The sequence below is a fragment of the Vipera berus genome (genome assembly GCF_964194415.1).
Source record: "Vipera berus genome assembly, chromosome: 2".
Taxonomy (NCBI): Eukaryota; Metazoa; Chordata; class Lepidosauria; order Squamata; family Viperidae; genus Vipera; species Vipera berus.
The window spans coordinates 256,085,722-256,229,900 of NC_138203.1; positions in this window are offsets into that span (position 1 = coordinate 256,085,722).

Here is a 144,179-nt window from a genome sequence, read left to right on the forward strand (position 1 = left end):
CTATGAAAATATTCCACTGATGAACCAACACTGGAATATAAAACAAAAACTTAACAGATCACTATTAGAGACTCACCGCCATCAGCCCCGCCCATTCACCACTTCCCGGCCCCGCCCATTCATTGAGCTCAAAATTTTCCAAGACAGTCATTAAATGAGTTTTGCCACATTTTATGACCTTTCTTGCCATTATTGTTAAATTAGTAATGGTTGTTAAGTGAATTTGGCTTCCCCATTGACTTTGCTTGGCAGAGGTGATCATCTCAGGACAGTGCAACTGTCATAAGTACATGCCAGTTGCCAAGCATCCAAATTTTGATCACATGACCATAGGGATACTGCAATGGTCATAAATGTGAAAAATGGTCATAAGTCATTTTTTTCAGTGCCATTGTAAGTTTGAATGGTCACTAAATGAACTGTTGTAAGTCGAGGACTACCTGTGTGGGATGGGCTTTTCAGAAACCTTCATTTTATTTGTGTATGAGAGGTTTTCTTTTTTTTTTCTTACTAGTGAAATTTAACAAGGGTAAAATTGATTCAATAGTGGGATGTGTGTCTATGAATGTTAAATATGAACTTACAAAAGAAAAAATTATATATACTATAGCAGGGCTTTTCAACCTTTTCACCCATTGTACCACTTTTAGGATATGGCAACATCCGAGTACCATCAGTTGCCTAGCAAGGTGTTAAAAACTTGATAACCAAAAAAAAAGGAAAAAAGTGATGAAGTACAGGTAGTCCTCGACTTACAACAGTTTGCTTAGTGACTGTTTGAAGTTACAATGGCACTGAAAAAAGTGACCCCCCAAGCCATGGCCGAGCAAGACACCTGCCTGCCTGCCCAGCAGCGTTCTTCCTCCTCTCCGAGGTTTTCATTGTTGTGAGCATTTCTGTTGAGGATTGGCAATGGGGGTGGGGTGGGGGGAGTGTTTGGTTTCTTTTCGCCCCTGTCTGCTGAGTGGTTGCAGCAGGTTTTGGTCACTTTACATGACCCTGTGACCGTCATAAATATGAATCAGTTGCCAAGCATCTGAATGTAAATCACAAGACCCTGGAGATGCTGCAACATTCCAGCTGATCGGTGCTTCTTCTGGGCTCAGAAGCGCTGGGATCAGCGCCGAGCTCCAACTGGAGCCTGGCACTGATCCTGCCACTTCCGCTGAGCCCTGAAAGCCCTGCAGCTCCAGCCATCTCTCGCTCAGGTTTGTGAGGTGGTGGCACTGGTTCAGCTCATTCCCCTCCCCCGCTACCACTTTTCTAGGATGGTAGACTCTGTAGAACACTTAGAGAGGGCTGCAAAAATGGTTTATAAGTCTAAGTGCTATTGCCATTGCTAAACCTAATCTCTTTATTCATTAGTTTTGGTTTCCAAGATGTGTTCCCAGACCCATAATTCATGGAATTCTAGTTTCTTCTTTCCTTTTTTTAAACTATCTAACTTTAAAAATAGACTTAGTGTTGTTTTGCACTTCACATTAAAACTGAATTCCTTGTTTTTCCACATTTTCTCCATGATTGTCATTTGCAGAGCACCCAAGTGTTATTCTATATTTAATTTTGGGTCCATTGGCTCCTACCTAGCTAATTTTAGAACCAAGAAAAAAGTCCTTGCTGATTCTGTTTCTTCATTGTTGATTTTTACATAGAAGTCAACATTCCCAGCTGTGTCATTACTTTAATTTCCTTGATATATAATGCCAAGCAAATGATTCAGGTAAATTTATTAAAATAGCTGTTACTGATTACCTGGAGTTTTGTTCCCTTGCTTTGCCCAAGACTTCCAATAAAACATTTTCCCCATCTTAAAATTAGATTTATTCTGCAGTGTCCATTACTCATGTGAATCCAAGTCAAAATTTAATTACTTCACCATTAATCTCCAAATATATTTATCAGTTTCAAAGATGAGAAGGTCATCTTTTCCTTTCTGTAAATCAAGCCAAGAACTTGTCAAGATTTCAGCTGTCACCCACTGGCTCTCTTAAACAATCTCTGGGGATAGTAATAATTTAAAAAAAAACATTCTAGATGGATATAGACGTTAAAAGCCCAGTGATGGATATTAAAATCCCAGTTGAAAACCTGGTACATTAATGCCATCAACCAAGACAACCTCAAGTAACTTTAGACTGCAAGAAAAACCTTCTCAATAATTTATGGTTTAAAAATATCTAAACGGAATTAACATCAGAATTCATCTTAAGATGCATATCAATCTAGAGGTTATATTTATTTTGATTACATTACTCTTACCCCACAGGGTCAATGATGATTTATATTCAGTACATTTCTATTCATCATTTAGACATCCAATGTATTTTGAGATATGTCAGAGGAAATATAGTCCCAAATATTGTATATATCTGTACAAGGTAAATACATTTTTTTAAAAAAAAACACCTTACAGCAATGCATGACCATTTTTATCATAAAGAAACTAAATTAAAAGTGAGATTGTTACCCTGTTTCAATAAGCTTTGGTCTACTTCCGGTGGCTCCGCGGCGACGGAGACAGCCTTCCCGGGCTGCCCGCGGCTCAGCTGAGTGATTTTCGCCCGAAACAGCGCCGATCAGCTGTTCGGGCGAATTTGAAGCCCCCTCCTCGGGAGAAGAGGAGGGGGTGAGGCCCCAGGTAGGGGTAGAGTTCTCCGGGGCCGCCTGAGCTTGGAGCTTGGGCGGCTGAAGGATTGAACTCCCCCGAAGCCTGGGTTGCTCCCAGCTGGCCGGCGTCTCTGCTCCGGACTTCTTGGAGCAGAGCCAGTCGTCTGCGACCACCCCTGCCTGAAGAAAGGACTATGGATTAAAAGGAGCAGGCAGAGCGGTACAAGAGGAAAAGGTGAAGAGGATTATTTTATTTTACTCTCGAGCTTGATGGATTTTTTAAACTTTAAGTGAAAGTGCGTCATAAGTGAAAGTAAAAGATGGCGGCTAAACCTCCCCCTAAAACTCTTCGGAGTGGTGGATCTTCTCCGGTGCAACAATCATCATTACAGGCGTTGCACCCTCCTGATGTATTGACACCGAAGGACTTACGAGATGCTCTGGATAAACTTTTGGAATCAATTAATCAATCAATGGGTGATAAATTTGCACAGATGGAGGAGAAATTGGAGAAACTGGAGGAGAGAATAGAAGAGAGGATGGAACAGAAGTTCAGCGTGATGAAGGTAGACATTTTGTCTTCAGTGCATAAAGTGGCGGAATGTGTGGATGATTTGGATGAAAAAGTGGATGATTTGACTCAAAAGAATGCCATATTAGAAGCAAAAGTACGGGAGAATGAAGATTTAAGAGATAAAATGGAAAGGGAATTAAGTCTTGCTCAATATTACCAGATGCAGTTTGCTGTTAGAATCAGAGGCTTAAAAGAGAATATTAAGGAAGATTTAAAGCAGCTGGTTTCTGAGGCTCTCGAAGTGGTATTGAATCAGCCAGCATCTGAAATAAGACAAGCTATGGATAAAGTGTTCCGTGTGAATTCATGGATTGCTAGACAGAGAAAGCTGCCTAGAGATGTGGTGGTCTACTTTGCAAAAAGAGAAATTAGAGATGAAGTTATACAAGCTGCCTATGATGCTAAAGTTGTGATTGCTGATCAAGAAGTCTTGGTTTTAAAAGAAATTCCTCCAAAGATTTTAAGGAAAAGGAAAGACTTCACATTTCTTGTGCAAGAGCTTAAGCAACGAGATATAAGGTTCAGATGGGAGGTTCCAGATGGGTTGATGGTGATGTATGAAGGCAAAAGGTACCGGCTGATTACTGTGAAGCAAGCGCGTGATTTCTATAATAACGTTTTAAAAGCAACCCCATTAACACTTCTGGAAGCTGCAAAGGGATCTGGAGAGGGAGAACATCAAGAGGTTGAAGTAGAAGAAAACGGTGCTGGAGGAGATCAAGCTATAGTTTCTTTGGATGATCCTAGAGAGCAAAGGATAACGCGTGCTGCTTTAAAACGGGCAAAGAAAATAAAAGAACAAGACCAGCAAAAGTCTTCGGAATCTTCACGGCGTACTCGTGGCCAAGCAGTGGGAGGAGCACGGCCTAAAGAAGATAGTCCTATCAAAGCAGTGCTTCAAGAGCTTTGGGAGGATATGCATGGCAACTAAATTTTTGACTTGGAACGTTAATGGACTAAATTCACCACAGAAGAGAAAGAAAGTTTTTCAATATTTAAAACAATTCAAGATAGATGTTATATGTTTGCAAGAAACGCATATTAGGGCTATGGACCAAAAGCTTTTATTGAACTCAAGACTGGGTACGCACTTTGTTGCCTCTGCAATGAATAAGAAAAATGGAGTGGTTGTTTATATTAAAAGTGCCATAACAGCGGACTTAATTGAAGCAGACAAGCATGGAAGATATGTACTGATAGACTTGTTGCTAGAAGGCAAAAAGACACTTTTAGTTGGACTGTATGCCCCTAATCAACAACAACAACAGGCTGACTTTTTTAGTTTACTTCATACAAAGCTTACCCAGTTGGATTATAAATCTTTTATTTTTATGGGGGACTGGAATGGTGTTTTGGATGTACAGATGGATAAGGCTGGAGCTTTTAAGCGCATTCCAAGTCATGCTAGACTGCCTAAATCTTTTTTTGAAATGAAGGATGACTTGGAACTGCGAGATATTTGGCGTGAGAGACACTTGCAGGAAAAGGATTATACTTTTTATTCTGATAGACATCAATCTTTTTCGAGGATTGATTTTATTTTGGTGACTAATGATTTTTTTTTTGAGGACTAAAAAGGTGAAGATTTGTGCAAGAACTATCTCTGATCATAGTCCAGTTTGGTTAGAGATTGATAAGGAGAAAAGGGACAGGCGCTCGTGGCGCATAAATGAGAATTTGTTTAGAAATCAGAGAAATGTGGAAGAATGTAAACAGCGGATGAAGGATTTTTTTGAAACTAATATGAACAAAGGTACCTCTATGGATATGGTGTGGGATGCTAGCAAGGCCTACATGAGAGGGGTGTTGATATATATGAATAATAAACATAGACGTGCTGTGGAAGCTAGGAGGAAAGAACTGGAGAATGAAATAAAGGAAAAAGAAAAGGCTTTGATTTTGAACTCAGAGGATGTGAAGACTAAGGAGGCTATTAAATTGTTAAGAGGACAATTTGATAAATTAATGGCTGACCAAGTGGCAACCAATTTGCGGTTTGCCAGGCATAATACTTTTTGCAACGCTAATAAACCAGGTAGATGGTTAGCTTATAGATTGAGGAAAAAACAAAGGGCTTCTAATATAGACAAGATTGAGCATAAAGGAAGGGTTGTGTTTCAACAGGACTTTATCAAGGACGCTTTTGTGGATTTTTATTCTAAGTTATATGCTAAGGAGAAAATTAATGAAAAAGACATTGATATATATTTGGAAAATGCTAGCATCCCGGTTCTTACGCAAGTACAAAAAGAAGGGATTAATCAATTGATTACAGAAGAAGAAATTGTTACAGCAATTAAGGAATTGAAGGTGGATAAAGCACCAGGTACGGATGGTTTGACTGCGGCCTACTACAAAAATCTACAAATAGAGATGATAAAACCGTTAAAGGAACTGTTCCAGACAATCCAGAGGGGGGGAAAGGTGCCACCGTCTTGGAGAACAGCTTTTATTTCCTTGATTCCGAAGGAAGACCAAGATGCTACTCAAGTTAAAAATTATAGACCGATATCGCTTTTAAATACAGATTACAAGATATTTGCTAAGGTTTTGGCTAATAGATTGATGAGGGTTCTGCAACAGGTGATTCATGGGGACCAAACGGGGTTTATTAGTGGTAGGCAAATGAAAAATAATGTGAGGCATATAGTTGATGTGTTAGAGTTTTTGGAAAGGAACAACCAGATCTCTGCGGCGCTAATTTTCTTAGATGCTGAAAAAGCTTTTGATCAATTGAATTGGCAATTTTTGTTGAAAGTTTTAGACAAAATGGATTTTGGGGAAAAATTTTTGCAACCGATTAGGGCATTATATCAAAAACAAACTGCCCGAATTATAGTTAATAATAGCTTGACAGAAGTATGTAATATTGAGAAGGGCACAAGGCAAGGCTGTCCGTTATCGCCCTTGTTATTTGTGTTAACATTAGAGATATTATTGGTCAAAATACGGAATTCGGAAAAAATTAAGGGGATACAAATTAGAGATCAGGATTATAGATTGAGAGCATTCGCAGATGATCTGGTTGTTACAGTGACCCAGCCAGAGAACTCTGTTGTGGACCTGATGGAGATAATAACACAATATGGGAAGGTTTCTGGATTTAAAGTTAATACACAGAAAACCAAAATTTTGGTCAGAAATATGACAGCTTCGCAAAAGGCTCTTCTAGAAGGACTAACTGGATTTGAGATTGTTAAAAGGGTTAAATATTTGGGGGTGTTTTTGTCGCCCTCTAATACAAAGTTATATAAAAATAATTATGAAAAACTATGGGGGAAAATTCAAAAAGAACTGGAGAATTGGGAAAAAATGCAATTGTCTTTGTTGGGACGGATTGCAGCAGTGAAAATGAATGTCCTGCCTAAATTTTTATTTCTATTTCAAATGATACCGATTCTTAAGAAAGATTCTAATTTGGAGGAATGGCAGCGAGGTATCAATAAATTTGTGTGGGCAGGGAAAAAGCCACGAGTTAAACTTAAGATTATGCAGGATACTCGTGAGAGAGGTGGGCTTAAAATGCCCAATCTTAAACTATATTATGAAGCTGCTGCATTAGTAGGAATAAGTGATTGGATTAATTTGACACAGGAGAGATTATTAAATCTTGAGGGCCATGATTTGTTGTTTGGCTGGCATGCATATTTGTTGTATGACAAGAAGGTAGACAATGTGTTTAGAGTGCATATTTTAAGACAGGCATTGCTGAGAGTTTGGAAGAAGTACAGACATAAGTTAGATTGCAAGATACCACTGTGGGCAATTCCAAAACACGCAATAGAAAATATACATGCTGGTTTCAAACATGATGTGACTACGTACAAGGAGATCCTAAGTTTGGAAAGAAATGTCTGGTGTTTGAAATCATATAGTCTCTTGCGAGAAGAGAAGGTTGTTCAAAACTGGTTCCAATATACTCAGTTACGGGCCAGGTGGAAAGAAGATCAGAAAAATGGTTTTACAATGACTGATGAAAATTTGATAAAGCAAATTAGAAACCAGGGACCGGCACATATTAAACGGATATACCTTGCATTGATAGAGATTGATTCAGAAACAGAGCTTGTTAAGGATTGTATGATAAAATGGGCCCAAAACATCCAGGAAGTTATTACAATGGACACGTGGGAAAAGATTTGGGTGAGGAACGTAAAATTTACACAAGCTCAAAATCTAAGAGAAAACTTTTACAAAATGTTTTATAGATGGCATTTAGATCCTAAAAAGCTTGCAAGTATGTATCCGAATTATCAGCCTAAATGTTGGAGGTGCGGTGATGAAGATGCAACATATTTTCATATATGGTGGACATGTAAAAAGGTTAAGGCCTTTTGGATAAAAGTTTGGTGGAACATGCAGAAGATTTTTAAACAGAGGATAAAGTTTTGTCCGCAACTTTTTTTGTTGGGAATAATTACAAATGCTACAGTTGTGGACACTAAGTTGATGTTGAATTTAATTACGGCAGCAAGACTCTTGATAGGTCAGTATTGGAAGAAAGAGGAATTGCCGTCTATAGAAGAGTGGACTTTAAAGGTTTCCGACCTGGCAGAGATGGCGAAGATTTCGGCCTATTTGAAAGATCACTCGCAAGAACGCTATATTATGGAATGGAGAAAATGGATTGAGTTTATCCAGAATAAGTATAGGGTTAAGAAGTTTTATGTAGCATTTGAATAAGTCTTCTTTCTTTTTTCTTCTTTTTTTTTCTTTTAGTTTTTTTTTTATATATATATTTAATATTACTAAGGTTTGTTTTATCCTATATAAGCTAGAGAGTGATGGATTTTAGAGCTTATAGTTGTTAGTATATGATTGTTTATGATTGGTTTTTTATATATATACCTTGTATTTAGCTCTGGGAAGTCGGGGGGGAGGGGGGGAGGGGGGAGAGGGAGGGGGGGAGGGTGAAGGGAGGGGAGGGGGGGTTTTAAAGAAAAATTGTATGTTAAAACTTTTCAATTAAAAAAAAAAATAAGCTTTGGTCTATCACACAGGTCGGCAAACCATGGCTCCGGAGCCGCATGCGGCTCTTTGAGCCGTCTCCTGCAGCTCCCAGTCACCCGGTGCGCACGCACCTCTTCGAACGGGCAGTGGTGCACGCGCACCTCTTCGAATGGGCGGAGGTGCACACGCACCTCTCCAAACCTTTGGAGAGGTGCGCACGCACCTCCACCCGAACAGGCAGTGGCGCCGCTCGTTGGGAAAGCTGCTGCGGCCCGTTTGCAGAGCTGCTGCCTTCAGAGGAAGGCGGCAGCCTGCAAATGGGCCGTGGCAGCTTTCCCAACGGATGGTGCCACTGCCCGTTTCGAGAGGTGCGCGCGCACCTCCCTGAATGGGCGGAGGTGCGTGCGCAGCTCTCCAAATGGAAAGTTGCCGCGGCCCGTTACTAAACTCTACATATTGCAGAGCACACATAACTTGCCAGTTTCTAAGGAAACTGGGCAATTTTTCAACTCAAAATGTGGCGCTGAACTAAGCGATGGCAACGGAAATGCTATGGACTTCCACTTCCGTATTTCATTGCGTTTAAGAGGCCGGAGAAGAAAGGCTGGTTTGCTTTTTAATGAGCGCCAAGCAGTTCCTGACGCGACTCGGCTCTCAGAGGCTCCAGAAAAACCAAACCCGTCGGCTGTTTAGCTGGGAAAATTAAGTCCCGGGAGTTCTTTTTATAGCCACAAAGAAGCAGGAAAGTTCAGAGTAGGTGTGGTTGGGCCTCTCAGTGCCACCCTTCACGTAGTCGCACACAGAGGTCCCCTTTTTCTGCTTGGGAGAATGCAAGGTTTCGGTGACCGAGGCCGCGATCGTGATCGCGGTGGGTAAGGAAAAGGGAATCGGGCTTCTTTCAAGGGTTTGTCGTATCTCTGCCACCCCCCTCCACCCAGTCTCGCCCCTTGTGTTCTTTCTGCTGTGTGGGAGGCAGAAATACTGGGGCAGCCAGCGCTGCCTGAGGGCTGATCGTGCTAAATTTCTGCCTTTCTCGTAGTTATTAAAGCATCAAATGGCACCAAGAAGAGGGGTGGGGTTCTGCCATTTTGTCGAAATGGGAAAACGTCGAAGTTGGGGAGCACGTTCCTCGGAACTCTCCGGGACTTTTTAAATTAAATCAGCACAATATTAGGCTGCGTGGAGAGCTGATGCAATGGAGGAGGGCTGCCAGTTTGTAAGGTTTGGGCTTTTATGTCGTGGGGAAAAGAGCACTTTAACAACAGGATCTTTTCTCGTAAAGAAAAAACAAAAGGCTCACACTCTGTGTTGCTTTTCTTTCTCCCTGTATTTCTAAGATTACGGAAGCTTTGCCAGAAAATGTTATGCGGGTGGTTGAAAGATGGCATCACAATAAGGAGGTGACCGTTTGACTGGGTGCCAGATTAATGTCGGCTCTGCAAACGGGCCGTTGCCGCCGCGCAACTGGTTCCATCACACATTAAAAAAAGTGGCAACCGTGCGCGCGCGTCTGCGCATGCGCAAGAAACAAAACATTTTGCGCATGCGCAAAACGTTTTTTGTGCATGCGCGTGCACGGACGCATGCACACGGCTCCCACTTTTTTTTATGTGTGATGGAACCGGTTCCCAGTGGCTCTTTTGCTTTTTCAGGTTGCCGACCCCTGGTCTATCATATTGAATAATTATCCAAATATGATTGGCATACATCTCGTAAAATGTTGTAAAGAGTATTATTTATAAGTATTGGAGAGATGTGAACAAGCCAGTTCCAAATATTGCTGTCTCATACTGCACAAATGTCTGTAAGGAAAGATTTGTGTGGTTGACATTGATATCACAGACAGGACTAGTCACCCAATGCTACATCAAAGCACTCCGTTCCCCTGGTATATTAAGAGAACATGAGAGACATTCTAGCTTTTCTCTGTATAATGTCCTCCAGATATATTGGGATCTATAAATCTCAGAAAATCCTCTTGCTCGTTGTAATTCTGAATAAGGAATTGGAAATGCAGAGTGGATATTTTGAAGGGTAAATGCTCTCAGTGGAAGGGAGTGTTCTGTTCCAGCCTACAACCAGCCCTGCAGAAATATCAGGGACAACCCCTTTGTTATATTCAATAGGCTGGAATTAAGCCAACCAAGTTTATTCACAAAAACTAAACGAAACAGTTCAAAACAGAGTAAAACAAATACAGACCGAGACTATATCAGAAGCTCTTCAAACGGTTGCCTTCAGCAACCAGCACGTCCCACACATTCCCCTTTTAAACAACAGTCTCAGGGCATGGCTTCTCTTTGCCTCCTCCTGAGATGCCTCATTGCTTTTCTTTGTTCACTTCTGCTTGTCTGCCTCCTGCTTCGAGCGTCCTTGAACAAAGCCAGCTGTAGATCGTCTTCATCTAATCTTTCAGGCTCACACAGCTGGGTCTGAGGAGGAACAAGATGGGAGGGGCCTGGCTGAGAGCTCCGCGATGCATCTGCAACCAAAGGCTCTCCAAACCCCTCCTCCTCCTCAGAATTGTCCAATTCAGCTGCCGAAACCACAGGCTGACGCTGAATCACAACAGGGAGGAAGGAAGGAAGGAAGGAAGGAAGGAAGGAAGGAAGGAAGGAAGGAAGGAAGGAAGGAAGGAAGGAAGGAAGGAAGGATCTCTAATATCAAGAACATTTCATTAAGCTGAACTTATATGTGCCTTAAATATAATCATATTTATATGTACCGTATATACTTGAGTATAAGCCGAATTTTTCAGCCCACTTTTTGGGCTGAAAAACTCAACTTCGGCTTATACTCCAGTCAACAAAAAAAAGAACTGTCCCTTCGTTCGGAACAGGCTGCTGAGAGAAGCTGCCTCGCCTGCTGCGCCCCCAACAACCGCCGCTGCCGCTTTCCCCCCCATCGCTCACCCGCTGCCCCCGAAAATGCCGCTGCCGCTTTTCCCCCCCATCGCTCACCCGCTGCCCCCGAAAATGCCGCTGCCGCTTTTCCCCCCCCATCGCTCACCCGCTGCTCCCGAAAATGCCGCTGCCGCTTTCCCCCCCCATCGCTCACCCGTGCTTTCCCCCCCCATCGCTCACCCGTGCTTTCCCCCCCATCGCTCACCCGTGCTTTCCCCCCCATCGCTCACCCGTGCTTTCCCCCCCATCGCTCACCCGTGCTTTCCCCCCCCATCACTCACCCGTGCTTTCCCCCCCATCGCTCACCCGTGCTTTCCCCCCCCATCGCTCACCCGTGCTTTCCCCCCCATCGCTCACCCGTGCTTTCCCCCCCATCGCTCACCCGTGCTTTCCCCCCCCCATCGCTCACCCGTGCTTTCGTTCCCCATCGCTCACCCGTGCTTTCCCCCCCCATCGCTCACCCGTGCTTTCCCCCCATCGCTCACCCGTGCTTTCCCCCCCATCGCTCACCCGTGCTTTCCCCCCCATCGCACACCCGTGCTTTCCCCCCCATCGCTCACCCGTGCTTTCTCTCCCCATCGCTCACCCGTGCTTTCCCCCCCATCGCTCACCCGTGCTTTCCCCCCCATCGCTCACCCGTGCTTTCCCCATCGCTCACCCGTGCTTTCCCCCCCATCGCTCACCCGTGCTTTCCCCCCCATCGCTCACCCGTGCTTTCCCCCCATCGCTCACCCGTGCTTTCCCCCCCCATCGCTCACCCGTGCTTTCTCTCCCCATCGCTCACCCGTGCTTTCTCTCCCCATCGCTCACCCGTGCTTTCTCTCCCCATCGCTCACCCGTGCTTCCCCCCCCATCGCTCACCCGTGCTTTCCCCCCCATCGCTCACCCGTGCTTTCCCCCCCATCGCTCACCCGTGCTTTCTCTCCCCATCGCTCACCCGTGCTTTCCCCCCCCATCGCTCACCCGTGCTTTCCCCCCCCATCGCTCACCCGTGCTTTCCCCCCCATCGCTCACCCGTGCTTTCTCTCCCCATCGCTCACCCGTGCTTTCCCCCCATCGCTCACCCGTGCTTTCCCCCCCATCGCTCACCCGTGCTTTCCCCCCCCATCGCTCACCCGTGCTTTCCCCCCCCATCGCTCACCCGTGCTTTCCCCACCCCATCGCTCACCCGTGCTTTCTCTCCCCATCGCTCACCCGTGCTTTCTCTCCCCATCGCTCACCCGTGCTTTCCCCCCCATCGCTCACCCGTGCTTTCTCTCCCCATCGCTCACCCTTGCTTTCCCCCCCCATCGCTCACCCGTGCTTTCCCCCCCATCGCTCACCCGTGCTTTCCCCCCCATCGCTCACCTGTGCTTTCCCCCCCCCATCGCTCACCCGTGCTTTCCCCCCCATCGCTCACCCGTGCTTTCCCCCCCATCGCTCACCCGTGCTTTCTCTCCCCATCGCTCACCCGTGCTTTCCCCCCCATCGCTCACCCGTGCTTTCCCCCCCCATCGCTCACCCGTGCTTTCCCCCCCATCGCTCACCCGTGCTTTCTCTCCCCATCGCTCACCCGTGCTTTCCCCCCCCATCGCTCACCCGTGCTTTCCCCCCCCATCGCTCACCCGTGCTTTCCCCCCATCGCTCACCCGTGCTTTCCCTCCCCATCGCTCACCCGTGCTTTCCCCCCCCATCGCTCACCCGTGCTTTCCCCCCCCATCGCTCACCCGTGCTTTCCCCCCCCATCGCTCACCCGTGCTTTCCCCCCCATCGCTCACCCGTGCTTTCCCCCCCCATCGCTCACCCGTGCTTTCCCCCCCATCGCTCACCCGTGCTTTCTCTCCCCATCGCTCACCCGTGCTTTCCCCCCATCGCTCACCCGTGCTTTCCCCCCCATCGCTCACCCGTGCTTTCCCCCCCCATCGCTCACCCGTGCTTTCCCCCCCATCGCTCACCCGTGCTTTCCCCCCCCATCGCTCACCCGTGCTTTCCCCCCCCATCGCTCACCCGTGCTTTCTCTCCCCATCGCTCACCCGTGCTTTCCCCCCCCATCGCTCACCCGTGCTTTCCCCCCCATCGCTCACCCGTGCTTTCCCCCCCCATCGCTCACCCGTGCTTTCTCTCCCCATCGCTCACCCGTGCTTTCCCCCCCCATCGCTCACCCGTGCTTTCCCCCCCCATCGCTCACCCGTGCTTTCTCTCCCCATCGCTCACCTGTGCTTTCCCCCATCGCTCACCCGTGCTTTCCCCCCCCATCGCTCACCCGTGCTTTCCCCCCCATCGCTCACCCGTGCTTTCCCCCCCCATCGCTCACCCGTGCTTTCCCCCCCCATCGCTCACCCGTGCTTTCTCTCCCCATCGCTCACCCGTGCTTTCCCCCCCCATCGCTCACCCGTGCTTTCCCCCCCCATCGCTCACCCGTGCTTTCCCCATCGCTCACCCGTGCTTTCCCCCCCATCGCTCACCCGTGCTTTCCCCCCCCATCGCTCACCCGTGCTTTCTCTCCCCATCGCTCACCCGTGCTTTCCCCCCCATCGCTCACCCGTGCTTTCCCCCCCCCATCGCTCACCCGTGCTTTCTCTCCCCATCGCTCACCCGTGCTTTCCCCCCCATCGCTCACCCGTGCTTTCCCCCCCCATCGCTCACCCGTGCTTTCCCCCCCATCGCTCACCCGTGCTTTCCCCCCCCATCGCTCACCCGTGCTTTCCCCCCCATCGCTCACCCGTGCTTTCTCTCCCCATCGCTCACCCGTGCTTTCCCCCCCCATCGCTCACCCGTGCTTTCCCCCCCCATCGCTCACCCGTGCTTTCCCCCATCGCTCACCCGTGCTTTCCCCCCCCATCGCTCACCCGTGCTTTCCCCCCCCATCGCTCACCCGTGCTTTCCCCCCCATCGCTCACCCGTGCTTTCCCCCCCATCGCTCACCCGTGCTTTCCCCCCCCATCGCTCACCCGTGCTTTCCCCCCCATCGCTCACCCGTGCTTTCTCTCCCCATCGCTCACCCGTGCTTTCCCCCCATCGCTCACCCGTGCTTTCCCCCCCCCATCGCTCACCCGTGCTTTCCCCCCCCATCGCTCACCCGTGCTTTCCCCCCCATCGCTCACCCGTGCTTTCCCCCCCCATCGCTCACCCGTGCTTTCCCCCCCCATCGCTCACCCGTGCTTTCTCTCCCCATCGCTCACCCGTGCTTTCCCCCCCCATCGCTCACCCGTGCTTTCCCCCCCATCGCTCACCCGTGCTTTCCCCCCCATCGCTCACCCGTGCTTTCTCTCCCCATCGCTCACCCGTGCTTTCCCCCCCCATCGCTCACCCGTGCTTTCCCCCCCCATCGCTCACCCGTGCTTTCTCTCCCCATCGCTCACCTGTGCTTTCCCCCATCGCTCACCCGTGCTTTCCCCCCCATCGCTCACCTGTGCTTTCCCCCCCATCGCTCACCCGTGCTTTCCCCCCCCATCGCTCACCCGTGCTTTCTCTCCCCATCGCTCACCCGTGCTTTCCCCCCCCATCGCTCACCCGTGCTTTCCCCCCCCATCGCTCACCCGTGCTTTCCCCATCGCTCACCCGTGCTTTCCCCCCCATCGCTCACCCGTGCTTTCCCCCCCCATCGCTCACCCGTGCTTTCCCCCCCCATCGCTCACCCGTGCTTTCCCCATCGCTCACCCGTGCTTTCCCCCCCCATCGCTCACCCGTGCTTTCCCCCCCCATCGCTCACCCGTGCTTTCTCTCCCCATCGCTCACCTGTGCTTTCCCCCATCGCTCACCCGTGCTTTCCCCCCCCATCGCTCACCTGTGCTTTCCCCCCCATCGCTCACCCGTGCTTTCCCCCCCCATCGCTCACCCGTGCTTTCTCTCCCCATCGCTCACCCGTGCTTTCCCCCCCCATCGCTCACCCGTGCTTTCCCCCCCCATCGCTCACCCGTGCTTTCCCCATCGCTCACCCGTGCTTTCCCCCCCATCGCTCACCCGTGCTTTCCCCCCCCATCGCTCACCCGTGCTTTCTCTCCCCATCGCTCACCCGTGCTTTCCCCCCCCATCGCTCACCCGTGCTTTCCCCCCCCCATCGCTCACCCGTGCTTTCTCTCCCCATCGCTCACCCGTGCTTTCCCCCCCCATCGCTCACCCGTGCTTTCCCCCCCCATCGCTCACCCGTGCTTTCCCCCCCATCGCTCACCCGTGCTTTCCCCCCCCATCGCTCACCCGTGCTTTCCCCCCCCATCGCTCACCCGTGCTTTCTCTCCCCATCGCTCACCCGTGCTTTCCCCCCCCATCGCTCACCCGTGCTTTCCCCCCCCATCGCTCACCCGTGCTTTCCCCCCCCATCGCTCACCCGTGCTTTCCCCCCCCCATCGCTCACCCGTGCTTTCTCTCCCCATCGCTCACCCGTGCCGCCCCGAAAATTCCGCTGCCGCTCGCCCGCTTGCTCGCTTCCTCGCCCGGGGACCAGCACCAGCCAGCCAGCCCGCCGGCGAGAAGCCCGGCCCGGAGGTGAGGGGAGGGAGCGGAGTCGCTCACCCGTGCTTTCCCCCCCCATCGCTCACCCGTGCTTTCTCTCCCCATCAAAGATCCTTGGAAGTAATGGTTGGAAAAGTTTGCAAGTCTTTGGGAAAGTTCAAGAAGTGAAAGGAATACCCTCCTCTTGAAAGACCAGATAAGGCAGACAGGGAGATGAAGAGTTCAACCGAGTTTCCTCTTTTGTTCAGGCATCTGCACCCGCTGCTTTTAAACTCGCCGGGCGCTGCAACGGCACCCGTTTTCCCCGGCGAGTTTTCCCTACCTGGCCCCTGCAGAATCGCGGCGGCGCCCCCGGAGAAGCCTACCCCGAGGCTGCGGCCGATTTTTCCTTCTCCTAGACTCTGCCGCCCAGAGCGTTGTTTCTCCCCCTCGTGCGTGCGTGGGATGAGGCGAGAAACCAACAGCCTGCGTCCGTCTCTCTTTATGTATATTTCTGTATATATCTTATCTCGGGATCTAGACCTTTCGAAGGAGAAGGGGCGGCTGGAGTTCGTGAGTTGCTGTGGGACCCAAGGGTTGGGGGAAGAGAGATGGGAGGGAAAAGGGGAGAAACCTGCCGCTGGCTAGTTCTTTGTCTGATCGGGGAGCCTGAACAAAAGAGGAAACTCGGTTGAACTCTTCATCTCCCTGTCTGCCTTATCTGGCTTTTTGAAACGCACCACCGGCTGCTCCGTCCAGAAGCCCAGATTCGGGAGGGCTGCTTGGCTTCCACTTGAGCCCATCTATGTCCGCGGGCCCCCCCCCCACTACCCCTAGACCTCCGCCGCCGGCGGAGGCTGGATCCGCGCTCCACAGCGGCAGGGCGCGGATCCAGCCGGCGGCAGAGGCTTGTGGAGCGCAGATCCAGCCGCCGGCGACAGAGGCCTGCCTGCTTCTTTCCGCCGCGGAACGAAGCAGCCTGCCTGCTTCTTTCCGCCGCGGAACGAAGCAGCCTGCCTGCTTCTTTCCGCCGCGGAACGAAGCAGCCTGCCTCCCCAAACCTCCCCAAACCTTCCCAAACCTCCCCAAAAGAAGCAGGCAGGCAAGGCACGGAGATCCGGAGACCTGCCGACGTTTGGGGAGGTTTGGGGAGGTACCCAAACCTCCCCAATCATCAGCAGGTCTCCGGATCTCCGTGCCTTGCCTGCCTGCTTCTTTCCGCAGCGGAAAGAAGCAGGCAGGCAAGGCACGGAGATCCGGAGACCTGCCGACGTTTGGGGAAGTTTGGGGAGGTGCCCAAACCTCCCCAAACGTCAGCAGGTCTCCGGATCTCCGTGACCTGCCTGCCTGCTTCTTTCCGCAGCGGAAAGAAGCAGGCAGGCAAGGCACGGAGATCCGGAGACCTGCCGACGTTTGGGGAGGTTTGGGGAGGTGCCCAAACCTCCCCAATCATCAGCAGGTCTCCGGATCTCCGTGCCTTGCCTGCCTGCTTCTTTCCGCAGCGGAAAGAAGCAGGCAGGCAAGGCACGGAGATCCGGAGACCTGCCGACGTTTGGGGAGGTTTGGGGAGGTGCCCAAACCTCCCCAAACGTCGGCAGGTCTCCGGATCTCCGTGCCTTGCCTGCCTGCTTCTTTCCGCTGCGGAAAGAAGCAGGCAGGCAAGGCACGGAGATCCGGAGACCTGCCGACGTTTGGGGAGGTTTGGGGAGGTGCCCAAACCTCCCCAAACATCAGCAGGTCTCCGGATCTCCGTGCCTTGCCTGCCTGCTTCTTTCCGCAGCGGAAAGAAGCAGGCAGGCAAGGCACGGAGATCCGGAGACCTGCCGACGTTTGGGGAGGTTTGGGGAGGTGCGCGCGCACCTCCCCAAATCTCCCCAAACTTCGGCAGGTCTCCGGACGGCGGCGGCTTGGGAGAGGTGCGCACGATCCTGGAAGCACCGAAGCCTCGGCCGCGCGCAAGTCCTCGGTAAGCTCCGGGCGGTCACTTGCTTCGCGTCTCCTGAGGGATGGGGGGGCGACTGGAGCGGGCGTGTTTCCTCGCTTGCTGGGCGCCGCGATTTGCCCGGGGAACGCGCGAACCCCGAATGGCAGCGTGGAACGAGGAAGCGGACAGCCAGGGCTTCCCCGAGAGCCGCGGCCACACAGGGTATTCCTGTGTATTCAGGCTTGCAAAATGGCGGATCGAGCCTCTGCTGGCGGCGGAGGCTTGCAGAACGGCGGATCGGCTTATACTCGAGTCACGAACTTTTTCCAGTTTTGGGGGGTGAAAATGGGGGTCTCGGCTTATACTCGAGTCGGCTTATACTCAAGTATATACGGTATATTTCAATTTTGTTTTAATTTGACCCTTCTCTTAAGCAAAAGTATCACATTTATTTTCAGTCATCTGTTCAGCCAAAGAGTATAACAGGAGCCCTGCTCGATCCACTTAATGGCCCTTAAATTCAGATTTCTGAGCCCCACAGTTGCCAACAAGACTCTGTGACATTTATATTCGTTATCAAATAATTCCACAAGTCATAAACAGCTGCCAAGATTCAAAGCAAGATTGCTTGACTCTAAAGTAATCTTAAGCAGAGGCCATCACCATATCTGATCGCAATGAATTCTACAGTTTACACTTTGTGCCAAGAAGCATTCCTTTTGTCTGGTCTTTCATTGATATGGTGATTAGTTCATTTATTGGGACACAGTGACAAATGGTGATGATGGTTAAAACCAACAACACAGTAGTTGCACTCACAAATAGCCACTGATTGATTCCCATTTCTTACTTTTCTGGAAACCAAGTACCAGGTTTTGAATTTGAACTTGAGATTTTTAGATCATTTTAGATCACCCTACTAAGACCACAACTGGAATACTGCAGCCAATTTTGGTCACCATATCACAAAAAAGATGTGGAGAGTTTGGAAAAAAATCAGAGAACAGCAACTAAGATGATCAAAGACCTGGAGATTAAAACATGTGAAGAACAGCTGCAGGACTTGGGCTTGGCTAGTCTGAAGAAAAGAAGAAATAGGGGAGACATGATAGCAGTCATCCAGTATTTGAGGGTCTGCCACAAAAAAGAGGGGGTCATGTTATCTCCAAAGCACCAGAGGGCAGGACAAGAAACAATGGTTGGAAACTGACCAAAGAGAGAAGCAACCTGGAATTAAGGAGAAAGTTCCTGACAATTAACAAGTGGAACAGCTTGCCTCCAGAAATCTTGGGTGCTCCATCACTGAAGATTTTTAAGAAGAGGCAAGACAGTCACTTTTCTGAGATGATATAGGTTCTCCTCCTTGAGCAGGGGGCTGGACTAGAAACCTCCAAGGTCCCTTCCAGCTCTATTCTATTCTAAGATAATAATTAATGTCCCGGGTCTGTTGAGTCTGTCTCCAACTTCTACCTTCTGAAAGCCTGGGCCAAGGATACAAAAGTAATGAACCTTCAGTCTCATCTATCAGTAGGAAGCAAACATATGAGTTGAAGTTCATTGACATGGATAGCTGAAGATTCCATATAGTTAATTCTGCACTGTATGTACTTGCAGTACAAATATTTATAACCAGACTCTGTACATCAAGAAAAACATCAAAATAAAAAAAAACAAAAGCCATTCAAAACCAACAGGAATAGTTGGTGGTTTCAAACACAGCAAGCTGTCTTTGCCAAAGAATTGGTTGGAATCCAATTCAGCTCTCTCCCAAATACTTAATTGCTATTTATGGAAAAAGGCCTCTGGAGGGCAAGATGGGAGGTGGCTTGGTTTTATATTAAGTTAGAAAAACCAGGTCCATATAAAAAAACAAATATTTAAAATTATCAGCATAATTTTATAAAAATGAGAAATATTTAAATGCATAAAGGCGCTCATTACAGATATAGAAATAATATTAGAACTGGGCAAAAGTAACACCCATCATTTCCTCATTAAGAAGGAAGAATGTACTGAAAAATGTGGGTTAGACAGCATCACCACCAGGTGGATTCGTAGCTGGCTGACCGGCCGTACTCAGCGTGTGGGCCTCAATGGAACCGCATCTACATGGAGGGAAGTGTGTAGTGGGGTGCCCCAGGGCTCTGTTCTGGGCCCAGTGCTCTTCAACATCTTCATCAATGATTTGGATGAGGGGATAGATGGGCAACTCATCAAATTTGCAGATGACACCAAGCTGGCAGGAATAGCCAACACTCCAGAAGGCAGGCTTAAGATACAGGAGGATCTGGACAGACTTGAACACTGAGCTCTATCTAACAAAATGAAATTCAATGGTGAAAAAAGTAAGGTTCTACATTTAGGCAAGAAAAACCAAATGTACAGGTATAGTATAGGGGGTACCTTGCTCAATAGTAGTAACTGTGAGAGGGATCTCGGAGTCCTAGTGGACAATCACTTCAATAAGAGCCAGCAGTGTGCTGCAGCTGCCAAAAAAGCCAACATAGTGCTAGGCTGCATTAACAGAGGGATAGAATCAAGATCATGTGCAGTATTAATACCACTTTACAATGCCTTGGTAAGGCCACACTTGGAATTTTGCATCCAGTTTTGGTCACCACGATGTAAAAAAGATGTTGAGACTTTGGAAAGAGTACAGAGAAGAACAACAAAAATGATTAGGGGACTGGAGGCTAAAACATATAGGGAACAGTTGCTGGAATTGGATATGTCTAGTTTAATGAAGAGAAGGACTAGGGGTGACATGATAGCAGTGTTCCAATATCTCAGGGGCTGCCACAAAGAAGAGGGAGTCAAGCTATTCTCCAAAGCACCTGAAGGCAGGACAAGAAGCAACAGATGGAAACTAATCAAGGAGAGAAGCAACCTAGAACTAAGGAGAAACTTCCTGACAGATAGAACGATTAACCAGTGGAACAACCTGCCTCCAGAAGCTGTAAATGCTCCAACACTGGAAGTCTTTAAGAAGAGACTGGACAGCCATTTGTCTGAAATGGTATAGGGTTTTCTGCCTGAGCAGAGGACTGGACTAGATGACCTCCAAGATCCCTTCCAACTTTACTATTATGATATGATATGAAAATTTGTCATTCCTTATTAAGAGCCATGTTCTGTTTTTCAGTTTTTACTTACAGCTGAAAATTCTGGTATTCATTGATTGTCTGTTATAATATAATTAGCGCTGATCTCCAAAACATAATCTATATCAGACATGTCAAACTTGTGATGTCACATGACATTGCGTAATGTATCGGGACATTTTTGCCATTGCCAGCAATGGGGTGGGCACGGCTTCCACATGACGTGTCCGGCCCACAGGCCGGCAATTTGACACCCCTGATCTAGATAAACCTTTCTTCTTCTTTTTTCTGCCATTGGCAATGGAGATTCTCCTAATCCCAACAATGCTTGCTATCGCAATTAAATTAAACTAATAGCAAACTATTCATGTGACACAAAAAGCTGAGTTCACAAATTGCACTAAGCCTGAATACAGGTTTTTGGCTTAGCACACACTGAACTCAATCGTTGCTCATTTTGAACCAGTAACTAATACAATGTGCAATCCCAACCAATGCAAGGTAGAAAGAAAGAAAATGTAATGTAATTTAGGGTGTTAATAATTTTATTAAACAAATTATTAAGCAACCAAATTTATTATTAAACAAATAATATTTTAATGAGAAAAAAGGTATACTTGTTGAAGTCCATGCTGGCTTTCATGAGTTTAAAAGTTGCCAAGTTGAGAAACACAGGTCTAATCATAAAGACAAAAAATTAAATAATCATGGCTAATGATCCAGAAATCATTTAGAAATGACTAAGAGACTCAAAACATCTCTTTAGACACCTTTAAAAAACCACCTTTGTCCTGAAAGCTATTTCATAAAATTATTTGATGTACCGGTAACTCACTTTTCAATTATGATTCCATCATTTTCCCCACTTTTTGTTCACCCTTCTTTCTCTGTCCACAAATTCCTATCTCTCTCCACCAATGATAGGAATTACAAATCATTCCTTCTGTCCACTAGTATCATGTGATACTAATGGATTAGCACAGGGTATTACTAATTCACTGATCACACTCACACTTTGCTTGTAGATGATCTTTGTCAAAAGTATACATTTTGGAGTTGAAGTCCATGCATCTTAAAATAATAATAATAATAATAATAATAATAATAATAATAATAATAATAATAATAATAATAATAATTAATTATTATTATTATTATTATTATTATTATTATTATTATTATTATTATTATTTTGCTTGCCCAAGATGGCGACGGCCGCAATCTAAGCTTCGGGCGCTTTACGAGGGCTCCAAAGGGACCAGCTCAGGGAGGCCCACAGTACGATGGGGCGATTCTGGGGGTTGGGGGATCTAAAAACAGCTGCTGGACGCTGTTTTTTGCGGCGCTGAGCCCCCCCCCTCCGAATTAGCGGCGTTTGAAAATCGCCGGCCTGCCGACCTGCCGAGCACTGTTACAATGCCGTGAAAGTTCGGGACGCCTTGGCCTGCCTTTCCTCTTCTGCCTGCTCGCCGTAGATACCCTCTGCTTGTTCGGAGGGGCAGCGGCGATGATCCCACCGGCTGGAGACCTATCTACGACCATCAGCTGGCTGGCGCCGTTTTCGGCGGCGCGGAGCCTTCTTCTCCTCCCGGATGGTGGCAGCGGACTGTGGGCCTGGTCATCGGCCTCGGCGGATGTGCTGGCGAATTCCCAGACTCAAAACAGCTGCTGGGATTGCCTCTCTCCACCGCTGGAAGATCGTTTGGACTGGCGGACGGGCGTTGGGGAGAGAATGCTTCTGCCCTCCCCCCCCAGACTGGCGGCGTTGGCCGGCGACGCGAGGATCGACAGAGGCCTGGCCTGCCTGTTCTTTACTTTCTCTGCTGACAGGCAGGCATTATGGCTAGCTCCATGCCTGACGGGAATTAAGATCCCCCTATTGACAGTCCAGTGTGGCTGGGACTTGACCGTGGTGGGAGGACGTTTTTGGACTGGTCAGCGACAACCTCACTGGTGTGAGAGACCAGCTGGGGTGGGCTTGGCTCAGGACTCCCCTTTTTCTCTCTGCTCCAGATTGGACTCCTCAGCCGGAGTGAGAGGACGACTGAGGCTGTCCCTTGGATTGCCATCTCAGGTGAGAGCTGAGATGGCCTTGCGGACTAAGAGATATGCCTACTGGACTTCTTTTTCCAGCTATATACCATCATTGAGCGACCCGTTGGACATATTTATAACATCTGCCCTAAGAGACTATCCTAGCGCTGTATGGTTTACCGTTACTCCGAAGCGGACTTGTATGCCCTTAGGGGGGTTCCTGCCTCCTGGGCGCGACCTTTCGCCTGTTTCCATACTCCCCTTAATGACGAGCCCAAGCGCTGGGGCTCCGAGAGGTGGCTGGGCTTAGATAGGGGCCTCGAGTTGAGACGTGCTAAGAGGCCCCTGATAAAATTTTTAGCCGGTTATTTTAAAAGGTTATGAGGGGGAGGGAGGGGGGGGAGGGAGGGAATCTTTAACTGGCACTCAGTCTGGACCTGTTAGAGGTCCTGACGGGACGGGGTCGGGGGAGGTGGCTGCTGGTTCTGGGAATGTGGGGGTGGGGCTTCAAATCCCCATGGCGATAGGGAATGGCAGCAGGTGTTTGCGCGGAGGGCCATATCAACACCTGGGATCGCGCCCCCGCTATCTCCGAGCGGTGACACGCTCCGACCCTCCGGTTAGCACCCTCTTACCCGGGGATGAGGGTGATCAGGTCCCTGAGCTCAGGTTGGTCTATTTTAACGCTAGATCCGTAGTTAACAAAGCTCCCCTCATCCATGATCTGATCGAGGAGGAATGTGCGGATCTAGCGTGCATCACGGAAACTTGGTTGGGTTCGGAGGGAGGGGTGCCTCTCACCGAGTTATGCCCGCCAGGTTTCCGGGTGCAGCACCAGCCACAGGCTCAGGGCAGGGGTGGTGGGGTGGCAGTGGTTATTCGGGAGACTTTGTGTCCCCGGGAGGCCACCATTGTCCAGATGGCTGGGAGTGAATCCCTCCTCTTGAGATGTGGTCCTCGGGCTCAGTTGGGCTTGTTGCTTACATACCTGGCACCCAGCTGTGTGGCAACAGCCCTGCCTGAGCTGCTCGACACTCTCTCAGGGTTGGCGGTGGAGTTCCCCAGGCTTATAGTCCTGGGTGACTTCAACCTGCCGTCACTGGGAGGGTCATCGGAGTTAGCTCGGGAGTTCATGGCCTCCATGACGGCCATGGGCCTGACCCAAGTTATTGAGGGCCCGACTCATGTGGGGGATCATACTCTCGACCTGGTGTTCCTATCTGGACAGTGGTTGGATGATCTGGGAGGGGGTTCCCCGTCCATCACCCCTCTGTCATGGTCAGATCACCACCTCCTGAGGCTGGTTTTCCGTTATGCCACCCCTCGCCGCTGGGCGGCGGAACCGACCAGGTGGTTCCGCCCCAGGCGCCTAATGGACACGGATCGGTTCCAGAGGGCGCTTGGGCCTATACCTATCACCCTTACCCACAGCCCAGTCGATGCTCTGGTGGAGGCATGGGAAACGGCTGCCACCAGGGCACTTGACTGCGTTGTACCCATGCGACCTCTGACCCGGCGCAGATCCCGTTGGGCCCCATGGTTCTCTGTGGAGCTCCGGGAGATGAAGCGTCGGAGACGAGGTCTAGAGAGCGGTTGGAGATCCAGCCGATCCGAATCCGACCGATTGCAGTTAAGAACCTTTATAAGGTCTTATCTTGCAGCGATAAGGATGGCGAAGTCTAACTACTTTGCCGCCCTTATCGCGTCCGCAGATAATCGCCCGGCCGCCCTGTTTAGGGTGACTCGCTCCCTCCTTAACCAGGAGGTGAGAGAGGATCCATTGCGGGGATGAGCCAAGGAGTTTAGTCATCATCTGGTGGACAAAATCGCTCAGATCCGGACCGGCCTGGACTCTGACTGGGCAGAGTCTGATGTGGAGGAATCGGGCGGTCTTGAGCACGTTATCTGGACTGAGTTCGACCCTGTTTCCCCTGATGATGTGGACAGGATCATGGGGAGACTGAGCACCACCACCTGTTTGTTGGATCCGTGCCCCTCCTGGCTAGCTTATGCGGCTCGGGAGGGAACACGAGGCTGGTTCCATGCAGTAATAACTGCTTCTTTGAAGGAGGGTGTCTTCCCTGCCGCCTTGAAGGAGGCGGTGGTGAGACCCCTTCTCAAGAAGCCTGCTTTGGACCCGGCTGCTTTAAACAACTATCGTCCAGTCTCCAACCTTCGCTTTTTGGCGAAGGTTGTTGAGAGTGTGGTGGCGCATCAGCTCCCTCTGTTCCTGGAGGAAACTGATTATCTGGGCCGGTACCAATCGGGTTTCAGGCCCGGACACAGCACGGAGACGACATTGGTCGCGCTGGTGAATGATCTCTGGAGGGCAAGGGACAGGGGTTGTTCCTCTGTCCTGGTCCTATTAGATCTCTCAGCGGCTTTCGATACCATCGACCATGGTATCCTGCTGCGGCGTCTCAGGGGGTTGGGAGTGGGAGGCACCGTTTTACGGTGGTTCTCCTCCTACCTCCAAGGCTGCTCGCAGTCGGTGTTGACGGGAGGGCACAGATCCGCCCCGAGGCCTCTCATTTGTGGAGTCCCTCAGGGGTCGGTTCTCTCGCCTCTCCTGTTCAACATCTATATGAAGCCGCTGGGCGAGATCATTCGTGGCTTCGGGGTGGGGTATCATCAGTACGCTGATGATACCCAACTTTTTCTTTCCACCCCGAACCAACCCAGTGATGCCCTCGCCGTGATGTCCCGGTGCCTGGAGGCGGTCCAGGTCTGGATGGGGAGAAACAGGCTTCGTCTCAATCCCGCCAAGACTGAGTGGCTGTGCATATCGGCATCTCGGGCTAACCAGGTTATTCCACCTCTAACGATGGGGGGTGAGGTGTTACCCCCCATTGATAGGGCTCGCAACTTGGGCGTCCTCCTGGATTCACGACTCAATTTTGAAGATCACATAGGAGCCGTGACCAGGGGGGGCTTTTGCACAGGTTCGCCTGGTGCGCCAGTTGCGTCCCTATCTGGACCGAGACGCCCTACGCACAGTTACTCATGCGCTTGTGACCTCCCGTTTGGACTACTGTAACGCTCTCTACATGGGGCTGCCCTTGAAGACCACTCGGAGGCTTCAACTGGTGCAGAATGCGGCCGCGCGAGTTGTAATGGGGGTTTCCCGATACTCCCATGTAACACCTCTACTCCGCGAGCTGCATTGGCTTCCGGTTGCCCTCCGGGTGAAATTCAAGGTGCTGGTTATCACCTATAAAGCCCTACATGGCCTGGGTCCGGGGTATTTGAGGGAACACCTGCTGCCGGCATCAAATGCCCTTCGCCCAGTGCGCTCCCACAGGGAGGGTCTGCTCAGGGTCCCGCCGGTAAGAGATTGCCGGCGGGTGACACCCAGGGATAGGGCCTTCTCAGTGGGGGCGCCTGTCCTCTGGAACCAGCTGCCAGTGGAGCTGAGGACTGCCCCCGACCTCCGATCATTCCGCCGGGGCCTGAAGACCTGGCTCTTTGAGCTCTCGGGCCCAGGCTGAGGAGAAATTTATTTTAATTGGGTTTTTTAATTGTACAGGGTTGGTTTAATCTTTTTTAAATTGTTTTTTTAACTTTTGTATGTGATTTTTAACTCCCTGTAAACCGCCCTGAGTCCTCAGGGAAAGGGCGGTATATAAATGCAATAAATAAATAAATAAATAAATAAATAAATAAATAAATAAAAATAATAATAATAATAATAATAATAATAATAATAATAATAATAATAATAATAAGAAGAAGAAGAAGAAGAAGAAGAAGAAGAAGAAGAAGAAGAAGAAGAAGAAGAAGAAGAAGAAGAAGAAGAAGAAGAAGAAGAAGAAGAAGAAGAAGAAGAAGAAGAAGAAGAAGAAGAAGTTGTTGGAGGGGACTTTGGAGGTCATCTAGTCCAACCCCCTGCTAAGGCAGGAAACCCTATACCATTTCAGACAAATGGCTGTCCAGTGTTGTAGCATTCACAGCTTCTGGTGGCAGGTTGTTCCACTGATTAATTGTTCTCACTGCCAGGAAATTTCTCCTTAGTTCTAGGTTGCTTCTCTCTTTGGTTAGTTTCCAACTGTTGCTTCTTGTTGCCAAGGTTGAGAGACACAGGTCTAAGCATAAGATAGAGAATTGGGGTCGGTACAAAATTACCAAAAAGTGGAACAAAAAGAATGCAACATGTGACAAGATACTGTAAATCTCCCCTGCCAGCTTTATCTTACCATCTCCACTTCTCCCAGGACTTTTTAAGTAGGTTTGTGCAGTGTTTTAGATCCCAAACAGAGCAGGGGATTCAGAGATGCCGGTAAGTTGAGCGTTTTCTTAAATAGGCAGCATCTTTTCCTTGTATCACAAAATAGATTTGGCATCTCAGGAAAATATGCATTGGAGATACAAAGCATCTACAGGGTTCAGCAAACTACTTGAGGAGAGATACAGTATATGGGCATTGTCAGGGCTTGCTTAATCCTTATTGCTGGGATTGAATAGTGAACCAGGGAATTATGGAGTAATTTTAAGAAGACACCAAGTGGTGCAACATGCATTCCCATGCTGACACATCTTTATGGCTTTATATTGGAAACACATTACACATTACTATTTTGATGCTTTAGTCTTGAATTCTGATGCCCAGTCATATAAACTTAACTGTGTTCAAGACCTTGGTGAAGAAATGCTTAATGTAATCTTCCTGCTAAATATCATTTTTTCCATCTTATTGGAGAGGACATTAATTGTGCATGGAGGGTCTTTAAGAGACTGCAGCTAGCCATAGGCTGATAGAAATTATGAGTTCCCTTAATCCACTATAAATTGCTAAAGTAAATTTCAAAAGAAATCTGTTTTTCATTACAATGCAAAATACCAGTTTTATGTAAATTTCACTAATACAGAATTTTTGCATAGGAAACTAAATTCTGAATGATCCCTAAGTCTGCCAAATTATGCCAATCAATACTCGGATCCCTCTATTTTCTATGAACTTTCAAGTAACTCCCATTAGCTCCTACATATATTTTGGACTTTAATCTTAGTATGACATTTTGTAAAGTAACTTCCTTTGATGAAGCCTCCTTTTAAAATGTTGCTATATAACCTGTTTCTATTCTTTGTTATTGAACTTCTTCAGACTTTACTGATGTATAGTTCCCAGTGAAAGCTCCTTTTCCCCTATTTTATTTTTATTTACATTAAAGTAAATTTATTATTTTAGAAAATTCTGGCAGACTAGAAAAATGCTCCAGTTATCACCAACAGTAAAGTAGAGAGAACTTCTATTGACCCATACATGCCTAGAATATGTTTTATTGCACGCAGGTTTATGCTAAAATAAATGCTAATCTTTTAGGTTTCTGTGTATTTTGAAAATAATTCAAAACAAGTACTTTAAATCTCATACAAGTGGAAGCACAGCAACATATCTTTGCTATTCACTAAAGCAGTGGTGTCTTTTTTCTAGCTTCCACACAATGAATTGAAACATTAAAGCAATGAATCATTTTTTGCACAAAAAAAATAATGAAAAACTTGTATGGTTTCCTGAACATCAGGGACAAGTTTGCTTATGCAGTATCTGAAACACTTCTGTAAAATGTATAGATGATGATGATGATGATGATGATGATGATATTATTATTGTTATTATTATTATAAAACTTTTATTCATAAAACATGAAACTCAGTCAACTGAACACTCAAATTGACTGGCACTAATGGTTGACACGGGCTGCTGCCAGCATCCTAGGTATCAACCAGGTATCTCCTTAAAATGTAAGATGTTCCGTGTACCGCAGTTTTTTGTAGGTTTGCTGGAGTTATTGCAGGAAGTTGCAATTTCTTGATGTGTTTTGTAAAGTTTTTGGACATAGTTCCCAGTGCCCCGATGACAATGGGTATCACTGTTACGTGTTTCATCCATAATCATGCAGTTTCGATGGCCAGGTCATGGCATTTTGTAATTTTTTTCCAGTTCTTTTTCTTCAAGTCTGGCATCTCCTGGTACAACAATATCAATCAGCTGTACGCTTCGGTTCTCTACAGCTGTGATATCTGGCGTGTGTGTTCCAAATGGCGATCTGTCTGTATTCGAAAGTCCCACAAGATCTTCACCCTTTCATTCTCGACAACTTCTTCCACGCTATGTTCCCACGACTTTTCGGACACAGGCAAGTCATATTTTTTACACAATGCCCAGTGGTCTAATTTAGCAACTCGGTCATGTCTAGCTTTGTAATCAGTTTGTGCAATTTTGCTGCACTCACATATTAAATGTGAAACAGTTTCAGCTTTGTTGTTGCAAAGTCGGCAATTTGGATTGTCAGTAGATTTTTGTATCTTCACTTTCATGGCATTAGTTTGTAGTGCTTGTTCTTGAGCAGCCAATATTAAGCCTTCCGTTTCTTTCTTGATGGTTCCCATCTTAAGCCATGCCCATGTAAAGTTGTTATCACATTTTCCTTCAATGTTTTTCAAATGTTGTCCATGCAAAGCTTTGGTTTTTCCATCTATTTAATCTATCATCCAGCTGTTTTCCCTTATATTCTGCCTTTGTTTCTGTTATTTTGATAATGTTCTCTGTTTTCACAGCCTACAGCAATTTTTCTGTACTTTGATTCACATAGTCATTCAAACTTCGTTTTTCTTCTTCTACAGTTTGGTGGATTTGCAGTAGCCCTCTGCCCCCTATTCTTCTTGGCAGGTACAATCTGTCGATGTCACTTCGTGGATGTAGAGCATGGTGCATGTTCAAAAGTTTACGCATTTTCCAGTCTAGGTGTTCCAATTCGGCCAATGTCCAGTTGATAATTCCAGCTGGGTAGCGTATCACTGGGACTGCCCATGTATTAATGGTTTTAATTATATTTACACCATTCAGCTTTGATTTTAGTATTTTGTGGACTCTTCTGATGTATTCCTTTTGTGTTGACTCTTTGACGTTTCCATTTAAGATGTTATCTGCTTCCAATATGCCTAGGTATTTGTAACCATCATCCTTTGCTAGTGCTTTCATAATACTTCCGTTTCCCAGTTCTATTCCTTCTATTTTTCCCACTTTTCCTCATTGCATGGATAATATAGCACATTTTCCAAGTCCAAAGTCCATTCTGATGTCGCTGCTAAACAGTTGAACTGCGTTGAGTATTGATTCAAGTTCAGTGTGGCTTTTTGCATACAGTTTTAAGTCATCCATGTATAGTAGATAGTTTATCTTGCCATGCTGGCTTGAGATGTGGTATCCCAGTTTTGTGTTTCATAATATTATTGTCAATGGAATTAATGCGATGTTGAACAGTAGTGGTGAAAGTGAGTCCCCTTGGAAGATTCCTCGTCTGATGTTGATTTCACCAATGTTCTCCCCATTTGCTGTTAGAACTGTTTTCCATTTTTTCATATTTGCTTTCAAAAATGTACAGATGTTTTTGCTGATTCCAAGTTTTCCAGACATGCATTAATCCAACTGTGGGGTAATGAGTCAAATGCTTTCTTGTAATCAATCCACGCCATATTTAAATTTGTTTTTTGTCATTTTGCATTTTTAAGTACCATTTTGTCAATGAGCAGCTGATCTTTTGTTCCTCTTGATTTTTTATAATTTCCTTTTTGTTCTGCTGGATACAAATTATTTTCCATCAGATGACTGAATACTGAATTTGTCAGTATTCTTGTAAAAAGTTTGAACATTGTTGGCAGACAAGTAATTGGGCGGTAGTTGCTTGGTTCTGTGCTCTTTTCAGGGTCTTTCATTATCAAGTATGTTCGACCAGCTGTTAACCATTCTTCACTTGTGGCATTTTGAAGCATTTCATCAAACTGAGTGGCCATGCGGTGATGGAGGCTGGTGAGGTGTTTCAACCAGTATCCATGCAGCTTGTCCAGGCCAGGTGCACTCCAGTTCTTGACCTTCTTTACTTGTTTTGCAACCATATCAGTGGTTATTACAATATTCTCCATTTTGTTTTGTGTTGTTTGTTTTTGGTTATCTTTGATCCAGGAGGCAGTTTTATTATGTTCCACTGGATTTTCCCACAGTTCTTTCCAAAAGTTTAAGGTTTTTTCTTTACATGGTAGAACAGTAGTTTGGACTTTATTTTCATCAAGTGACCGATAGAAGAGGTGGTGGTTTCTTCTGAACTGGACGTTTTCACGATATTGTTTTATTCATCCTTCATATCTTTAAATTTTCTTTGCTGTTGCTATTACACACTGTTTTAGGTTTTCCATGATTTCTGTTATTGTTGTTTCCTCTAGGTTATATTTTTTGTATAAACTATTTTTCAGCTTTTCATTCTTTAGTTTTCCTTCTTTCAAGTATTTCAACTTGCTGACATCTCGAAGTTTTTTTGTTTTATTTTCAAGTCAAATTTTCCACTTTGGTGTTCCAGTGGGTTTCTTTTTTGGCATTTTATAACATAATTCTGCAGTTATAATGGTGGCTGTACTGTACATTAGTTGGTTTGTTTCATACAGTGTGCTGGATGGGATGGAAGTTAAGATGTTCTTCACAGCATTTAGTAGATCTTTCACTCATTTGCTATGCACTTCACGGATGGCAGGCAGTCTTTTTCTTTCTGTGTTTTCTTTGATGTGGTTTTCAATCTTTTCTTTCAGCATTTTTGCTAGATTACTTAACTCTACACTTTCGAGTTGTTGCACAGGGGAATCTTCATCCTGTGTGGTGGCTTCTTCCGCTGGTTGGTCAGTTTGTTGGTCAGTTTGTTCAGGTATTGGAACAATTTCTTCAGCCTGTTCTTTATCATTGCTTGTTGTTTTCTTTTTAGCCAATGTTCCTAGATGTTGAATTTCTACATCTGTTGTTGTTGTTGTTGTTGTTGTTGTTGTTGTTGTTGTTGTTGTTGTTATTATTATTATTATTATTATTATTATTATTATTATTATTATTATTATTGGTTATTTGTTATTATTGTTATTGTTATTGTTATTGTTATTTGTTGCAGTCAGCCAGATGTTCAGACTGAATTTGGAATTTTTATTCACCTAGTGAGTTTTTCCCAAAGACATGGAATAGACAGAGTTGGATGTTTGATAGTGTTAAAGGTATCATTGCAAGATGTAAACTTTTCTGAGTACAGCTGCCTTGTGCAATTGAGTGATGGTGATTCAAACAATGCTTCAAATGTGCTCCATTTGTTTTTGGGTTATGCCTATCACTCTTGGTACTCCTTTGCTTTCTTTTGCCACAGTTATTTTACTTATATTTGTAGGTCTTTGTATTTTGCTGTCTTCTTCAGTTCTTTCTTAACTATTCTGCTGTCCTCAGGTCCTGCCACATCCGTTATCCAGACTTATTTGTCTCTCTTTTTGACAGTTGTTAAGTCTGGGGTGTTATGTGGAAGATGCCTGTCTGTTTGTCCCAAAGGTGTTTTTCAAGAGGCAACTGCACTTTCTTGTTTTTCTTTGAAGATTTTTCACTTCTCATCCAAAAAGAGATTTATCCCTCTTGATGTTTCCTTTAAGCCTCCATTGTATCTACTTCTATTAGGGAAGCATCCATGCTTCATATTAGTATGAAAGTATTAGACTTTTAAAACACTTTCTCCTTATTTTCACATTATGTTTGACAGGGTTGTGGTGAAGATTTTGAACTGATTGACTACTGTTTTTACACTAAAGTCTGTGAAGTTGCTTAAGATTATGACCAGGGTTTCTTCATTTTTGATTAGTTGCACAATCTTTTTTGCCAGCCTATTTAAATAATAATAATGATGATGGTGGTGGTGGTGATGATGATGATGATGATGATGATAATAATAATAATAATAATAATAATTAATAATAATAATAATAATAATAATAATAATAATAATAATAATAAAATACAGACAGATCACCATTTGGAACACAACACGCCAGATATCGCAGTTGTTGAACCGAAGCATACAGCTGATTGATATCACTCTACCAGGAGATGCCAGAGTCAAAGAAAAAGAACTGGAAAAAATTGTGAAATATCGCAACCTGGCCATCGAAACTGCACGATTATGGATGAAATGTGTAACAGTAATACCCATTGTCATCGGGGCACTGGGAACTATGTCCAAAAACTTTGCAAAATACATCAAGAAACTGCAGCTTCCTGAAGTAACTCCAGCAATGCTACAAAAAACTGTACTACTCAGAACATCTTACATTTTAAGGAGCAACCCGTGTCAACCATCAGCGCCAGTCAATTTGAATGCTCAGTTGACTGAGGTTCATGTCAGTCTTGCCAGTTGTCTTCCGGGTGAGATTCAAGGTACTGGTAATGGTGTTTAAGGCCCTACATGGCATGGGTCCGGAGTACCTTAGGGAACACCTGCTGCCGGCATCAACCTCCCTGCGCCCTGTGCATTCCCACAGAGAGGGTCTCCTCAGGGTGCCACCGATCAGAGAATGTCGATTGGTGGCCCCCAGGGGGAGGTACTTCTCTGTGGGCGCCCCGGAGCTATGGAATCGGTTACCGGTTGAGCTCCGGATGGCGCCCGACCTTTGCTCCTTCTGTCGCGATCTAAAGACATTCTTATTTGAACAAGCCGGCCTGGCCTGATGGGGGATGGGGGGGGGTTATTGTTATTTTAATATTTGTATTTACTGTTTTTAGTTGGGCATATATTTAATCCCTTTTAACTTTTCTATCTCTGTATTTTTTATGCTTGCCCTGTTCACCGCCCTGAGTCCTTCGGGAGGAGGGCGGTATATAAATAAAATTATTATTATTATTATTATTATTATTATTATTATTATTATTATTATTATTATTATTATTATTATTATTATTATTATTATTATTGAATAAAAGATAATAATAATAATTTGGAAGAGACCTTGGAGGTCATCTAGTCCAACCTCTTGCTCAGGCAGGAAACCCTATACCATTTACGGTACTGTTTTTTATAGGTTGGACAGTTTTTTCCCTTTGTGTAAAGACGGATGCAAAAAAATGAGTTAAATAGTTCTGCTTTCTCCCTGTTGCTTGTCACCTTCTTGCCACTTTCTCCCACTAATGGATCAAACATTTCCTTAACATTTTTCATGTTTTTTTACATATTGAAAGAAGCTTTTTTTGTTATTTTTGACTTTTGTTGCAAGCCTTAGTTCATTTTGAGCCATAGCTTTCCTAACTTCATCTTCACAGGCTCAGATTATTTGCTGATATGCCTATTTGCCTTAGTTATGTGCCCCTCTTTCCACTTTTTATACTTGTCCTTTTTGTCTTTCAATTTATCAGAGAGTTCTTTATGCAGCCGTGCTGGATTCTTTTAAGAGCAGTTATTTTTTTTTCTTCTTCATTGGTATTGTGTGTATGTAATGTAATGTAATGTAACTATGTAAAGTATGTAATGACAATTGTTTATAGGTTTATATAAACCTATAAACAATAAAAGAAGATTTCAGGATTGTGTATGTATATGTGAATTGGTGAGAATAACCATAAAAGTGCTAAGGGTGGCAAAGTTGATGTCCTAGTTCTCTAATACAGTTAAGACCAGCAGGAATGCATGAACTCAAGCAGTTTCTTTGCCAGGCAATTATTTCCCAAATGAATGGAATCCTTGGCATAGGACTTGATTAGGAGAAAGCAAAGTTGAACAAGGGGAGGGATTCCCTTCAACAGATGCATATATTTTTGCATTTGTTGAATCGAACTTTGTTTTTTTCACTCTGTCCCTCCCCAAACAATGATGTAATAATTGATTAATTGGCACTAACACAGGCATTCACAGCTGCCTGCAAGATGTTAGAGATTCTCTGGTATCAACTTTGTATGTCATTATAGCAAGTCCATTGGACTCTTTCATTATTTGGATCTTTTTTTTCCTTTTCCCTTCCCACCCCCCTTGCTTTTGCTCTTCCTCTCTCTTTCTTTTCACACTGATAGAATTTCGGATAGAATGAATGAAATGAAAAATACTACCTGCTTCCTTAGATCAGCAGGCAAAATTCTCCTTCCAGATGTTCCACACTTAGAAGTAAAGAAAAACAGCTTCTCCTGTGTAGCTCCCAGGCTATGTCATGGACTCCTTAAGGGGGAACCTTGGGTGACACCCTCCCAATATTTCTTCCACCAAGTTTTCGATTCTAAATAATTTTATGACCGACTTTAATTTCATCTTAATTTCAAGCGCACTGCTTTTGATGGTTTCAGACTCTGCATTTTTTTATTGTGGAAAGGCTCCTTGAGTGTTGCCATCAATTAAACAGCTGTTGGGGAGAAAGGAGAAATCATCACAATAATAAATTAAACAATAAATAAAATGTGCCGCACATATAGGAAATCTACTCCTCTGACTCTAAGACCCATGAAATCCAGACAATATGCTCCTTCCTCTAGCCTCCTAAATACTGAACCCCTTACCTTTCCTTCCTTTTACATGGGTGTCAAACTCGATTGCGTCACATGACATATTGTGACATTTTGCAATGTTGTTTGCCTTTGCAGATCCGGGGTGGGCATGGCTGCCAGTTTGACACCCCAAGTTTACAGCATCTTGAAGAGCAAGTATAGCTTGCTGGGAACATCAACAGACCCAAACACATACACACACACACACAATGTTAGAATAGCTGAAGCAAAAACTTCACTTTACAGGCACTTAAGGTAGTATCTCCTACCTTAAGATTCTAAATAATTTTATGACCGACTTTAATTTCATCTTAATTTCAAGCGCACTGCTTTTGATGGTTTCAGACTCTGCATTTTTTTATTGTGGAAAGGCTCCTTAAGGTAGGAGATACTTTAATCATTCAGTGAATAGCTTCTTTCCCTAACAAAGTATCAAGTAATACTAATATTTATTTTCTCATTTTTTTACCGTAAACATTCCAGAGTCTTTACTGATAGTGTTGTCGGGCAAATTTACAAGACACCTCTGACTCCCTTCCCTCCTTTTCTTTATATAAATCTGCATACAAAAAATGTAATCTATTCTGCTTAATGTTATGTTTGTCTCACAACAATACTCCATCTGCTTAGTGTAGCTAGAATGAAGCCATTGTATTCCTCATCAAGTTACAGAATGGAGTAACCTTCAAATTAAATCTATTCAGCCTTGGAAGAAAAAAAAACACCCAAGTGAGGTAATTAATCTAAGAACACAAAACAGATTTACTCTGGATTCCAATTTCACAATTAAATAACAACACAGCATTCATGATATATGAAATCTGCACTTTTCAGGGCCATTTCTGAATTATTTAAACAGAAGCTGGTCTAACTAGAAGAGATTTAAAAGGAAAAGGCATATTAAGAACATTCTTTCTTTTGTTATGACAAAGGACATGTTGCTTTTAATTTGTCTTTTACTTTCTAATAATATGTCATTCAGAAATTTCAAAAAATTCCATTAGGATAAGGTAGAAGGCTAACATTGTTTTATTTCTGCAACAGCATAGAAAATTGGAATACAAATATTAGCAGTGATCAGCAAAGACTTTATTCCTTTTTATATTCTGTGATGGATATACGACTCAGATAATGCTGGAATCTTAGGTGGCCTTAATAATTCAGGTCACATTTAGGATAAGTTAATGTTATATCCTAGGCTGTTTCAGGACCCAATCTGGGTTGGTCACTGGGACCAGAGGTTTAGTCTTCCAAGTTTTCGGACTTGCATTGAAGCCCATCCTCAGGGAATTTCTCTCTAACCGAGTGTGTGCTTTCAGCTATTTTGTATATGGTATTTATATGGTGAGTGGTTGTGTGTGGCTTTTTAGTTGTTGATTGGGGTGTTGATGGCTAGCTATTAAGTAATTGGCTGTTGTTTCCTTTTGCTGCCGAGCCCTCACCTCCTAAGTACTTGATAAACTGGTGGTAAATCAGCACTCCTGTTGACTGTTGAGAGGCCAATTTCCCAGGCTCAATCACTTCCCTGGCTGTTTTTGTGCCTGCTCATCCAGCAATCTTAGTAGCTGCAAAAGCTGTTTGTCCCCCATGCTGCTCCTGGCTGTTTCTGATGTACATTTAAGAAATTTCAATCTGGATTGCATTGGGTTGGCAATGGAGCCAAGTATGTATTCAGTCTGGGCTATGAGCACCACAAAACTGATCTTTGTCCTTCTCATCCTTGTAGAGAAGGGTTTACCAGCTGTCTCCTGTATGGAGAAGTCTACCAGTGTGTAACTTTTCTTTTTAGGGATTGGTCCTTTCTCACCAGTTCCTATGCCTTTCCTTTGCTTTCCCAATTGCTTGCACACATGGCTGAACTTTTTCCACATTATTCTATTAATGCACATCTTTTCTAGTTTTTATTTCTTCTTCTGGCATTATGGAATCTCTGGTGCTACAATAATCAAAACACTACGGAACAGATTGTTCTTTCATTATGTGCAAGCTTCAACCACAAATGGTTACTAGTAGTTCTTGTTATAAGGGAATAGTTTGATGTTGTTTGTTTTATTGAATGTACCTTTATTGGCCTAAAATAAAATTTCTGTCTGTCGCACAAGGGATGAATATACATAAACAAATAAAAAAGGGAACTTGGAAAGGCAGCTTTTCAGTTAGTAGTCAACTTATATTATCTCAGAATTATAGAATTAGAAAGATGGAAGGGTTTACAACAATTGTTAAAATCCTAATTTCTGGAATCTGAGCAAATCTCTTCACATTACAAATCTCTTGGCATTATGTTGTATTTCTTCTGGTTTCATCTATTATAAAAGTTCAAAAACCTGCAGGTGTCTGGGAATAGACTTTGGTTGTAATGGAGCTAATGTAATAATATACAATCCTATTTTTTCTGCATCATATTCATATTCATTTTTATTTGGCATATAATTTATTTCACAAATATCCTTATGTAATATAATTGCCCCTAAATTTAAATAAGGATACTTTTTATGCTATGGATGTAAATGGATGTAATTTGCAAAATGTGATTATTAGAATATGGAAATCAAAAAATATACCAATGGGCGTTAAAATAGTGGGTTTATAAAATAGGCTCAAGAAACAGCAGCTTTCAAAATGATGTGCTTAATGTCACGGTCCATAAAAACCTTGAGCGATAATGCAATGGTCTGCATAAAAGAAACTTTGGAAATTGTAGATCTATGAGTTTTCTTAAGATTTGTCATTCAAATCTATCAACAATGCTTCTTGAAAACACACATTTGGCAGCAAGGTCTCAGAGCCACAGCTGTGTTTCTGGAATCTGAAACTGCTTCCAAATCTTCTTTATGCCTAATTTTATTGTGCCCTCTCAGTAACCCAAAGACTCATTCACACAAAAGGGTAGCCTCATGTAATTTCAGAACTGCATTTTTCTTTAGTTTTTTTTCTTTGAGGTTTAGCCCAAGGCAAATAACATTTCAAAAAGAAAAATGTTTCTAAAGATTTTTCTTATCCGTTTTTTATACCCAATAATGTCACCTAGTGGGTCCTGGAAGATGTACCTCTTCTGTTGCAGTATCTGCTCTTTGGCATTGTATCCTCCTGTCCCATGACTTTCACAGCCTTAATCCTGAGGCTCTTTTGCAAAGCCATGAAAACTTTCTTCTTGCTCCTTGGTACTGCATGACATGATTGAATTGGAATATGCTGTGGTTGGGCTGAGAATACTGTTCTTGGTGTTTGTGTATTGTGTTACAGTTCCTTTTCCAACCGTATCGAAGCCACTGAGAATTGGGTAAATCAAATGCATACATACTTCTTAGAGAACAATTAAATTGAAGTGGGAGTCAGATACAAGGCAGCTTGGAATACACACATGGGAAATAGAACATGCACTGCACTGTAATCTCCTGAAAAATGATAATTCATGCAATCAATGGCAACTTTCTAAACTTCCTGCCTTGAAAGTTTGTGGGTTCTTTGTCATCTTGTTCTGGGTCAACCTATTCTCCAAAGCATCTGAAGACAGGACAAGAAGCAATAGATGGAAACTACTGTAATCAAGGAGAAAATTGTCCTAGAAATAAGGAGAAACTTCCTTATGTGTATATACTGTATGTTGAACTTTGGTTTTTGGTGCACCTTTTTCTTTTGTAATGGATTTTTTTTTCCTTTTTTTTGGACTTTTTTGAGAAATTTTATATTTTGTATTTTAAGTTAGTCTTGAATAAAATAAAAATGTATGCAAAAAAAAAATTCTCTGTGGGACAATTTATGCACATGCTGACACGTCTTTTACACTTGGGTATTTCATTTCCAATATTCAGGCTGTGAGTATTTTGGTTAGGTAGCTGAAATAGCAAAGTCCACACTAAAGGGAGAGGAAGCAATTCTCTTTGGTGGACTGAATAATATGGTTGCTTGCACACTGCAGTGAGAAAGCAGTGACAGAAACATGTCATGGTCCTGGATGTGGTTTTGTGGTGAAAGTGTGTGATGGTACACTTCCAAAGGAGAAGAGCAATCCCCAGATGCTTTCTGGGCTCAAAGCAGCTGATCATTAAGTAGTTCTTTCCTTGTTCTTTTGTAGGAATATGCTGACAACAGGAATATAAAGAAAAGACACAAGCTACTTAAAAATTACTAGCAATTGAACATCCCCTTCATGGTTTCAGGCAACCAAATTTATTGCCATTGTGGGCCACTAGCTCAGCTTTTAATGAAGAGCTTGCAACAGATTTTACTCTCCCAAGTTGGTCACAAGGTCTGAACTGCACTGGAGTTTTCTAAAAGAAAATTTAAAAAAAGAAGAAGAAGAAATGTTTACAGAATCTAGAGCTAAAAACCGGCACAAAAACAAATGCACAGCCTGAATTAGAACACACACATATATACAAACAAGACTTCCTTGCTTCATCAGACCAGAATGAAAGCTCAAGTGAAATCTTTTGATGTTCCTTGCACAGATGTTGTGGCCGAGATCTTCCATGGCGATGCAAAATGAAAAGGAATTGAACGACAGGAAGTTGCAGAGACCACACGTTTCTGATACTGCAGACTGAAGCTGCAGTTGACAAAGGCAAAACAGAATGAAAGAGATGAAACCTCATGATGAAAATGTGGAAATCTGCGCTCAATAAATATCCATTGAAGGAGTAACTGCACTTCCCTGAGGGAGATACAGTATCTCAGAAATACCTACCCGAAAATCTTAACAGAATAACAGACTTAAGGGTCCTTGGAGGTCTTCTAGTTCAACCTCCTGTTCAAGCAGGAAACTCTGTTTGTCCAATGATTGTCAAATCTCTTCTTAAAAACCTTTAGTGTTGGAGTACCCACAACTTCTAGAGGCAAGTCATTCAACTGGTTAATTATTCTCACTATCAGGAAATTTCTCCTTAGTTCTGGGTTGCTTCACTCCTTGATTAGTTTTCATCCATTGTTTCTTGTCTTGCTTTCTGGTGCTTTGGAAAATAGGCTGTGTTGGCTTTTTTGGCAGCTGCAGTCCACTATTAGCTCATATTTAAGTGATTGTCCACTAGAACTCAAAGATCCTTCTCACAGTTACTGCTACTACTGAGCCAGGTATCACCTCTTCTGTACCTGTGCATTTATTTTTTCTTGCCTAAATGTAGAACCTTACTTTGCTTACCATTGAATTGCATTTTGTTAGTTAGGGCCCAGTGTTCAGATCTGTCAAAATCCTTCTGTATCTTGAGCCTATCTTCTGGAGCAGGGGTGTCAAACTGCTGGCCCATGGGCCAGATGCATCATCCTAAAACTGCGCCCACCCCATTGCCGGCAATGGAGAAAAAGCTCCAATACGTTGTGCGATGTCATGTGATGTCATGAGTTTGACATGTCTGTTCTGGAGTGTTGGCTATTCCTACCAGCTTGGTGTTGTCCACAAATCTGATGGGTTCTCCTTCTATCTCTCATTTAAATCATTGACGAAGATATTGAAGAGTATTTGGCCTATGACAGAGTCCTTCCACATACAGTAGATGTAGTTCCATTAAGGACTACATGTACCAACAAATATATTTTGAAAGGGTTACAGTCCATTATGTGTGGGAAGCCTTTTCTCTCTACAGTTGAGAGGCAGATGATCAGTTGCAATGAAAAAGCCAAAAGCATCCTTAGATGTGCCAATGTTTTCTATGTACCCACATGAGAATAGTGTTAAATTACTATCATAATCTGGTACCAACAGAAGAGAATATTTGTAGCTCAGGGCTGAACTGTGGGGTCTTTGGTGCTCTCTAAGATGGGCTGTTTTCTTGGAGACATTTCATTGCCTGAGTAGGTAATATCCTCAGTACTACTAGGGGCTGGGGTTTCCTCTCTCTATACACTAGTGGCTTGCCTTGTCAGGGTTGATGGGAGTGTTCTTGGTGTGGTTTGTTGTTGAATTGCCTGAATTGGTAGTTCCTTGATTGGGGTGTTCTTTATGGCTTGGTTGTAACAAGAAACTACCAACTAAGAGAAACAATTAAAGAGTAAACAGCAGCCTAATCAGGGAAGCACTAAGAACAGTCTCACCAAAACTGAGGGGGCAAACATAAACAGAGAGCAAACTCCACTCCTTTTAGTGCAACTTATAGAGAATGAAGTCCATGCTTTTCAACCTCTTACAACAAAACATGGCCACTTAATTATTCATACAAAATGAAATCAGAAATGAGCCTTAAAGGAAAATCAGAAACAAACATGAAGAATGACACTGCCATTGAAGCTTTAACCTTATTCTTAGAAATTACTTTGTGTTTAACCTCAACTTCTAGTCTAGTAGACATGATTTAGAACCGACTCCTTGTTTTGTAGAACATGAGCAAGAAAATACTAGTTACACAATAAAGATTAGTAGAAATATGTTCAAGGAGTATTTACCAGAAACCAGATTTCAACATAAAGGAATAGACTAAAAGCAGAAAAGGATGTCATATATCCCCTTTCTAATCCTGGCAAATGTTTACTAAGGAATGGTACAGAAATTTATATAATAAGCACTAAATAAATTGACAATTTCTGCATGCAAGAAATATTACAAAGATTAAAGCTAAGGCAAATATATATACCAAAGTAGCATAAACCTGATAAATAGACTGTGAAGATGTAAATGAAGCTTAGATTGCTAAACTTATTTTTACGATGTTTTATTGAATGTTAAATAGCATTTATTTATTTACTTACTTACTTACTTATTTAATAAAATTTGCATGCCATTTACCAGTACTATATAGATAGTGCTTGACTTATGATCACAATTGAGCTCAACATTTTTGTTGCTAAGTAAAACATTTGTTAAGTGAGTTTTGGGCCATTTTATGACCTTACTTTCCACAATTGTTTGGTGAATGTACTGTTAAGTTAGTAACACAGTTGTTAAGTGAATGTGGCTTCCCCTTTGACTTTGCTTGTCAGAAGTTTGCAAAATGGATCACATGACTCTAGGATACGGCAACCATCATAAATATGAGTTAGTTGCCAAGTGTCTGAATTTTGATCATTTGACCATGGGGATGCTGCAACAGGTATACAGTAAGTATGAAAAATGCTCTTAAGCCACTTTTTCCAGTGTCATTATAACTTCAAATGGTTACTAAATGAACTGTTGAGAAGTTGAGAAGTACCTGTATATCATGAAGGACTACACAATCAATTAAAGTACAAACAATACATTAACACATTTTTAAATAGTATAAATAATCTCAAATTAAAGAATGAAAGGGAATCAACAAGGAATAAAAATAATACCCAGCAGGATGTCCTCAATTTTTGGTGAAGACATGTCCATTTCCATGTTGCTGTACTACTTCTTTTCCATCCAGATACTAACTAATCCAATAAAAGGGAATATTTGCAGCTCAAGGTTGAAATGAGGGTTCATTGGTGTTCTCTGAGATGTTTCATTACCCAACTAAGTAGCATCATAGCTCTGATGATGGTATCTAGTTGGGTACTGAAATGTCTTCAATAAAGCAACCAAGGCCAGAGAACACCAAGAACCCCTCACTAACCAACTCTGATGATGCTTATTTTTCTTAAGATCAATTAAGATCAGTTATCCTGTTCACAACCTGTTTTCCTTGTTACCTTCTGGGAGGAGGCTTCATGGTATCCAAAGCAGAACATCCAGATTCAGTCACAGTTTTGTTCCTTGTAGTATTTCCGCTGCAAATTGTGGATGCCCTAGAAATGTTTCAACTAATGGTGGGATGGCATAGGGACTATTCAAGGAGCTCAGCAACCATACTAAAAGCTTCCATAATATCTCCCAAACCTGAAACATCAAAAGATGCTTTTCCACGAGGCAACTGGACTTTCTTGTTTTTCTTTGAAGACGTTTTGCCTCTCATCCAAGAAGCTTCTTCAGCTCTGACTGGATGGTGGGGAATGGAAGGATTTATACTCCTTGCAGAAAGCTGGTCCTTTGCCTTCTTTCCATTCCCCACCATCCAGTCAGAGCTGAAGAAGCTTCTTGGATGAGAAGCAAAACGTCCTCAAAGAAAAACAGACAAGTCCAGTTGCCTCGTGAAAAAAAAAACATCTTTTGGATAACTATGACCTGGATGACTGAGAATCTCCATAGACAAAACCTGAAAGAGTCCACAGTGAGTTGACTGCCCTATGTATGCATAAGTTTCCTCCCCAAATCGGCTCCTTCCAGTTGAGTAAATTTCCCTAATGAACCCACTAGATGGACAAGAAGCAACTTCTTTAAAGGTTCTTTCTTTTTTTTTTCTTTTTTCCCCCTTCATGCTTGAACATTCCTTCTCTAGGGCTAATTGTGTCATTGGTGTTCCTTGTCAGTCTAAGTGGGCTCTTGAGGGAGCTCTTGAGCCTAAATGGACCTACCACTTTTTGATTGTTCACTGATCCCTTTTCTCTGGGTTCCCGTTTCACTTGCCTTGAAAGAAAAAGCAAATAAAGGGAAGCTGCTAGTCTTCTAAAGCCATGTAATCTCTACCAATGACCTTCAATATTAGCCGTGAATTGCATTGAAGAGCTGAGCTCCCTCTTGGCATGGGGTTTTCCCCTCTCAGCTTGTAAACACTAAACAACCCATGAGATGATTGCATATTTCTCTGCCACATAATGAAAGAGAAAAACAACAGTGTCCGTGGAAAGGAGAAAGTAACTTGAATAGGCAGGTGTGTGGAATGTTATGAGTTTTTTTGGGGGGGGGGAAGAGGATAGATGTTGCAGAACACAGTGCTGTAAAACATTCCCTTTAATATCCCTGTTTGGTTGCCTAATGAATGCAACTTCTGACCATGCAATGCTGGCCAGATTAGGTCAGAAGACCTATCTGGTATTTAATGCAGAGACGGGGTGAGTGTATTGGGAGCAGTCGGTGTGAGATGGTCATTGAAATTTTATTTCTCTCACTAGGAGATATCTCTCCTATGGCCTCTATCTTCATCTGGGACAAATGAACAGGCAGATGCCACTGATGTTATGGGGCCAGCTTAATGCCCAGCTGCATCCCGACTAAACTGGCAGAATTAGTGGTCTTGGGAATAATGAGGGGTCCTTGGTGTTCTCTGAGCTTGCTTGCTTTCTTGCAGACATTTCATTACCCAAACTAGGTAACATCATCAGTGCTAATCCAGTGATGATGTTACCAGCACTGATGATGTTACCTAGTTTGGGTAATGAAACATCTGCAAGAAGGCAAGCAAGCTTGGAGATCACCAATGCCCCCTCATTTCAATTCTGAGCTACAAATAATTCTCCTTTCTTGGGAATAATGTTAAAAGGCCTCAACATGTCGAGGCTCAGATGAGCAGCATCACCTCCAGGGGTCTGTCTGTCTTTTTAAGCTACTGGTCTAATCTCTAAAGCAAGGCATAACTTGATTTAGAATTTGTCTCAAGAGATGCAATAGATCATGGGTGGGTGTGGCCTGCATATGATGTATCTGGCCTGTGGGCCACCAGTTTGACACCCCTGCAATAGATTCTGTGGATACAGATTGCCTGTATGGGACTTGGCTATGCTGGTCTATGACCACAATAAAGATTGGATTTGATTTGATTATATGAGTTGGAACTTGGAACAGTGGTTATGTGGTACTTTCAACTCTTACTTGCAAACTACACTAATTCCTAGGTAGCCAAGGCACCATCTTATCACCAATGTGATTTAATGTCTGTAAGAAGATGCTTATGAGGTCATCAGGGATTTGAAATTAGATGTCAAAAGGGTGCTGATGGCACCCAGCACTGTTTTGCTTTAATTTCTGAATCAAAACAACCTATGCAAAAGCAGAGCTTAACAATAATTGTGGACTAGACTAGGGTGATTAATGGGAAGGTGAGTAATGGATTAAAGGACAATTGAAGAAGAAATGTCCAGAAATATCTACACTTTCCTATCTGCACTCATTCTCTTTTTCCTACTGTTTCCTCCTAGTAGATGAATACTATTCAGGATTTCTGTGCTATTGGGGCTGCTTCCAGCCAATCAGCTGGAGTTATTCCATTCTCGCTCCAGTTTATTTTTAAAAAACTGATTAACCTTGTATCCACATGGTGTTTTCTTTTGCAAATTTTGGAGTTTCCTGAAATCTGTCGTTATCGCCTGCATGTGTTAGGCTACATAAAGATTGGCACTGTTGTGTATTACTTGGGATTAGTGAAAAGTTAAACCACTTTCTGTTGGAATTTGTTATGGTGGTTGTGCAGGACACAGATTCTTGGTGAGGCTTCTTCCAGTAGCAGGAAAAGATGTAATGGCTTTAAAAAATAGGAAAAGGAAAGTTTAAAGGACATTCAGCGTTGTGTGGATTTCATCTTGAAATCTGAAACTGACTGTTTGAAAATAAGATTTCCATTTATATGTTTGTTACCATGGCAATAGGTAATAGTAGACTCTGTGTGTATGCATAGTAGAGTGCACACACACATGCATACATAGTCACTCACACAACTCAAAGGGTCTTCCTATTATTACCAGGAGAAGCATGTGACAGAATTGCCAACATTAAAGATAGCAATGAGAAATGCTACAGGCCTGGTGCATTTTCAGAGCTGCTGTTTTATGTTCTCAACAATATAAAGCTGTTGCAAACCAGCTGTATCTGGTGTAGGAAGAACAAAGGCATTTGTCTCCTGTGAAAAAAGGGTTCTCAGTAGTGACCTTCAGGTAATAAAAGACATTCTTTTCAAGGGTAGAAGGAAGGATCACTCATCAAATTAAAGTACACTCAGTAGCCTCTCTCATCTAAGATGGTACATTTACTTAAGAAGGGTCTAACCGGTTAATAGCAATATATACAATACTAGATAAGGTCTCTTGTGTTCATTAATCACTTCAGCCATCAAAGGCCTACCTACTGCTCTGTATTACAGCTCATCCCATTTGGATGCTTGAAAAGCCACATTCAAACATGTGGAAGATTCTGTTTATAGTCAGCAGGATTGTCCATTGATAGCTAATTATTTTCAGATGGAATTTCAACCGTGCACAATTTCTGCAAAGTTAGCAATGATGTTTTCAGGAAAATAGATTAAACAGGAAATACATGCACAAAAATGTGTGTGGTTTTTTCTACCCAGATCATTATCTTTTCTGACCTTTCATTACAGAAATCCCTGACCTTGATCATATTTGGTTGTCATTGTAAAGTAATTCATAAATACTAGATAATGATTTAATGGCATATGGATGGATTATGTCGAAGTGTACAAAGGCTTCAGTTTACTTGGCCTTCTTTCTTTCCATTACCAGGGATAAGGATTTCAACTGTTTCCATTTCATTGTTTACCATTCTTAGTTAAACAGAATTCTGGCCTATGATAGGAGAGGGCAGCTGAATTGCCCAAAATTGATTATAAATACTGGTAATGAGGAATTGTTTCCTATGAGGAATATGCTATAGATAGATACAGATATGTAAATGGAACACATTTTAAGCCATTTTGGGCTGTATTTCCAAACATAACTAAAAATCTTCTAAGGTGGGACTCTGCAAGCATGGCAACTTTAGGACTTGTGGACTTCAACTCCCAGAATTCCTGATCCTGGGTGTTCTAATGAATATTTTGAGGGAGATATTTTTTCTGAGCTCCAAACAATACACGTTACCCATTGTATACACAACCCTACTTTTGACCTAAAGTAAGCCAAGTAACACAGTTGAAAATTAAAAAAAACAGCTTTCCCAGCCCTACCCTTCAAAACCCTGGAACAAGGAATAAAAAAATCCCAGTTCTGTCTATCTAGTATGACTATCTGTCCCTCCTAATCCATTTCATATCTTGGCCATCAACACATTACTGGGCCTATCTACAAACGGATTTGAATAAAACTCTCTCTTCCAATAGTAGGGTGATTGTGCCTATTTATAAGCAAGCAAACTAACTAAATTATGGAAATAAGTGGCATACCTCTTTGCTTATTACATAATAGAAACACCAAATAAAAATGAGAAATACCATTTTAATTGAAACACAATAAGTTGAATCTCTCCACTTCAGGATTATGTGATATCTGATTCATTGGGCTTGCACAATACATTAGCCTAAAATAGGCTAAATGGGATCAGACAGTTTGTTGTTCAACATGTCTAGGGAACCCATGCTATTTAGTGTGTTAATCCAGGTTTTGGAGTGTAACACGTACAAAACCACCTGCTGGATAGCTCTAAGTGCCCATCTCTTCTGTTTAATCCTAGCTGCGGTATTGACATTTCTTGAAGATTTATTATTAAGTAGCATTGGAACATTTATGATGCAAAATAGTTTGAACCCTCCAAAATGCTGGACATTTTGAACACTTAAGCGTTCTTAATTTATGGGGGTTTGCCTTTCTAAATTTGCAGTCCTATGTTCACACCCCTGGCAATAAGGCTACTGAACGCAGAGGCACATATCTGTGAGTAAATATGAATAGAATTTGACCCCACATCCTTTGTTCCAGAGAAAGCTCTAAATCATCCTGAACCCAATGGAGATTAAATGTGAGTCAATATGTATAAGATTATATACTAGTTACCTTTATTTATTTATTTATTTATTTATTTATTTATTTATTTATTTATTTATTTATTTATTTATTTATTTATTTACATTTATATACCGCCCTTTCCCGAAGGACTCAGGGCGGTTTACAGGGTGATTAAAAACAAAAATACAAAAGTTAAAAACAAATTTAAAAAATTATATTCGTCCCTGCATAAGTAAAACCCCAGTTAAAATTAAAATTAAAACTAAAATTAAAATTCTCAGCCTGGGCCAGAGAGCTCGAAGAGCCAGGTCTTCAGGTCCCGGCGGAATGAACGGAGGTCGGGGGCAGTCCTAAGCTCCACTGGCAGCTGGTTCCAAAGGGCAGGTGCACCCACTGAGAAGGCCCTATCACTGGGTGTCGTCCGCTGGCAATCTCTTACCAGTGGCACCCTGAGAAGACCCTCCCTGTGGGAGCGCACTGGACGAAGGGAGCTTGATGCCAGCAGCAGGTGTTCCCTCAGATATCCTGGACCCAAGCCATTTAGGGCTTCATAGGTCATCACCAGCACCTTGAATCTCACCCGGAGGGCAACCGGGAGCCAATGCAGCTCGCGGAGTAGAGGTGTTACATGGGAGTATCGGGAGACCCCCATCACAACTCGCGCGGCCGCATTCTGCACCAGCTGAAGCCTCCAAGTGGTCCTCAAGGGCAGCCCCATGTAGAGAGCGTTGCAGTAGTCTAAACGGGAGGTCACGAGCGCATGAGTGACTGTGCGTAGGGCATCTAGGTCCAGGTAGGGCCGCAACTGGCACACCAGGGGAACCTGGGCAAAAGCCCCCCTGGTCACGGCTCCTATATGGTCTTCAAAATTGAGTCGTGAATCCAGGAGGACGCCCAAGTTGCAAGCCCTATCAACAGGGGGTAACACCTCAACCCCCATCGTTAGAGATGGAATAGTCTGGTTAACCCAAGATGCTGATATGCACAGCCACTCAGTCTTGGCGGGATTGAGACGAAGCCTGTTTCTCCCCATCCAGACCTGGACCGCCTCCAGGCAATGGGACATCACGGCGAGGGCATCGCTGGGTTGGTTCGGGGTGGAAAGAAAAAGTTGGGTATCATCAGCATACTGATGATACCCCACCCGGAAACCACGAATGATCTCACCCAGCGGCTTCATATAGATGTTGAACAGGAGGGGCGAGAAAACCGACCCCTGAGGAACTCCACAAATGAGAGGCCTCGGGGCAGATCTCTGCCCTCCCGTCAACACCGACTGCGAACGGCCCAGGAGATAGGAGGAGAACCACCGTAAAATGGTGCCTCCCACTCCCAACCCCCTGAGACGCCGCAGTAGGATACTATGGTCGATGGTATCAAAAGCCGCTGAGAGATCTAATAGGACCAGGACAGAGGAGCCCTGTCCCGAGCCCGCCAGAGATCATTCACCAGCGCGACCAATGCCATCTCCGTGCTGTATCCAGGCCTGAAACCCGATTGGTACTGAATGAATCATTATACTGAATGAATCAAATACACAGGTATAGTATAGGTGGTACCTTGCTCAAGGTACCTTGCTTGAGAGGGATCTCGGAGTCCTAGTAGACAATCACTTCAATATGAGCCAGCAGTGTGCTGCAGCTGCCAAAAAAGCCAACACAGTGCTAGGCTGCATTAACAGAGGGGTAGAATCAAGATCACGTGAAGTACTAATACCACTTTACAATGTTTTGGTAAGGCCACACCTGGAATACTGCATCCAGTTTTGGTCACCACGATATAAAAAAGATGTTGAGACTCTAGAAAGGGTACAGAGAAGAGCAACAAAGATGATTGGGGGACTGGAGGCTAAAACATATAGGGAACGGTTGCTGGAATTAGGTATGTGTACTTTAACGAAGAGAAGGGTGAGGGGGGACATGATAGCAGTGTTCCAATATCTCAGGGGCTGCCACAAAGAAGAGGGAGTCAAGCTATTCTCCAAAGCACCTGAAAGCAGGACAAGAAGCAATGGATGGAAACTAGTCAAGGAGAGAAGCAACCTAGAACTAAGGAGAAACTTCCTGACTGTTAGAACAATTAACCAGTGGAACAACCTGCCTCCAGAAGTGGTGAATGCTCCAACACTGGAAGTTTTTAAGGAGAGACTGGACAGCCATTTGTCTGAAATGGTATAGGGTTTCCTGCCTGAGCAGGGGGTTGGACTAGATGACCTCCAAGATCCCTTCCAACTACTTCTTCTTCTTCTTCTTCTTCTTCTTCTTATTATTATTATTATTATTATTATTATTATTATTGTTATTGTTATTGTTATTGTTATTGTTATTGTTATTGTTATTGTTATTGTTATTGTTATTGTTATTGTTATTGTTATTGTTATTGTTATTGTTATTGTTATTGTTATTGTTATTGTTATTATTATATCTATGGAGATTCTCAGTCATCCAGGTCATGGTTGTCCTAAAGGTGCTTTTCAGGAGGCAAGCAGACTTTCTTTGTTTTTCCATGAAGATGTTTCGCTACTTGTCCAAGAAGCTTCTTCAGTTCTGAAAGAAAGTCCAGTTGCCTCTTGAAAAAACACTTTGGAGGTTTATTATGGTAGTTAAATTAGAACCCCAATTTAGCACAAATGGTAGAAACCTAATATTCCCAGGGAGATGCAGGTCTTAAGTGCATGTAACTTAGTATTATGTTGCCTTGTCTTATTTGGTCTAAAGAATTCCCACCTTCTTTTAATATATTTTCTGTTTTATTCAAAGAGTGCAATCTGTTCGTATTTCCCCAAGCTGTCTTTAAACTAAAACTGACTGATTACCAGTTGCTCCTAAAACACTTTTTGCAATAGATTGTCTAGTGAAAAAGAAAAAGAAAAACCTCCAGTTTTTATGATATCCCCCATATTCCCTGCTGATCTTTTGGAGGCAACAGGAATATCTCCTAAAAGAAGGAGATGGAATGAATAGAAGGCCAAAGAAAAGATAGTGAGGCAGAGTAGAAAAGATCCTGTCTGGAAAACAGACAGCTATCAGGCAAATGGGCTGTCTGGCTATGAGATAACAAGGTTTTGCAGCGTCTGTGTGAGGTGGAGGTAAAGTTAGTCCTTTACCACAGCAAATGCTTTACTCAGTGACTCATACCTTAACTATCCAAATAAGTCCAAGAGGGTGCCCTGTGTTTGCATTTATTCTTTCTGTCCCCTGCTGTGAATTTATAACCTTTAAAAGCAGCAGTTAATTCTATCCAAGCAAGCTTTAAAAATAAAAATTGAGCCAGGGATCTCAGCCGGCCTCCCCCCACCATCCCCTCCTCCCTCCACCAATTTAGTTTCTTGGCTCCAGTGCAAGGCCATCTTGCGGCCATCTTGATTTGCAAGTAAACATGATCCTTTTGCTTATCTCTTCACAGTTGCTTAGATCTCCCCCCCCCAAGTTGAAAACAACATGAAGAGGGGGGGGATTCAAAAGGAAGGAAGAACAAATAGATGAAAAAGAAATGAAAAACTTCCTCTCTCTACCTCAGTACAATTGGAGCATGAGATCTAGAAAAGAAAGATCTTTTGTGATAGTCAAAAATACTTTCCTAGTTTTGATATAAAGTATTCTGGCTAATCAACTTTAAAAATGTGGTATTTGAAGTGTACTTATATCCACTGACACATGTATGCTTAAGGACGTTTTCCAGCAACTGGAATTAATCACAGCACCCCACCAAATATTCAGTAGCAAAGTAGCACCAAGTTTCCATAATTCTGAAAAGACTGGAGAGATTGCCAATCCACAGACAAATTTTTTTCAAAGAGAGAGAAAGACATTCATGGACTATCAGCAGTGTTTTTTTTTGTAAAAGAAAAAGGTGCCGGAACTCACACATGTCATACAACCTGCCTTGCCTACCCTACAAGGTTCCATCCAAAAAAGGTGCCGGAACTCCGTTCTGAGCGTTCTATGAGAAAAAAAGCCCTGACTATAAGTGTCATCCAAACACAAACCCTAAAAAACCATTGATGCTCAGACGCTGTACAATTATTTTATTTTTATTAATAATTGTATACCACCTAGAGTCCTTCTGTGAAAGAGATGAGTGGTTCTTAAATTTGATAAATAAGGAAAAAATAAATAAATTATCACAGTATCTTCTGGTGAGAAATCTTCTCTATGTAAAGGATGATGTGCTTGTAAGTTTCCCAAGGCATAAAACTAACCTGTGTGGAAAAGACAATTCTGCAACTATGTATTAAACACTCATTTCCAAATGTGCAGTCAATGAAAAGACTTCCTTTATGGAATTATGAAATGTTTATTTTCTAATTGCTATGCTCATTCTGAGCACAATTAGCTATAGATGAAACCCCTCCATTATGAAGAGAGGAAGTTTTGATGATACTGAACAGAAGAAAGAGTATGTTGGGTAGATCCTGGCTCTAGTTCAACCAGTCACTCTCTCTTTGCTGAAATATCTCATAGTTTTGGAAGGAAAAATGAACTCCTGAAGAAAAAAAAAGTTTTAAATTGAAGTAACAAATATATAACTTAGGTTAGAATCATGATGACAAGTCCAATCATCAGAATTTGTAAATCAGTGTTGTGAATGTACTTAGAAATTAGACTTGTCAATAATATTTCTTCCAATCAAACAGGTGCAGATTTACAGCTAAGGCATCTACACATCTGAGAACATATAGCTAAAACAGGGAGATCTCTAGAGGCTTTTGCCCACTTACCCCAAACCACAATAGAAAGGTCTCCTTATCTTATCTCCAGTTCAAGTGTTAATGGGTATGACTTAAATCAGCTTGGTGTTCTAAGCTGTACTGGTGCAAAAATAGTGTTTTTCCCCTTTGTGCCAACAATATCCCAAGGCAACTACCCATTACTTCAGAGATAAAATCAGTCCTGGGTGGGATCTGAGGCTGGTTTCAGGCTTATGCAGGCTTGACCTCTACCCTCTGGTCCCTGGACAGTTTATTTTCATAATAGACAGAGCAGGGCCAGGCCAGGAGACCATCAAAACTGCTAGACTGCCCAGTTAGAAAGACTGTTAATTCAGTGGTGGGATTCAAATATGTGAACAACCAGTTTTCTGTGTGGATGCCTCTTCCAGAAGTCCATTCTGGGTCTGGGCAACAAAAAATTAGCTATTGGTTCTGCCGAAGTGGTGCAAACCGGCTGAATCCCACCACTGTGTCAATTCTTTAACTCAATGACTCCTACAATTTAATGCAGGATAAAGAACAACCACTACCAAAGACATGGCATATCAGTGGAGCAGTGTTAATAGGCTGTCACCTACCACTGTTGTCTTCTGAAGAGCTATTAGGTAGGTGGGCTTTGTTGCCTATATAAAAAAGGGGAACGAGTGGAAGAGAAATGGATTTAGACATAAGGAAAATAGCTGCTTGTGTCCCGTTGGTGCTTTTTCAAAAGGCAACTGGACTTTCTTTGTTTTTCCTTGAAGACATTTCACTTCTCATCCAAGAGGCTTTTTCAGTTCAGTCCATTTGCCTTTTGAAAAAGCATCTTTGGGACAATGATGACCTGGCTGACTGAGAATCTCCATAGACATTTAGCTACTTGTGTCTAAATCTCCATTCATGACTGGACTTATTTTATCCCCACCAAGTTCAGCTTGAGGTCTGATTGAATGGAGTCCAAGAGAAGAGGTAAGGGAAGCAGCCTGAAATGACAGGCCTACCTCATTTCTGCTCTAGTAGGTAGAAGAAGAAGGATGTCAAAGCCCCAAATAACAACTGCTTGTTTTGGTAAACAGTCAGATCAGAGGAAATAGGCAGAAGGATCGTACAGGAGTAAAGTGTTAGTTTGTTTGTTTTTAATGTCAGTATGGTACCTGCAACCATGCTATCAAAACCCCAGCTCTTCTTTACATGGATTTTAGGCATTGCATGCATTTTACATGTATCATGTGTATCAATATACGCATTTTATATGTATCATATGTACATATACATTTGATTTCTGCTTAGATTGTAAGCCGCCCTGAGTCTTCGGAGAAGGGCGGGATATAAATGGGATTAAAATTATATATATATATATATATATATATATATATATATATATATATATATATATATATATACATATACATATACATATACATATACATATACATATACATATATATATATATATATATATATATATATATATATATATATATACATATATTTACATTTATCATATATAAAAGAAGTCTCAACATACTGGTAGACAGTCCTGGTTATATATATATATATATATATATATATATATATATATATATATATATATATATATATATATATATATATATATATATATATATATATATATATATATATATATATATATATATATATATATATACATTTATCATATATAAAAGAAGTCTCATATATATATATATATATATATATATATATATATATATATATATTTACATTTATCATATATAAAAGAAGTCTCAACATCCTGGTAGACAGTCCTGGTTATTTGCAACTAATTTGGGTTATTACATCTTAGATAATTTGATCTGACCTTCAAACCTGACCCCTTCACTGGTCAGCTCCTAACCCCAAAGGGCAGGTGTTGGATGTATTTTCTCCCAGATTGTCTTATCAAGTTTGTTGTTGTACCCAGCATGTACAGATAGGGGTATGTATATCACACAATCTATTTTGGTGCACCTAAGCTAGAATTGTTTTGACTCTGTGATTTAAGATTTTAATCCACTGTCAGAAATCAGCTATCTTGTGTATATGAAATTAGGAGAGAAAGCCATCTTGCACCTTGTTTTAAGGTAAAGGTAAAGGTTCCCCCGCACATGCGTGCTAGTCATTTCTGACCGGTGCTCATCTCCGTTTCAAAGCCAAAGAGCCAGCGCTTGTCCGAGGACGTCTCCATGATCATGTGGCCGGCATGACTAGACGCCAAAGGTGCATGGAACGCTGTTACCTTCCCACCATAGTGGTCCCTATTTTTCTACTTGCATTTTTACGTGCTTTCGAACTGCTAGGTTGGCAGAAGCTGGGATGAGTAACAGGCACTCACTCTGTTACGCAGCACTCAGGATTCGACCTGCCAAACTGCCGATCTTCTGATAGACAAGCTCAGCATAGGTAATAAAAATTTTGGGTTGATCCAGAAGAAAAGGCCAATAAGTCATTAAAATGAGGGCTGTGAATGTTTTGACGAGCTGACTTATTCAGTGATGTCTTTATTTTTTCCCCAGGTTCACTGAGAGATATAAAGGTAAAGGTAAAGGTTCCCCCGCACATGCGTGCTAGTCATTTCCGACTCTAGGGGCCGGTGCTCATCTCCGTTTCAAAGCCGAAGAGCCAGCGCTTGTCTGAGGACGTCTCCGTGGTCATGTGGCCGGCATGACTAGACGCCAAAGGCGCACAGAATGCTGTTACCTTCCCACCATAGTGGTCCCTATTTTTCTACTTGCATTTTTACGTGCTTTCGAACTGCTAGGTTGGCAGAAGCTGGGATGAGTAACAGGCGCTCACTCTGTTACGCGGCACTCGGGATTCGACTCGCCAAACTGCCGACCTTCTGATCGACAAGCTCAGCGTCCTAACCCACTGAGCCACCACGTCCCTACTGAGAGATATAGAGGTAGTTTAATGGTAAAAGAGTGCTGTCGTCAGGTCATTTCAGAGACTTCGTTCCGAATCATTTCTGAACATGTGCAACTTTATGAAATGTATCACCTGTTTTCAGCCTTCAACAAAGTCCACTGTACCAAGATGGCTTTAACAACCTTTCAGCAAACCTATCCCAAAAAAATCAACACACTTTGCAACAGGACTGGACAAACCCTTGATTTGGTTTGGAAATGTTGTTTGTTCGGTGTTTACATTTCCTAAGCATTTAGTCCTTACTTTCTGAGGGCTGTATACATTTGCTGGCCCCTTTGCTCCGAGTAAAAGCCTGATGTATTGTACACATTCTTTGTTGTATTCAGAGAACTACATGTGGGATACATGTTGCATCCCACATGTAGCCAGCTGTCTCAGAGTCAGCTTGGAGACTCAGCTGCTTTGCAAGCCAGCAGAAAAGCTCTCCTCAAGCTCTTGAGGGCCAACTGCTGCCTTGCATTATTAGAATTCTTCTGTGGAGTCCTTTTCACAATCAAGAGTGTGTACAGATAATCCTCATATTCTTCTCTTCCACGTCATCAGTAGCCAAACCGTATGGCTCCTGCTGCCTCAGTCTTTTATTTCAAATCAAGACATAGGACTGAGCGTTAAAAGCAAAGACAATTTGTTAAGCTTGTACCTTGCATTTTTCACCAAACACCATCTTTTATCTGATATAAAATAGGAAGCAAAACAATAGCGGTGGTAGTGTTACTTTTAAAAAAAAAACATTAAAAAGTGAAATAAAATAGATTACAAAAATAGCAAAATAGTATGCAAATAGTGCTTCTACACATAGTCGAGTCAGCCTCACAGGCTTAAATTCTGATTAAAACATTGTTCTGGCTGAAAGATGCCACAGAAAAAGATCGACCAGCCTCTATTATCAAAGAATGTTAGAGCCAGCAATGCTCCTTTTCTTGACTCTCAGATGCTTTAGGTACAGGATAGTATGAATAGAGAAAGCTCTTTTGAAAAAAATTTGATAAGAGGTTGCAAGTGAAAGTGGAGTGATGGTATCATTGGCTTTCTGTGAGATTTCTGTTCAATAGTCTGGATGCAGCAATAGATTTTAAATACTGGAATTGGGTATGTGTAGTTTAATGAAGAGAAGGGTGAGGGGGGACATGATAGCAGTGTTCCAATATCTCAGGGGCTGCCACAAAGAAGAGGGAGTCAAGCTATTCTCCAAAGCACTTGAAAGCAGGACAAGAAGCAACGGATGGAAACTAGTCAAGGAGAGAAGCAACCTAGAACTAAGGAGAAACCTCCTGACAGTTAGAACAACTAACCAGTGGAACAACCTGCCTCCAGAAGCTGTGAATGCTCCAACACTGGAAGTTTTTAAGAAGAGACTGGACAGCCATTTGTCTGAAATGGTATAGGGTTTCCTGTCTTAGCAGGGGGTTGGACTAGATGACCTCCAAGATCCATTCCTCCTTCTTCTTCTTCTTCTTCTTCTTCTTCTTCTTCTTCTTCTTCTTCTTCTTCTTCTTCTTCTTCTTCTTCTTCTTCTTCTTATTATTATTATTATTATTATTATTATTATTATTATTATTATTATTATTATTATTATTATTATTATTATTACTCAAAAGCACTTGTTTCCAAAAGTGTTTTTCTTAAACAGATGAACTGTCAAACTGTAAAGGCAGCAAATCACAGGAATTATTGGTCTTCTGCATAGGGCAGTTTTCCCTAACTGGCACATGTTAAATGAATTGGACTTCAATTATCATAATACCTAAATAGGTGGAGGAATTGAACTCCCTAACATCTGGAGGAAATCACCACTGGAATAAGATGAGCTATAATTAACAGTAAGCTCCTGGGAGAATCAGAAAGGAAAAGATTACAATTGTTCCAACTTTTTTGTTTTGTTTTTTAACTAATGACAATTAGTTAATTTATTTCATCCTGTTTCACTTGTTCTGTCACTAAATGCTGAATGAAGGTCTGTGCCTCCTTTCATATCTGCTCAAAATGTGTTTTGCATGGCTAGGGTTCGCCGAAGTAAAATAATCATCCAGAAAAATACTGCTGGATACCCATTTTGTTTTGCAAATCAGAAACAAACTCTTGATGCAACTAAAAAGATTTATACTAGCACTCAGAGATTATGGACTTGATGCAAGGCTATGAAGAGCAATGTGTGAGATTCAGCAGGAACAGTATTAAGTGGAAAGCATGATGAACATATTGGTTTAGTCTGCTGAAAATGAAATACTGGGGAGGAAGCAGCATTGTGCGAAATAAATTACAGAAAGATAAGATGGTTTTTCAGGAAGACCTACTGTATACCTCTATCTTCTCTGCACATTCATAAGTTGTTCTAAGTAGCAACAATTGGAAATTCTTGGATCAGGATCTGAAGACATCTAATAGGGCAAACAGGAGTGCTACTAAGCAGTGATGTAACTGGATGGGAAATAGACAGACTGAAATCTGTAAGTCAGGGCCATGAGATACATAAAAGGAAAAAGGGGCGTAAATACATGATATAAATATGCTCTTCATAACATTTACAGTTTGGTATGTCACATCCCCATGCAATATCTTGCTGGTTTATATACTAGTATAAATGTCTCGTCCCATTTCTTCAGGGAAGATTGCAAGTAAAATAGACTACTTTCCCACCTTCTTTTTTTGCTTTTGGATAGATGCCTTTTGCAGCTATTAGAATTTGTGTGTCTGGGCTTTCTTAGGGCTTTCTCCCGCTGAAAATTAAAGTGCTATTTTCCCATTCTGGAACTGGCATAAAATTACACTCACAAGAAATTTGCCGAGTCCATTGATGATCCCAATGTAAATTTAAGTATTTGTCTAGCCTAGTCTGCTCCATCCTGGGATCCTCAACTTTATGGCAGAACAATCTGGAGGAAGCAATTTTAGGCATCCAAAGGGCATAATTTGGGGGAAGTAATCTAGTTCCTAAAAAGCCATTTTACTATCAGCAGTTCTTACTGTGATCCATAGAAATCATTTTGCTGCCTCAGTTCCAGTGAAATGTCTTCAAAGATAGGATCCCTCTCTGATCAAAATTCAGTAGGACTATCTGTCCCTTCACTTAGGAGAATCTTATAATTGCAAAAAAGGTGACCAACATTGCCAGCCCAGAAACATTAAGTACAAGGTGGGTGTAATGTATTGGCCATAATTGTTTTAAATCACTTGCTTAATGTCTGATCACTTGCTTAATGTCTGACCTAGATTTCTCTGTTATGTAAGGGTTGCTGTTACTGAAAGCCAGACTTGCTGTCTCCAGGCTGATAATTAGGTTTCTGGTGGGAAACTGTTACTTTAAACCTATTGGTCGCCACCTAGAGGCTAACTGTATAAATAGCTGTGCAGCAGCCATTAGGGCTGCTTCTGTTCTGAGTTAATAAACTTGTTTGCTGTTTCAACACTTTGTCTCGCTCAATGCCTAAAGAACTGAAGATATAACAGTGGACACTACAGACTGCTCAGACAGCTGAGGAGGAGGAGGAAGAAACATGCTCATTCACAAGACACACACCTACACACTGTAGAAATTCATCTCTGAATGTTTTGCTCTAATTGACTGTACCTCCTGCTGTTTGGCTTGTCCTATTCTCTAAAGCATCTGAAGGCAAGACAGAAAGCAATGGATGGAAACTAATCAAGGAGCAAAGTAACCTAAACTAAGGAGAAATTTCCTGACAGTTAGAATAATTAATCAGTGGAACAACGTGACTCCAGAAGTTGTGAATGCTCCAACACTGGAAGTTTTTAGGAAGAGATTGGACAACCATTAGTCTGAAATGTATAGGGCTTCCTCCCTGAGCAAGGGGTTGGGCTAGAAGATCTTCAAAGTCCTTTCCAACTCTGTCATTCTGTAATTCTGTTATCTGCTCAGGAACTGATTGTTGGTAAATGTAGCAAACCCCCTTGTGAAGAGCAATGACCTGAACAGAAGTGAACCAACTGCAGAAGCAAAACAATTAAATTATTTAAGAGTTATCCAATATATTGTTATCCCACTCAGCAAAAAAGGAGCCTCCCATTCAGCTTTTCAAATGTGCCATCTAATTCTCCCTCTATATTTATATCAAAGTTAATGTGGTATCAGCCATTTGGGGTTATAGGCTCTGAGTAACGTAGGGATAACGCAAATTATTTTTTTAAATAGAGATGTGCAACCTCATCTAACGCTCCCAGATATCAAAAACAGCAGTTTAAATATCATATTGACCTAGTTTCAGTGGTTTAATTCTACAAGATTCCTAATAGCAAACATCAATTGCTTATCAAAAAAACTCTACAAGCAATTTTCTGTTTCTGACCATCAATACACATCTTGTATTACAAAATAAGTTTCTGTGTTAGACACTTCTTGAATTAAAACTGTCCTGTATGAATCCAGTTAATATGCCAGTACTCACAAAGAGTTAGAATAAGACTCTTAGAATAAGACAAAGATGGCATTGAATTCCTGGCTGATTTCTAAATAATTCATTGAATGAAGTAAAGATCAAACAACTCTGACTTGATAGTTGAATTCATAGCAGATAATCCAATCTTTCTGGACAGTGCTGCTGTTTGAACATTTGTTTGCCAGCTTATTTTTTTCCCTTCTTTCCTATCTGTTACATGTTAAAAGACAAAATATTTTTGTTCGCAGACTATAGCAGAAAATGTTAGAAATCTAGAAGACCATAAAATCAGGCCCTCCTGAGGAATTCTTTTTTTTTTTTTTTCAGATTTCCAGTTCTGCCATGCCTTTCTGTCAAATAGAGAACTTGTTTTGCCAAAAAAGCATCTGTGTGTTATCAGCACGGCATTTCATCTGGAGGCCCATCTGAATAGGGGGATGGGGATGGGAATAACAAAATAGCAAAAGCTATGGCATGTATCACCTTACTTCTTGAATGTGATGGGAAAGAAGATAACTATTCTTCAATATAGCAAACCTTTGGCACTAGAACAAAGAAATCCTTATAAAGTGGGGATTTTTTTCAGATGACGGGAGGGGTGAAAGCAAAAAAGAATGGCAGCGATGTTTTGTTAGTGTTTGCACAATGTAGATATGATGGTTCAATTAATATCGGAGCATTTTTCAAAGAAGCAATTATTGTTTTCATGTATAAATCATGGGAGGTATGCAGCAATCACCTCACTTTTTGTGGGTTTTGCAAATTAGGGTTTGCTTGTATCCTGGCAGTGTAATCCTATCTGATCTCAAACCTTCTGCACAGATTGCATACCACTATGATTATGTATTTGTCTTTTCCCCAGGCTGCCAAAATTGCATACAGCACATCATTTGCAATTTGACCTCTAGCACAACTTGTACAATGGAGTCGACTCCTTGTTCCCCACCCCCTAAAACACACACACACACACACACACACACACACACACAGAGAGAGAGAGGGGGGGGGGCTCTTGTTCTTCTCCTTTCCATAGCTAATGTTCTTCATGGTTGTTCTAGAAACAGTTTGGCCTACATGAGATACGCAGTTAGAGAGAATGCTAAATCATGTATTCTAGGTCAAGTTAGTGCAGGTATTTGACCTGATGGTTAAGGCAGCCAATAGAGATGCCTCCTTATAGCACTCATGGATTATAAAGCACAATTTGCCTCTACTGTACCTTTTACACTATTGGTTATGAATAGCTTTTTAAAGAGATACAATAGACCCACTGTATTCAAACACCTGTTGGAGGGCCTCCTTTACATTAGATTCAAGATGCCAAAGGTCATCAGTCATAATTATTTTTAAACAAAACACTCTTAGTTCACAAAAGCCAGGTGGTGAATCATGAAAGACATAAGAGTAATGGAAAAATATAAATTAAAATCTGGCTTGAGAAAGGGAGCTTTCACCTTGGGTCCAAAATGCTTCATTTGATCCCATGAGAAATAGTAATACCAAATCAGCATGAGAAATTCAGCCTTCACAATCCTGGATTAACTTTTATGAGAAAGTTACCGAAAGTCCCAGGCCTCATTCTCAAGGACCTTTCATTAACCATTTCCCAGGATTTACAGAGAGCATGCATACAAGCGTCTAAACTCTGCAGAATCCAACAGAAAGGATTGTGGGGTTTTTTGAGAAAAAAGTCTGCCCCCAATTTTTATAGAGATTGGTCTATGAAGTCTCAACCAAAATGCTTGACCGTCCCAGAAGCTATGGTTAAAAACATCAGTACAGATAAATTTAGAGTGACTACTTATCTGCAGTATGACTTTCTGACTGATTTTAAACCCAGGTTTGCAGCAATTCTTCTTGAATTGCAAATACCATCCAGATAAAACAATGCAGGAATGCATCAGTAAGATGGCATCCAAAGATGAGCTGCTGAGAGTATGCCAGGGGCATCAGCAAACATGGGAGGAAGATCAAGCAGAGGAAGTACCATGGCAAGACAAGACCCAGCATGCACCATCAACAGGTAGTGGAGATGGCTGACATTGGGAGTTCCTACCAGTGGCTGTAAAGGATTGAACTAAAGTTCATAGCCGCACAAGAACCAACACTAAGCATCAGAATCTTTCATATCTGACTTCCAGATCCATATGGACACACAGGTACTGACCAATCAACCAGATATCATGGTAGTAAACAAGTACCAGAAGACATTGGTGATGTGGAATGGGACAATTCACCACAGCCATCTTGCCATGGCCAGCTCACCATGGTCAGCTCTCTAAAGCCAACTCGCCACAGGACAAGTCACCATGGACATTTCACCACAGGAAAACTTGCTGCCGAACAATTCAATGGTTTTATTTAATGATTTATAATAATTTAAAAATTATGTTAATTATTGTCATTCATATTTCCATCTTGTCCCTCCTTTTTCATTATTTCTTTAATTATTCTATTTCAGCATTTCTTCGATATTATGTAACTTTTGTCCTGTGGGAAGTTGTACTATGTCCTATGGTGAATTGTCCCATGGGGAGTGTTGGCTGTGGCGAGTTGGCTGGGGCAAGTTGATTGTGGCAAGTTGTCCTAGTACCAAGTGAAAATAGCATCAGAAAGAAAGAATAAACTAAACTGAAGAAATATTAGGGCTTGAGGGAGGAAAAGAATAGAATAGAATAGAATAGAATAGAATAGAATAGAATAGAATAGAATAGAATAGAATAGAATAGAATAGAATAGAATAGAATAGAATAGAATAGAATAGGATAGGATAGGATAGGATAGGATAGGATAGGATAGGATAGGATAGGATAGGATAGGATAGGATAGGATAGGATAGGATAGGATAGGATAGGACAGGACAGGACAGGACAGGACAGGATAGGATAGGATAGGATAGGATAGGATAGGATAGGATAACAGAGCTGGAAGGGACATTGGAGGTCTTCTACTCCAGCCCCCTACTCAAGCAGAAGAACCTATACCATTTCAGACAAGTGACTGTCCAGTCTCCTCTTAAAAATTTCCAGGGATGGAGTACTCAGGACTTCTGGAGGCAAGCTGTTCCACTGGTTAATTGTCTTCACTGTTAGGATTTCACCTTAATTCCAGGTTGCTTCTCTCTTTGGTCAGTTTCCAACCATTGTTTCTTGTCTTGCATTCTGGTGCTTTGGAGAATAATTTGACCCCCTCTTCTTTGTGGCAGCCCCTCAAATACCGGAATACTGCTATCATGTCTCCCCCATTTCTTATTTTCTTTAGACTAGCCAAACCCAAGTGCTGCAGTCGTTCTTCATATGTTTTAGTCTCCAGGCCTTGGATCATTTTAGTTGCTCTTCTCTGGACTTTTCTTTTTTGTAGTATGGTTGCAGTATTCCAGGTGTGGTCTTACTAGGGTTTTATAAAGCATTACTTTATTGCGTGATCTTGATTCAATGCCTCTGCATTAGCTTTTTTGGCTGCTGCTGCACACTGCTGGCTCACACTGTACACACTGATCATCCAGTAGGACTCCAATTACTAAAAGAATTAAGTGAAAAATATTAGAGCCTAAAAAGGAGAAACTAATTTTCAGCTTTGGAAAGTAAGGGCCAAATAGTCGCAGTAGTGATTGGAGCACTTGGGACTGTGTCTCCTAAACTGAGAGAGTAGCTTCAAAACATTGACATAACTCTCTGTCCACATGACTGCAGTGCTAGTAAGAACCAAGATACTGCACAGAACAGTCGAACTCCGAGGCCTCTGGTGGAAAACCCAAGATAGAGGAAGATATAGACCACCCATAGGGGTGAGAAGGGATTTTTTTTTTAAAAAAATGTCTTCTTCCTTCATCAAAATAATTCCCAAGGCTGTTTACACTAAGAAACAAATTAAGCATAATAAAAATCAAGTCTCTGAGATCAAAAATACCAGAAAGAACAGGTAGGTTTACAATCTATTTTTTGTTATATGGTTTGTTTATAACTTTGGTTTATAACTTTGTCGTACCATATGGGAATCCAGTATAGTGAATAAAAGATATGAAGTCCAGAATGTTGGCTGCTGTGTTCTCTCTTCAACCGTAATATATCTTTCTCACTTTTAAAATATTTCTTATGCACCTTATCTCATGGTTCTCTGAGCAAGGTGTAATTGTTTTTTTTTTAAAAAAAAACAATTAAAGCAAAACACAACTCATTAACATGTTGACTTGCTTGAGCGAATTGCCAGACCTTAAATCCTTCAGCAGGCTATCATGTACTATGCAGTAGCTGACAATTCCAAAAAGGACAAAAAAATCTGGCCAGAAATGGCCAAGTAGATCTTGATAGATGTTTTCTGCATATGGTTCTATGCACTGCAGGCAGAGAACAAATGTATGTATATTACAATAATGAGAATGGCATGTGATTTTTATGAGGAGCTAGCAGCATTTGGCACCAATACATAAGTGATATTACATTAGATGTCATAGAAATATGAAATATAAAGTTAGATAATAGGCTGCAGACCTACATGTTATGATTTAATATCCTGAGTTTCGTTATTTAAATTTTCTGAGAGCAAGAATAAGAAGATAAAAGAGAAAGCCAAAAAGTCCTTTGTCACAACAATATTGAACAGAGTACATTAGTGTGGTTTTAAGACTCTGTGACTGAACTGATGCATATTTTTAATAAAGTAAGAATTCAGTGATGCTTCCTGAAATAACAGGGTTGTGTTTTTTTCTTTGACATTCAAAACAAGAATTATTTAAATTACCCAATGGTAAGACATAAAGAAGGAAGACCTAGGATTCAAAGAAGAAATCTTTGATACAGAACACTAGTTTCCATTTGAACAAATAGTTTGGTTCAGTGTTCATTTGTATGCTGAAATGCAAGGCAATTACAATTCTGTTCTACAATGTTGCTGTTATCTCCTGAGTTGCATGAAGTTGTTGAAGTACATCCAAAATGTTGTTGTTGTTGTTAGCTGCGAAGTCGTGTCCGACCCATCGCGACCCCATGGACAACGTTCCTCCAGGCCTTCCTGTCCTCTACCTTCTTCTGGAGTCCATTTAAGCTCACGCCTACTGCTTCAGTGACTCCATCCAGCCACCTCATTCTCTGTCGTCCCCTTCTTCTCTTGCCCTCAATCTTTCCCAGCATGAGGCTCTTCTCCAGTGAGTCCTTCCTTCTCATTAGGTGGCCAAAGTATTTGAGTTTTAGCTTCAGGATCTGGCCTTCTAAAGAGCAGTCAGGGTTGATCTCCTCTAGGACTGACCGGTTTGATCGCCTTGCAGTCCAAGGGACTCGCAGGAGAGTTCAAAGTTCAAAGGCCTCAATTCTTTGGCGCTCAGCCTTTCTTATAGTCCAGCTTTCACTGCCATACATTGCAACTGGGAAGACCATAGCCTTGACTATACACAACATTTCTCCAAAATGTTACTTGGCTAAATAAGCCTAATCATTCATTAATAGATTATGTCAAAGCCAGTCGAAACAGCAGTGAAGGAATCAGGAGATGATAAGAATGATACAAAAATATGCAAACAGTTTGTACTGTTTTAGAAGTATGAAGAGGATATTGTATATATTATATTAATATACTGTACACAAAGCATGAACAATCCTTTCTTCGTCTTCCGTTTATCTTAAAGAAGACTTTAAGTTGAACTTAAAGAATTTAAATTTTTATATTTTAACTTTCCTCAGCAGAAGAGTGAAATTTTTCAGATAGATTTCTTGAGCTGAATGAAATGTTAGTTTCTCTGCCTTAGAAGGAAAACTGTCCTATGAAAAAAGACACAATGTAAAGTAATCTAACAATTAAATCTCAGCATATGACATTTTATAATATCCAGAGATATGCTAAAGTTTCCTGCACTGGGAACTTTCCTCCTGTGAAAAGCAAATTGAAAACAGTCATTTCGCCAAATGGCTAAGAGGAAATGGTCAATCTAACTTACCTATAGCTTCTTATTCTTCCTCACTGGTGTTCGCAAATATTTCTACAAAAAAAAAAAGATACATGGCAATAAAATGTGTTGCTTTAGCACAGAACGTCTATAATTTTTCTTCATCAGTAATACTTTCTGTGGCAGAATATAACAACATCTAAAACCATAGCATGCAATACAACAATAATAGAAGAACAATAAAATCAAACTAATAATTAAAACCAAGCCACCCATGGATACCACAGCATCCCACAAAGTCTTAACTCAGTGGGTGGGTTCATCCATTCTGGTAAAGCATGGATTTCTTTTAACCATGGTTTGCAGAATAAACCACAAGACCTGGGTGGCTAGTGTTTAGTTTACAAGTCACAATGACTGTTTTCATACGTTGTGGTGTGCCCTAAGGTTTGGCATGATACACAAACGCAATCAATCATTGTCCAAGGAATCAGACAAGACTTGAAGGCCTGTGGCAATGGGTTCAGTTTGGAAGTATTGTATTCACATAATTGCATTAACAGAACAGCCTAATAAGAGATAGCACTTAGCGCTTAGACTTTTATACCGCTTCACAGTGCTTTATAGCCCTCTCTAAGTGGTTTACAGAGTCAGCGTGTTGCCCCCAACAATCTGGGGCCTCATTTTACTGACCTCAGAAGGATGGAATCCTCAGCTTTTGACAACAATGGAGCCCAAACTTAGAGATATAAGACATTGCAGTCATATGTCGAGGCACCCTGTAGCCAGAAGCAATTTTATGACCTTTTTTCTGATGGTCATAAAGTGAGTCACCAGGCTCATTAAGTAAATCACATGGTTGTTAAACAAATCCAGCATATGTAATGAGCATTTTCTTTTCTTTTTTTATTAGAAAAAACACTGGAAACTGGCAACAAACATCACAAAACATAGTCATGTGACTGCAAAATCCTGCAACCAGGCATAAATGGCCAAGCACCCAAACCATGATCATATGACCATGTATGTGTGTGGGGGGGGGGTAGCAGTTGCAACTTCAAGGACAAGTCATAAGTAGTTTTTTTGAAGTCCATTGTAATTTCAAAGAGTCATGAATGGACATAAGTTGAGAACTACTTATACCAAGCAGTCTGAATATCAGGGTGGATTTCACTGACTGATAAAAATAAGTTTATATGATACTGATAACTATTTTCTGTACTTCACAGTGGCGTTATTGATCCAAAGTAAACATAGGTGGATGCTTGAATATAACTTTTCAAAACTCTTATACTGAATTTCAGTTAAAAAATGTGAAATTACATTTTTATTTTATATATTTATTATGTACTTGTTCTTTATTTGTTTGTTTCTTGAGGTCACCCAGCTCCAAAAAGACTACATTTTGGAGTAGGTTACATTTTAAATCGTACATCATTAGACTCGATTACAAGAGAAAATAGAAAAAGCCCAAGAAATAATAAAAAAACACTTATAATGGACACCTTTTTCTACTGTCGAGCAGATTCTGTGCCATCTTTTCATTTTTTTAAAAAAAATGGTTTTATTTCAACTTTAAATACAATTTAAAATTAAGGTGATGTAAGTACCGCATTTCAAAATAATCTTTTTTTCTAAGGATGCCCTTGGACTCTTTATCAGTTGTTCTTAGGTATTCTTGGAAAATGAAACATGGTAATTACCTTTTACACTATTTGCAAATATGCCTCCTGCAAAGAAACTTTTGAAAAAATCAAGATAAGGTAGGCATGATAGAGAGCATCTTGGCAAGCAGAGAGAATGGCAGGAAACTACTCATCGGTTTACTTTTTGATAAGCTGTGATTGGACAGTTGTGATTCTGGCAGCTTTTTTTATGAATGGGCAAGGAACTAGTTATTCAAAGCACTCCGAGCATGTTCACTCACAACATGCTCTTTCCTGCCAAAAAGTCAGGGACTTCAGAATAAGGTATTCATTCAATATTCAATATTCGTCTGATTTTGGAGAGCCCCTACTCTTACAAAACTTTGCCAATTTTTTTTTACTGGCTGGCCTTTCCACATTTGGTAGCTATAAAAGAGGGATCCTCCAGTTTTTTAAAAATAAGGTGGCCTTAATTTAAGATGCTTTTTTCAGCCAGTCCTCCTTATTGTATTTTAAATTTCAGGATGGCTTAAAACAGCAGTCAGACATTAGGAGGCATTTGGAGGCATAATCAGAATCTAGACCATATAAGGTTCTGGCACTAGTTTACATAAGACTGTGGGCAAAGAATGTGGAGTGGTGCCATCATGCAGCTGTTCCTCCCCCCTCCCCCCCAATTAAAATATTTCGAAAACAAAAAAACACACTGGGGTGGAAATAAATCTTCATGACAGGAATAAAGAAGCTCTGTTTACGGGCCACGTAAAAATATAAAGATTTATAACTAAAGGCAAGGCTATTCCCTTCTGCAAACTGTTTCTACTAAGTTTCCCAATGTGAACCTGACAGCACTCAGCACTAACAAAGAATGTTGTACCAAATCTAATCCTCGGAGAAAAAGGATTCTGTTTGGTGCTTTTAGGCACAACATACTTTCAGGAGAAAATGTTCCCCTTGACTACAGTATAACTTAACATTTCTCTTAGACGAGCAGAAGAGGAAAAAAAAGGCATATATACAGCAGATCTGATTTACTGTGAAGCAAGACCAACCGCTAGCCCATACAAAAGGAACATCAGATAGTTGCAATTTGATTCCTGAGAGAGATGTAACTGTCACATTTAAAAAGGGGAAATATAGTGGTGATCTGGTCCTTCTCCTCTTACAGGAATGAGATCAAGTTTCCAGCCTCTTGAGCAATCAAGTGACCTTTAGATTTTCTGAGTTACAATTGCTACAATTATTTGCCATTGGCCAGTGTCTACATTTCATTTAAAAGAAATAGAGAGACCCATTAATGGAATTCCAGAGGAAATTGCTTGTGTCAATCCATTGGGAATTTCTTATGGTGTCCTTGCTTCCAGAATTTATGATCCTTAGCTTTTATGCCTATAAATATAGGTTTTACTTATTTGGAGGTTCATTTTAGTTAACATCATGGCCTTATCGCTCGAACAGCTGTATTTTTATCTGAATTTGATCTAGAATTTTATGGATAATTACAATCAACAGATTTAATAATTTAATTTAATTTAATTTAATAATTTGATTTCTATACCGCCCTTCTCCCGAAGGACTCAGGATTTGTACCTTTCTTTTGTTATGGAGAAGAATGTGTGTCATTTGTTGGAGACAACGAATAACAATTTGGCTTCATAAAGATTTCCCATGCATTGATCTTTCATTCAACACTTAATTTTGTAGTGTTCAGAATGGCAATTTGTCAAGGATTGTACAATAAATGAAGAACATTTTCAGATTTTTGCTCAGCAGAGGCAGAGAAACGATCACACATCCGTGCAAGCTTATAACTTTGGAACTTAGCCACAATGTTAAAACATTTCTGTAAATATATCATCACGTAAGTTATTTGCTGCAGAATAATGGTTTCTACATGAAAAAACTATGAATGTTTTCAGATATTCTCCTTTGAATTACATTTTAAAAATCTTTTTTTAAAAAAAAAACTTGCTACTTCTGAACAATCTATGAAATTCAATCTTTATAAATCTTATTTTTGTCCCAATTATTGTTCTCCATTCCCCTATCTCTGTTGTACTGTAGAGAATTACTTTTAGAAGGACATACATATATCTTTCTAAAACCACACCTTCTTGGTGCATTGCACCCTGAAAAGCTAAGATCCAAAAATGATCAAATTATAGAGTCAAGAAATTAAACATCATGAAATGTGGTAATTCTATGAGAGCCGGTTTGGTGTACTGATTAAGGTGCTGAACTCCCAACTGGGAGACAATGAGTTTTAGTTATCCCTTAAACATGAAATCACTCTTTCTCAGCCCCACCTAAAAGATATATCAAAATTAAATTGATCATATGAATATTTTCATCAACCAATAACTGTGCAACTCATGATAGTGAGCTAATGAATGAAGATATGGAGATTGAAGGAATAGCCATTACAATATTTTATGTTATGACATTACAAAATATGTTTCGGACATAGGACGAGATGCAAATCTACTGTACAACCTGCCTCCACCTTCTAAAAAAATTTGCAAATATATTTGGCAAATATACATAAATAAGATATGACTGCCTGTTATATATTGAGGTCACCACATTGCATAAGCCAACACTATGATGAGACATGCTTTGGGGGAGGGGATGGATTTATTTGAAGTTAAGATAACTGGAGCTGTTCAGTGGGTAGTATTAATACATCCACCTTCTTCTATGTCTTCTAATTCAATAATAAGAATAAGAATAAGAATAAGAATAAGAATAAGAATAAGAATAAGAATAAGAATAAGAATAAGAATAAGAATAAGAATAAGAATAAGAATAAGAATAAGAATAAGAATAAGAATAGAGTAACAGAGCTTGAAGGGACCTTGGAAGTCATCTAGTCCAAACCCCTGCTCAGGCAGGAAACCCTATACCATTTCAGAGAAATGGCTGTCCAGTCTTTTCTTAAAAATTTCCAGTGTTGGAGCATTCACAGCTTCTGGAGGCAGGTTGTTCTACTAATTAATTGTTCTAACTGTCAGGAAGTTTCTCCTTAGTTCTAGGTTGCTCCTCTCTTTGATTTGTTTCCATCCATTGCTTCTTGTCCTGCTTTCAGGTGCTTTGGACCATAGGTTGACTCTCTCTTCTTTGTAGCAACCCCTGAGATATTGGAACACTGCTATCATGTCACCCCCTCGTCCTTCTCTTCATTAAACTAGACATACCCAATTCCAGCAACCGTTCTTTGTAAGTTTTAGCCTCCAGTTCCCTAATCATCTTTGTTGTTCTTCTCTGTACTCTTTCTAGAATCTCAACATCTTTTTTACATTGTGGTGACTAAAACTGGGTGCAGTGTTTTCAAAACTGGATGCAATATTCAACTAGATCAGGGGTGTCAAACTGCCGACCCACAGGCTGGATACGTCGTGCCAAAACCCCGCCCACCCCATTACCAGCAATGGAAAAAAGTTACGGCATGTCACATGATGTTGCAAGTTTGACATCCCTGAACTAGATCAGGGTTAGACTGGATTTCCAGCAAAACCTTTGCCCTGCTAACTCCCCAAATAATCCTGAAGGTTTCTGAGGCATAAAACACTACATTTTCTACATGCAAATATGGACATTTACAATACATATTGTTTTGGATTCCTTGTCAAAAATAGCAGCCTGTAAAGATCCAAGTGGTTGCAAAAGAAGTTAATAACACTCAGGGATGTTCCCCAATCTCTGCTTTCCTTTCTGGGTGGGCTTTACACAACATTGATTCTCACTATGTTAATGAAACATACATGTAGAAGGTTAAAGCTTAAAATCTACACATATGTAGGCACAATAACATTACAATAATTTTTTCATTCTTGCATTCTGCTATAAAATATGTTGTATCCTCTCTTACAAGAATCTCTCAATAGAGTAGCGGTTCTAAAAACTTGCCTGGTATATAGAATATTATAGTTCAAAGTCTTCAAGAAAGTTTTTAATGACCTAGCTCTAATTCTATTCTATTCTATTCTATTCTATTCTATTCTATTCTATTCTATTCTATTCTATTCTATTCTATTCTATTCTATTCTATTCTATTCTATTCTATTCTATTCTATTCCCCAGTATACCATTTACCATTTCATTGTTTCACCCTATTGCACCCCACTCAATAACAACAATAATACATTTTTGCCAAGTTTTAAACCACAGACACACTTCCTAGCTGGTCAGTGTGATAACCACTATGCTATCACAGCATTGGTAGTAGTAAGGAGCAAAGATTACAGACCAATGTAGAAGGCATTCCTGCATCAATTCAGTATCTGATCAAACTGCAGGGGATTGTTCAGCAGACAAACTGGGCAATAATTTTAAGCTGCCAACAGCTGGAAAACACTGCCATCAACATGGAAATGGAAAACATGAATGAAGGTTATATTCACAGACAGCTAGTGTGAGTAGAGGATAACAATCTCATGCTTTTCCAGATTGATTGGTGAATACACTTGTAACAGGAGTATAGATATCCCCTTAGTTACATAGTGTACTGTTGACAATAATCAAAGAATCTGAAGAAAGGCAAAATGGACTATGTTGAGCATCCCCAGAAGATAAGACAATGTGAATAATTAGAAAGAGGAATTTTAGCACATATTCCATACTTGCAGAGAAGGATATTATTTGCAACTAAGCTGGTGAAAGGAAGAAAAAATGCTAGGCGGCTTCTGACTTTTTTTTTGCATGTTTAATATGAAGAAAGCAGTAACTGGAGTCATTTTGAGTTAAACATTCATCTGCTATTTTGTATAGAACACTTTTCTTTTCAGTGAGGACAATTTAGACATAAAATTCCACCTCCTATTTCTAAGTCTGATCCACTTCCCAATCATCTTCAACTGAATCTTCACTTTCATCTCAGCTCTAGATCTAATCCTTTCTCCAGTTAAGTTAGGAATATGAAAAAAAATGTCCTATATCAATCAGTCCTTCCAGCCTAGAAATGCCACTCTCCACTATTGCCTAGGACTAGGTAAGCTGTGGTTGATCAGAACTCAGAGTAACAGAGTTGGAAGAATCCTTGGAGGTTTTCCAGTCCAACCTCCTGCTCAAGTAGCAGACCCTATAATATTTCAGACAAATGGCTGTCCAGTCTCTTCTTAAAAATCTGCAGTATTGGAAAATCCACAATGTCTGGAGGCAAGTCATTCCACGAATTAATTGTTCTCACTGTCAAGAAATTTCTCCTTAGTTCTAGGCTGGTTCTCTCCTTGATTAGTTTCCATCCATTACTTTTTGTCCTGCCTTCAAGTTCTTTGGAGAATAGGTTGACCTCCTCTTCTTTGTGGCAGCCCCTTAGATAATGGAATACTGTTATCACGTCACCCCTAGTCCTTCTTTTCAAAACCAGAACTCTGCTACTCACAATCTTCTATGCTTTCAGCAACGTTTATGCAGCAGATCACAGATAAACATGTTGCCTTCATTTAATCTCACAGAAAGACACATCTGCTATATTGTGCATGTGGTTTCATCTTTAAGATACAGAAACAACTGGAGGGACAGGATGAGAATATAGAATCCAGTTAATGCATAGGAAAACAGGAAGAAAGTGGGAGGACTATGAGTCATACCCTTTTGCTTCTTTGTTCATTGTAGGGTCTCTCTGCGAGCTATTTGCCTGATGAAAACATGGTTGTAAACATGTAAACTTGGTTAGACTTCCTATCAAATTCATTGACACAAGAATCTTTCTGGAGTTCTGTGGCCCATCACAAGCTGTAAAAGGTTCATGATTGTCTAGATTAGAAGCATGTCTTACTGAACACTTGTGATTTATTTCTGACTATACAGTAGATATCTGGAATTGTATTGCTAAGACATATTGCCTTAGTCATATAATAAATGTTGGATTTAGGACACTGAGCTTGTCGATCAGAAGGTCAGCAGTTTGGCAGGTCAAATCCCGAGTGCCGCGTAACAGAGTGAGCGCCTGTTACTCGTCCCAGCTTCTGCCAACCTAGCAGTTCAAAAGCACATAAAAATGCAAGTAGAAAAATAGGGATCACTACGGTGGGAAGGTAACAGCGTTCCGTGCACCTTTGGCGTCTAGTCATGCCAGCCACATGACCACGGAGACGTCCTCAGACAAGCACTGGCTCTTCGGCTTTGAAACGGAGATGAGCACCGGCCCCTAGAGTCAGAAATGACTAGCACGCATGTGCGGGGGAACCTTTACCTTTTTTTACACAGTACATTGCTTCCTTGTTAGAACTGCTAAGCATCTTTTTTCTCAACTTGCGAAATGGAATGAGAAAAAAATACTCTCACAATTAGACTGTTATATAATCTAGGCATAACGTTTCCTGTTAACAAAACCCACCTGTCATTTTTATTGAACTATAAGTTGCATTTAGCAAATATGATTAATTTTTTGTCCTTGTAGGTGCAACCTGTTGTCTTGTTTCTTAAGTAGCATGACTAGAATAAAATCTGACTTTGAAAACCAGCATCGCAAAGCTGTTGATGCACCAGGAAAAAAAAGAGGCTTATATTCAGGTTTGTAGAAAGCATAAAAAATCTATTTCATTCTGTGGCCTTCAGCCTGTTACAAAACCGCTGCACAATCAAACTAATAGGAAGCATATAATCATACGAGGAAGACCCTGAAAAGCAGGCCATGTTTATTTAATGTCCAAGAACCTATAAATGTATAGAATAGAACTTGTTTATACCTACTGAAGTTCTATCATAATGATGTTTTATTATTTTAGAAAGTTATTCTAAATTAGTTTAAAACAAAGAAGAGAGGTAGCGCAGGGGAAATGGAATACAAGGGGCCCTCCATGATGTTATCTGGAGATTTGAAAGAAGTAAATGAATGAAGGATAACAATTGTGCAGGAAATGACTAAGGCAGGTCTCCCTATATCAGCACAAATGAAAGATAGCATACTTACAGAAGAATTTAGGTTGGTGAAGCAAACTGTTGTGCAGAACTGAATAACCCTGGTGTGATATGAATAAGTTAAGGATGACCCTTAGTTCTGGAACTAACAAAAAAAAACTTCCTGACAGTGAAAACAATTAGTCAATGGAACAGTTTGCATCCCAGAGTTGTGGGTGCTCCATCATTGGAAGTTTTCAAGAAAAGATTGGACAGCCATTTGTCTGGGATGGGATAAGGATTCCTGCTCCTCCAAGGTCACTTCCATCTCTATGATTCTATGAGAATTCTGACTCTGCATAGAAATAAATAAATGTTGCAAAAAATCACACCTCCAAAGGTAGTGTAAAACTCAGGGCTAACACAAATGCATACCTGGAATGAGTTAAGGAATGCATCAGTTCATGATCTGAAAAAAGGTGTTCTTCTTCAGTCATTGGCCATAGGGTTTCCAGTGATTTTGATATGATGAGTGCTCCATCACTGGAGGCTTTTAAGAAGAGACTAGACAGCCACTTGTCCAGAATGGTATACAGGGCCTCCTGCTTGAGCAGGGGGTTGGACTAGAAGGCCTCCATACTTCTTCCCAACTCTGTTGTTCTCTTCTTTTCTGTTTCTGCACAGATATGAAGCACGAGGCATCTGGGAGCTCTCTTAGCCATTTTGAGACCTATTATGCCTCAGTTTAATCCTAGTCTCATATAAAATGAATATTGGACAACTCATGACCCATTGGGTCATCATTTTAGAAATATTTTATTTATTTATTTATTTATTTATTTATTTCATTTATATACCGCCCTTCTCTCAAGAGACTCAGGGCGGTTAACAGGGCAATACATAAAAACAGATACAAAAAAATTAAAATTATTAAAAACATGATTAAACAGTGCCCATAATAATACAAATTTAAAATTAAAATCATAGTAACAATCCCACCCCGTCCCATCAGGCCAGGCCCGCTTCCTTAAAGAGATAGGTTTTAAGGTCGCGCCGGAAGGAGCAGAGATCGGGCGCCATCCGGAGCTCTACCGGAAGATGGTTCCATAAATCCGGTGCACCCACAGAGAACGCTCTCCCCCTGGGGGTCACCAGTCGGCATTCTTTGACTGGCGGCACCCTGAGGAGGCCCTCTCTGTGGGAGCGTACTGGGCGGAGGGAAGATGACGCCGGCTGCAGGTGCTCCCCAAGGTATTCTGGACCCATGCCATGGAGGGCTTTGTAGGTCATTACCAACACCTTGAACCTCACCCGGAAGACAACTGGCAACCAATGCAGCTCGCGGAGCAAAGGTGTAACACGGGAGTATCGGGAGACCCCCGATACAACTCTCGCGGCTGCATTCTGTACCAGTTGGAGCCTCCGAGTGGTCTTCAAGGGTAGCCCCATGTAGAGAGCGTTGCAGTAATCAAGACGAGAGGTCACGAGCGCATGAGTGACCGTGCGCAAGGCATCCCGGTCTAGATAGGGCCGCAACTGGCGCACCAGGCGAACCTGGGCGAACGCCCCCCTAGTTACAGCTACAATATGGTCTTCTAAAGAGAGCTGTGAATCTAGGAGGACTCCCAAGTTGCGAGCCCTATCTACAGGAGGTAATGACTCACCCCCCATAATGAGTGGTGGGATATCCTGAATATCCCGAGATGCCGGTACGCACAGCCACTCCGTCTTGTCAGGGTTGAGACGAAGCCTGTTCCTCCCCATCCAGACCCGGACCACCTCCAGGCACCGGGACATCACGTCGAGGGCATCACTGGGGTGGTTTGGGGTCGAAATGAAAAGTTGGGTATCATCAGCATACTGATGGTACCCAACTCCAAAACCACGAATGATCTCACCCAGCGGTTTCATGTAGATGTTGAACAGAAGGGGCGAGAGGACCGACCCCTGAGGGACTCCACAAGCGAGAGGCCTCGCGGTCGACCTCTGCCCCCCTGTCAACACCGACTGCGAGCGTCCCAGGAGATAGGAGGAGAACCACTGAAGAACCGTGCCTCCCACTCCCAATCCCCTGAGACGCCGCAGCAAGATACCATGGTCGATGGTATCGAAAGCCGCTGAGAGGTCTAATAGGACTAGAACAGAGGAGTATCCTCTGTCCCGAGCCCTCCAGAGATCATTCACCAGCGCGACCAATGCCGTCTCCGTGCTGTACCCAGGCCTGAAGCCCGATTGGTACGGGTCTAGATATTCAGAGTTAAGCTGAGAAACAGAATGACCATGGGCAGGCATAAAATCAAAGGGGGTGGGAATGAGACTTGTGTCATCCTGTCAGCTTCCCCAGTGAACTATCTTGTGGGAAGTGATCAGGGTGAACTGGAAATCTTTCTTCCCTTCCCTTCCCTTCCCTTCCCTTCCCTTCCCTTCCCTTCCCTTCCCTTCCCTTCCCTTCCCTTTCCAGCAGTAAGTAAATGGCTGCTGATAGGTGGGGAAGGAAGCAAGGGAGTAAACAAGTGCCCAGTGCAGCACAAGAGCAGAGGGACTGGGTGAGGAAGAAACTTCCAGATTCCATTGACTTTCTCTCTGCAAACTTCCTAAGCAAGAAGTAGCAAGTTCAAAGTCTGCTGCCTGGTGTTGGAGGGAGCGAGGGAAGAAGTGGGGGAGACTGCATGAGTGGATGAGACTTTTCTAGTGGAAAGAAAGCAAGGAGCTTCTCCCTCTGGCTTCTCCATTGATTTGTCAGGAAACATTCAAATTTAAGATCATGTAACCACAGCTGGACGCTGGTACTGCTAAACAGCAACCATGCAGCAGTGCTGAAGAGGCAAACCCCCCTCCCCCCCCCAAAAAAAATTCATTCCCTTGGGAGTAAGGGATCTAGCACTCTGTAAGTTAGCCCAGTTGAGAAACTTTTGTTGACAAAAATTTTAGCCCATGATGCAGTGCTTTACCCAATTGAAGTTTGCAATATATTAAACAGATACTAGTATATTGATGTACCAAAATCCTTTGTGTTATATTAGGATCCTTAGACAGTTGCTCTGCTTCTTAGAATTCTTCATGTCAAAAGTAGTATAAGACTGTTTGGTCCAGTGAATGCCTATTGATCAAAATTATTGCTAGGATATCACCAAGCAGTGAAGGATTTCAATATGTCCTGCATGGATCTTTGTCGGTGTTGCTTTTGCTGTAATATCCAAAGCATTCCTCCACATTGAAATAAGCCAGTGGGAACAGCAATTACAGCCATCTGTGGGGTATAATATTAGGGAAATTTTAGACTGTAAGCAATATTTCCCAATAAGACAAAGGTAGTTATTCCTTGCTACAGTTGTCACTGTTATGTACTGGGTTTTTGGTACCTCACCACGTGCGTTGCTGGAGAACTAACAGTTCTCCAGCAACCCAGACAGGATGTCTCTGGTCCTGCAATTGGTCAGCTTTGGGCGGCAAGCATGGGTTCAATCTGATTGGTTGCTACCAGAGGGTCTGGGTATATATTGTGGCAAGGTACACCCAAGTACAGTTCTAGCTTAATAAAAGAATGAGTTTTTCTCTACTCAACTGCGTGTTTTCATTCCTGCTCATCAGAGCCCACGACATAATAGTCACCATGAAGGAAAAAAGGCCACAAACTAAAAACCGTGCCATCTTGGAGAGATTCAGTCTTAAACTGTTCCTCCTCATCCAGGCTCTGACAGGGTGAACATTTCTCCTGCAGCCCAATCCAGGGCTGAGATGTATATATCATTAGCATATTGACGATACCAAAGCCCACCTTAACATTTGATTCTGAGGACCACATTTTTAAAAAGTTGTTGAACAAACTTATTAACAATGCCAACTTTTTCATGTGTTAATTGGGAAGTTGTCATCTTGATACTTTCAGCAAAATACAATGTCGCTGTTTATTTAGAAATGAACATCAAAAAGACAAAAACTTGAGTTTAAAAACAGGCCATTCAACTTCTTCAACAGTTACTTCTAAAAATTCTTCTTTACAGGTTAATAGTCAAAAGACCTTCTTAAGATGATATGATTACCAGACCTCTCCAGGAAGCAAGCATCAGAAAGGAGAAAAGTCTTTGCTTTTTAAATTATTTACTTATTTGTATGCTTCTTTTCTAATTTTTACAAATAACTCAAGGAGGCAAACATATCCAATACAACTTCCTACTCCGATTTTCCCACAACAGCAATTCTGTGAGGTGGGTTGGGCTGAGAGAGATTTACTGGTCCAAGGTCACTTAGCCAGCTTCAATGGTTAAAATGGGACTAGAACTCATAGTCTCCTGGTTTCTAGCCTGGTGCCTTAACCACTAGACCAAACTGTATTTAAGTTGGTTCTAAGTACATTGGACTTTTTTTAATAATGAGCGAAAAAGAGAGATTGAAGATTTCTTGGCTTAAATTTAGAAAGTAAAACTTTGGTTAAATGAAGCTCCACTTTTTGAACTTTGGGTATAACAAAGAGAATTTCTACCTGGATACTTCTCTGAAATAATGGACAAATCCATCACATCTAAAGTAGCCCAGATAAGGCAATTTTACTATTATGTTAAAATATATTATATTCACATTTGCATTACTGTATATATTCACAGATAGGCCAAGAATTTTAGGGGCCAAATTACAGGTTTTAATAGATATTCTAGAATAATAAATGGTCCTTCAAGATTCTACTGGAAGTACAATCAGCATCTGTCCTTATGGAAAAATTGTTGGTTCTTTTTTATATATATAAAGAACAACATACAACATCTGGTCTTTGTTTCACCCAGATTTCATGGTTATAATAAAATATCCAAAATTGCTATGAGCAATATCCATGTTACTGATTCTATTTAATCCTCAATAGTGCCCTTAAAGGTTTCACTTAAATAAATAATCATTAATTATTCTCTTGACTGGCCCACTTGTCAAATAAGCCTCGGACTCTTTCAGTTATCCAATTAAATTCGTATGGCATTTTGTTTAATGTTATAGAATGACAAATATTCTCTTGATCTCTTTCCAAATATAAATCTTAGTAATATGTAACTTTGGGTTTGCTGTATGCTATCTTTAAGTCTACCCTCCACCCAGTCTTAATGTTCTATGCCAATTCTTTAATTAAAGAAGCTTGTGCAATAAGAACATCGCTAAGCCATGTTGCACGTACATGAACCAATGCAAAGTTAGGGAGGATTTAATAAAGGTAGCTGACAAGGTAATTATTAAATAACATGTATGCATCATCACAATTCAAATACACAAAGCCTTTAATTGTTTTTTGGCATCCAAAGAAAGGCGGGAAAATGCTGAGCTAACAAACAACATGTAATCCATCTGTGTTTGTTTTGGTGCATCCTGGATTTGTGGAAGATATTGGCAAGAATTGTTGCCTGGGGTACGGTGACCTTTGCACACTCGTTGAAGTAATAGCTCACGAGACTAACAGCATGTAAAACAAGAAGACTGCTTGTCTTTAGTCGATGACCTGGATCACTTCAAGCATGTGGGAAAAATGTGTTCAGATAAAAGCAACAATACCGTTAGCTCTTTTAATTATACCTAGATTACTGGTGGGCATTATTCACTGAGCAAAGTTCACATTATTGAAAACCTTATCAGCTGCCATTCAGTGAATGGCCTGGCTAGTAACATCATTGGTTGAGTTTTCTGGGTACATTCATTCATGATGTTTGTCTGTCCATTCAGCTGGATCTTAATCCCAAACCACAATAGCAGTTTCATTCAGTTCTTCATTATCACACAGTGCTTAAATCACTTCCTTGCCAGAACAGCCTGGTTTTTGTGTGCTGGGTTATTTGGCACAAGTTTCCAATACAGCTGGCTGTTACTTAAATAACTTTATGCCAAAATAATCCAGTAGGAACCTAAGGTGCTCTTTCAGTTTTTATAACCTTGTGAATGCCTGTAACGGGTCACTTTACATATCCTGTTTTTCGTTTTATTTAGGATGTGGAAGCCCTGTTTTGTCCTTCTCCTTTAGCAACAAAATATCTTGGGCTGAGCCAAGATTTCCTACTACTTTTAACTGAATGTATTTATTCTAATTTATTCATTTATTTGTATCCCGCCATTAAGGTGGTGGTGCGGTGGTTAGATTGCAGTACTGCAGGCTAATTCTGCCAACTGCCAGGAGTCTGATCCTGACCGGCTCAAGGTTGACTCAGCCTTCCATCCTTCCAAGGTTGGTAAAATGAGGGCCCAGATTGTTGGAGGCAATATGCTGATGTTGGAAATCACCCAGAGAGTGCTGTAAAGCACTGTGGAGCAGTATATAAGTGCTATTGTTGTTCCTATTGCTATTATTTTTATAAATAACTCAAGGCATACCAAATACACCTTTCCTGTCCTATTTTCTCCATAACAACATGTGAGATGAATTGGGCTGAGAGAGAATGACTTCTCCAAAGTCACCCAGCCAGCTTTCATGCCTAAAGTAGAACCAGAACCAGTGGTGGGATTCAAATATGTGAACAACGGGTTCTCTGTGTGGATGCTGCTTCCAGAAGTCCATTTTTGTTGCCTGGGCAACAAAAAATTAGCTACCAGTTCTGCTGAACTGTGCGAACTGGCTGAATTCCACCATTGACTAGAATTCACAGTCTCTTGGTTTGCAGCCTGATGCTTTTAGCACTATACCATTCAGTGAATGGGCTTCAACAATATGCAGAAATATGATTTTGTTAAATCACTGCCTCTGTACACTCAGTGCCCAAGGCACTGAGATAGGCACCTAAAGAAATAAACAAACAGATAAATGTAATGGTTTATAAATCACAATAGTTGGATACACCATATGTATCATATCCTCAAAGCCCATACAGCCAGGCCTTCTTTACTAAGCTGCCCCTTTCTCATTTCCATTCTCTTATCTCCAGGTTGTAAGATGAGAGTAGCAATCAGTACTCTTGCACAGAGTAGAGGGAGGAATTGCCTTTTCCCCCTATTCATTACTAGCCCTATGAAACAGGAGACTAACTGTTTTTGGAAATGTAGGTCATTGTAGCGGCCCTTCAGACAACTGTAAATAGTTCCAGTAAAGTATTAACAATAGATTCACTAAAACGGGGACTTAGAAAACATGAGGTAAAGCATTTTTGACAGCCGAACACGCGGGAGTTTTGACAGCTGTCAAAACTCCCAACTACAGCGCAGGCGCAACCGGCTCACAGCTCTCAGCTGTCAGAGCAACACAGAGAGCCACCCAGCCACGAGGAGCCGAGCTGTCAGACGGAAAGCAAAGCGGGAAAAGACCGGCCACTGATTGGACCAGCCGGCCGGCTGCAGACTATATAAAGCCGAACCTTCTGTAATTAGTTGCTCTGTTCTAAATAAACCTGTTGAAGTTACCAGCTGTCTTTGAGTGGTCTGTCAGCCACTTCACTGGCGACGAAGGTGGGATCCGCTTCCCAGAGCTGAAGTCACGGCCAGGAAGAGAATTCCCGGCCGGCGGAGCTAGTCACTGGAAGTTTTAACTTCCATAGCGGAGCGGACTACCGGACCCAGACAGCATGGCAAATTTTGGACGCGTGAGGGAGTTTGACACCCGCCACCCAGAGCGATGGGAGTCGCACCTGGGACAGGTTGAGGGATTCCTCCTTGTCAGCAAAATTATGGATGACAGAGCCAAAGCCGCAGCGCTTCTCTACATCAGCGGTCCCCCGGTCTACGATGCTGCTGTAGGGCTATTCAGCCCAGTGCCGATCACCGAGGTCCTGTACACGGAGCTCACTGACCGGCTTAACAAACACTACATGCCGGCCCGCTCGGAATTGTACTGGCGGGTACAGTTTGCCCAGCGAAGACAGCGGCCGGATGAAGCTGCGAACGACTTCATCGCAGGAGTCCGGCACGCCGCGTAGAGCTGCAACTTCCCTGACCTGGAAGATCGGATCCGGGACCAAGTGGTCATCGGGTTAAGAGATGAACGCCTCCAGAAAAAAATTACATCTAAACCCGACATGACCCTCGCCGAGGTCTCCCGGGAGATCTTGGCGTACGAAGACAATCACAGGAGAACCCTTGCCCGAACTACGGCCGAACCCCAAGGAAGCGTCCATCAGGATGAAGCGTCCTTCAGTGACGAAGAATCCATAGATCTGACAGACACCGACGCATTACAACGCCGGATGGAGAGGCGACAAAACCGACGGAGTGACAACAATGACTGTCCTAAACCCAGGAACCTCATGCCAGCTCAAAGGGAACAACGCAACAACTGTGCCAGCTGCGGGGTCAACCATGCCCGGGCCAACTGCCGGTTCCGGAATGTGAAATGCCACAATTGTGGTAAGACTGGCCACATCAAACCCGTCTGCCGAAGCCGCCCTCGCGACAACCTGCATGAAGTGGAGGCTAACCCCCCAGGTACGAACACCCAACGAGCCAGTAAGGGAAAGACCCCAGAGGGGTTAGTGGAGGCGGTAGACAGGGTGCACCACTTAAGCCCTAAAGTAAAAATTAAAACAAAGCTTCAGGGAGTCTACTGTGACATGGAGGTGGACTCGGGGTCAGCAGTAACCCTAATCTCGTTTAAAACGTACAGGGAAATCTGCTGGCGCAGTAATAAAGCAATACTTTTAGAACCCCCGCATGTACAGCTAGCTGAGTACCAGAAAACCCCCATACAGCTTAAGGGTAAAGCCAAAGTTTGGGTAGAGTATAAAAAATTCAAGGGGCCCCTAGAGGTGATAGTTACCCAAGGGGATCGCACAAATTTAATAGGGCTAAATTGGTTTAGCCCCTTAGGCATTGCCATCACCGGCGTCAATGCAGTGCAAACTTCGAACCTCGAAGCCGTCTGCAGAAAATATGCAGACGTCTTCGATGGTTCGTTGGGTAAATATACAGGTCCCCCCATCTCCCTCAACCTAAACCCCACCATACAACCTGTCAGAATTAGGGCCAGGCGGGTTCCATTTGCCCTCAAACAAAAAATTGAGGACGAGCTGGAACGCCTTGTCAAGCTAGGGGTCTTAGAACCTACTGATGGGGGAAGCTGGGAAACCCCCATCGTAACCCCTGTAAAACCTAACGGGCAAATTAGATTATGCGCTGATTACAAAGCGACCCTAAACCTAGCGCTCAACGCCCACTCTTACCCCATTCCAGCGGTGAGAGACGTCCTCGCCTCTATCCGCTCCGGCGCCATTTTTGCAAAATTAGACCTCACGCAGGCGTACTTGCAATTGCCTGTAACCAATGACACCGCACTCGCCCAGACAATTGTCACACACCGCGGAGCATTTAAAGTGACAAGATTGCAATTCGGCATTTCAGCAGCCCCGGGCATATTTCAAAGCATCATGGAAAAAACCTTAAAAGGGATCCCCGGGGTTTGCCCTTACTTCGACGATGTGCTCATCGCCGGGGAAACAGAAGCCATCCTAGCTGACAGGTTGTCAGCTGTGCTAGACCGGTTCAGAACAGCCGGGTTTAAGTTAAAAAGGGAAAAGTGTTCCATAGGAGTTCCCTCTACGGAATTCCTTGGGTACAGAATTGACGCCCAGGGCATCCATCCCACGAACGAAAAACTTAAAGCCATCCAATCAGCCCCCAGCCCCAAGAACAAACAAGAACTCCAGGCATTTTTGGGGCTATTAAATTTCTATCACGCCTTCCTTCCACATAAGGCTACAATTGCAGAACCGCTACATAGACTATTAGATAAAGGCACCCCCTGGTCCTGGACAAGGACACACGAGAATAGCTTCCAGTCCCTTAAGAACATCATTTGCAAAAGCTCCACAGTCACCTTGTTTAAAGAGGACGTTCCCGTTTGCATCGCTTGCGATGCATCCCCGTACGGGATAGGAGCCGTCTTAAGCCACCTTGACCAGGACGGCACGCAAAGACTTATTGCTTTTTATTCCCGGACCCTTACCAAAGCCGAAAGAAATTATGCTCAAATTGACAGAGAGGCACTGGCCATTGTCGCAGGCGTGAAAAAATTTCACGACTACCTGTATGGTAGACCCTTCACAATCTTCACCGACCACAAACCCCTATTAGGCATATTCACCTGGGACAAAACAACCCCTCAAATATTGTCCCCTAGAATCCTGCGCTGGTCCACCTTTCTATCAGCATACTCCTTCAAATTGATACACAAGCCGGGAAGGGAACTGGGACATGCAGACTGCCTAAGCAGACTTCCTATACAACGACACGACCCCGACCCAGCCCCTGCAGGCAACATACTGGCTATCTCAGAATTACCAGAGTGCTCTCTCACAGCCAAAATCATTGCTGTCAACTCTGCTAAGGATAAAATTCTCAGCAGAGTCCTGCGGTGGGTCATGGCAGGATGGCCACATAAGTGCCCGGAAGAAATCTTCCGGCCCTTTTTCACCAAACAATTAGAACTAACATCACATCTAGGCTGCCTCCTATGGGGAAACAGGGTGGTGATACCACACAAGAACACACAACAAACATTAAAAACCCTTCACGAAGGACACCCTGGAATGGTAAAAATGAAGTTGCTTGCTAGAAGCTATGTGTGGTGGCCAGGTATTGATAAGGACATAGAAGATCACGTAGGGGGATGCTACACTTGCCAGTTAACCAGAAGCGAGCCGCCCCACGCCCCAGTCCACAAATGGGAAACTACAAAAAACCCATGGTCCCGCATCCATCTAGATTTCGCTGGACCAATACGAGGGCAGAATTTCTTAATAATTGTAGATAGTTATTCAAAATGGCTCGAGGTGGTACCCCTCAATAAAACAACAACGAACTCCACTATACAAGCACTTAGACGGGTTTTCGCATCACACGGCCTCCCAGACGTCATGGTTTCTGATAACGGACCACAATTCACTTCTCGTGAATTTCAGATGTTCGCTTCGAGGAACTCTATTAGACTGGTGACATCAGCGCCATTCCACCCATCGACGAATGGCATGGCAGAGATAATGGTAAGATCCACCAAAGAGGCACTTAAAAAGTTTATAAAAGGAGACTGGCACCGGCGGCTCAGCCAATTCCTCCTGGCCCAGCACACCACACCGTGCACCACCACAGGCAAGACACCTGCTGAACTAAGGTGGGGCAGGAGGCTAATAACAAGGTTAGATCGATTGCACCCAGACAGAACACCAAATGACCAAGAACCACCACCCCCATCACCACGAACCTTTTCACCTGGCCAAACCATCTGGGCCAGGAGTTATTCCGGCACCCAGAAATGGATACAAGGGGTCATAATAAAACAAACGGGACCCATTTCTTACCTAATCCATTCTGACACAGAAGGTCAGCTACGATGACACGTCAATCAGCTGCGGAACCGCAAAACGCAAAACGCACCCCCGCCACCACCACCACCAGGAAATCAACACCCCTGCATACCACCATTCATACCAGACGACCTGCCTCCACCCCACGACAAGGCAAGACCACCACTACCGCAGGAGGAAGGGGAGCCTGAAAATGAGACACCCCCACGACGATCCAGCCGAATTAAGAAAGCACCTGCCTACCTCCAGGACTACGAATGGGGAGGCAGCGACAGACAAATACAAGAGGGTGAAAACAATCCGGGGGAAGGGTAAGGGGTGTATTATATGTAAATAGTTCCAGTAAAGTATTAACAATAGATTCACTAAAACGGGGACTTAGAAAACATGAGGTAAAGCATTTTTGACAGCCGAACACGCGGGAGTTTTGACAGCTGTCAAAACTCCCGACTACAGCGCAGGCGCAACCGGCTGACAGCTCTCAGCTGTCAGAGCAACACAGAGAGCCGCCCAGCCACGAGGAGCCGAGCTGTCAGATGCTCCGCGAAGCCGATTGGAGCGGAAAGCAAAGCGGGAAAAGACCGGCCGCTGATTGGACCAGCCGGCCGGCTGCAGACTATATAAAGCTGAACCTTCTGTAATTAGTTGCTCTGTTCTAAATAAACCTGTTGAAGTTACCAGCTGTCTTTGAGTGGTCTGTCAGCCACTTCAATTTTCCTATGGTATTTGTATCCCACAACACACTGCCGATCACAATGAAGGTAAGAAAAAACAGAAGGGAAAAAGACAAAAAAAACCACCCAACCCTTCGTATCTTTATTGATTGCTAAGACTTCCTCCATTCCTTCCTTCCTTGCCATAAAAGGAATGGAAATACTGGACTGCCTAAGATTATATAGGTGTTTTCAATATGAGATTGATTATGAAAGAATATAAATTACCTCGGGAGGTTTTTTGGGTGGGGGGAATAGAACAATTGTAAATTAAATAAGGAAATATGTTTGGAAAGATTGCCCATCTGTAGCACAGACTTCTTTTCAGCTTCCTCTCATAGTTGAGTGCCTTTTAGTTTGGAAGCTAAAAGGTTCCATCAGAAACGAACAAGCCATTTTCAGGGTCAGGTACTCTGAATGCTTATGGCGAAAAATATCCAGTCCACTGATAAAATGTACTTATTTAATAGTTGTGGCTACAGAGCTTGTGACCTGGGATGAAATGACAAGATGTACACATTCAGAATAACAACAACAAAAAACAAAAACCCCACAATTCTGGATTTTGTGCTTGAGGTGGAAAAAAAAATGAAATGTTGACTTTGGGTTTTGCTGATTAGATAGGTATCTTGTTATAGAAATGTCTAGTATATATTAGCATGTAAAAGTAAAAAGGTGAGGCTATGAGGCTATTATCCTATTCTACAGCACTAAAAAAAGGCAGAAGTCAATGCTATTCTTTCTTTTTTCCACCTTACCTTAACGAAATGTTGTATACGCATGTTCGTCCTCAGGTTCAAATTCTGGACTGTTCACTCCTGCTTAAGAGACCTGTGATGCTCTCTGTCAAATGTTTCTTGCTTACAAAATGGTTCTTTCTAGTGAATCACTAGAATCACCGAATCACAGAGGTGGAAGGGACCTTGGAAGTCTTGTAGTCCAAGCCACTGCCCAAGACAGGAGTCCTTATATACCATCCCAACAAATGGTTGTCCAGTCTTTTCATGAAAACCTCCAGCAATGGAGAATGGGGTAAATGTTTTTCAATCTTGGCAATTTCAAGAAGAACCATTTATAGATCTATCCACCATGTATACAATTATCTTTTAAATTCATCTCAACAATGGTCTTATTCACATTTGTTTGTTTCTTTGACTGATTGCTTATTGCCATCATGTTGGTGTTGGCTGTTAGGGCCACATAGATAGATTTTCTTCAAGGCAATCTATGTCCAGTTTGCTCCTTAAGGTTTTCCAATGGCTTCCTTCAATAAGTATTGAGCATGTAGGTTGAATAAATAAACAGAGACTGTACAGCTTTACCTCAGTCTCCTTGCAAACTGAAGTCAGTCTATTTCACCATAGACTGTCCTTCACATTGAAGACAATGAGATGTTCTGGCAGTCCCATTTTCCTAAACATATTTCATAATTCAACAGAATTGACACAATTTAGGGTCTTTCTTTTTGGTATTCTTTGGCTTTCTGAATTATCCAACATGCATCAGCAATAATGTCCTTTTTCCCTTGGCCTTTTCTAAAGCCTTCTTGAATATCTGGTGTCTTCCTTTCCATATAAGGCTCTGTATTTGACGATCCTAAACATTATTTTTGCTAACATGTCACTTATCCACAGGAACCAAATTAATTTCTTTGCATTGATCTTCTTTATCTGATGTCCTCCCAGATATTTTGGACTAGAGTTTTGATGTTCTCTCATAATAGGTCATTTTGCTTGGAATTATGGGGGATATAATAAAAATAAAAACCATTGGAGAAGTATTGTTTGAAGATGACAGCCATGTCTAATTTTACAGTGTATAAAAAGAATGGAATATAAGAAGTTTGTACTTCCCTGAGAGGAAAAAGTTACAAATCCATATATAAATAATTTTCTTTTTAGTGAAAGAGAATGTATTACGCCATTTTGTTCCTATCTGTAGTGTTTTAATTAGAAAATAGGGTATATTTTCTTAGAATCATTCTTAATATGTTCACATTCACATATGTCAGAAGTACAAATTGCTTTTCAAACAAAAGTGTATCCACTGGGGCTCTTCATCACGTAGACTTTGCATATACACACTTAATCATGCAGATTAAATAATTAGGAACAGAACCTGAATGAGTAATGTAATTGAGAAATGTTTACCTGATTATGGATATTTTTACATTTTACCATTTCAAAGGCTGTGTGAGTTTTGACCCTAGAGACAAGAGCTTTTCAAGGATCCATGTGGTCCATATGTTTGATGAATTGTTTATCAGAATGTTGCATGGAGTTGTGTTTCCCAGAATACCAGATCACAAGGCTAGGCAGTCAAAAAAACAATTAAGATTATACCTGACAGTGAAGCAGAAGGTAGGGAGGAACTTAGAAGTCCAGAAAAGGAAAAATATTAATTATTTTTTTTAAAAAAAAATCAGCATATCCATGTTTTCTTACTTGTTTCATTGTGTTGCAGAACTGTTTAGGAGTAATTATATACATCTCTACATTTTTTTATTCTGTATGATCTTACCCATAGGACCTGGCCATCAACCTAGGGCACTTTCTCAGGGTCCACTCACTTCTTCTGGCTCTACAAGGGCATCCCAAAAACATCAAAAGGGCAGGTACAACTAGGCAAATATTACATCTTTTTTAGATGTGTGTAATGCATGCAGGATGTGGTGGCTCAGTGGGTTAGGACGCTGAGCTTGTCAATCAGAAAGTCGGCAGTTTGGAAGATCGAATCCTGAGTGCCGCATAACAGAGTGAGCGCCTGTTACTCGTCCCAGCTTCTGCCAACCTAGCAGTTCGAAAGCATGTAAAAATGCAAGTAGAAAAATAGGGACCACTACGGCGGGAAAGTAACAGCATTCCGTGCACCTTTGGCATCTAGTCATGCCAGCCACATGACCACGGAGATGTCCTCGGACAAGCGCTGGCTCTTCGGCTATGAAACGGAGATGAGCACCGGCCCCTAGAGTTGGAAACGACTAGCACGCATGTGCGGGGGAACCTTTAATGCATGCAGGACACATTAAAAACAGGAGGGGCTTTGATGGCCAAGTCAAGCTTACTGGGTCATTCACCATTCCCCTGTTGACATCTCTATATGTATATCCAAACATAAAATATCAAGTGCAGCTCACTTGGGTATATTTAATTTTTAGGCCATGTGTTTGCATCCATGACATGCTTTCCTAAATGGCTTGCTGTTAAGCTCTAACAGTTATAGGAAATTTATTGTTTGTTTGTTTATATTTCAAATATTTAGGCCACCCAATTCCAAAGAAATGCACTAGTTGTTCCTGCCTTAATGCACAACAGACATTTAGAGCTGCCAGTTCTTTTCCACACTATTTTAAGCCATGTTCTTCAGCATGGACAGTTGCAAATCATTCAGAAGACTTTACTTCTTTTCATGCAGTATGAAAATAAAGAAGACTTTTAAAGCAGGGCAAAATAATAATTCAAGAATCCAGCAATGCCAATGCTTTAAATTTAGGTTGATGAGGTGAGGGTTCCTCCTTTCCCTTCATGTTAACATTTTTTTCATTAGCAATAATTGATTATTTCTTTCATCCCATTTCCATTTTAGAACCCCAGGAACCAAATGAAGTTAGTTCAGCCAGAAAGTAGAGAAGACTGATTAAAATATTTGTCAAATGGCTCCAATAATTATATAACTAATTGCAGCAATCAGTAAAATGGATGCCCACAAACAACCACTCTAAAGAACCATTATTTCTTCATAATAATATACAGCAGTTATTTGAATGCATGTTGTGAAATAGTCTGGCAGTTTAAACAATGAAAAAATGCTTCTGTTTTTTTCTGAATTGCTTTAAACTGTTCTCACTTTATTTTTTTTTAAAAAAATGAAGAATTTTTTATCCTTTATTAGTTTGAAGCCTCTGGTTCATATGTATATTTTTGTCACACTTCCCAAGTTTCATGCACCAAGTTTGCTACAGTTTACCCCACGTTGCATACTGCAAATATAACACAAAAAGATTGTCTCACTCTTAAGAAAATTCTCAATTTTCATTGCAGCAAGTCCATCTTCAGAGAATAGCATATCATTCAGTGGCTTTATCCCTTTTCTTTGTTATCCACTTATTTGAGGCCTTTTGGGGGGGCTGGAAAGATAAATTAGTGTAATTTAGCCTGCCATTGTTTGTAGCAGCTAGGTTTTTTAATTACCGCTGATGTAATCCTAGGAAACCAGGCTGTGATTCTTCAACAGCGATTAATGACCACTGTGGTAGCCAAGAGGAAAACTAGAGACAGGTTAAACTGTCTGAAGAGCTTGTTAATCCTCAAACAACAGCTCAATACAGCTATTAACATGTTTAGCCATTTCAGAAGTCCCTCCAAATGGGTGCAGGGGTGGGAAATGGCTAGCAGTAATTGCTTTGTACAGCATTTGCCTTGAGCTTTGAAGAAAGGGCACTTCAAAGTGAAAGCACCTCACTCCTTTTGTCTTGTGACTTCATGTCAATCGCATCAGCTCTAAAGGGACTTATTTGTGGTTTTAGGAACACTGGGGCTGTCAGCATCCCCAAACACTGGATGAACTCTAGCAGTAAATTGTTTCCAGAAAATCCTTGCCTCAGCTGGTTGCCATAGTGTTAACTTTCAGCTTTGCATTTTTGCTGACCAAGACTTTGATTACCAACTAAGCATCTATTGCTAGAAGCATTCTTGTTTAAAGGAATGCAATTTATTCATAGATAAAAGATGCCATCAGGACTGATCAGACAAGATCATCATAGCTGTTTCTTCTTCACTTTCTCAGTACCTAATAAGTAAGTCCATTCACTTAGTTAAGGATCTGTTGCACATATAATTCCTATTTTGGGGAATTTTGGGAAGAGGATAGACAATATGTTTAAAGTGCATATATGAAAGCCAACCTGTTCAATTAAAGTAGTCGAAGTTTTATAAATATTAAAATTATGTTTAGCTGAGTTTGATATAAGACATTTAAAATATAAATGATTATTTTTAGAGAAGCCAAAAAAGCTTTCTTACAATGCTACCTCATATGGATCCTCCAAAAATGGCATTTCAGAAGCTTAAAGGTAGCTAACTCTCTTCTCATCGCCAGCAATTTCTTCCAACACTCTAATAAGAAAATGTGTTATGAAAATACAGAACAAATATTATGGAACTTTGGAAGAAGTTAAAATCATCTACATTTAGAAGTAGAAGGAAGTTTTATTTTCTTTTTTTCTCCCTCCAACTAAATCAGGAATGGGTAACATATGGATTTCCAGATGTTTTTGAATTTTGTCAATAAAGGGTAATGATGGAATCTATAATCAGCTGCAATCTCCACTGTAGATGCTGTGTTGTTCAAAAGGCACATCTAGCTCGCCCTAAATCCTCACTGGAAGTGTCCTTTTCCCGCAGTAATCTCATGGAATCTAGAGTAAAAAGGAACACATGAGGGAGAATTGGTTGAAATATGTAATGTGGCAAGGTCATTTAGACAATAAGTTCTTTCCAAGCTAGCTTAGGGGAAAAACGTGGTTTGCAGAGGGAAGGACTTCCCAAACTCCTTGGGAAACTGTTTGTACCATCACTTAGGTTTCAGCAACAAGGTTGGCCTTTTAGATATTGATGGGCTTTAAGAACTGGATCAGCAAAGTCTCTCTAGAGCAAGGTGAGAGCTTCAGATAACCCATGTGTACATCTATAGATAAGTAGACAACAGGAATAAATGTTTTTGCAATTAGTTTCTAGTTGAATTGCTGGGAGTCAGGGATTCCATCTTAGTTCATACTCATAACATGTTTCTTTTTATAGACAAAAGGCTTGATTAAGCCTTATCACTTAAATATTTTGGAATTAATTTTTACTGGTTTAGAAATGTTAAAAACCTTTAGAATTGCAAGTCTTTATTGCATTTGCACTGAGCTTCATTCTTTGTGAAATAGGTTTAACATATGAGTTTAAGGATTTGGAAAAGTAGTTTTTGGTTTTGGTGGCATAATCAGCAAAATGGGGTTCAAAATGATGATTTTGAAAAGTTAAAAATGGACTAAGAATCTAGATCAGGTGTGTCAAACTGGTAGCTCATGGGCCAGATGTGCACAGGCCATGCCCACCCTGGATGTGCAAAGGAAAAAAAACCTCCTGATACATCACAATATGTCATGTGATGTGATCGAGTTTCACACCTGTGGTCTAGATGCTTTTGAAGCGAAAATTTGTAATTAAATATAATGATCTTTTCCATGGGAAACTCTAATTGCTTGGGTTTGCTGGAAAGATTGATTGGGGGCAATTAAGCTGACTTTGTAATAATGCCGCTTGGGGGGTGTATGAAAGCCCTAATAAGCAGGCATATACATAGAATGAAGGCTACTGCTAAGCTTGTAAGCCGCCCTGAGTCTTCGGAGAAGGGCGGGATATAAATGGAATTAAAATAAAATAAAAAAAGAAGGGATTTCAAATGTTGGACACTAGAGGGAACTAGAGGAAACTGAAGATTACTTTAAAAAGGCCACTCAGATAAGATATGTTAATACAAAATTAAAATAATATTTTAACAACAGATACTTTTGTGAAGAGTTGGGACTTATGAACTGAGAAAATAATTTTAAGAATGTCTAATGTCATTGATAGGTGATGGACAAACACTGCTACAAAAAAAGAGCAAATAATGCCAGATAAAATTGAAATTTGTTTGGATGTTGATTTATATATGACAAGCTATGAGACTGATATGCAGAAAGATGACACACAGTACAAATGAAACTGATCAAAAGACACACAAGTATTCAGAAGAGTGATTTGAATAATGTTTAATTGGGTTTACAAAAGAAATCTGTCAAAGCTTTGAAGGATTTCCTGAGAGAAGAAAAAAGAAGGTAAAAAAAAACACAAGTTTTTAAAGGATTATTTTAAAGGATCAAAACCTAAGATTGTCAAAAGTACAGGAAAGGAATATAGAGTCAGATTATTTGATCAAGGTTACAAAAGTTATGTAGATGAAGTGAGGAAAGCTAAGGCTCAAAATAAACTAAGGCTCGCGACCAAAGTCAAAAATAACAAAAAAATGCTTCTTTCAACATATAAAAAACAAGAAAAAAGTTAAGGAAATGATTGATCCATTGGTGGGGGAAAGTGGCAAGAAGGTGACAAGCAATAGGGAGAAAGCAGAACTATTTAACTCGTTTTTTGCATCTGTCTTTACACAAAGGGAAAAAACAGTCCAACCTACCAAAACCAGTGCCATAAAAAACAGAATAGAAACGCAAGTTAAAATAGGCAAGAAAATGGTAAGTGAACACCTGTCCAGCCTAGATGAGTTCAAATCACCAGGACCAGATGGATTACACCTCAAGGTTCTCAAGGAACTGGCAGATGTGATCTCAGAACCACTGAACTATATTTTTCAAAGATCCTGGAGCACTGGGGAGCTACCAGAGGACTGGAAGAGAGCTGATGTAGTTCCCATCTTCAAAAAAGGGGGAAAAATAGATCCAGGAAACTACAGACCTATCAGCCTGACCTCAATACCTGGGAAGATTCTGGAAAAGATAATCAAACAACAAATCAGCAAACACCTTGATGCAAACAAAGTCATCACTAAAAGTCAACATGGGTTTGTCAAAAACAGATCATGCCAGACAAATCTTATTGCATTCTTTGACCAAGTGACAAAATTAGTGGACCAGAGGAATGCTGTAGATATAATTTACTTGGACTTCAGTAAGGCATTTGATAAAGTAGATCACAAGCTACTACTTGATAAGATAGAAAAATGTGGGTTAGATAGCATCACCACCAGATGGATTCGTAGCTGGCTGACAGGCCGTACTTAGTGTGTGATCCTCAATGGAACTGCATCTACATGGAAGGAAGTGTGTAGAGGGGTGCCCCAGGGCTCTGTTCTGGGCCCAGTGCTCTTCAATATCTTCATTAACGATTTGGATGGGGAACTCATCCAATTTGCAGATGACACCAAGCTGGCAGGAATAGCCAATACTCCAGAAGATAGGCTTAAAATACAGGAGGATCTGGACAGACTCGAACACTGGGCGCTATCTAACAAAATGAAATTCAATAGTGAAAAAAGTAAGGTTCTACATTTAGGCAGGAAAAATCAAATGCACAGGTATAGTATAGGTGGTACCTTGCTCAATAGTAGTAACTGTGAGAGGGATCTTGGAGTCCTAGTAGACAATCACTTCAATATGAGCCAGCAGTGTGCTGCAGCTGCCAAAAAAGCCAACACAGTGCTAGGCTGCATTAACAGAGGGATAGAATCAAGATCAAGTGAAGTACTAATACCACTTTACAATGCTTTGGTAAGGCCACACCTGGAATACTGCATCCAGTTTTGGTCACCACGATGTAAAAATGATGTTGAGACTCTAGAAGGAGTGCAGAGAAGAGCAACAAAGATGATTAGGGGACTGGAGGCTAAAACATATAAAGAACGGCTGCTGGAATTGGGTATGTCTAGTTTAATGAAGAGAAGGGTGAGGGGTGACATGATAGCAGTGTTCCAATATCTCAGGGGCTACCATAAAGAAGAGGGAGTCAAGCTATTCTCCAAAGCACCTGAAAGCAGGACAAGAAGCAATGGATGGAAACTAGTCAAGGAGAGAAGCAACCTAGAACTAAGGTGAAACTTCCTGACCGTTAGAACAATTAACCAGTGGAACAACCTGCTTCCAGAAGTGCTGAATGCTCCAACACTGGAAGTTTTTAAGAAGAGACTGGACAGCCATTTGTCTGAAATGGTATAGGGTTTCCTGCCTGAGCAGGGGGTTGGACTAGATGACCTCCAAGGTCCCTTCCAACTTCTTGTTGTTGTTGTTGTTGTTGTTGTTGTTGTTGTTGTTGTTATTATTATTATTATTATTATTATTATTATTATTATTATTATTATTATTATTATTATTATTATTATTATTATTATTATTTCTGGTAGCCCTTAATTAACTTTTGCTTACTAAGAATGAATGGCAAGTCTTTAAGTTTCATCCCAAAGATGAGCTATGGGGAAAAGTGTATTTTTTATATCTTAAAAATAATAATAATTTGCTATGTATTTTTTTGGATAAAAAGGGAAGTTACTTCTTTTTTCCCTTCACTTTCTATTTCTCTTTTTATATTTTTGTAGCTTGTGTTAATTTTTACCTTTTTTAATTGTAATCTTAATAAAATTATTTGAAAAAAGAGAGACTAATGTGAGTAGAGGAATATACGGTAGTATGTCATTTCCTGAGTAGAACAATGTTGCTCTGAAAAACTGCACTTTAAAAAGTTACCAATATAAATGATTTCTGGAAAGGTGTCAAAACATAGTATAAACATTCTTGATCAGCTTATTTTCCTTGTGTGAATGTAGATATTAGCAAGCATGAGCAATCTACAGAAATCTGATCTTGAGGCATAAGTATCACATGTGCAGTACGTTTTTAAAATGGCATATATCCTTTCCAAGCAAGTTTAATTATCAGATAGTGCTATGTTTTGTTCTACTAACGTGTTGCAAATGAGCAAATGCAGTAGCAAAGCCTATTGTAAAAAGTACTTGAAGACTGCAGTTGGTTGAGTTCAAAGGTTTTTTTCCCAGGGTGGATTCTTTTTCAATGTATTCAACTTTAGCAACTAATCCAGCCTATGATCTCTGTCCTTACCAGCAGGTCAGTGAACTTCAGACATTTCTCAGTCCATTTAAAATCATTTAAATATTCATCAGTTAAACATTTAAAAACAATTAAAATCAAATCATTATCAATCCTGTCTTTGCTATCAATGCACTTCTGAAATCCTGAGGAATGCTTTGTAACTAGGAGATATTCCCATAAGAGTAAACATTTATTTTCCTCATTTCACAAGCTACCTCACTTAATGAAGTGATTCTAGCCATGAAAACAAAAACAAAAGAAACAGAACACCTAAATAAAAAAAGCTATACATGTTCTTCTAGTTTTGAAACCCTCAGAATGGAAAGATGCCTTCTAAGGTCTTGTTTTTATGGATGGCAGCAAAAGGATTTCTTCCACCTGCTGACTTTGATACAGCCTGCTAATATGTGATGTTTGCTAAAGAAAATACTAGCTGCTTTTGTTTTAATTGCTGTATTTGCTATCACAATAATACTTCAAACATTCTGTTTGCTTTGAAATGCTATGATTTCTTAGCTTGATTTTTTATTTTTTTTATTTTTTTCGGTTAAGTCTCCTGATTGATGCTTAAGAAGACTTTGTCTTGTGGAGGCACTTTGTGCTACTTTAATGCAACCAGGGCTTTTTTTTTTCTCATAGAACGCTCAGAACGGAGTTCCGGCACCTTTTTGGGATGGAACCTTGAAGGGTATACAAGACGGGTTGTATGATGTGTGTGAGTTCCAGCACCTTTTTCTTTTACAAAAAAAAGCACTGAATGCAACAAAGCATGTCCTTTACCAACTGCTCTATTGTACAGTTGCAAATACTTCACAAAAGTTGCTGTTGTTGGTGTTGTTGAGCAAAGCATTTCCTCTACTCTACTGATTAGAAGCAGGATACTACTTGCTTTGTGGACATGCTTAAAGAAGACATTTTGTTCAGCTCTCCTAATGCAAAGTACTGCAAAGAAGAGATGCATAGTCTGAGTAGACACACACACCTCCCATTTCCACTGTGCTGCTTCATGAAAGTGGGGGAGTGTTTCTGGTCAGAATGAGAGAAAAATGCCGGCAATGTATGACAGGAATATCCTAGTAGAGCCATCCAAGCTATGAAGGTCATCCCAGCTGCCCAGCTGAAACAAGCAATATCCATATTGAACAGCAGTTATACAGGAAGATGCTGGGGAAAAAATGGTCACTAGACAACGGAGAGGGCAGCAATTCATGTTGCCCAAGAGAAGTATTTGTACTATATTTTATCAGGAAAACCACAGGGACGGACAATATAAAGTGACAGGTGACACGGTGCCAGAAGATGGGTCCTTCAGGTCAGATGGCACTCAACAAGTGCTTAAGAAGCTTAGGATCTTTCTGAGTACTAATGGTGTTTATGACATGGCCTTTGGGATGTCTGGTTGTTGATGTGACCGTGCAAGAAAAGAATATCTGACAGAATTACAGTGGGAGCATGAAATGTAAGAAATATAGGCATAGGAAGCTGAAGCATGAAACATGAAATCAATCAATTGCACATTGACATCTTAGCCATCATCAATTTGCAATGGACTGGTGTCACTCAGAAAATCACTATTCGCTATTCAGGACCTGGAAAATGAAGAAGGAACAGTGTTGCTTTCATAGTCAAAAAGGAAATAGCAAAGACAATACTTGGGTACAATGCAGTCAATGACTGAATTACATCAATTAGAGCTTGTGGAATCTCTTTAATATGATGATTATCCAAGTTACAGCTACTGATGCAGAAGAAAAGGAGATTGACAGATGTCATGGTCAAGTTCAGTCTGAAATCAGCACAACAGGTAGGCAAGATATGCTGCTGGTGATTGGAGTCTGGAATACCAGTGTTGGAAGTATACAGGAAGAAAACATATTTGGAATGTACGATCTAGGGAACAGAAATTAAGCTAGAGAATGGCAGCAACTTCTACTATGCCAATTATGTCTTCATTGCTAACACAGTCTTCCAACAACTAAAACAACACCTATATACATCATACATGGACATCATACAAAGGGATACACATAAATTAAATCATTTGTACTATTGTTTGAAAGGTAGAAATTTGCAGTCACAACAGCCAAAATGTGGTAAGCAGCACCTTGTAGAACAGATCATAAACTGATTATATGCATGTTCCAAGAGAAGCTAAAGCAGAACAAGAAAGTGAACCAATTGCCACAATATGGTCTTGAGCATATACCCACAATTTTTAAAAATAACATCATAATTGCTTTGGAATTCTGGATCTCATTGATAAGGGAACCAGAGGAACTATGGAATGAAATCAAAGAAGTTGATAAGGATGAATATGAAAAGAAATTGCCAAAGATCAACACAGAGAAGAAAACAAACTTGATGTCAGAACAAAACATGGAAATTGCCAAGAAGAGAAGCGAAGACAGAGCCAAAAAAAACAAAGGTCTCAAGAAAGAACTTAATAAGCACGTCAGAGAATAGTTAGAAGAGACAGGAGACAGTATTACAACAATTTCTGTAAAGACATCAAAAATGGAAACAGATACAAGGAAGGCCTTCCAAAGGATGTCTGGATTCAAAAGGAGGTTCCAACCTTGAATTGGAATGCTAAAAGAAACCAAGGGATAGTCAGTAACAGATTCAAAGAACATTAAACAAAGGTGGAAGGAGGATACAGAAATTCTATAGAATGGAGACATCACCATCCAAGATCCCTTAGAAGATATTCCCTTTAAGAAGATTCTTAGAGGATCTTACTTACAAGAACCTCTTGTACTAGTGTATGAAGTTAGAGTCATACTCTGGTCATTAGCAGGTTACTGGAATGATACAATAGTTACAGAAATATAGTAAGCAAAGAAGACAAATTACAAAGGTTCTCACCGAATTATATCAGCAAATTTGGAGAAAAACACAGCAATTAACAGGTTGGAAAGAGACATTTTACATACCAATACCAAAACAGAGGCATAACAGAATGTGCAAAGTATCATACAAAAATCCTTAATTTCACACGGTAACAAAATAATGTTTTGGGATTATCCAATCCAAATTAAAGCCGTATGTGAAAAGGTTCATGCCTGACGCTCAAATTGGCTTTAGCAAGCAATTTGATTATGGAAAGAATAATTAAAGGTGAAATAATTGACATTTTTTACTGTTCATTTTGGGGGAAGAGACTAATTTACACAGTGTCCAATGTCCACAGAGTCTGTGCAATGCAATGAATTCCATGTTTTCATTTCTATTCTGAAAAGCCTGTACAGTCATTAGTCTTTGTAAGATGAATATTTTCCTTTTTAAAATAATCTTTCCCTTGTCTTGAGAGGCCAGTTAAGCACACAGACCACTTAGTCTGATTTCTGACTTAACGATCAGTAAGCCTTGGAAAATTATAACCATTCAGGAAAGCAACTGCAATATCAGTATTTTCTGAATGACAGAGAAGTGGAAGGAATGGAGAAATTTCAGGCATTTATGACCCATGCTCCTTCCTCATACGTATGGTTAGATACAGTATATATATTTAATTTTTAAAAATGGTGCCCGTGTTATAGGACGGTCATATCAAGATAATTTAAAATGATGTAGCCAAAGAAACAGGAAAAATAAATGAAATAACCATCTGGAATAACTGACTCCTTTTCATTGATGCTAACAACCAGAACATACCTTAATTGCAAGAGAGAAGCTTACGGGTATTATTATATATTGTAAACATGTGCCTCTTAGTCATACTCATAATCAGGAGCACCTGGCTGCAGTCAATGGCTTTCTTTCAAAAGGTGCTGAAATAGTCTGGGCAATTGATCCATACACACAAACCCTGGTACCATTTTGTAACTGATACTTGCAAGCAATGCTGGCATCATAGGCTACTGTTTACTGTAGAGAGAAGGAACGGCTGGCTAGTGGATAATTATTATGAACCAATTTATATATAGGCAGTCTTGACTTACCTGTAACCATTTACTCACCGTTCAAAGTTACAACAGCCCTGGGGGGAAAAAACTGACTTATGATCAGCTTTCACATTTATGACCCTGGCAGCATCCTTATGGTCATGTGATCAAAATTCGGGCACTTGGCAACTGGCATGTGACATATGATCACCAATTGTAACCTTCCCAGCTGGCTTCCGACAAGCAATGGGGGGAAGCCAAATTCATTTAATAACCGCATGATTCACTTAGTAACTGGAGTGATTTGCTTAATAGCTATGGGGGGAAAGGTCATAAAACGGAGCACAACTCACTTAACAACTCTTGTTTAGCCACAGAAAAGTTGCAGTCAATTGTGATCGTAAGCCGATACAGGATCGGCTGTATCAAGGATGGGAATCAGCCCCGGCTTCCTTCCTGCATTCCCAAGGTCACCCCAAGATCACCATCAAAATAGGAGGATATCTGTACGGTTCAATCATTCACCTACAACAAGATTTGATTCCATCGTGCTATATAGCTTGGCGATTATCTCAAACAGCAGTCTTGATAAATCCTCAGACTGGTAAGAAATAAGTTGTGTGGAGAGAAAACATTGGTTTCAGATCTGATTTGCAGGCTCCATCTCCTGTTATCTAAAGAGAGGGCTTAGCTCTTTAGAAAACATGGTTTTCTCTGTAAATCTGTGACACTTAGCTCTAAACAGCTTTTGTTGGTCATGTACACAAAATAGACTCACATCAAAAGCTTTAGAGCCTCAGACCTAAATTGTGGTCTATTTTATGATGTGTGGAATGGCTGAAGGAACTTGACAAAGGCAAAATTGGCATTTTTCAGATACGATACCTGTTTCAGCAATTCCAAATTGAAAGGTTCAATTATGAACCTGTTTATTTTGAATGTCCTAAAGATAGCCCAGTGTCAAAAGCCTCTAAGAATGCAGATATAAGGTAGTTGATTTTAGAGAATGACCTCATTTCTCTGTCAGGCAAGAAGTCAAATATTAACGAAATAAGGAAGAAACTCAGCACAATAGACAGGGCCCTTGAACTTTGGCAAAGAAAGAGTTTTAATTCTCATTCATTTTAGCCATGATCAGATTTTTTTAAAAAAAGTTTGCAATACTTATTCTTATGAATAATAGATGCTATTATAGGAAGGGAGGGAGTGAAGAGGGAAGGAAGGAAGGAAGGAAGGAAGGAAGGAAGGAAGGAAGGAAGGAAGGAAGGAAGGAAGGAAGGAAGGAAGGAAGGAAGGAAGGAAGGAAGGAAAAGACAGAGAAAATAGACAACAAAATCATATCATGAATAGATATAAGAAATCCTTCCATCTAATTTTTGAACACATTTGATCACTTAGGATAATACTGATTGGTCTTCTTATTACATGGACAGAGAATCAGTTTGTAAGCTGAATGCCAACACGTATCGGCGATCCAAGATTGTAAATCTTTCTAAGGTAATATTGTTTTTCCAGAACCAATATTTTTTTGCTATCATTCATGCCTGATACATCAGCGATTCTTCAAATAATGCAAAGTTCCAAATGCTCGGTATATAATCCAAAACTACATTCACATCTGTAAACGATATTAATCTTTGTAACAATATGTTGAGAAACTTATGGCTAATTAAATCAACTGGGACAATAGTAGAGCAAGCTCATATCACATGACTCAGTGTCCTTTTATTCATTTTACACTTCTAACATAATAACGTTGACAGCCAATCTTCTGTAAACATTACCTGGGTTATCTAGTAAGTACTGATATGCAGGTTCTGAGGTTTTGCTGGTAAAAAATACAGGAAACCAGAAGTTACCTTCAAGTTTTACGTTTTTATTCAGCTGAACAAAAAGAGAGCAGACTCGAAAGACAAGAAATCCTTGTATTTATTCTTTCTGGTAACATAAGCAAGCCATACAGCAAAGCTGACATACATATGATAAAGATTTCACCTAGTAAGTCTGGCAGATTAAGAGAGCAGAAGTAACAAACATGTTCCCTTTTGGGTGTTTCCCTAAAGATATCGTATGTTCTTGGGTTAGGACATTGGGTATTTTCCTGGCTGGCCTTTCACGACTCTGCATCCAGGACTTTGCAAGAGCCCAAAGACAGTAGGACCATTTGCACATTCACAATTGATATTTCCTATACTGTCCCTTAATTCTGGGTCAACAGTACAAAAAAAAATTGTTTTTATTGAATTAGTCTCCTCCTACTTGCTTGGTTTTTGCAGATCTGTAAAAAATTGACTATTTGATAAGGCCTTCAGGGAAGATAGGGACGCAGTGGCTCAGTGGGTTAGGACACTGAGCTTGTCGATCAGAAGGTAAGCAGTTTGGCAGGTCGAATCCCGAGTGCCGCGTAACAGAGTGAGCACCTGTTATTCGTCCCAGCTTCTGCCAACCTAGCAGTTTGAAAGCACGTAAAAATGCAAGTAGAAAAATAGGGACCACTACGGTGGGAAAGTAACAGCGTTCTGTGCACCTTTGGCATCTAGTCATGCCAGCCACATGACCACGGAGATGTCCTCGGACAAGCGCTGGCTCTTTGGCTTTGAAACAGAAATGAGCACCGGCCCCTAGAGTTGGAAACGACTAGCACACATGTGCAGGGGAACCTTTACCTTTACTTTACCTTCAGGGAAGATACGGTGGGGACTCCCTACAGTGGATGGTGCTTTTATTATAGTATTTATTTTTTCTCTTGTTGTTCTTATTGTTTTAAATTTATATGGCTCTTTGGCTTTGAAACAGAAATGAGCACCGGCCCCTAGAGTTGGAAACGACTAGCACACATGTGCAGGGGAACCTTTACCTTTACTTTACCTTCAGGGAAGATACGGTGGGGACTCCCTACAGTGGATGGTGCTTTTATTATAGTATTTATTTTTTCTCTTGTTGTTCTTATTGTTTTAAATTTAAATTTCTCATATGCCTCTCAGAGCCAATCAGGGACAGAGCAATATAAAAATCTGACTAATAAAATTCAAATCAAATCTTGGGGTCATAAACAAAATCTTCTAGCACCTGTAGCCATTGATTTGTTAATATAGGATATTCTAGATCTTTGTTCTACACTAACACACACCCATGGAATCAGAATCCTCTAAACCACATTTCAGCAATGCAGGAGTTTTAAATAGTAGAAATGGATCTGGATTACCTTGTGAAATCAATAAAAGCTTTAATGGAATGTGCCTCCATTTTGCAATTTATCTCCACCATGTTTAACATTTCACAATATTTCCTCTTGCAATGACTGAAACGGTTTAAAATTGTTGTTATACTTTTGGTTCTTTAGGCATTAAGTGAGACGAAGTGTTGAAACAGCAAACAAGTTTAACTCAGAACAGAAGCAGCCCAATGGCTGCTGTGCAGCAATTTATATGGTTAGCCTCTAAGTGGTGACCAATAGGTTTAAAGTAACAGTTTCCCGCCCCAATCCTAATTATCAGCCTGGAGACAGCAAGTCTGGCTTTCAGTAACAGCAACCGTTACATAACAGAGAAATCTAGGTCAGACATTAAGCAAGTGATCAGACATTAAGCAAGTAATTTAAAACAATTATGGCCAATACATTACAACTGTGATTTGGCAGCTGATCAACATCCTTTTTATTTTAGTGAAAGATGAAAATTCTGTAGGTAATAGGACAACCAAGGTTGCTTAAATCATCATGTTTTGGAGAAATTGTATTGTTTCTGGATTTTCAAAGTTACAGAATTTGCATAGGGCTCCAGGATTTCAGATGTTGGTATATTTGGGGTATGTTGACAAACTGAATTGTGATACTGTCAGACCTCTCTCCTTCAAAAGACATGGGAATGGACAGAGAAAGGATGTCCCTCAAATTTGCTAGATTTTATTGCGCCTCTAAAAGCTCTGACAAGTTAAAGACGGAATTGGGTCAGCACTAACCTCTTCTGATGTGAGGGCTTAAAGTGTTTTATCTAGCAATCACGCTCCTCCTCTCAAAGGTCTTGCTAAACATATGTTGCCATCAAACACTAAGCATCAAGTAAACCAATTTCATAAGAACTTCCTGTTCTGTGCAATTAAACTGTGCTGATTTCTTTCTTGGTCTTATCTGTTCCTCGTAATCGTATTTCGAATAGATCCTGCAGTTACAGTATACTTTTTCATGTGGTTTTCACTTTGCTCGAGTAAATAGATTAAAAAATGTTAATGTGACTCATATAGGCTCTTTTCCCTGACAAGACAAACTCAGAAGGAAAAAAACGGATCTTTTTTCACCTCCTAGCACTGCTAGAAGCTGATAAGGTAGACTCCGGAGTTCAAAGAGGTAAGGCCTAAAAAAAAGGAATTTTTTTGAGTGTCAGGATGTTATTTTGGGGGCGGGGGGAATACAGTTTCATTTTGTGGATAGGGTTGTTTTTCCCATGTATCTGGCTATTTGATGTGATACATTCAGAGGCAACATAAATTGAATTCCTGATAGTAAAACACAAACAAGATAAAGTTGAGCAATATCTATTTACTGTAATCCAATCCATATATAACAGGGGCAGGCAATCTCTATCATTCCAAATGTTATTGAAGTATAACTCCCAACTTCCCCCATTATTTGCTATGCTAGTTGAGGATGCTGGCAGTCATAGCCCATCAATGTCTGGAATTGCACAAGTTAATTTCCTGAGATATCAGTGAAATTGGGTTACTTTCATGATGGCTTTACAAAATTACAATTTCTTTACAGAATAACAGTTGGAAGGGACCTTGGAGGTCTTCTAGTCCAACACAAGGCAACAATACCATTATAAAATACCATTCCAGACAAGTGGCTGTCCAGTCTCTTCTTAAAACCCAGCTTGACATCCAGTGGTGGAGCAGCAACAATTTCTGAAGGCAAGCTGTTCCACTGGTTAATTCTTCTCACTGTCAAGAAATTTCTCCTTAGTTCTAGCTTGTTTCTCTCCTTGATTTGTTTTCATCCGTTGTTTCTTGTCTTGATGCTTTGAAAAATAGGCTGACCCCCTCTTCTTTGTGGTAGCCCTTCAAATATTGGAACACTGCTATCATGTCACCCCGTCATTTCACTAGACTAGACATACCAAATTCCTGCAACCATTCTTCAGATGTTTTAGCCTCCAGCCCTAGAATCATCTTTGTTGCTCTTTTCTGCATTGTTTCCAGAATTTCAACATCTTTTTTTATCATGTGGTGACCAAAACTGGATGCAGTATTCTAGTAATGTAAAGGTTCCCCCGCACATGTGTGCTAGTCGTTTCCAACTCTAGGAGCCGGTGCTCCTCTCTGTTTCAAAGCCGAAGCACTTGTCTGAAGACGTCTCCGTGGTCATGTGGCCGGCATGACTAGACGCTAAAGGCACACGGAACGCTGTTACCTTCCCACCGTAGTGGTCCTTATTTTTCTACTTGCATTTTTTTATGTGCTTTCGAACTGCTAGGTTGGCAGAAGCTGGGACGAGTAACAGGCGCTCACTCTGTTACGTGGCACTCGGGATTCGACCCGCCAAACTGCCGACCTTCTGATCGACAAGCTCAGCGTCCTAACCCACTGAGCCACTGCGTCGCTATTGCAGTATTCTAAATGTAGTCTTAAGACTTTATAAAATGATACTAATACTAATACTTCATGTAATCTTGATTTTCTACCTCTGTTAATGCAAGCTAGAATTGCATTGGCTTTTTTGGCTGCTGCTGCACAATACTGGCTTATATTTAAATGACTGTCCTGGGACTCCAAGATCCCTTTCACAGTTACTGCTATTGAGCCAGGTTTCACCTAATCTGTACATTTGCCTATTCAACTTCTTCTCCAGGAGCAAAAGAAGGCATCTACCACATTTTTCCTAAGTTTCTCAACAACATCTATGTAGGGTAGGTTGGACTGAAAGAACGTGGCTAGTAAAAAAAAGAATTGTGAGCTTCCATGGTTGAGGATATGCTTGGACACGGATATCCCCAACTCTCACAAAACACTTTAACCATCCTGCCAGACTGGCTTTCATTTTTCCAGCATGCAGACTTTGTAGAATAACAACAACTACAACATGTTTCAGGAACCCAGGCATTTGCAGTGCCAGAAAAAAAAGTTTTAAACAAATTAAGATAAAAGGAGAAAAGATGTAAAGTGACTTGATTCTAGTCTAGAAATCGTGCAGCTGTTTCTGGTTGTTTAGCTTCTGACATTCAGATTCCTTGAAAATACTACTTCTGATGTATCTAGAGGGCACCAACTTTGAGAAATCAGCCCAGGAATTCTTGAGAAGTTCCTGGTACTGGTATTTTATCTTCATTTGGTGCCAGACACCCTTTTTGTATTTTAAAAGTAGCAGAAGTGAAAAAAACAATCAGGGACAGGGTTTTTGGATGACGGTTCTATAATGTCTTTCCCTGATGTAATGCTAACCTGATGGCAATACTTTTTATCTGCAGTTGATCTTTTTACCTCATGTTCTTAGCAGGATGGCTCTACCTCAGGAAAGAGACAATCATATGTAAAATGTAAAGCATTTGCTTTCTTCTTCTCATGCTTGTCTGTGCAAAATCCGAAAAGTACTTCACAAGACAAATATCTTTTTCAGAGCTACTCGTGCTATGCATGGGTATGGAGATGTTTATTATCTCTGTCAGATTTGCTTGGGAGCATTTTAAATAAAAGTGAGGTGGGGAGAGAGATAAAATATTGTACCTGGTTATGAAATGTTAAGGTTTCAACACAAGGTAAATTTATGTTTGTCGTACCAACAGTGAACATGCTGCAACTAAGACCTAACCAAAGTACTGGAACATATGTCACTATTTTTTAACTTCCAGAACTACACGGCCTTTGCTCTGGATGGTTGGCCATACACATTTAAGACTTCTCTAGGGTCAGGCAATTGTCCATCTGTTCCAACCTCTTGTTTCTCATTATAGTCAACAGGTGTGCCTGAGGTATCTACAAGCAGAAGACAACAGACTGTTTTGCTCACTGGCAATTGGTATTCAGTGATGATCCCCCTTATTTTGACAACTTGTGGCAGTCATAATTAGTAACTGTTGAAAGATTTCATGAATGTATGCATGACAACATCTGACTACCACCTTATTTAAGCAACTCTGGGTGGTGTGTTTTTTTAACAATCTCTGAAAAGTACTCCAAACCATGCATGCTGCCAAGGGTCACTTGTTGAGATAGGCAGCTATAGAAATCCAGTAAATAAATAAAACAATAAATAAATTGTCTCAATTAAGCTTTTATTTCTTTGCCTTCAGTGAATCTATGACTGTTTTAATAATGATTTAGAACTTGAACGTCTTTCTTGGGTTTGGGTGGAAATGAGAATTAGACTTGGTGATTCAGAGCCTCAAAATTCTGAAACTCATTGATGAATAATATGGGAAGCAAGTTGGTCCCCACTGAACAATGAATTGGCTATCAGATAGCTATCTTCCAGTGCCAACTTTTGAAATCACCGTACCAAGATAGTGTGGGGCCATATGAATCTGTGCCTGTTATCTTCCTTTGGCTTGGTTTAGAAAGACATCATGGTTTATGGATTGGGAATCATTGAAAAGTAAACAGAATCAATAGGGACGTACATTCTATTGAGTTCCTGTCCAAAGTGTTCAAAGTAGTCTCTATCCTTTAACCAACTAGATTGAAATGGATGGATCTATACAATCCATCTAGAAACTCCTCAGGCTAAGAGCCCAATCATGGCTAGTTTGGAGACAGAATGCTAAAGGATTACCAGCTCCACAAAAGCAGTAATGGGATAAATTTGCCACCACTCAAGCCTCCTGCAGAGACAGATGAGAGTAGACATACAATTTAACATAGGTAAGCACTAGAAGCAGATACCTTTTCTTGGATGTCTACAACAAGAAGATAAAATCGCAACAGTTTTATTTCTCACCCCAGCAGAGAGTCAAATGACTATGAATATATCATATTTCAGGAGAAATGTATGTGAAGCTTGATAGGAAATATACTATGTAATACATGAATGGTGAATATACCTGTCCCAGGAGAATGTTGCAGGATCCAATCTGGATCAGTCACCAGGACCAGAGATTTAGTCTTCCGAGCTTTTGGACTTGTGTTGGAGTCCAATATCAGGGAACTTCTCTCTAGCAGAGTATGTGCTTTGGGCTATTCTGTGTGTGGTATTTATATGGTCCCTGTTGTGTGTGGCTTTTTAGTTGTTGATTGGGGTTGGCTATTGATGACTGGCTATTAGGTCATTGGCTGTTGTTTCCTTGTGCTGCCAAGCCCTTGCCTCCTAAGTACTTGATAAACTGGTGGTAAATCAGCACTCCTGTTGACTGATGAGGGGCCCATTTCCCTGGCTTCAATTGCTTCCCTGGCAGTTTTTGTGCCTGCTCATCCAACAATCTTAGTAGCTGCAAAATTAAATGTATGTCCTTGTTTATTGCAATGTGAGGCTACCAATAAATTTGGGTCTGACCACTCGCTTGTATTCTTGCATTCTGGTGATTAACTCAGAAGACTAAATTGATTCCAGTGAGTGACCCAGATTGGATTCTGCACTACCCATACAGTATATACAATATCCCAAGTGTGAGAAACCTAAAATAAAAGTTTATATTATTGTATTTATTCAGGAACATGCATGGGAATCCTGAACAATTGTAACACAGTGCATGGAGCATGGAATCTCATTGTGCTGTAAAAAAATAAAGACTTGAAGTTGAATGCCTTGCTGCAGGGGTCTGCAACCTTGACAACTTTAAGACTTGTGGACTTCAGTTCCCAGAATTCCTCAGCCAGCATAGCATAGCTGGGAATTGAAGTCCACAAGTCTTAAAGTTGTCAAGTTTGCAAACCCCTGCCCTACTGAATCCCTTGCAGTTTTCTGTAACCATCTAATCTACCTTTAGACCTGAACAAATAGCTTATTATTTTAAAAGGCTATATGAACTTTAGACTGATTTTTCTAAAATGTGCTACTGGGTTAACATTTTAAAAGTCATAAATAAAGACAGATATAGCAGTCTAAATATATTCATTTGGGAGGCAGAGAGACCTACAATATCTTGCCTGAAATTTTCCAGAAAACCAGTAGATAGGGAAAGGGTGATGTAGAAAAATGTTGCTGCCATACAGTGGTTGCCTAGATTTTTGCAATACAGCTATCATAAGATTAGTTAAAATGTGAGAGAAGAAGAGTGTGGCTCAGGAAGTATGTTTTATTCATCAATAATTTGGATGAGAGGATAGATGGGTAGTTCATCAAATTTGCAGACAATACCAAGCTGGCAGGAATAGCCAACACTCCAGAAGAAAGGCTTAAGATACAGAAGGATCTTGACAGACTTGAACATTGGACGCTATCTAACAAAATGAAATTCAGTGGTGAAAAAAGTAAGGTTCTACATTTAGGCAAGAAAAACCAAATGCACCGGTATAGTATAGGTGTTACCTGGTTCAATAGTAGTAACTATGAGAGGAAATTTGGAGTCCTAGTGGACAATCATTTAAATCAAAGATCCAATCCTTAGTCCATGGACCAGCACCGGGCTGTGGCATGTCAAAAACTGAGCTGTACAAACAAGTGAAGTCCCATCTGCAGGATGCAGGCAACATGCAAAACCAACCTACCTTGGGTCCATGGAAAAACCTCTCTCCACAGAACTGGCCCCTGGTGCCCAAAAAGTTGGGGGCCACTGGCTTAAATATGAGCAAACAGTGTGCTGCAGCTGCCAAAAAAGCCAACACAGCTCTAGGCTGCATTAACAGAGGAATAGAATCAAGATCACGTGAAGTGTTAATACCACTTTACCTTTAATGCCTTGTTAAGATCACACTTGGAATATTGTATCCAGCTTTGATCACCACAACATAAAAAAGTTGTTGAAAGAGTGCAGAGAAGACCAACAAAGATGATCAGGGGACTGGAAGCTAAAACATATACAGAACAGTTGCGGGAGTTGGGTATATCTAGTTTAATGAAAAGAAGGACCAAGGGTGACAGGATAGCAGTGTTCCACTATCTAAGGCAGACATGTCAAACTCACAATGTCACATGATGTTGTGTGATGTATCGGAGCTTTTTCCCCCATTGCTGGCAATGGGGTGGGCACGTTTTCATCATGACGTGTCCAGCCCACAGGCTGCCAGTTTGACACCCCTGATCTAAGGGGTTGGCACAAAGAAGAGGGATTCAACCTATTGTCAAAGCTCCTGAAGGCAGGACAAGAAGCAATGGAAACTAATCAAGTTGAGAAGCAACCTAGAACTAAGGAGAAATTTCCTGGCAGGGGTTTGGACTAGAAGACCTGCAAAGTCCCTTCCAATTCTGTTATTCTCTTCTGTTAAAAATCTGAATGCCAAAGGAAAAATTGATTTAGAAAGTTCCTGAACACACATGTAACACCTGTTGGAAACATCTTAACACAGCTGCCTCTTTTCTTGGGCTTCTGCAGCTGCCTTCCACAGCTGGTACATGATCCCAGGAAAAGACATACTCAGTGAAAAACATTTCCAACAAGTGCTACATGAGTATCCAATCACTTTCCAAATCACATGCTGGTGTTTGTATTTCTGCACTGCTCTGCCTGACAAAGCTCTTGACAAAATCCCGTTTGTATGCCAATATCCACTCAGCTAAAGGGGATTGAGAGTGAATGTGCCAATTTTTTTATCCCACTGTCTGCACAAAAGAAGTAATCTTAGACTGTATATGCATTCGTCTCCTTTACTGACTTCTTCATACAGGAGAAAGCAACTTTATTGAACTCTTGAATTTGGATAGCTAATCTGAGTTTGACAAGTTTTTTATATATATGAGAAACAACCCAGATTTCTTTGATAGAATATAACTTTAGTCCAGCAGCAATGCACAATGTGTGTGAGTGTCTCTCTTTCTTTCTCATTCTTTCATCCTGGAGTGAGATTAGGATATGGTACTCAGAATTGGTATTCATTGTTTAATTCTTTTTTAATTTTTGTATTTTATGTCAGGATGCAACCTGTCGAGTTTCGTGATTAATCTTCTTCCCCAACAAAGCTCTGCTGGGCTTTTGCCCATTGCTGTGCAATGTGTAGCGTGCTGGCAAAGCAAGAAATCAGCCAGCCTATGGTGCCAAATCCCTGAAACAATGCGCTTGAGTGACTCTTTTGTCATATGCACCATGCATTCAGCCTGCCCGTTAGTCGAGGGGTGAAAGGGAGCTGACATTGCATGCCTTATGAGGTTAGCCCTCAAGAAGGCCTGAAATTCTGATGCTGTGAACTGGGCCCCATTGTCCGAGACTAAGACGTCTGGCAGCCCATGTGTAGCAAAAAGCTTCCTAAGCACCTGGATGGTCCTAGCAGTAGTCATAGTAGATATAGGAATTACTTCCAACCATTTAGAGTGGCTGTCGACCACTATCAAAAACAGCTGTCCCTGAAAGGGCCCAGCGAAGTCAATGTGAATCCTTGACCACAGTGTATGAGTCTCCTCCCATCGGTGGACAAGGGCCTGCAGCATCTCTGATCTGGACTGTTGACACATGTAACACCCGTGTACCTGGGCCTCAATAGCCTTATTTAACCCTGGCCACCAAAGGTAGCTTCGTGCCAGTGCCTTCATCCAGACTATGCTTGGGTGGCCCTCATGCAGAGACTGGAGCACACGGTGCCTTAATGAACTGGGGACAATAACCCTGCTCCCCATAGAATACAGCCTTTGTGAGCTGAAAGCTCATGTCTACGTATGAAGTAGCTCTGGAACTCTGGTCCTAGGCTATTTTCCAGCCACCCTATGTGAACCCATGACAACACCCTGCTTAAAATTTTGTCTGTGGCAGTTTCCGCAGCTACATCCCCAGCATAGAGGGGAAGTTCAAGCAAATCTTGAATTAACAAGATGCAAGCTGCTAGAGCAAGATCTGGCTCCATGTGTGGCAATGGCAACCTGCTAAGGCCGTCTGAATGGCCCATGTCTTTGCCACATTGTGAACCAGCCTGTAGCTGTAGGCTGACATAAAAATGAACCACTTTAACATTCTGGGGTAAAGTATTTGAGGCGTCTGCCTGTCTGTGGTAAATAACCACAATAATGGCTTGTGGTCAGTGAAGACCATGAATTTCTGGCCGTACAAATAATCATGGATTTTTTTTAACCCCAGCCACGATGGCCAGTACAGCCCCCCACCCCATAAGGAGATGCGTCACACATAATGCAGACTGGCAAGTTTTCATTAAAATGCATAAGCACTGAATTTGAGGACAGTAGTGATTTTTCTGCCTTAAAACTGTTTTCCTGAACCTTGGTCCACTTCCATGGGGTGTTCTTGTCTAAGAGCCAGTGTAATGGCTCTGCCACTGCGGCCTTGTTAGGAAGGAATGCATGGTAAAAATTCAGGAGACCCAGGAATGCCTGGAGCTCTCCTTTGGATCTAGGGCTTAGTGCCAGCTGAATTGCCTTCAGTTTGGACTCTGCAGGATGGATGCCTTCAGCATTGATACAAAACCCCAGGAATTCAGTGGAAGGGACTCCAATTTTACACTTGTCCCTCTTCAGTGGGCATTATGGAAGGATCAAGCTTAAAGGCTATCGGAGGGCCCTTGTACTCTCCCAGGCTTGTGTCAAAAAAATCTGCAAATTCCTTGCATACTGACGCCAAGTTCACCACTTGTGTCCGGTGGATACCAGTTACTTGAATGCCCAGTGCATCAAACCAATCAAGCCCAATTAGGCTTGTTATCTGGCCCTCCACCACAATTACATCTAAAGGTAAAGGTAAAGGTTCCCCCGCACATGCGTGCTAGTCGTTTCCGACTCTAGGGGCCGGTGCTCATCTCCGTTTCAAAGCCGAAGAGCCAGCGCTTGTCCGAGGATGTCTCCGTGGTCATGTGGCTGGCATGACTAGACGCCAAAGGCGCACGGAACGCTGTTACCTTACCACCGTAGTGGTCCCTATTTTTCTACTTGCATTTTTACGTGCTCTCGAACTGCTAGGTTGGCAGAAGCTGGGACGAGTAACAGGCGCTCACTCTGTTACGCGGCACTCGGGATTCGACCCGCCAAACTGCCGACCTTCTGATCGACAAGCTCAGCGTCCTAACCCACTGAGCCACATCTAGGGGCCCCAAAAACTCCTTGAATTTTACGGCCAAAGTGGCCTCACCCTTCACGGCCACTTGGGAATTCTGGAAGTCAGTTAGAATGATGTCGGATGGCCTAAGCTTGGCCCATCTCTTGCTGTGGTTGCACACGAACCAGAAAGTCTCAAGTGAAATAATGGATACAGCTGAACCAGTGTCCAGTTCCATTCTGCAAGGAATGCCTTGCAGCTCGACTTGAAGCTGAAGTTTTTGTTTAAGAAGATAGCGAGCCCCCGTGTGGCAGACACTCCTGAGGCTGGAGCAGAACCCTACTTTATACTGGGCCCCTGGTACCAATCCTGAATGGCTCATCCAGTTGATGGTCCTTCTGGCGACCTCTACAAACGGCTGTGATGTGGCCGGATTTTCCACAGGCCCAAAACGTGGCTGTCCTGAATCTGCAGTCTGCTCGTTGGTGGCGGCTGCCACAGCCCAAACACCAAAGGAAGGGAACTGCCTTCTAAGGGGGCCTCTGCTCCTTGTCTTGATGTCGTTGTATCTTGTCAACTTCTTGGTCAGAGTTGATGTCTTCTCGTTGTTCAGTGTCCTCATGGTGGACAGCTTCTTTGTGTGGAGTGCTTTCGGTGGGCTGCAACACCTTTATGGCCCCGCCAGCGGCTTTGTCCGCCATAATTTATTTTAAAGCTTCTTGTAGCAAGAGAGTCTCCTTCACAAAAAGTTTTTGTTGGAGCTCTCTACTCCTGAGTCTACAGATGAGATGATCTCGAAGCCTTTCTTCCAAATCTGTGAACTGGCAAAGACACTATGCTTGTCTCAATGCCGTGATGAACTCTGTGGCCATCTCACTGGGTTGTTCTTGCTGTCCGAAAGCATTCCTCCACATGATCACTGACAGCTTCGGTTGGAAATGGTCACTGAGCCGTTTCTTCAGGTCCACGTAAGTAATGGACTCCAGCTGTGCCAGTGCAACTAAGTTCTCAGCAATGTCGAACATTGCAGGCCCACACACACAGAGGAGTGTTGCGGCCTTCAGGCCATCTTCCAAAACTTGATTTGCTTGGAGGTAGTTGTCCACTCTCGAGAAGTAGGACGACCATCTTTCCGGGTGCATGACATTGAATTTTTTGAGCTTTCCGACCTTTGACATGGTGAGAAGTCTTTGCAGCTTGTGTCTCATATTGCCTCATGCTGCTTGCTTCTTTGTAGGCCCTGGGACTGGTCCTCAGGGCAGGGTGGTCTCCAGCATGGCTTGCTAGGCAGACTGAGGGAGGGGAACCTTGTACCAGGTGCTGTGCTGGTCTCACCCTCTAGTGACTTCAGGCTCTTACTAAGAAGCAGCATCCCACCTTTTTCACCAGTGTTGTGTAGCCGGTTCTTTGCAGGCAATAAGCGAGATGGAAGGAACAGGAACATGCTTTATTCAGGCAAACAGGAGCAGAACTGAAACAGTGGCTGCTGTGCAGCTACTTATATGGTTGGCCACTAGGCGGTGACCAATAGGTTTAAAAGAACCCATTCCCACCCCAAATCAACCAATGATCTTCTTGGAGACAGCAAGTCTGCCTTAGTCATTGACCTTTACACAGACACACCATTGAGCAACCTTTAAGCAGCATTCAAACAGACACGTGAATCCGTACAAGTAAAAATCCCAATACATTACAAGACGTATGAAATAATTGTTGGAAATGTAAACAAAAAAATGGCACTTATTACCATCTTTGGTAGACATGCTCTAAAGCTAAAATATTTTGGTTAAGAATACATACATGGTTAGAGAAAATGATGAAAAAATATATACAGTTTAAGCCAGAATTATTTTTGATAGACATATGAGAAAGAGTGTATATATTTAATTTTACATATATTAACTGCAGCAAGAATTGTATTTGCTCAATATTGGAAAAATGAAGATCTACCAGCAGAGGAAGTGTTAATTTAAAAAATCTTAGAGTGTGGAGAAATGGATAGATTGACACTGAAAATGAAAGAGAAAGAAGATTCAGTTTATTTTAGAACGTGGGATACTTTTTATAATTGGCTAGAAAAAAACGAGGTAGAGAGAAAGGAACTTAATATGTATTAGTAAACTAGACCCTGAAAGCCAGGCAATATGTTGCTGATAATATTTTAAGCACTTGTGATTATAAAAAAACTAATTATAAAAAACTAAAACTAAACTAGAGAAAAGAAGAACTAGGAGTGACATGATAGCGGTACTCCAGTATTTGCGGGGCTGCCACAAAGAAGAGCAGATCAACTTATTTCCAAAGCCCCAGAGGCCAAGACAAGAAAAAATGGATGGAAACTAATTAAGGAGAGAAGCAGCCTGGAATTAAGGAGAAATTTCCCAACAGTGAGAATAATTAACCAGTAGAACAGCTTGCCTTTCAAAGTTGTGGGCGCTTTATCACTGGAGGTTTTTAAGAAGAGACTGGACAGCCACTTGCCTGATATGGTACAGTTGGACTAGGAGACCTTGAAGGTCCCTTCCAGCTCTGTTCTGTTCTGTTCTGTTCTGTTCTGTTCTGTTCCGTTCTGTTCCGTTCCGTTCCGTTCCGTTCCGTTCCGTTCCATACCATTCATATGTATATATATAAATTATTGAAATACGTTCCAAATTAAAAGTTACATCATAAAGTGGATGCAAGACTCAAAGAAATAATCAGAGTGTAACAATGGGAAGATTTAGGGGGAAATCAATACAATCTCTTCCAAGTAATAATTTAAAGGAAAATTGGTACTAAATATTTTACAGATGGTGAATAATTACAAAGTTAGACAAATTATATAATAGTATGTTGACATAACAAAGAAGGAACATTTTATCATATGCAGTGGTTATGTTAAAAAGTCAGGTTATGTTTTAAAAAAACACCTCAAAAGTACTGAAAAGATATACAACAAAACATTCAGAAAAAAATCTTAAACATAAAATGTGAACAGAAACCACAGCTATTTTTATTAGGTATACTCCCAGAAAACATAAATGAAAAAAAAATCACAATTTATTAAAATATGTACTGAGAGCTGCAAAAACAAATATGTCACAACTTTGGAAAGAAGGAATCTTGCCAACAATAGCAATTGGGAAACGAAAACTGGAGTCCATGAGTAAATGACAAAACTGACAGATTTATATGCATAATAGAAACCTAACCAAATTTAAGCAAGAATGGCTCCATTATACACAAAACATTACACTTTGGGGCAAATTTAGATATTTGGAATATGGCTTTTAGGATATGTGTCACTATTAAATTTTTAGTATCTGTTTCTCTTTGTTTTACTCTACTGTCATTACCTAACATAGATTTTGTTTCCTTTGTATTTTACTATTTTAAGAATAAAAAAAATTAAGAAAAGTGCATAAGGCTAGAAAATTTTTATGTTTATTTTATTTTATTAAATTTATATACCGCCCTTTCCCGAAGGACTCAGGGCGGTTTACAGGGCATTTAAAACAACCAATACAAAAGTTAAAAACAAATTTAAAAAGATTGAATCATCCCTAGAATTAAAAAACCCAGTTAAAAATTCTCAGCCTGGGCCGGAGAGCTCAAAGAGCCAGGTTTTCAGGTCCCGGTGAAATGTGCGGAGGTCGGGGGCAGTCCTAAGCTCCACGGGCAGCTGGTTCCAGAGGGCAGGCGCCCCCACAGAGAAGGCCCTTCCCCTGGGTGTTGTCCGCCGACAGTCTTTTATCGGCGGCACCCTGAGAAGACCCTCCCTGTGGGAGCACACTGGACGAAGGGAGCTTGATGCCGGCAGCAGGTGTTCCCTCAGATATCCCGGACCCAAGCCATGCAGTGTTATATTTGTCAATGTTAAGTAAATAGTAACTCTCTAAATAAAAAATAATTCATTCCACTAATGGGTGAGACCACGTGACTGGAAGAGGTAACACTGGCTACTCAGGTAGTAATTGTCAACTGGAGTATCCTGGCTCCAGTTTCTCCTGGTTCTTTAGCAGGGAACAAAAGCAAACCAACTTTGGGGAAAAACATGAAGATATTCCAGGGTTGTGAATTAAACTCACCAGTCAAGAAAACATCTTGGAAGTGTAGAATGCATCCTTCCCTTTTTGCATAAAACAGGTCTTCTTCTTTTTAAAGTGTGCTAATATATATCATAAAATAACTTACAGATTACAGCTATGCAAGCAGCTTAGATCTGAAGGGGAAAAATAAAAGGCTCATGTCACATCTGTTGACACTTCCTTAAATCAAACACTTCTTTTCCTAGGGTACCCATGCAAGCCAAAGAAAAGACACAACTTCTTTAAGGAGTTGCCAACAAGGGCGACATGCTTGCCCATGCTTGTTCTATGTCCCCTTTTTCTGTTTTCAATCTGGATCACTGTGTAGCTCAAATAAAGATTACTGTGTCTTTCTGAACCAGAAAACAGACCTTTTTCTGAGTGCATTGTTGTGTCTCCCAAAGAAAGAATTTTACAGGCAAAAGTGGCATAACCTTTTTGCAGGCACAGCTCTTGTGTTGAACTGACCTGGTTTTGCTAGAAGATAAGTTTTCTTCTTTTTATTACCTTCTGCAAACAGAAAGATAAACATTTCAGCTGGTTATTAAGCAAAACAGTGGATATGGTGTTGTTCTCATTCTTGACAAAACTAGTTTTTTGTTGTTTTGTTTTCTGAAACCAACCAACCAGACATGCAGCTTATTCAGAATTAGATCTCACTGACCTCCATGAAGCTTGCATCTAGGTAAGTATGCATATTACTGTACTCCCAAATGCAATACATTTAAAAGTAAATGAAGTCTGAACTCACGGTACATGACAGGAAGGGTTGGATAATCTGCTTTAAACCCCATAAAACAGCCATCATTCCAATCAGATAATGCTTCCTGTACATGTAATGCATTTTTCTAGGTTCTTTGTAAAGATTGCATGTGAATTGTTATTTCTATAACTCTTTCAATCTGAAAACAACAGCAACAACAACACTCTGTTCTTAGGAGCTGCAGAGGTGAAGCTTCATTCGTATTTTTTCATTTACATATGAATCACTTGAGAATATTTAACATAGACTCAGTGGCCAGAGGACGCTGTGGCTCAGTGGGTTAGGACGCTGAGCTTGTCGATCTGAAAGTCGGCAGTTTGGCGGGTCGAATCCCAAGTGCCGCGTAACAGAGTGAGCGCCTGTTACTCGTCCCAGCTTCTGCCAACCTAGCAGTTCGAAAGCACGTAAAAATGCAAGTAGAAAAAAAGGGACCACTATGGTGGGAAGGTAACAGCGTTCCGTGCGCCTTTGGCGTCTAGTCATGCCGGCCACATGACCACGGAAGCGTCCTCAGACAAGCGCTGGCTCTTCGGCTTTGAAACGGAGATGAGCACCGGCCCCTAGAGTTGGAAACAACTAGCACGCATGTGCGAGGGAACCTTTACCTTTACCTTTTACCAGTGGCCAGAGCTAATAACAATCCCCTCATACACATTTATTGCAAAATTTATATTGTCCAAGCTCAGAGCTGTCCTTAATTTTGGTTCTGTGTCATACATAGTTTGCTCTGATTCTCCTCAATGTGGCCCGTTACCTTGCAATATAACAAGGTGTATTTTCTTAACTTTCTTCCAAGGGCAATGAAGTGAGGGAAGACGCTTGTTGCCACTTCATTGAAGATGAACTTGACTGAAGACAAGTTAGAGTCCTGGTATTAGGCCATGGTGGCCCCATGGTTAAAATGCAGTATTGCGGGCTAACTCACTGCCCACTGCCACGAGTTTGATTTTCACCAACTCAAGGTTGACTTCGCCTTCCATCCTTCTGAGATTGGTAAAATAAGGATCCAGATTGTTGAGGGCAATATGCTGACTTGTGTAAACCACTTAGAGAGGGCTGTAAAAGCACTGTGGAGCAGTATGTAAGTCTAAGTCAGTGGTTCCCAACCTTTTCTATACCCTGCACCCCTAGAACGCTTCTGATATATTCTTGCATCCTTACAAGTTTGAAATAATGGCAACAAAATAGGCATATACACTATAATTTTGAAACTTCTAAACCCAAGTTTTCACACCCCCAGTCTAAGTGCTATTTCTATTGCTATTAGGCCTATCTAGAGTCTCCAAGCGTGGTGAAGCATCATTACTCCTTTGCTTTTATTCCATCTACAGATCGCTGTCCCAGAGCCCTGTTTCAGATTACATGAAACTGAGCTCATCCACCTGCTCCTTAGATCCTCCTGGATGGCTCAACTGCTCTGGGGTGGGAGTGGGGACTTCATATGAGCAGGTTTTAGTGAGGGCTGATGTGTCCTTGAATTATGCGGTGTTGTTCCTTACTTTGGTTCATCCTCTCCTCAAGAATCCATTGCCAAACTTCACTATGCTGGATAATTTCAGTATTTAACCTGACTCAATCCCAAGGTGACTGAGAAGATGGTTGGGCAGCAGCTTCAGAAGACTTTTGATGCAGCAGATTATCTGGTTCCCTTTGAGTCAGTATGCAGGCCTGGCTATGGGATGGAAACAGCACTGGTCACATTTTAGATGATTTCTGGCAAGGGTGGGATGGGGCTTGTACATCCATCCTTGCCCTATTTGAACTCTCGGAAGCTTTCGATACCATCAGCCATGATGGAGCCTTGGTGGAGCAGTGGGATAATGCCTCCTTAAGTAACACCAGCTGCCTGCAATTAGTGAAGGTTTGCATCCCACCAGGCTCAAGGTTGACTCAGCCTTCCATCCTTCCGAGGTAGGTAAAATGAGGACCCAGATTGTTGGGGGCAATTAAGCTGACTTTGTAATAATGCCGCTTGGGGTGTGTGTGTGAAAGCCCTAATAAGCAGGCATATACATAGAATGAAGGCTACTGCTAAGCTTGTAAGCCGCCCTGAGTCTTTGGAGAAGGGCGGGATATAAATGGAATTAAAATAAATAAAAATAAAAATAAAATAAATATCCTTCTGGACCACTCAGAGATTGGAGGTGAACGCACAGTGTCATGCTAGTTCATCTTCTTTCTCCAAGACCAATTCCAATCAGTGGCTAGAGTAGAGAGGAGAGTTCCTACCTTTGGCTATTTTCTAGTCCCATATACAGAAAATGTAATCAAATCAAATGTAATCAAGAGCCTTGGTGGAGCAGTGGGCTAATGCCTCCTTAAGTAACACCAGCTGCCTGCAATTATTGCAGGTTCGAGTCCCACCAGGCTCAAGGTTGACTCAGCCTTCCATCCTTCCGAGGTAGGTAAAATGAGGACCCAGATTGTTGGGGGCAATTAAGCTGACTTTGTAATAATGCCGCTTGGGGGTATGTGTGTGAAAGCCCTAATAAGCAGGCATATACATAGAATGAAGGCTACTGCTAAGCTTGTAAGCCGCCCTGAGTCTTCGGAGAAGGGCGGGATATAAATGGGCTTAAAATAAAAAAAATAAAATAAAAATAAAAAATGTAGAAAAGAGAGGAAAGAAGTGGTCTGAGTGAAGGAGCTGCCACACTTGGGGACAGAAAAATTGCGTGCAGAATCATGTCTCACTGTTCCTCCAGCAATTCAAGATAGAATAAGCACCAAAATCTGGCGCCAAAATGCTCAGTTTTGGTGGCAAAATGCTCAACTTTCAATGGCACAGGTTTTTGGTTTTGGTTTTGGTTTTGTTTTTGGAGCAGGGGAGGAGGAGGAGAAAATTCCAAGAAGGATGTAAATGGAAGTAGGGGGTATTTGTGAGCAAAAATACACCAATTTCCACCTTTTAAACCTCCCCAGTCATACACAGAAATTGTGCTAGCCAAATGGTAGAGATGGAGAAAAGCAAAGAGGTAACCAAAGAAATTAAAAATATTGCTCATTTCCAACCTGATTGGACATAAATTGAGGAACAATTTCATTTCATAAATTGATTTCTTTTTTCTCTGCATCACAGCTTTTCATGTTATAAAAAAAAAGTTCTATGTTATGTTTTCCAGTCTGTTGTCATAATAGTTTTCATATTATTAAAATACTGTCCTTTCCAACAAAAGATATTTGGAAAAATTTTTACTTGTCCAGATGGGTGGGTAAAATATTAAAGTAGAGGAAATGAACAGAAAATGTTGTTCATCTTATTATAATAAAATCCCATGCCTAAGTAAAGGTCTCAAAAACAGTTACAATATTATTTTATTCCTACTGTACAGAAATAGACATAGTAGTGCTATTTATTATATAATAATAATAATAATAATAATAATAATAATAATAATAATAATAATAATAATAATAATAATAATTGTTGTGTATGTAAATAGTTGCAAACTAGGGAATTTGCAGACTGCACCGTAGCTAGGTTTGAGCGGGAGATTCAGGTGCAATCATTGGCTGCAAATAGCAAGAAGCGGGAGAATAAACGCCTCTGATTGGTTACAGTTCAAACAGTTCCACTATAAAAGGTTGCAAAACTTGACAGTTGACAGTTGACAATTGTGTATTCAATAAACTCGTTCATTGCAAAAAACCACTCTGAGTCCTCGTCTATCAGAACCAAACAATTGGCGACGAGGGTGGGATAGACAGAAGACCAGAGAATCGGAGAATTGTTGCGCAAAGGCGGCAAATTCGAAAACGAGTCACAGTCAACCAGCGGCCGCAGTGAAATAGGAAAATCCTCCGAATGGCGCAAATAGGGTCCCTGAAGGAATTCGACCCAAACTTCCCCGAGGATTGGGAAGAGTACATCGGTCAAGTGGAAGGGTTCCTGCTAGTGAACGGAATCACTGATGACAGAAAAAAGGCGGCAGCATTATTGACGATTTGCGGCACACCGGTCTACAGAATCGCCGTCGGACTGTGTCAACCGCAACCAGTCTCTAGCGTGCCTTATGCCGACCTTTTAGCCAAACTAAAGGTCCACTTTACACCTAGGAGATCTGAGCTCTTTTGGCGCCGCATCTTTGAGAAAAGGAACCAGAGACCGGGTGAATCTATTCAAAAATTTGTCGCTGCCGTCAGGGAAGCCGCAGTACGATGTAAATACAATAACTTAGAAATAAGAATTCGGGACCGAGTCGTACTGGGCTTGCGTGATGAGCAGCTACAAAACAGAATAATCGCCAAACCCACCGGCGATCTGCAGGAGGTGATAGACGAACTCTTAACGTATGAGTCTACCGGGTATCGCGACCCCCCCCCGCAGTAGCATGGCAGCGGCGTCCGAGATCAACCAAGAGGGCTATGTGGACTGTGGGGAGGTGGACCAGCAGTGGGAAGATGACATCGCCGAGGTCTCAAGACGATTCGGGAAATTGGCGCCAAGACCGCCCAGAAGTGAGGGGCCCGATCCTAACCGCCGACAACAACCCGCAACTCCGCAAAGACAAGCGACCGGGGCACAACGACCATGGAGGGACACCGCAACCAGACCGAGAGACAACGACAGCCAAAACCGGTGCGGCAGCTGCGGAGGCAACCACCCCCGTGCATCTTGCCGATTCCGAAATGCAAAGTGCAGGGCGTGTGGGAAGACTGGCCACATCCAGGCCATCTGTAGGAGCCGCGCCCGTGACAACCGCCTTCACGAAGTCGATGTGTGGCCCGAAGGTAAGGTAACCCCTTACTTTAGTGGCAAAGAGACCCCTAGACCCCGGGTTAAAATTCCAAATCTAGGGGAGGTGGCGCGTGTCAATCGCAGGTGGAAAGGGAAAAACAGCAATTTTCCAGAAGGAAAATTAAAAATCATAGTCCATCTGCAAGGGGTTCCTTGCAGAATGGAAATAGATTCAGGGGCTTCAGTGTCAATAATCTCCAGTGAAACCCTTGAGAGGATTGAACAATTAAGTGGAAGAAAAATTCCACTTAGTTCAACAAAAATTCAGTTAACAGACTTTCAAAAAAGCCCAATAAAAATAAAAGGGAAGGTTAGCCTTAGAGTAAAATTTAAGGGATTCAAGGGGGTCTTAGATTTAATAGTTACTGAAGGGCATAGGACTAGTCTAATTGGCCTTAACTGGTTCCCGGCCCTGGGCATTTGGGTCGGGGGAATAAATTCAGTAATTAAAAATAAGACCCTCGAATCAGTCTGCAATGAATTTGCAGACGTATTCGATGGGTCTCTCGGTAAATACAAAGGGCCCCCGATTAAATTTAACCTAGACCCTTCAGTGAAACCTATCAGGCTTAAGGCCCGAAGGGTGCCTTTCGCCCTAAAGGAAAAAATCGAGGCCGAGCTCGACAGGCTTGTAGGCCAAGGAGTCTTAGAACCTGTTGAGGGTGGCCTTTGGGAAACGCCGATTGTCACACCCCTCAAACCTAATGGGGATGTGAGAATCTGCGCTGACTATAAGGCCACCCTGAACATTGGAAAGAAAAAGCATGCTTACCCGGTCCCAACGGTGAAGCAGGTCCTCGCGACGATCCAGGACGGCGCCATGTTTGCCAAGTTAGACTTGGTGCATGCGTACTTACAATTGACTGTTTCTGAAGAGGCTGCAGAAGCACAGACGATTGTTACCCACAAGGGGGCGTTCCGGGTCCACAGACTGCAATTTGGTATTGCAGCTGCTCCAGGCATCTTCCAAGAAGTGATGGAGAGGACCTTAAAGGGCATACCTGGTGTATGCCCTTACTTTGATGATGTCCTGATAGCTGGAAAAGATGAGGAAATGTTAGTAGAGCGGCTGGAACAGGTACTGGGCAGATTTAGGGGGGCTGGAATGAAATTAAAAAAGGAAAAATGTTCCATTGGGGTTAAGTCCACTGATTTTTTGGGATTCAGGATAGACAAGAATGGAATCCATCCTACCCCTGACAAAATTAAGGCAATTAAATGGGCTCCTGAGCCAAGAAACAAGGCTGAACTACAAGCCTTCCTTGGCTTGGTAAACTTTTACCATACGTTTGTACCTCACAAGGCTGCCATTGCAGAACCCCTCCACAGACTCTTAGATAAGAAGGCCCCTTGGCAGTGGCAGAATAAACATAGAGTTAGTTTTCAAACGTTAAAAGACATTCTTTCCAGCCAATCAACTGTAACCCACTTTATAGAAAATAAACCTATTTACCTAGCGTGTGATGCTTCACCTTATGGTGTGGGGGCTGTGATCAGCCATTTAGACAACCAAGGGATACAAAGACCAATCGCATATTACTCCCGGACACTAACCAAAGCCGAGAGGAACTATGCGCAGATTGACAGGGAAGCATTGGCAATTGTGGCTGGAGTAAAGAAGTTCCATGACTACCTTTACGGTAGGAACTTTACCATACTGACTGACCACAAACCCCTGTTGGGACTGTTTACCACGGATAAACAGACTCCCCAAATCATGTCACCCCGAATGCTGAGGTGGTCCATTTTCCTCTCAGCATATTCATTTTCTCTCCAATACAGACCGGGCAAGGACATGGGACATGCTGACGCCCTGAGCAGGCTGCCCTTGAACATCACTGAGGATGACCCTGCCCCTGTGGGACAAATAATGTCTCTACAGGACATCCCTGACTGGCCTTTAACAGCTAAAGATATAGCTGTGGCAACAAACTCTGATCCAACTTTAAAGAGAATAATGGCCTGGGTTCTAAGCGGGTGGCCAAATGCAAATCCGGATGCCAAGTACATCCCATATTTCAGAAGGAAAGATGAACTGTCAGTTCATTTGGGATGTTTACTGTGGGGAAATCGTGTGGTTATTCCTGAAATCCACAGGCCAGCCATTCTATTAGAATTACATGAAGGCCACCCAGGAATAGTACGCATGAAGGCGTTGGCTAGGAGTCATTTGTGGTGGCCAGGTCTGGACAACAACATTGAGGAATGCGTTGCCAATTGCCACCTGTGCCAACGCTCTAGGCCAGAACAACAACACATTCGTACGCATAAATGGGAGTTAGCTAGAAATCCTTGGTCCAGGATTCATATTGATTTCGCTGGACCATTCCAGGGGGTAACATTTCTGGTGGTTGTTGACAGCTTCTCTAGATGGCTAGAGGTAGTACCAGTCAGCTCTACGACTTCGGGTAGAACAATACAGGTATTAAGGGGCCTCTTTGCCACTCACGGGTTACCAGACGTAATAGTGTCAGATAACGGGCCACAATTCACCTCTGTTGAATTCCAGGATTTCCTCAAGGCCAACTCGATTAAGCACAAGACATCAGCACCCTTCCACCCATCCACCAACGGCTTGGCTGAACGTAATGTGAGGACCACGAAAGACGCTTAAAAAAGGATCATCCGAGGTGACTGGCCTCAAAGACTGGCCGAATTCTTGCTGACCCAACACACGACCCCATGTACTGCCATGGGCAAAAGTCCAGCTGAAATGAGGTGGGGAAAAAGACTAACCACCAAATTGGACAGATTACACCCTGACAGACTTCCACCAAGTGCTGAACTGGACATGCCTAGTAGAACATTTAAAGTGGGGGATTTAATCTGGGCTAGAAACTATGCACAAGGGGACAAATGGATTCCAGGGGTGGTTACTGAAATTTTAGGTCCCCTGTCTTACACTATTGAGGGGGAAGGGAATAGGATCAGCAAGAGACACATAGACCAGTTGAGGAAGCGAACTAGTGGGTGTGTACCAGAAGAGGGGGAGCAAAGCACATTTGTGGGGAACAGTACATCCTGGTTCAGTGATAACAACCTGCCAGATAGTGGGGTTGCAGAATTGCATAACAACTCAGTCCCTGGTAACCAACAACAGCAATCTAGTCAGTACGATTGGGAAATACCCCTGCGGAGTAGGCCAGGATCAGATGATCTTCAAACACAAACAAATCCACAAAACAGCAATAGGGAGGCATCAGTGCCAGTTAACCAAGAGCCCAGGTCCAACAGAGACAATCAGCTAAGCAGACAATCTGGTAAGGGTGTCCCTAGCAGCCAGGGCAATAGATACCCTTCTAGAATCCATAGGCCACCTAAATACTTGAAGGATTTTGTTCATAAATAACAACAACTGGGGGGGTAAGGGGTGTTGTGTATGTAAATAGTTGCAAACTAGGGAATTTGCAGACTACACCGTAGCTAGGTTTGAGCGGGAGATTCAGGTGCAATCATTGGCTGCAAATAGCAAGAAGCGGGAGAATAAACGCCTCTGATTGGTTACAGTTCAAACAGTTCCACTATAAAAGGTTGCAAAACTTGACAGTTGACAGTTGACAATTGTGTATTCAATAAACTCGTTCATTGCAAAAAACCACTCTGAGTCCTCGTCTATCAGAACCAAACAATAATAATAATAATAATAATAATAAAGTTGGAAGGGACCTTGGAGGTCATCTAGTCCAACCCTCTTCTTAGGCAGGAAACCCTATAACATTTCAGAGAAATGGCTGTCCAGTCTCTTCTTAAAAACTTCCAGTGTTGGAGCATTCACCACTTCTGGAGGCAGGTTGTCCCACTGATTAATTGTTCTAACTGTCAGGAAGTTTGTCCTTAGTTCTAGGTTGCTTCTCTCCTTGATTAGTTTCCATCCATTGCTTCTTGTCCTGCCTTCAGGTGCTTTGGAGAAGAGCTTGACTCCCTCTTCTCCAGGTGCTCACTTAGCATTTTCTTGCCATTCTTAACTTGTGTTTCTAATCTGTTTTTATGGTACTGTTTTTGATAGATTGGATTGGTGTTTTTTTTTTCCTTTGTGTAAATATGGATGCAAAAACAAGTCAAATAGTTCTGCTTTCTCCCTGTTGCTTGTCACCTTCTCTGTATTTCCAGGTGATCATGGATATCTAATTTCTTCAGGTGGCTTTATTTGTATTTTATAGCTTTTCACTTCATTGCCCTTGTCCTATGTTTCTCTTTGTTCGTTCATGCATTAAGGCATTCTTAGCTGCAACTGCTGTACATATGTGACTTCACTGCAACCATGGGACCCATCTATATAGGTGTCTTTCACCATGAATGTGTCTTTTTATATAGAGTTGTAGGCTTTGAACCAAGCAGCCTAAGTGAAGCATCAGGGAATTTTTAGTGTGTCTCCCTCATCATCAGAACTCACTAGTGCCTGGTGACCTCTGACCTACATGCCAAGGAGGAAAGCCTCCTGATCATGTTCAAAAGCCCTACTGCATTGGGGGAGAAGGGAGAGGTGATAGGAAGAGGGGAAGGTTTCAAAGTATAACACCTATACAAAAAAAGCAAGCCTCAGTTTCTGGAAAGCAGTAAAGATGGGAAACTTTCATCTGAGAAACCTGGATAAAAGCCCTTTGTTCTTTTGCAAAACGTTTTCAGAATAGCTGTAGATAAGTACCACCTAAGCTACAATTTACTTAATATTCCTATTGCTTTTCTAGAGGCGCTGTACCTTTCATAGTAAAGGAAGACTTTAAAAAAGTTAAGCAGCCATCCTCCAGCCTCTAAGATGCCAGACAAGAAGTGTTCTCTCTCTACGAGGTCAGAGCAAGACCCCTCCTGGCTCCTTAGGAGTTTTCAATGCCAATTCTTCTTGAGGTCATGAAAGAGAACAGGCATGTCAGGTCATGCTGTTTGTCATCTGAAAGACAAAAGGCAAATGGCAAAGGGGACTTTCTACTTACCTTGAGACTTTTTCAGTTGAAAATAGTCCTTGGAACAGTTCACACTTTGCAGGAATAATGCAGGCAAGCTCCCACTTCTTACAACCTAAAAGCAATGAAATCAAAGAAGGAAGACCTTGCAGTTCCAGAAGACCTTGACAGGCCCCCAAAGCCATGGGTCTTGCCAAGCCTAAGAGCAGCTGTTGAGGCCAGCTTCAGAGTCAGATTGGATAATGAGAAGGAAGGAAGGAAGGAAGAAAGGAAGGAAGGAAGGAAGGAAGGAAGGAAGGAAGGAAGGAAGGAAGGAAGGAAGGAAGGAAGGAAGGAAGGAAAGAAGGAAGGGAGGGAGGGAGGGAAGGAGGGAAGGAGGGAAGGAGGGAAGGTGAGAAGGAAGGAGGGAGGGTGGGAAGGAGGGAGGGATACAAGGAAGAGCATTTGTTCAGACACAAAGAGCTGTTTTTCTCAGGGTTTGAGTTAAAATGAGAAGAGTCCCCAGGAGATGGGATGAATAGACCATATATCATGGCATCACCAATGCTTGGGACTAGCACTTTTAAGATCCTTTGGAGGAATGGCCTCCATAGGGAAAAGCTGGCCATTGACTTACAGAGATAGCGACACCCACAAAACTAGCCAGGTCAAATGGCTTTACAGCTGGGATCACGACAGGGTGACAAACAGAGCCTTCCCTCCTGTAACAATAGAAGAGAATATCTATAGCTCAAGGTTGAACTACAGCTCAGGAACAAGAACTCTTCATGTTCCCTAGTAAGGTAATGGAACATATGCAGAAAAACAATCAAGCTCAGAGAGCACCAAGGACTCCCCAGTTCCCTTCTATGCATTTGTGGTTAGTTTGGAAAGCAGTGGAAGAAGAGAAATTTCTCCTCTCTTGATTTTCCTCTGCAGTCCCTCCACCCTAACCCTTTTTCCCCTCTGCCAGTCAGGGGGAGAGATCCCAGGGGTTATGCACCAGGGAAGGTTTAATGCACATCACCTGTCCAGCATACAGCTTCTCCCCTGCTGATGGCACAATTTCCCTCCCTCCTCAGCCACTTTGCTTGTAAGGAGCAAGAGTGTGATTGAGGAATTGGCTGCCAAGCCTGCTGTGCCACATTGGGGGTCAGCCATGGATAAACAATCTCACCGGCTTTGTGAGGGGATTTTTCTGAATGAAACGGTGCGTTTGAAAGCAGCTGCCAGGGAGCTATGGCAACCGCAGGATCTTCCGTATGGCTTCACTTCAAATGCTTGCATCCGGACAATCAAAAAAGGAGAAACAGGAGGGGGTGGGAACCCAGCAAACTTCTGAAGCACAACTTTCACTACTGTTGTGTTGACTTTCTGAGGCGTCTCTTCCTCCAGATCTGCTCATTGAAGATAACATTGGTCAGCAGGAAAGCCTGAAGAGTTGGGTGGAAAAAAGTAAAGGTGGAAGCAATAGCAGTACAATTAAAGTGAATTACAATTGAGCTGCCATGGCCGCCATTTTGATTTCTCCAGGTAATTTGTCAACTAAGTTCTCTGATGAACTTACTCAAAATTACTTTCTGTATTCATTTTGTTTTATATTAGTCTGCCATCCAGCAGCTCAGGCAACATCTTCCCCTTCCAGTTTTACCTCACAAATTTATGAAGCAAGCTTAGGCTGAAAGATGTAGCTCAGCACTTTATTTTCTGTACTTTATCAAATAACTCCTACTGTCCAGACATTATTATACAAAGCAAAATACAGGGTCAGGTGTTGGTAGTGGTGATGGTGGTGGAATTTGAATTTATTTATTCATATTTGTTTTCTGATGGGTTTTTTTAATGTAATTCACTCCTTTTTAAAATGTGTCTTAGGGAAAACCTATAAAATAGATATTTATTTGTTTGTTTGTTCATAGGGCTCGCAACTTGGGCGTCCTCCTGGATTCACGACTCAATTTTGAAGACCATATAGGAGCCGTGACCAGGGGGGCTTTTGCCCAGGTTCGCCTGGTGCGCCAGTTGCGACCCTATCTGGACCGAGATGCCCTACGCACAGTCACTCATGCACTCGTGACCTCCCGTTTGGACTACTGCAACGCTCTCTACATGGGGCTGCCCTTGAGGACCACTCGGAGGCTTCAGCTGGTGCAGAATGCGGCCGCGCGAGTTGTGATGGGGGTCTCCCGATACTCCCATGTAACACCTCTACTCCGCGAGCTGCATTGGCTTCCGGTTGCCCTCCGGGTAAGATTCAAGGTGCTGGTGATGACCTATAAAGCCCTACATGGCTTGGGTCCGGGATATCTGAGGGAACACCTGCTGCCGGCATCAAGTTCCCTTCGTCCAGTGCACTCCCACAGGGAGGGTCTTCTCAGGGTGCCACCGGTAAGAGATTGCCGGCGGACGACACCCAGGGATAGGGCCTTCTCAGTGGGGGCGCCTGCCCTTTGGAACCAGCTGCCAGTGGAGCTGAGGACTGCCCCCGACCTCCGTTCATTCCGCTGGGACCTGAAGACCTGGCTCTTCGAGCTCTCTGGCCCAGGCTGAGGATTAATCTTTTTAACTGGGGTTTTACTTATACAGGGATAAATTTAATTTTTTTAAAACTTGTTTTTAACTTTTGTATTTTGGTTTTTAATTACCCTCTAAACCGCCCTGAGTCCTTCGGGAAAGGGCGGTATATAAATGTAATAAAATAAAAAATAAATAAATAAAAATAAATTTATTTGTTGCCTAACTCATTGTGGAGCTACTTTAGACAGCTTACAATAATATATCCTGCCTATTATAGTCACAAGTCAGGATGATCATACAAAGGGTCATCTTATGACTGATCCTATTTTACAAGCTATTTTGCAGTGGTTAGTAGATGATCCATTGTTTACAATGGGCATTTTTTGATAAAAACTGGAAGTCAATGCCGGGTTTTGGCAAAAATACTGTCAATTGTGGTCATGTTATTACTGGATGCTCAAATGGCCATAAATGTGGGCTGGTTGGCAAATGCAAAAAATACGGTCATGTGACAGGAAGGGATGAACTGTTGGACCTTTGGAACTGAGATCTAAGTATCTTTTGGAGGCTCCATTATAACTTTGAACATTTACTAAGCAACCGGTCATAAGTTGAGGTCTACCTGCATTAGGAAAAACATCTAGGCAAAATTTCCAGCAAACATGTTATTTAGACATGTACAAAAAATATTTCAAATTTTAGGGGCAAACTTTAAAACAAGTCTCAGACTAGTATAGCAAGACTATGAACCAATCATACAAGGAACCCAAATTGCCAGATTCACCCATTCCTGCTTTGTCCTTGCCTCTTCAGGGCTACACCATGCGGCTGTGCTTTGTTGAAAATGCAAGGTTCAAATGCACCATAAACCTCAGGGAAATCTCTACAACAAGGGTCTTCAAACTTGTCCCTTTTATGACTTGTGGACTTCAACTCCCAGAATTCATAAAAGGGCCAAGCTTGAAGACCCCTGCTCTACAACCTAGTGAAATTATCATCATTGAGAGCTATTTCACTAACAAATAGTAGTTGTGAATATTTACATTCTGATACTGAAGTTGTTGTCAAGAAAGCAGGACCAAGAGGAAAATAGCACAAAATCAAAGGAAGAAATTAATAGTCATTGCTTACAGACATTTGCTGAGTTCACATATTATTTTAATGAACTAAATAAATTTATTTATTTATTTATTTATTTATTTGTTTGTTTTTATAAACCGCCCTTCTCCCGAGGGACTCGGGGCGGTGTACAGAATAAGGTAGGTATACAGAATGAACAATAGTGAAAAAAAACAATAGTAAAAAAAACAAACTGGGACCCCAATTCGAGCTATCAGGCCAGGCCGGACTGCTGGAACAGGTAAGTTTTTAAGTCGCGCCGGAACGTGCGGAGGTCGGGGGCCATCCGGATTTCGGTTGGTAAGCTGTTCCAGAGGGCTGGCGCACCCACTGAGAATGCCCTCCCCCTGGGGGCCACCAGCCGACATTCCTTGAGCGGTGGCACCCTGAGGAGGCCCTCTCTGTGGGAGCGCACAGGACGGTGGGGTGCTGACATTGGCAGAAGGTGCTCCCGTAGGTAGTCCGGACCCATGCCATGTAGGGCTTTGTATGTCATTGTTAGCACCTTGAACTTCACACGGAAGGCAACTGGAAGCCAGTGCAGCGCACGGAGGAGAGGTGTGATATGGGAGTATCGGGAGGCTCCCAAGAGTGTCCGTGCCGCTGCACTTTGCACCAGTTGAAGCTTCCGAGTGGATCTCAAGGGCAGCCCCATGTAGAGAGCGTTACAGTAGTCTAGGCGAGAGGTCACAAGAGCATGGGTGACTGTACGTAAGGCATCCAGGTCCAGATAAGGCCGTAATTGGCGAACTAGTCGAACCCGGGAGAAGGCCCCCTTGGTCACAGCTCCTATGTGATCTTCTAGGGAGAGCTGCGAGTCGAGGAGGACACCCAGGTTGCGGGCCCTATCAACAGGGGGTAGTAACTTGTCCCCGATGTTAAGGGATGGGATGTTCTGAGTATCCTGGCTTGCCGGTAAGTACAGCCATTCAGTCTTGTCCGGGTTCAGTTGAAGCCTGTTCCTCCCCATCCATTCCCGGACCCCTTTCAGGCAGCGGGACATCACGTCGAGGGCATCACTGATGTTGTTTGGAGTTGAGATGAAAAGCTGGGTGTCATCAGCATACTGATGGTACCCTACTCCAAAGCTGCGAATGATCTCGCCCAGCGGCTTCATGTAGATGTTGAACAGGAGAGGCGAGAGGACCGACCCCTGAGGGACTCCGCAAGCGAGAGGCCTCGGGGTCGACCTCTGTCCCCCTGCCAGCACCGACTGCGAGCGACCCTGGAGAAAGGAGGAGAACCAACGCAGAACCGTGCCTCCCACTCCCAGTCCCCTGAGGCGTCGCAGCAAGATACCATGGTCGATGGTATCGAAAGCCGCCGAGAGGTCTAATAAGACTAGGACAGAGGAATGGCCCCTGTCCCGGGCTCTCCAGAGATCATTTATCAGAGCGACCAATGCCGTCTCCGTGCTGTAGCCCGGCCTGAAGCCCGATTGGTACGGGTCTAGATAAACCGCTTCATCCAGGATCTGAGGGAGTTGGTGCGCCACCACGCTCTCAACAACCTTCGCAAGGAAGCGAAGGTTGGAGACTGGACAAAAGTTATTCAATGAGGATGGGTCCAAGGTGGGCCTCTTGAGGAGAGGTCTCACCACCGCCTCCTTCAAGGCGGTGGGGAAGTGACCCTCACTCAGAGAAGCGGAGATGACCGCCAGGAACCAGCCTCGTGTCCCCTCTCGAGCTGCATATGCCAGCCAGGAAGGGCACGGGTCCAGCAAGCATGTGGAGGAGCTCAACCTCCTCATAATCCTGTCCACTTCCTTAGGAGTCACAGGATCAAATTCCTCCCAGATGACGTCGACAAGACTGTCTGTGTCTTGTTCTTCCAGCTCAGCCCAGTTGGAGTCCAGGCCGGTTCGAATCCGAGCAATTTTATCCAGCAGATATTGACCGAATTCCTCGGCTCGACCCTGCATGGGTTCCTCCCTCACCTCTTGGTTCAGTAGGGAGCGAGTCACCCTGAACAAGGCAGCCGGGCGATTATCTGCGGACGCGATGAGGGTGGAAAAGTAGTTGGATTTTGCCACCCTTATCGCAGCGAGATAAGACCTGGTGAGGATTCTTAATCGCAATCGGTCGGATTCGGATCGACTGGATCTCCAACGGCTCTCTAGGCCCCGTCTCCGACGCTTCATCTCTCACTGGTTGGATTCATCAGCAATCATGTTGAGTCCTAAGTCATGGTTCATATCGCCTCAGCTAGATTTATAGTCTGAATACACAGACTGAGTTCAGAGATTGCAGCAAACTCTTTATGGTTTATTGAATAAGCTACTGAAATCTGGATTTAGCCAAAATTAAAATCTCATCATAAGAACTGTTTCTGTCATGTTGCATAGACTATATCATGGTTTGTTTGGATTTGACTTTGTATGTTTTCTGAAATCAAGCAATTATGTGTTTGTCAACAAATTATTAACAGGCAAATCATAGTTTGCTGTGGTATAATTTGGGAAATTAATCAAACTTCTGACACACTTTTTTCTCCAATAGATTCTTAATATAAAAAATAATGAGAAAGCCAATTGGGGGGGAAATCTAAGTGTCACTTTGTGTTTAAAAAGATTACAAGAAGTTGTGATTTATACAGATAGATCTTATAAGGGCATGGTCTTCTCATAGCAATTCATTTATCATCATTATTATAGGTGACATAGAATATATATTATTAATACATCATGACAGATTTGCTTTAGTCTCTGCTGTCTTTCATTTTTCCTTCCGTTTTATATTTTGCCCTCTTCAGTTTTTAACCATTAATCCTCTCTCAAAATCCCATTTATCATATATTATTTCTGCTGCTTGCTTGTTTGCTTTCATTGCTTTGAACTTTAACCCACTACAGATTTAGATGTTTTCCTGTCTATCATTAAGATGTTATTTCAAAACTCTTCCATTTACTCTTGCATCTCCTTTAAAAACACACATCAATTCATGAACAAATTTGGGCCTACAGTTAGGTGAAGTTAAGGAGCTGCCTCTGGTTGCAGTTTTTAGGTAGCAATTTTTTAAAGATAAATCCTGTGTAGCTAAAATAGTAAGACACGGCTAAATTGAAATTAGATTGGCAAATTGTACTGAATTCAAATCTAGTCCAGAGGACCAGAAAATGTGTGTGTGTGTGTGTGTGTGTGTGTGTCTTTTTATTGCTTTAGGATTTAGAATCTTCTCAGCAAGAATTTTGGTGCTATTGTAGTTTTTTCTCTAAACTGTCTTAAATTGAGAAAAGTTGTAACTTAATGTCTCCTTTGGTTTTCTGTTCAAGGGCTACTATATTGGGACTGTAAACATTTTGAAGATAGCTAGATGACAGCAAAGAGATTGTTATTAAATTAGAGTAGAGTAGAGTAGAGTAGAGTAGAGTAGAGTAGAGTAGAGTAGAGTAGAGTAGAGTAGAGTAGAGTAGTAGTAGGAAGAAGAAGAAGAAGAAGAAGAAGAAGAAGAAGAAGAAGAAGAAGAAGAAGAAGAAGAAGAAGAAGAAGAAGAAGAAGAAGAAGAAGAAGAAGAAGAAGAAGAAGTTGGAAGGGACCTTGGAGGTCATCTAGTCCAACCCCCTGCTCAGGCAGGAAACCCTATACCATTTCAGACAAATGGCTGGCCAGTCTCTTCTTAAAAACTTCCAGTAGAATATTGGCAGTTTTGGGTGCAGTGGTTAAGGCACCAGATGGAAAACCAGGAGACTGTGAGTTCTAGTCCAGCTTTAGGGACAAAATCAGCTGGGTGACCTTGAGCCAGTCTCTCTCTCTCTCAGCCTAGGAAGGTGAGTCAGACCTTCTTTCAGAAGAAAGAAAGAAAGAAGAGCAATATAAAACAATGAGGAAAGTTCTTTTTTCCCCCAGTTATACCTCATGTTTGGTGGCACTTACTGAAGCATAACTGAAGGTAAGATTTCAGTTTACTCACAGATACCCTTGGAATTTGGGAGTTCAAGAATCCTTTTCACATTTCACTGAGATCAGACTCTGGTGAGAAAAGCACACTTCTTAAAGTCCTTATTTAACACAATAGGAGAGAAGCAGTCAAGCAGCACTGAGCACAAGGTTTTACATGGTGGAAAAAAGAGAGAGAAGGAGGAAGAAGCAGGCAATAAATTGGAGGGTAGTTTTACTGAAGTTTTACAGTGCTTTTACATACCTTTTTTGGAAGAAAGGCAGCAAAGTAAGATGATCTTCAAGGTTAATGCAGATCCTGGTGAAGGAAACAGAGATACAGACACAACATCATTCTTTTCACCAACAGAGCCCCAGGGTCCAGAGACACAACTGACAAATCAGTTTCAAGATAGAAGGGCCTCAGCTCTCAGTTGTGACAAAGAAGACAATGTTATCTCCAAACTTATTGGATTTGGCTACATAGTAAGCACAATGAGATACAATGAGATACCTTAAATAACTTCATCAGTGGGTGATAGTACGAATGACTAGGCTGCATAGAATTCATAAAACTCATCAATGGTCTTATCTTGAAACCATCCCTCAGAACTGTATTTGGGAACAGACGAAATAATGTGATATTCTGTTCCAAAGATATTCCTGGAACATACACAGGGAGACCACAGGGATGAAAGGCATTGCTTGCAGCTCAGTGGAAGAATGCATAGTTTTCATGAAGGTTACAGCTTCAATTGGTCTCACATAGTGGGAGACTTTACTTCTTTTTTTTTAATTGAAAAGTTTTACAGTACATTTTATTTTTAACAAAACAAAACAAAACCCCTCCCAACCCCCTCCCCTCTTCCCAACCCTCCCCAACACCTCCCTCCCTCCCCCTCCCCCCTCCCCGATTTTACTTCTTGATAAAGTGGGACAGTATTGAACAAGATAGCTTGATAAAGTTAGACAGTACTGAGCAAGATGGCCTGACCTGCCATGTTTCCCGTATTTAAACACAAATTAGTCACCCACATGTCACTTAGTATTGTGCAAATCTGGACCATCCATTTAGTTTATAATAGATTGCAGGACTCCAGGAGTCTGGTTAAAGAAGTAGACCATTTAAGGAAAGTGTGGATGAGCATAGCATGAAAATAATGCAGCAGCAGTCATGCAGAGGTCCAAGCAACATCCTAAAACATTTTTTCTTAAAATATCAGCTCAATATATGCATATCTATAATGGCTTATTTTTATTACTCAAAATATTTCAGTCTAAACAAAAGGACAAGAATGTGAGTTCACACATTATGCTGAGCCATTGTTTGCTTCATGAAACAGAGCACTAGATTCACACAGTACACTAAGCTGCATACCATGATTTAATGACTATATTATCCATTCAGTTGTGACTGACTCTTGGCAATTCTAGGTCTCTCCACATCTTCCAATCTTGCACTGCTTCTTTTGAGATTTCCTGTCCTCTGGTGGTGTCAGCTTTGATGGTGTCCAGTCACCATGTTCTTTGATGGCCTGGTTTCTGTTGACCACTAATGCTTCCAAACATAATTGTTTTCTGTAGTGGATTTCCCCACATGACATGGCCAAAATAAGTGAGACACAGTTTTCTGATTTTGCTTTCCAATGACATGTCTGATATTATGCATTCCAGTATTTGCTTGTTAGTCACCTTTCCTGTCCAAGGAATATATGGGAGCCTTCTCCAACACCACAGTTCAAACAAGTCATTTTTCTTCCTGTCTTGCTTTTTAAGGTCCAACTTTCAGGCCATGATTTGCAAACCAATAATACCGTATTCATGCAACCCTCTGAAACAAAATCCAAGTGAGTCACATGATGATTTAACAAAGGGTATGACCTCTTTCGTAATGTGCCTTTGGATATAATTTCAGACATACTCTGTGCCTCTCACTTGAAAGTGAGCTGTCACATGGGTAATTCTTGAAAAACATTGGACAACGCTACAGACTATTTCAATAGCTTGTGAGAAAAGGCAATGTTTAGTTCATAAACTTCCAAATACTGAAGACAAAATCACACAGTCCCAAGGACTTGCATAGACTGGGAAAAATCTCTTCTGCACTCATTCAGAATAATGTTTTTCTTCCTTATGTTTCAAGTTTCTAGTATTTCATTGCACAGATGTGGTCACACATAGTTTAGTGTGCTGTATGACTCTAGCCACTCTGCTATGACTGCGGAGACTTAGTTTCAAATTTCAATTCAATCAGAGAAGCCACTGGGTGATTATGGGCCACTCACTATCTCTCAATACATCTGACCTCCCAATGTTGTTATGGGGTTAATTTTGGAGAAGAGTTACTGAGTTAAATAACATCCTGGAGTTATAAGAGGAAGATTTATTTATTTATTTTTATTTTTTTATTACATTTATATCCCGCCCTTCTCCAAAGACTCAGGGCGGCTTACAAGCTTAGCAGTAGCCTTCATTCTATGTATATGCCTGCTTGTTAGGGCTTTCACACACACCCCAAGCGGCTTTATTACAAAGTCAGCTTATTGCCCCCAACAATCTGGGTCCTCATTTTACCTACCTCGGAAAGATGGAAGGCTGAGTCAACCTTGAGCCTGTTGGGATGCGAACCTGCACTAATTGCAGGCAGCTGGTGTTACTTAAGGAGGCATTAGCCCACTGCTCCACCAAGGCTGATGTAACCATCAGTCTGAAAAAGAGGAGAGAATGGAATGGAATGGAATGGAATGGAATGGAATGGAGTGGAGCGGAGCGGAACGGAACGGAACAGAACAGAACAGAACAGAACAGAACAGAACAGAATAGAATAGAATATTTTATTTTATTTTTTATTTTAATTCCATTTATATCCCGCCCTTCTCCGAAGACTCAGGGCGGCTTACAAGCTTAGCAGAACATTCTTTATTGGCTACATGTAATTGGACACACAAGGAATTTGTCTCCGATGTACATATAAACAACAGTGATAAATCATAAATCATAAAATAGAATCATAAATTATGATAACAACAAAGAGATAAATCATAAGATACAAATAGAAGAAAGCAATAAGAAAGATGAGAAGGATAATAGCAATACAGCCCACTACTTTAGGCATAAAACAGTGCTGTGAGAATTAGGTATTTAGCAGAGTAAGGGCAAGGGAGCAAAAATGTCTCTGTGTCTAGTTGTTTTGGCATGCAATGCCCTATAGAGGTGTCCTGAGTGGAGGAGTTGAAACAGTTTATGCCAGGATGCGAAGGGTCATTAGATATTTTCTCAGTCCTCTTTCTGAACCATGCAATATACATGCAATGGAAAGCAGGTTGGTTGCAATTGTTTTTTTCTGCAGTGCTAATGGTATAGGGTTTCCTGCCTGAGCAGGGGGTTGGACTAGATGACCTCCAAGGTCCCTTCCAACTTATTATTATTATTATTATTATTATTATTATTATTATTATTATTATTATTATTATTATTATTATTATTATTATTATTATTATTATTTATTTATTTATTTATTTTATTTTATTTTTATTACATTTATATCCCGCCCTTCTCCGAAGACTCAGGGCGGCTTACAAGCTTAGCAGTAGCCTTCATTCTATGTATATGCCTGCTTGTTAGGGCTTTCACACACACCCCAAGTGGCATTATTACAAAGTCAGCTTATTGCCCCCAACAATCTGGGTCCTCATTTTACCTACCTCAGAAGGATGGAAGGCTGAGTCAACCTTGAGCCTGGTGGGATGCGAACCTGCACTAATTGCAGGCAGCTGGTGTTACTTAAGGAGGCATTATTATTATTATTATTATTATTATTATTATTATTATTATTATTATTATTATTATTATTATCTGCACCTGTCCTGTTTAGTTGCTGTACCAATCCAGACAGTTATAGAAGTACAAATAACAGACTAAATAATTCTTCTGTAGAAATGTATCAGCAGCTGATATAAAAACCTGGTATAAACCTGGTGTCAACGCCGCTAACATCGGATGTTCTTGCTTTGACAAAAGATGAAGAAGCAGCTATTTCATGTTTAAAAATTGTGGGTTACTTTTAGAGCTAGAATCAGTTGATGCTGGGGGAGGAGGAAGAATGTCTCTCAAGTCTGTTTTGAAATAAGAGAAGATAAGAATTTGGCGGATTGTCTAACAGAAGGGAAAACTGACCCTTCAAACTAATTGGAGAATGTGATTAATGACAGCAATGAAAGGAAGAGAATTGTGCTTAATATTATTGTGCTAAGGGGAGGGGAATTCAGATTCCAGCTTCTCTTAGCAAGGATTGCCGATGTTATAGGGCTCTAATAAAAGACTTTTAAGGTAAACAATGCCTCAGAGTCCTTTGAAGAGCTCATCTATCGGAAACCTGACACCTACAGTAGTATAAAACAAATCTCTTCATTCACAATGGTACAAGCCACAATTCAAGGTTTCTTTGTAACCATGTGTGCATACCAGAGAGTGAAAAACTGAGAAAGAGTATAGCCTGTGAACTTAGCACAAAGGATTTTTTATCTTTCATAGAGAAAATATATTGCCTGCTTTATATAAATATGAACAGAACAAGATAAACATTGAAATTGGCATGGCAACCAGGGAAAATACTGAGAGGTCAACGGAGACACAGAGGCAGAATTAGATGATAAATTTGACTTTGTGTCACAGTTAGGAGTAACAAACCCTACATGATCCTCCTAATGCTATCAGACAGACCTTGTTTTGAAAAACCAATTGTGCAGACATGCTTTTTATGCTTATATTTACCCAATGTCAGTGTATCATGTTTTGTCCTTCTATCGGTTACAAAAGCGAAACAAGCCGATGATAGTTTAACCCTTGTCAGGGGACATTCAAATTTAATTTTAATTACTCTGGCGCCATAGATGAGCTTCCCGAGACATATGGTTGAGCTGGAGCCTTGTTTTATTAGGTTATTAAAGGGACTAAAAACTAAGCCCTGAAGGAAACTAGAAGGAAATAAGCAGGTAGACAAACGTATCTGTAAACTATTGCTGGCCATTGGAAAGTGAATAAAGTTTAAGGACTGAGAAGATTTGGCTGTGGTTGTCACTGTGCAACAGAAATATAGTGTACCATTCACTGGTACTGACTAGTACATTTATTTTTATGAGTATTACATAAACAATCAACATGAACCACTGATTTTATATGTTCCCTTGCTGCCTTTGCATGATCATAGTTTTGCCATGAAGTAAGGTTTGAGTTATCTCTAGCTTTATGATGGCATCTATGTTGATTGCTTACCCTGGTTGTTAATTTGGGCACATATTTGATTTGTGGATAGATGCTGTCAGGTTGATTATTACTCTGAAGCAGAAGAGCAGCGAACATAAAAGCCTTTCATTCTGAGATCATTTATGTAGCTGGTTTAAGGTCTTGGCCTATCTCAGATAGTGGAATGAGTCTTCCGAAAGAAAGACAGAAACTGTCCATAAGGAATTTTCTTTGAGTCATAAATTATAATTTCTTCAATATAAGACCAATTTATTCTTTTGGCCTGTAAATCAAAAGATGTCACTTTAGGAAACCTTTGGAGAAAGCAGGAGAAACAGAATGAAGTCCAATAGGTCTTCCATGTTGTGAAAGCTTGTTTTATACATGTTTAATACAAAAAATGTTCATTATAACTTTTAATTACTCTTCAAAAATCACAATTCTGCTTCTTTCCTACATTTATTAAGTCCATTAAGTTTGGAATCTCTATGATTAATTCAGTTGCTTTGATTCGCAGGAACACAAAGCACTTGTTCCTTTGCTGTGAACGATGAATAGTCGGAAATAATTTGACCGATCAGGAGGACATGTTGTTTATAGGATGTAATGTAAGGAAATGTAAACTCAAAAGCAGGAAAGGTAGGAGACAAAGAACAGATGAAAATGTATTGATCTTATGTAGCTTTGAATCTTCAGACAAAGTACTAACCAAATAGTCTTAAGGGCAGGCTTGAATTAATTATAAAGATATACCTGAAGTAATATTCCTAGCACCTTATGAACCACCTGTTTCAAAGACTACAGCAGTAGCCCATGTTCTGTCTAAAGGGTATTACCAGGGCTTTTTTTCTCATAGAACGCTGAGAACGGAGTTCCGGCACCTTTTTTGGATGGAACCTTATAGGGTAGGCAAGGCAGATTGTATAACATGTGTGAGTTCCGGCACCTTTTTCTTTTACAAAAAAAGCACTGGCTATTACTATATTCTTTCAGTGTTATCCAGATGGCAGAAATATTGCTCTCATGTGTATACACACAAGTATATTTATTTGCTTGATTTCTTTCTGTTTTCCTGAATTCTACCATCTGCTCTCTGAATCTTTTTTTGGTTATTAAACGCATCTGACTCTGGATTATCAGACTGGATCCTGGAGCTGGGTGGCATCTTTTCATTTTTCTAAAGGACAGGTTCAATCCCGTTTAAGGAAAATAAATATAAACACCCTAGATTTGAATAGTGAAACGTTACTGTCAAACTCCTTGTTTTTAGATAAAATACTAAACCGGGTTTCATCTCCAGACATTTTAAGGTGATAATGATTGTTTACAGTACTTTTTTTGTAAAAGAAAAAGGTGCCAGAACTGACACATGTCATACAACCCAACTTGCCTACCCTACAAGGTTCCATCCAAAAAAGGTGCTGGAACTCCGTTCTGAGCGTTCTATGACAAAAAAAGCCCTGATTGTTTATATTTTGGATTCAAATTGGTGTTTTGCTACATGACCTTTCCCGGGAGGTGGATAGAAAGAGAAAACTCTTTTGTTACATGACTTGCAGGAACAAAGCTTAGAAGCCAGATGTTCTTTTTCAGGAAAGAGACCAGTCGTGATACTACCATATTTTCCGGCATATAAAACGACTGGGCGTATAAGACGACCCCCTACATTTCCTGTTAAATTATAGGGTTTGGGCTATACTCGCCGTATAAGACTACCCCTCTTCCAACGCACACCAAATAAAAATTAAAAAACATCAGATTTGATTTTAATATGGTAATTTTAATTCAAATGCTTATGACATGCAGGTGCTTAGTAGGAAAACTGTCACTTATAAACATAAGGCTGTTTGTCATCAAACATGTAAACATAAAACAGTGCAAGTGGATTAAACTATAATAATAATAATAATAATAATAATAATAATAATAATAATAATAATAATAATAAGAAGAAGAAGAAGAAGAAGAAGAAGAAGAAGAAGAAGAAGAAGAAGAAGAAGAAGAAGAAGAAGAAGAAGAAGAAGAAGAAGAAGAAGAAGAAGTTGTTGGAGGGGACCTTGGAGGTCATCTAGTCCAACCCCCTGCTAAGGCAGGAAACCCTATACCATTTCAGACAAATGGCTGTCCAGTCTCTTCTTAAAAACTTCCAGTGTTGGAGCATTCACCACTTCTGGAGGCAGGTTGTTCCACTGGTTAATTGTTCTAACTGTCAGGAAGTTTCTCCTTAGTTCTAGGTTGCTTCTCTCCTTGACTAGTTTCCATCCATTGCTTCTTGTCCTGCTTTCAGGTGCTTTGGAGAATAGCTTGGCTCCCTCTGCTTTGTGGCAGCCCCTGAGATATTGGATCACTGCTATCATGTCACCCCTCACCCTTCTCTTCGTTAAACTACACATACCCAATTCCAGCAACCGTTCCCTATTTTCCTAATTCACTTTTTCACTTTTCCTAATTCACTGTAAAGCTTTCCCTGCGCAGAGCCTTAAGTAACACCAGCTGCCTGCAATTAGTGCAGGTTCGCATCCCACCAGGCTCAAGGTTGACTCAGCTTTCCCTCCTTCCAAGGTAGGTAAAATGAGGACCCAGATTGTTGGGGGCAATAAGCTGACTTTGTAATAATGCTGCTTGGGGGGTGGGTGAATGCCCTAATAAACAGGCATATACACAGAATGAAGGCTATTGCTAAGCACATTGATTTGTGCTTTAAATTGTAAGCCACCCTGAGTCTTCGGAGAAGGGCAGGATATAAATGGGATTTTTTTTAAAAAAAAAGACCAAATGGGAGATCCGCTCCAGGTTTGCCAGCCAGCCCGCACAGTTCCTGAGTCAAATGTGTCCTTAGAGCTAAGCCGCTGCTCTGGCTGCTGCCTTCCCCACCTGCCTTTCAAGTTGGGATATACTACAGCTGCTCTTCAACTTTAGAAGGAAAGATGCCCAGACCCCAGCCTGTAAAAAATCACAGACTGCAGCTTCTTCTCCAATTGGTCCCGCTTTCCCTGCACAGACTAAATGGGAGATCTGCTCCAGGTTTTCCAGCCAGCCCTGTTCCTAAATTTTCAGCACCCGGCATATAAGACAACCCCTGACTTTTGAGAAGATTTTCATGGGTTAAAAAGTAGTCTTATATGCCGGAAAATACGGTATTTATATCCCATGTGGCTGTTATGTTTGCAATGCCTCAAGATTTCAGCCTGTCTCTAATGTTTGCTACTATCTATTAGAGCTGCGTGAGCTTTGAAAATCCTCAGAACCCTGTCAGAGACAAATAACTAAAATCATATGGTCTAATAAAAGAATGAGGATCAAGCTTAAGATTTTATAAGACTTGTAAGAATACAGTGGATTAGCTCTATTTCAAACTCTGTTACCATTTGGATTGCAGATTGCTTTATGTCACATTATGACTAGAGTTTGCTTCCATCAAGGGAGCAGGACCCGCATAAACACCTCTGGTTTGATGTAAATAGTGAAATGCCCAGGAGCTCCTAGTACTTTTTCCAGATGCCTTTAAGAAAGCCTTAATAATCCATCTTTAGTAAAGGTAAAGGTTCCCCCGCACATGCGTGCTAGTCGTTTTCGACCCTAGGGGCCGGTGCTCATCTCCGTTTCAAAGCCGAAGAGCCAGCGCTTGTCCGAGGACGTCTCCGTGGTCATGTGGCCGGCATGACTAGACGCCAGAGGCGCACAGAATGCTGTTACCTTCCCACCGCAGTGGTCCCTATTTTTCTACTTGCATTTTTACGTGCTTTCGAACTGCTAGGTTGGCAGAAGCTGGGATGAGTAACAGGCGCTCACTCTGTTACGCAGCACTTGGGATTCGACCTGCCAAACTGCCGACCTTCTGATTGACAAGCTCAGCGTCCTAACCCACTGAGCCACCGTGTCCCTTAATCCATCTTTAGAGCATGCTTTTTAATATTCTTTTGTAGCTTGAATTATTCTGAATTTATATTGACCTTAATCTGTTATTTTGTTTTAATGGAGTTAAACAATCTATTGTAAATATTGTAAGCCACTTGAGCCATTAAGGACAGGAGGAGGATCCTACTACCACTGGAACCACTTTGGACTTTGCTTTCCACATCCTGTCTAGTTCCTTCTTCAGACCCTGGTACCTCTCCAGCTTCTCATACTCCCTTCTTCCTGAAGTTGCTGTCACTTGGCACCACTACATCTATCACCACCATTGCTTGTCTGTCTGGATCTGGAAATCCCTCAGGATCTTAGCCCTCTTATTCTCCATCTTCTGTGGAATCTCCCATCTGAACTTGAGAAAGTCTAAGCCTATACACAGTGCGGATGTTCTTCTACACAATGCCAGCTACTGGATTGTGCTATTCAGTGTATTCCGCCCTCTCTCTCCCCCACCCCCTCTCTCTGTGTCTCTGTGTGTGGCTTTTTAAAAGCATGTTTATTAGAAATTATTTGGGAAGTAGAGGAAAAATATAAAGAAATAAGTACGTCTGATGTCTGCCTGTCTGATCTGAAGGTATAATAAAGTAGCTGAAGCTTGAGTGGGCAAACTCAAAAGGAGTTGCCTAAAAAAGCTGGCAGTTGACAAATTTCCTAATTTCTCCCATTAGAAAGAAAACAAATTCCCTCAGCAAATTGACTTAAAACTGGTAAGAAAAATAAGATATGGGATTAAATTTCACTCCATACTTCCAACCCTAGGTGGTGAGTTGTGCTACCTATCAGGAAGTAAGTATACTGTGGGTACCTGAAAAGTCAAGAATAAGCAGCTTTCATTTTTAATTTCCTTTTGAAAGCCTCCATGAACAGTGA